At 46.3% G+C, this 110,978-nt stretch overlaps 3 protein-coding genes across 7 annotated transcripts; 2 read left to right on the forward strand and 1 right to left on the reverse strand.

The window, feature by feature from the left end:
* Positions 1–5,287: 5,287 nt before the first annotated feature.
* SUSD6 (sushi domain containing 6) lies at positions 5,288–84,721 on the forward strand. Its single transcript, XM_084287705.1, has 8 exons — positions 5,288–5,483; positions 10,827–10,913; positions 38,578–38,764; positions 43,123–43,152; positions 72,617–72,814; positions 75,783–75,921; positions 76,881–77,302; positions 78,976–84,721. The coding sequence occupies exons 3-8, from the start codon at positions 38,644–38,646 to the stop codon at positions 78,999–79,001; spliced, it is 936 nt and encodes a 311-aa protein (XP_084143831.1). The 5' UTR covers positions 5,288–5,483; positions 10,827–10,913; positions 38,578–38,643; the 3' UTR covers positions 79,002–84,721.
* Positions 84,722–93,718: 8,997 nt separating this feature from the next.
* Positions 93,719–97,601, forward strand: SRSF5 (serine and arginine rich splicing factor 5). 5 transcript variants are annotated; one of them, XM_084287403.1, is made up of 8 exons: positions 93,719–93,842; positions 94,319–94,464; positions 94,547–94,617; positions 94,789–94,887; positions 95,233–95,305; positions 96,612–96,685; positions 97,022–97,132; positions 97,266–97,601. In XM_084287403.1, exons 2-8 carry the CDS (start codon positions 94,339–94,341, stop codon positions 97,513–97,515), a joined length of 804 nt encoding a protein of 267 aa, XP_084143529.1. In that variant the 5' UTR covers positions 93,719–93,842; positions 94,319–94,338; the 3' UTR covers positions 97,516–97,601. The 5 variants fall into 5 exon arrangements, with proteins under 5 accessions (XP_084143529.1, XP_084143531.1, XP_084143530.1 ...); XM_084287405.1 differs by having other exon boundaries at positions 97,269–97,601; XM_084287404.1 differs by having other exon boundaries at positions 95,236–95,305.
* Positions 97,602–99,345: 1,744 nt separating this feature from the next.
* SLC10A1 (solute carrier family 10 member 1) lies at positions 99,346–103,854 on the reverse strand (the record flags this gene model as incomplete). Its single annotated transcript, XM_084287276.1, has 6 exons — positions 99,346–99,443; positions 99,597–99,689; positions 100,339–100,535; positions 101,121–101,299; positions 102,794–103,004; positions 103,454–103,854. 6 exons carry the CDS (start codon positions 103,852–103,854, stop codon positions 99,346–99,348), a joined length of 1,179 nt encoding a protein of 392 aa, XP_084143402.1.
* Positions 103,855–110,978: the final 7,124 nt, after the last annotated feature.

Genomic DNA, 110,978 nt, shown 5'->3' on the forward strand with positions numbered 1-110,978 from the left:
TGCTTTCCTCCTGTTCCACAAACTGCCTGCCCACACGATGCAGGCAAAGCCTCCCTCCTGCCCTGGGTGGCAGGCACTTTTCTGCAGCCCCCCGCCAGGCTGTTGCAAACCAACTGTCCCAAGCCAAGGAATCATCCCTACTGCTCGTAGCCCAGAGGCTCTGCTTCTTGCTGTCATCTGTGGCTGGCTCTCAGCCACTTTATGTGTCCCTAGGGAAATGGAGCCTCTGGCTGGACAGATGCACAGAACAGGGACACAGAAAAGAGATGGGGCATGAGGGGGTAGCTGGAGACAGCGACATATGGTGGGACACAGTGCAGAGCCATCGCCAGCAGCAAAATGTTTGGCAGCCACTGGGGACAGACTTGTATTACAAATACAATGTCTTTCCCTGTAATGTAAAGCTGGAGTCTAAGGCTAGCACATAAGCTGTGCTGATGGTGAGTTGTTAATAGCATTTATCTTGTTGCATAATGCTACAATGTGCTGTTTGGCATCTCATCTCTGCTCAAAAAAGCGTCTTACTGAGCATCTAATTGGTGCTTCTTGGGGACGCACCGAGCAGCTGCCTACCTGGCTTTGTACAGGTTTGGCACACCTGCAGTACTCTTTGTATTTGGGTACAACCTATGCAGCTACCTGGGCTGCGTGAAAAAATATGGTAGGCTGGCAGACAGAATTCTGAAAATGAAGGAAAAAACTTTGTCACTGCATATTTCCATGGAAACAAGTATAGATGTGGGAGTAGGTTTTATTTGCTTTTGGGGATATTCCACTGCCAGTGGCTATTTTTGGGGAAATTAGAATACTGGCGTGTTTTGGACCAAACCAAATTGGAGATGATGATGCTGACCCTCGTGCATCCAGTTCTCCTGGTCAGGCTGAGCTTGCTGTGGAGAGTTCACAGTCATGAGGGTATTGTGGTGTGCTTGCACATAGTGAATCACAGAGGCTAGATTTTCCCCAAGGTCACAGAGCAGACTGAAGATGCGGCAAACAAATAGATGAATCACTCAGAAATGAGCGTGAGGATGTCTAAAGGACTGTGTTATGTGAGAGGTCAGAGTGTAGCACTGGAGTCCATATAGAAATTCTGTGGTTTGCTTTTTTTCATTAGGGAAAAGGCAAATTTTCTGTTGGGTTTTATTAATTTTAATGTTCATCAAAATCCAGTCTGGACAGACCTCGTTGTACCATGTGCAGAAATATCCATACTGTAGGCAGGGCTGTAGTGTGGCACTTAGTTTTGGGCATGGAATACCTTTGTGGAAGTGATGTTCAGCACCTAGAGCAAGGGGTTTCTGATCCCTGATTGGGGTCCTACCACTACTGTAACCCCATTACCAATAAGATTAGGAGCAAGCACTGACACCAAACAGTCTCTAATAAGCATGAGCTATTGAGTATAAAATCAACACGAATAATGCATGTTAACTCCGGTTACATTTTCAAGCTGAAGCTGAAATGCAATTCCATTCCATTCATTTAATTGAAAACTGTTGTTTTTGAGCAAATGATCGGTCTTCCATGCTGTTTCAGTTTCTAAGCTGTGCTATTTATTCTAGCACAGCCTGGAAATCACAACGTGAAACTACTGAAGAACAGTGAAATATGACATTGCTGGTGACATTCTTCAGGGGGAGCAAAATGCTAAGTGTAATCAAAGAGAATAAACTGTTAGATTAAGACTGGAGATTTTAAATTGTTTTAATTAATCTCAGGTGTTTATTAGCCCAATACTAAAAGATTCTTTCTCTTCTTCCTGTATGATTTCTACCTTGACCATGGCACGGATTTTATCGATTAGGTATATTTCTCTCATATCTCCAGGGCAACTGCAAAAATATTCCATCCCTCCTTATTTCCCTAACAGGAGCCACCACCAAAACATGATTTTCCATGGTATAGCATTTAATGTCCTGGTCTAAATATGAGCTAATCATGCATTCCTAGATTAGTGTTGCTTAATGGTGCATTGCCAAGGAGCTCGGAGGCAGCAGGAGGAGATTTGCCACTTGCTGCTGCTCTCATCTGGGAGTGAAGGGCAGCAGGGTCAGGAGTTGGGAGCCGGCCCCTTCCTTGCTTGGTTAGGTGTATAGCCATGCATATGGAGTGTACAGGAGGTTGCACTCAGCCTGCATGGATGTAAATTACAGCCTCAGGAGAAAGGCAAAGAAGTGTTAAACCTGTGATGCCTGCCTGCAGAATTCAGGAGAAATTAAAGAAAAATATCACACTCACAGGGGCAGAGTGATCACACATGGGCAGTCACATCACACGCCCAGAGATACAGTTGCCCAGGGCAAAGCTGCCCCTGCTGATAAAACACTGGTTAATGAGAACCGGAGCTACCAAGCCTTCCTTGACTACATGTACAGGTAAACTCCATCAGCAGTGCTTCTGGTTAATTACAGACTAATGTCCTGCCACCCAAGTCCCACGTCACCAAAACCTCCTGGGGAAAGGAAACCATTCCACCTGAAAAGTGAGAGACTGCAATGGCACAAGGTGCCAAATAGATTTTTATTTTCTATTGGACTGGTACCTGGGAATAAAGCCAGCTGGAGGACCTCTGGAAGGAAATCTTCCTACCACTGACCATACTTGCAGTCAGTTTTTATGCCAGATTTAGTCTCAGGAAATATGAAAATCAGTGGACGGTTGTTTTAATATACAGCTTTGCAGCTTAAAAAGTGCTGAGTTTTTATTGAAAGAAAGTGAAGATCTACCACATCCTTGAGGTATAAAGAGTCACTGTATGTAGCCAGATGATGCAAGGTCATGTGGAAAGAACAGATCAGAATCCAAGAAGTTAACAAATGTCCCATAACAAAAATCTACTCTGCAATAGAAAAATATTTACAACTATCTTTCATTTTGAAGAAGAATATGTCAACAGTTGCTGATGTTTTAATTATAGTTTTTGATGAAAGGAGAACCTGTGAGTAAACTGGGCGCTTTTCAAGGGAGAACCTGAACGTGTAGTTTTCACTGTAAAGAAGGAAGGATTTAGGATGATGGGTAGTAGACAGGGACAGATTCGGTCCTTTGCTTTGTTACTCTGCCTAAATATGAAGTTTGAGATGGTGGAGGTAGTTAAGATGATCAGAGAACCATAAGGCTAGCCTTAGGAAAGTGTCCTGTTAGTGTCCTAACAGGTATCTTTGAAAAAAGACCTCTAAAAATTAAATCGGAGGCAGGATGTGGTAGATCTTTAAAAATCCACATGGGAACAGACAACTTGTTCATGCAGTGCCTTTAATGCACCCTGCATTGTGCCGTGCTAACCCAGAGGCATGTCACAGCCACCCTCAGAAATGCAGCCTCTGAAGAAGCTTCTGCCCTGAAAGCCGGCGTGGTGTGGTTGTTGACTTCAATGAGAACAAGACGTACAGGAAACTCCCTTTTCCTTGCTCTGAACATTTAGCCCTTAAGTGAAGTGGAATTAATACCATTGTGCTGAGTGGCTTGAATCTAGCACAACTGGAGCAGAAGTCAATTTGCTGTATTTGAAAGAAAATTAATTAAGGCCTCGTTTGTTTCCCTCAGAGAGAAAAGCTCTGGGTAGTTTCCAGGAGAGGATTTTCTTGCAGGCTCCTTCGGTTCAGGCCTCTCCGTACATGACAAGCGTTGCATGGCTCCAAGCCCCACATCCCTAGGGGCTCTGGGGCTGCGAGCTGGGCCTTGCCGCAGCACCCTGCTGGCCGTGAGCTTCTCTTTCTGCATCCTTTCTGAACAGCTGGAGCGCCTGCCCTGAGTATTAAGAAACAAGCAGTGCCCTGCTGAACATGAAGAGTGTCTGTAGGATCCATCATGGGATCCAGGCCGCGTTTCCCCAGGCTGGGGCTGCCTGTGGGACTGTGACCGCTGGCCTGGGCATGAGTTCCTGCTTCAGTCGCTGTGACCTGCCTGTGGTGTCGGCTGCCCATGGGCTTCATGTGCTCGGCTAGTGAAAGCAAAATGCTTTGGGAAAAGTGCCCTCCTGTGCTCTGTATGGTGCAGCTCAGAGCCCTGGATGCTCATCGGCCACCTGGCTGCCCAGCACCATGCTGCCTCGGCTGGTTTCAAGCCATGGGTGTGAGGGGGCTGCCAGGGGACACAGACCTTCCCCAAGGCCAGGGGCAGGTGCTTCCTGTTGAATTCCTCTGGAGCATCGGCTGCTGGCTGAAAAAATGCCTTTACCATAGTCAGGGACTGGAACAGGCATCCTGGTGAGGTGGTTAATGCCCTGGACAAGCCAGCAGACAGGAGGTGTTTGGACAATGCCCTCAGTAATGTGCTTTATCTTCTGGGTAGCCCCGAGGTGGTCAGGGAGCTGGACTTGATGATCTTTGAAGGTCCCGTCCAAATGAACTTCTCTATTCTATTCTCAGTGATCTTCCTTAGCGAAATTGGCATTATCCTTCAGTGCAGCCATTGTTCGCCTTACTCACCCTATAGCGGTGCCTGTGGATTTCCAAGCACTCTGCACCGGGCTGTAATGTAGTGTAATTTTCAAGGTCCCTTCCAACCAAACTACTCCTATTCTATTCTATTCTATTCTATTCTATTCTATTCTATTCTATTCTATTCTATTCTATTCTATTCTATTCTATTCTATTCTATTCTACTGTACGCTACTCTTTTCTTTTCTTTTCTTTTCTTTTCTTTTCTTTTCTTTTCTTTTCTTTTCTTTTCTTTTTTCTTTTCTTTTCTATTCTATTTCTTTTCTATTCTATTTCTTTTCTATTCTATTTCTTCTCTACTCTGTTCTAGTCCATTCTATTCCATTTCATTCTGTTCTGTTCTAATTCTATTCCATTCCGTTGCATTCTGTTCAATTCTAGGTGTTTTTTTTTTTTTTTTTTTCCCATTCCATTCCATTCCATTCCATTCCATTCCAATTGGTTCTATCCTATCCTATCCTATCCTATCCTATCCTATCCTATCCTATCCTATCCTATCCTATCCTATCCTATCCTATCCTATCCTATCCTATCCTATCCCTATTCCTATTCCTATTCCTATTCCTATTCCTATTCCTATTCCTATTCCTATTCATCATTCCTCTCCAATCCACTCCGACGCTGGAAACAGTACAGCGCCCTACACGGATCGCTGTGCCGATGCAGCGTAGCAACTCCTCCTGAAAAAAAAAATAAAACCAAAAGCCTACTTAGTTTATAAAAAATAATAAAAAAAAAAAATCACAACCCCCAACCTCCGGCACGGTGCGCGCGGCCCCTTTAAGCCCTTCTCCCCGCCCGCCGCGCGCGGGGCGGGGCGTGTCGCGCGGCGGCGCGCGGCGGCGGCGGGGCGGGACCTGGCGGCGGCGGCGGCGTCGTGGTCGCGGGTCGGCGGCTCCGGGACTCGCGGCCGCCCAGCGCCAGCCCCAGCCCCAGCCCCAGCCCCAGCCCCGCGGCCGGTGAGCGGGGCCGGGAGCAGGACCGGGAGCGGTGGCCGTGCTGCGTCCTTCCTTCGCTCCGCGGCGGGAGCTGCTGAAGGTGGGGGCGCGCGGCTGGGTTTCACCGGCGAGAGCGGGGCGCGGAGCCGGGCGGGTGTGCGAGCGGGGAGGGCAGCGGGGGAGAAGGTGTTAACGGGAGGTGCTGCGCACAGGGGGCTCCCCCCGGCTGGGACCTGCCCCAGCGCATCGGTGATTTGCCTGCCGAGGCTGCGGCTCCTCGCTGGTTTTGCCCCCCACCTCCTCCTCCGGTGCCTTATCGGAGCCCTCTTGGCACATCCCACCCGTTTTCCTCCCCTCGTGCCCCGCTGTGCCCGTCTCCGTTCCCAATTCCTCCCGGCGTTGCGGGCGGGCGGCCGGCGGTGGCAGTGGCAGCCCTGCAGGTCCCGCTCCTGCCGTGTTATAACTCGCGTGTTGCTCCCGGTGAGGGTTTGGCGAGCACAGCTCCCAGAAGGAAATAAACTTCTTTCTCTGCTGGAGACTGGTCTGCCCTCCGCAACCCGCTCGTTACATAAACGGGTGTTTTATGGAGCGGCGGAGGAAGGTGTGTGTCTTTAAGGGGAGCTGGAATGAAGGCAGTGTGCCTGGAGGACCCGTAATGTAATCTGGCTGCCTCTTTCTGGCCGGCTTTTAAAGCCGAAGGTGGCTGTCATCGCTCGGTGGTATCGCAGCTCCTCGCAGAGCAGGGCAGCACATGACAGCGAAGCCACAGCCTCCTCCTGGAGCAGTCCCCGTAAAAACCCGGTTGTCCCCGCGCTGCTGCTTTCACAGCTTTTAGCATATGCAGATGTTTCAAAGCCTGGGAAAGTAATGACCTGCAAGCTGAAATTTCCCAGCTGCCTTACGGTAGTGGGGGGGGATTTGGTTCTGCCACCTTCTCTCTGCTGTCATGCAAATCGGCCACCTGTGGTCTTTGAGGAGGGCTGGGTGTCCTTGAGCTGCTGAAACAGCTCCCAGGCAGCTACCAGCAGCGTGTGAAGGTTGCTGGAGCTCGCAGGAGCTGCTGGGGGAACCGGCAAGCAGAGGGTGCCGAAGTCACTGGAGGTTTGTCCTGCCCGCAGCGTAGTGGTTTTGATGGGATTAGTTCTGTCTTCTGATCACGCCTGCTTCCAGCTGCTTTATTCCTGCCTGGAGAGCTGCCTCGGCTCCCAGCAAGAGCAATCTGTAGTGGTCATAACCTCAGCTCCTTCGCTGTGCAGCCCCTTAGCTGCTTGGGTTTCTGTCTGCGGCTGTTCCCCTTGCATCACTTCTCCTTTTTATCACCGTATTTGCTCATACCACACCTACCAGCTGCCCCGCCACCCAGATGCGTCTCTTGTTCTGCTTTTGTGAGAAAACAGATAAAAGCTGCCAGCCCCCGTCAGCGCAGGCAGGTTTCACACAGCACCCACAGTCTGTGTCGGGCTACCGCTGTCTTTTTTTATTTTTCCTCCTTTCTTCCTTTGTATTTGTTCTCGCTAATCTGCTATCTTCCCAGAGCAGCCTGCAAGGATCCGCGTGAAAGGTCAGTTTCTCGCAAGTCTCCTTCCTCCAGTGTTTTCCAGCCCGCTTCCTGCCGAGCTCCCTGCCTGCTGCAGGGGCTCCCCGTGGCTGCTGAGCCCCAGTAGGCTGCAGCAGGCAGCTGATCCCAGCTCATCGGGCTTCTGCAGGCTCCTCTCCTGAAAGATTTGGGGGCAGGGGGCAGCGGGGGTGGATTTCTGCTTCAGGAGCATGTGAGTAGAGACACGCAGGCCTTTCTTAGAGCAGGAAAGGGGAAGACTTAATGCATGTGTAGCAAAGATGTTTGCTCATAGTGTGGTATCAGTCGCGGGGGATTTCTCTTGCCAGAAATACAGTATTCTCTAATTATGTTTATCCAACCGTTGTGACAAGTGTCAGGTCTCTTGAAATGCCATCATACACATTTAATCTGTTTTGAAGCTGCTCTGGGTGCTAATGGAATCATTCCAGGTGCAGTGATTGAACCCCCAATGCAGGGGTAGTAGCTGGGGACAGGTAGATGGCTTCAACGAAGTGCTCTCTGTCTTTCAGTCCTGTGTAATTCTCCAGGCTTTGCCTTTCTGTAGTCATGTAGCATTTTCCTGGACTCTGCTAGCAGGCTTCTTTGCTGAACAGAAAGGTGATCGTAAGCTTAACCAGTGGAGGCACTTGGTATAAATTTCAGGAAGCGAGCTTTTGTGTACAGCAAGAAATACTTGCACCAGCGTTTGCGTGCTGTTTGCTTTGGTACCAGCAGTGGAAACTGGTGCTCTCTTGCAGGAAGCGTGGTGTTTGCACTCTGTGGTGCAGGCTGCAGGCAGGGTGTTTTCAGACAGAGCCGAGCGATGCTAATAAAGAGAATTTTTCTTGTGGTAATGCCCAAAGCATGCTTTGGCATGACCCATGCCTTTTTTTTCCTCTGAAGGCTCCCAAAGACCAGTGACAGCCTGGCCTATTGTTTGCTTCCTAATATATTTGTTTCAAACTGATGGTATTTGTGATAATTCAAGGCAGTTTAATAAGGAGGATCATGCTGTAGAAGAGCTGCAGGATCAGAAGTTGGAGGTATAAAACTCCTACCTCTTGCCCTTGGCTTCCACTGCCCCCTTCCCCCAGCTTCTGGCTTTCTCTGCTGAAGCTCTGAACAATGGGCAGGCCCGGAAAGTGGAGCATGCACTGAGAACCTTCTCCACGGCAAAAAGGATCAATGTGTCTCATGTCATGCTGGTGATTCCCCAAGGGAAACGGCGAGCCTGGCAGCCAGCCCACCCAGCTGTAAATTTGCTTCCCAGTTGCAAGTGGGCAGTAAGTGGAAGGGGACGTTTGTCCCCTCTGCAGCCGTAATGTGCTAGGCAAGGTGAAACGCAGCCTTAGGAGATGGTAGGAGCAGGGAAAAGGGGAGCTGCCTTCTGGAAGCCTTTGGGGGAAACACTGCATCGTATTTATGCTGTGAACTAGAACGGCTTTCGGTCCGGCGATGTAAACTCATTGCTCTGTGAATGACTTTTCCTCAGATGCTTGAACTTGCTAGGCTGAAGTGTGCTCCATTTTAACCTCCTGCTCAGAAGTGAACTGGGTTTAATGCCATCTCTGTCCTCAGCTTACACTGCTTCAAAATGGTTCTGGATTTTTGTTTAAACTTTAAAACTGTTTATGTTTTCTCTCAACTCATTTTCCTTTTGGTTTGTAGTTAAACGTTTCTGTGGTTTGCTGCTGCTCCTGGTTGTCTCTTGCATTGGTTTAATGGGGCTTTGTAATAAAGTGAGTGGGAATTGAAAGAGTCTGTGATCAAAACCAAGTTTGAATCTTGCCTGGGGATGAAGATAGGTGAACAAAGAAAATTGCTTTGGAATATTGGATCACTCTGCAGGACTGTAAGGGAATGTATCTTTTAAGAGGGAAATCCTGATTATGCTATGGTCTTAAAAAATAAAAAAAGATCTGATTTCTTTAAGAGAGCTTGAGAGAGTGGTGTTCTTATGCTGTAAATAAAATACAGGCCTTTCAATAGATTTGTACCTTGTCTCATTTTCAGCAGTAGCTGTTAAGGTAGCTGCATTTGAAAGGAGTTGTAACTTGGATATCTAGTTCTAAATGTATAGATTAATTAAATGCTTGAATGTCCTTAACCCATTTAAAACGTTCATGATTTTTTTCTTTGTAAATAACTTCTGAAAAGTTCTCAAGGAATAGATCCTGAAGCAGCCTGCCCTGATATAATCGCATTAAAACCTCTTTAGGTGAGGGGGGGGGGAATGTATGGTGGGTGTGTGTTGCTCTCGAATGATCCCAGATGTGAAAGAAATTTGATGTTCAGTGAAGAAGACTTACAGTAATTTGTCATCCTGTGCTGTGTGTGGGTACATCATACTTGAAAGCTGAGGCAGAAACTGCTGCAAAAATAGCCTGTATAGGTTTTCCCTCAGTGTCGGTACGTGGCCTGAGGAGAACCCCTTCTGCACCGCGACACGGGCCTGCGAGGGCGACTGACGTCTCTGCCTAAAAAAGAGAAGTGCAGAAAGTCCAGAGCAACTCTCTGGGGATGTAAAACTTTCACTCTGAGGGTGTAAAACCTTCACTTGCCCACCTGCTGCTGCGTGTGCCACTGATGGCCCAGTGGCTGCACGTGGGGGGACGATGCTTTGAACCCAGCTGCTCTCCAAGGGCCCCTCGCTCCTTTTGAAGGTGCAGAAGGGGCATCCTGCTTGCTTCAGGGGATGAAGGCTCCTGCTTTTCCTGTAATTGAAATCTAATGGTATGTCCTTATAAAACTACGGCATTATTGCAAAGAGCTGTGTGATCCTGAAATGCTGCAAGCTGCTTCTCTGATGTGCAACAAAAAATATGCTGGAAATTCATCGTAGGATTTGAGAGCAGAGGCTGTAAAACCGTACAACTCTGCTAATAGAGATCTTTTTTTGTGGGTGTGGGGAGCTGGGTTGTATGATCGGGGGTGTGTGTTTTGGTAAGCTTATGATAATTCGAGTGAGAGACACAAAGAGGAGCTTGCTTTTAATTTCATTAGCTGCAGGACCAGCTCCAGTCAGCTGCTGGTTTGCTGCATGACTGTCTTGCAGGACTTGCATGCTTCTGAAACTCACTAAGTTGACATTTAAATAATGTCACGTTTCATTAAATAATGGGACGTTTAACAAACAAGAGCTTTAAACAGGCGAGGCAGAAATTGATTCTTCCAGCCGCAGAGCTTTTACTTTCGCTTTTGGACACTCGGCTTGCCCGGTTTGCCGTCAGATGCTGCGCTTTTCTCAGCAGAGAAAGTTTCCTGGTTGCCTTACTAATAACCACCTTTTCTCTTCACCTCTTTGAAATGTTAGTATTAATCCTAAAATAAAAGGGTGGGGGGATAAGACTCTGTAAGTTACACCTGTGTTTTTCTGGTTCCACAGAAGTAAATATCCTTTCTCCTATGCTTGTTTGGGAAGTACGTGCAATTTGTGGTTGCTCCTTTTTTTTATTTGTGAAGGTGTGTATGTGTATCTGGTAGCTGGACTTGATGCAATTCTACGTTGTGTATTTTGGGTAACTTTTCTCAGAAGTTTGTCCCATCAAAAAAAAATCATGAAGCTCGGGTACTGCTGAAAAACTTCCTTCAGTAACTCTCTGCTGTGCTTGAAACCATGATCCATTCCCCTCCTGAGGTTTTTAAATGGGTTGTGTGCGGGTGGTGTTGAATGTTCTTTGTGTATAACTTGTGCCGTAAATCTCAAACCCAGGTAAGAATTTTGTGGGTAATGCCTGAATCAAGCATATCTGCACGCCTGTGTCCTAAAAACATAATAGAACTGCTTCTACCCACCGCTTTGTGACTCTTTTATGTGCCAGGGTTGCTCTTATCCCTTATGTATATATTCATAGCTGATACTTACTTTTTTTTGTGCATTCCTAGGTGTGCGAATCAACCTATCATCACGGAATCGTCACTTTTATCATACTGACTTGACAACTGTTGGATGCCAGCTCGTGTCAACACCGGGTAAGATGAAAGTTAATGTGCTTACTTGTTTTTTCCTCTTTGCTTTTTAAACTTTTGTCCAAATGCTGGTGACTTTTCCGTAGAGTAAAGTCACGCTGTGCTGCTTTCCATATTGTTCTTCTGTGACGAGACATCCGCGTGCATTAGTTCCTGTTTCGAAATCTAGTGCTCTGAAATGCCTTATTAGGAACCGACTCCTTTATAGCCATGCTTCAGCCTTTTTCCTGATACCTCTGTAACCTGTTTTTTTATGCTGTTTGGCTATCACAAGTATCACAAGATGTTTTTTTCCTTAGTGTTCTTTACCCCTTACCACTCCTTGGCGTTGTTCTAGAAGCTGTTGACCTCCTTTGTCTTCTAGAGTTAACCTTGCATGATAAGCCACCTGTCCTATCTGATCTTTTCCGTAGAACAAAAAATTATTTTTTTGTGTGTGTGCCTGCTTCCAAATGCTATCCTTGAAAAGATGCCCCAGAAAGATATTTATTTTTTTTTTTTTGTGAATCAGTGGCAAGAAACTAGCTGGATATGTCTTTCAAGGAATTAAATATCAAGCTGTTCTTCGGACCTTACAATTTGGACTTTTTTTTTTTTTTTAAGAGAAGGGATGTATATTGAGCAGGGGGGAGTAAATCCCTCTAATGCTTTCAACAAGGTTATTATTCAGTGCTCTAGGAGAGTCCTGGTGCTGACGGAACTAATGTGAGCCTTTGTCCTGATGCTAATCAGAATAGGGATAATTCCTCCTGTTCCCCCTTCATCCCCCAGATCCTGCTAGCAGCGATGAGGCATTAAGTTCCTCTGCTGCCTCTTGCTGTGCTGGCCTGTTGTCCTTGTTTTCTGCAGCAGCTACCTTGAGTGCAAAGGCTTAACTTGAGTTTTCAGTGGTCTCGCTAGGAGTGCTCGTTGAAATCTTTAGAGATTTTCTGGATGCTTCCGAGAGGTACTTGTACACTTCACTTAAAGACACGTCTTGGTGGATGTGTGTGCTTATTTTTCATATCGTTGTGTGAGAAAATAGCTTTTCGTTGATGAAAGATACATTGGGCTTGAAGGTAGCGGCATCCTTTGCTACATGTTGGGACATGCGACTGAAAAAATGCAAGTAGGCACGTAGGTGAAACTTAGAAGGCATTCTTCCTTTTGTCTCTTTCCTCCTTCCTTGGCAAGAGCAAACAGGTATTGTTTCTCACATGTTTTTAAAAACCCTTAAGGAGACTAACTTTTGATCATGACTCCAAAGGCCTCTAAGTCTTTCTAGGAGGAATGTATATGCAAGCTATGTATTGTTTTATTTTACATATTATGTATTTTATGTTTATGTATTTATGTTTATGCCAATGATCTCCTCCCAGTCTAAAGATTACCTGCATGGCAGTAGAGAGAAGAACTTACATGCTAGGCATATAGTGATATATGACTTAGCATTTAACAGAAAAATAGTTTACTAAAAATCATGCCTTTTCACCAACTTCTGTTTGTGGCTATGGGCAGGAGGTTGTAGAGAAGACACTGGATAGGGCTGCCATGGAAGGTCAGACAAAGGCATTAGGAAAATACCTTGCAGATCAAGAAAGGAAGGGTTGAAGTGTACCCAGTTAGCCTCTTTAGCCTTTCCTCTGCAGTACAAAGCCGAGGGGAAGATCATCTTTGTGCTTGTAAGAGCAGGTCTCCTAGCACAGCTGCTTGGTTTGTGATAGCGGGTTCTCTGGGGATAGCTGGTGACAATCCTCAGTGGATAATCTGTCCTGAGTCCGGCTGAGCTGGCCTTCTGGTGAATTTGTAAGGGGGTTTGCTGTCTTTCACTAGGGACTGTTCTCCCTGCAGGGTGTTTTGAGACCCTCTTTAGTGTCAGCATTGAACAGCGGGACAGGAGGGATTTAGACGGGCTAAAGAGCTTCCCCGGAAGACAGCAACTGAGTGCATCCGCTCAGCTAGCAGATGTGTATCAGCCCAGTGTTCTGTTTCGATGGAGCTTTTTTCTTACATGCAGAATTGGAAAGGCATGAAGTGATGATATAAAAATCTGTATGCGTAGCCCAAAAACTTGCGGTTTGAAATGTCTAGGTAAGCTGAACTCCAAGTGTGTGAAAGAGTACTGGGGAGGAGAGAGAAAAGCATCTTCTGATGGGGCCCATCTGAGGAGACTGACTTAAACCGTTTGGGGCTGGGAGTCCAGAGCCAAAACTTCTTGCTAGTGACTGTACACAGGTGAGGAGCCCAGTGTTTCCCTGAAATGAACTTGCATGGAAGCATTAGCTGCAGGAAGGGGTTTATGAGCACTTTTGAACAGGAATTTTTCTTTGATTCTGATGCGTATGTGTGGCTGGGCTTTATCTTTTTTTCCTTTGCTCTCAGTTGGCCTTTGCAGGGCATTTCCTGTGAGTGCGAGCCCTGTGCTTACAGATAGCAATCTATTACTTCTCAATGTAATGTTGGTCTTGTACGATACGGAACAGCCATCCTGAAATGGGGTGGAGGTGTGTGAGAGAGAAGGAACTTGAGGCTGCAGTGCAGAAGACAGGATTCCTCTTTCCTGTTATTTTTACCCTGTGAAGTGAGAACAGAAGGGAGATGGCAGAAGCATTTCTGAACAGACCCTGTTCAGAGTTTCCCGTAAGGCCTCGGATGCTCTCTAGCCTGCACTTACATGTCTTTCCCCCTGTGTCTGCACTATCAGCGTGGGACATGGAAAGCCTAACACCCGGGTGTGTGTATCAGTGCTGTCTGCTCTGCTGTGTGCTGGTGCACGCCAGCATCCCTCCATACATACCTACAGACTCTTGTTGGTTTTAATTTTTCATCCGTATTTATCCCTTAGTGGGAAGCTAGAGTTTTTAATTAGCATAGTTTAGCCATTAACTAACACATCAAGGGTCAATGTGGGTGGCGATATGTCTCACCTCACCTCTGGGTGGGAGGTGGGACTCAGCACAACATGAGGGTGGTATTTCCCCTTTGATTTGGGTAGGGAGTCGTGCTTCTGACTTCTATGCTCTCTAAAACAAGCTGTGGTGAGGCGACCTGGGTTCACGTGAGATGTATAGCTTGACTCCCTTCTCCCGTACAAGGGTGGGACCTTCACATGAAGGTGCTTGGGGGAATGGGTGTCACCCATGTCCTTGCTTTGTCTGCTCAAAGAAATCAGCAGTATGGTTGGTCTGCCATTTACTGGTCTGAATCCTCTCTTTTTTCCAACAGGAAGGGCTCTGCGGTGAGGTAAAATGCAGATTTCTCTGGTTCAGCAAATCTGTCATAAAAGTTGCAAGGAAAGACAGCTGTTTGTTAATGGGCATCATAGTTATTGATGTGTAACTTATAGAGAGGGGTTTTGGGAGCAGAAATTCACCTCTATATTGGTAGAGCAGCAGTTTTATGGCAGTGAGAGTCTGGGAGGAAGCCGTTGATGTGAAATATTCATCTGAAAAACAGCTTGTTACAGAAACCTGTTGTAGTAAATCTCCTGTTTGAGAGGTATGTCACCTGAAGATAGGTCTGTTGCAGTGTAGGTTGAAACCTGTCATTGCCTCTTTTTTAATATGGATGATTTGCAGGAGGTGTTTGTTAGATTCTTCAGAAAAACTTGGGCTCTTTTGAACTAAAACGAGGCTGCCTTGCATAATGTGTGAAGTTGAACAGGAAGATGGGAAAGTAGATGTGTATACACACAAGACTTTTGAAAGGGACTGAACTCTGAAATTGGAAGAAATTGAAGCATTTGAGCCACTGAATGTTAAACAGTTGGCACTCATGCTTCTGGATTCTCTCAACATGGATGTGAAGGTAATGCCTGGGTGTGCGCTGCCTCTTGTAAGTCCCTCTCTGTTGCCCTGCTTGATCTGCATACCTGTGCCCATTCTTCTCTGCCATCTCCAGCAGGGTGCTAGTGCATTGGTAGGTGCTGACTGAAGAGGAGGATTTGAATCAGAAATGCTGCTTTTTGCAGAATTGTGCATTTGCTGCAGCCTCTCCAGGTGTTGCTCCAGACAAGTGTTACTGAATTTAAGATGTGATTTCTCTGAGGTACTTAGTGACAAGGAACCATATTTGCTAAAGCAAGCTGGTATGTAACAGTCCTCCAGTGTGCATGTGACTGTGGCATAACAGGTTCCTGCTGTCTCAAGTGTACATTGTTGTGTGTGTTTTGTTTTTTTTTTTATTGCAAGTGTTTAACAGGCTCCAAGTGCATAGAGGAATTTTGCACCACCTTTCTACGTAAAGTGGTACTTCAAGCTATTGAGAGATATTATTTGGCTTAGGCAATACAGCACCTTAACAAGGACAAGCACATATCCTGAATTCTATGTGGGTATAGACGTAGGTGCTGTACAGCACCTCAGAGAAGTTCAAAGCATCACCACTTTATTGACTTTCAGAACTTCATGCTAGGCGCTCAGTTCATATAACGCCCACAGGTGGGAGATTTTATAGGATGGGTGCAGTAAGGAGTGCTGAGTTTCTTCTTTTGTCGTTCAAGACATGAAGAACAATATTAAATGTAAATCAATAAATTCTATCTATTTCGTTTCCTCTAGGACTCATGATCATCTTAGCATTCCTTCTGTGTCCTTTTCGGATACAGAGCCAAAATTGTTGTACGTGAAGGTAGTAGAATTTGCTGTAAGTGTAGCAGGCAGCCTGTTTTTCAAGTAGAGGCAACTTTTTGGAGAAGGGTGAGGCTAAGGAGGAGGTGATAAGGTATTTTAAGCAGGCCTTTTGAAGCTGGCTTAACTCATTAGTTATGCTGGGATGAGCCCATGAATTCAGTAGTGTTATTTCAGACCTGCACCGTGAAGGCAATTGTTACACTCTGTATGTGATGCGTGAAAGACTGCTGTGGAAATGCTCTCTCCTTTTCAGAGAAGAGAAATAAATAAGAATATTGGAAATAGAGTACATGGAGTCCCTTGGTGAGTGTGCTCAGCAGTAGGTGATGCTGGGCCTGCCACCCAGGAATCGGATGCTGAGGAGGGTATTTAAGTTACAGTGACTTTGAAAACAGACTGCTCAGGAGGCTCTATTAGCCTTTAAGGAAACAAACAAACAAGGGAGGTTAGGAAAGGTGATTAGTCCAGGCAGCATTAATGCAAGCTTTGCACAGTGCCATGCATGTTGTGTGGCTGTTGCCTGGGCTTCTCTGCGTGCTTCCTGCCAGTCAAAGCCTCTGGCATCTGCAGGAAATGGAGCAATGAGCTGGGTGAGCTCATTGATCACATGAATTTTTTTCACAGTAGATCAATTTCCTTAGCTCTGTGTCTGTCTGTAATTGAGATGTAATCTATAGCATGCTAGGCAATGCTCTCAGACGGGGACACAAATGACAATTAAAGGCAAGTAGCATGCAGTGAAGGAAGGGAGGGGAAAAAAGAGCATTGAAAAATGTAACTAATTATAACTAGCCCATTTCTTCTATGTGCATAAAGGTTTCTTAAGTTCTTGTCCCATATAATGTAAAATCATGTTTGCCCAGAAAGACAAATTTTTTCCCTTCCTGTCTTCCCCCCTTCATCCTCAGATGAAAACAAGCATTATAGTACATAAATCTGTTAGGATAGATAAAGCATTTCCATACGTATAAAGATGTTGTTTTCAAACACCTCTAAAGTCTCTCATGCTTTCAGTGGTAAACGCAGGGATCAGGAGTATTATTTGTCTGTAGATTTTCCTTTTTAGTGTGTTTTGCAAAAGCTATTTTAAGCAATTCAATCCTGTTTAGCTTACTGATTTTAAAAGGTTAAACCTGTTCTTTTTCCCTGATATTGCTGTGGAGAAGATGTTGCTGGGGTGAGGCTTACCCTTGGATAGCTTGGCTGTGTTATTTATAGGTAGCCCTCTGTAACCTGGGATGAACTTCTCTGATGCCTTCTGGGATAAGAAGGGCTAAAATACAGAAGCTAGAACTCATTGCATAAAAATTGTATGTGGATTTACTTCCACAATTAACGTCCATTTCCAGTGTAATGTGTGGCTGCTGCGTGCCTTTTACTGCGGTGCGCAACTTCATTATGTTGTGGTTTTTACAGTGTGTGGCTGTAAGGCTGCCAGGCTCCCAGCTGCTTGCGAAGGGCTGTGCCAGCCACCCCTGGTGTTCCAGGTGGTGCCTGGGGAGCCCACGACCCTGTTTTTGCATGGGAGGATGAGAATTTGTGCACCGTGTGTGCACAGGGAGGGGTGGCAGATGTGGGCATCACTGTATCAGGGCACACGTCTTCGTTCATCTGGTCATTTGGTCTCAGGTAAGTGCCAAACTCAGGAATACGGGGCTGCTACGTGGCTTGGAAAGGAAACTAGGTCTTACTGTGGAAATGCTCTTCTCAGCTGGAAAACATTAAGGTAGGAAGAAGCAGAGTGGGGTCCCCACTGCTGCCACTGAGCTGGTGATGGGCTCTGGAGTGCCTGACTTTGCTTTTGGTGGTGTTGCAGACTGGAGATGCACATTTTGCTATAGCAGCTGTTAAATAAGCCACTGAATTTATCTAGGATACAAGCATGCATGGGACAGCTATACCACAGAGTAAGATCTGCATGAATCTCTTGAACAAAAAGCCAAGATACTTTGTCCCTTTTTTTTTTTTTTTTTTTTTTGTTGTTGTTGTTTTGTTGCCTGAGTTTGAGGTGTAGTTGTGTTTGGTCTGGGAAAAGGTGGGTTTGAGTACCTCTTCCCATAGTAGCACTAAGCCAGACCTCATCTGCTTTTGCATCAAACAGAACGGCTTCCTCCTCCAGGAAAGCTCAATTAGTGTTCAGGAAACAGAAATCCTGTTGCTCTGAGATTTCTGAATGTCTAGTGGGCAGTGACTATTAAGTGTACTTTATCAACTGGGAAATCCTACCTTTGTCTGAAAAATTGCTTTACATCTGTTCATGTAAGACTGTGAGAGTTTGGAGGGTGAAATGCTACTTTCTCCTTTCAGATCATAGTATGCCCAGTGACACAGATATAGCCATTTTGGTATCCTGCAGAATAAATGTGCTTTTCCCAGGGTTGAAGGCTTTGACTGTGTTTGTTTTTCTTCTCTACTCTGCACAATGTGATGAGCAATCGGGAGTCAGGTGAGTTCAGACCATGGCCAAGCAGCTTGAGGGCATCTCTAACACCTGAAGCTCCTTTTAATTTATGGGGAGAGAGGAAAAAAAAAAAAAACACTTTTGTCATCCATACAGTAATTAGAGGATCAAAGTGAGACTTTCTGAGGCAAAGCTTAACTGCTTTTAAGCGGGAAATAATTGTGCCTCTTTTTGTTAATGAAGTTTAACGTTGGGACTGCAGAGCTGAGAAAGCAGGCTTGGGAAAAGAAAATGCGAAATAATTCTGCCCTGTGAAATACCAGCCTCTCTCTCTGTCCCCTTCACCCTTTGCAGAGGGCAGGTGCCACATGTGCACGGTCATTTTGACCGCTGCCACTTCCTGCAGTCCTGTGTGCACGTGGTGGGGTCACCCACACAGCTTCTGGTCTGCTCTGACCTTCCTTTGTTCTCAGGTTTCCACTGCTGCTTGCAGCAGAGTGTGGTGTGAACACCACGTGCACCTATAGGTTCAGGTAATACATAAGATATCCCCAGTTCCACATAGAAAAAACACACACACACAAAAAAAAAAAAAAAAAAAAGCCCTAGATTTTGTCTCCACAAAATCCTCTTTTTCTGAAAAGAGTTGCTGTGGCTTTTATCACAGTTAGCCACAAGCAGAGTTAATGATACCAGACAGAAAAGAGACTGTAGAAGTGTTTGTTATGGAAGTCTGTATTTAATCTCTCCCAGTGGCTTTTGACTTGCTTAAAGCTGTGCTAGTCTTTGTGATTTCCAAGACTATTGATTTCCATACCCCTCCTACACCCTCTTGCTTCCCCCTCCCAGTCTGGAAATGCATTTAATTCTGTGATGGTTTTGCTGGCAGTAGGTTTTCCATTTCACACGGAAAAAATCTAGAGTATGGATCTTGCTAGAAATTGATTGTGAGTGACTTCTGATGGCATAGCAAATCTTATACAGGGATAATCTAGGTTGTGTGTGACACAGGCTTCCTGAGTCGCAGAAGGCCTTGAAGTCAGAAGTCTGCTTTCAGCTTTCAACTTCCCTAGCTACATCCTGGAGGCTGCTAATCACAGGAGTACACCGCTTCTGCTGCTTTCCAGTGCAACCTGTGTCCTTTCGCAGCAGGATCACCAGTAAAGGAAACATGGGAGGAAGCAGGGGAGAAAACAACAGTTAATGCTATAACAGTATCATCAAAAACAGGGCTTTATAAGCATAATGTTGGAGTTTCTGATCCTTAGATGAGTCTGACACCCACCTCTAAGTAAATACTTGGCAATAGGTAAAATTCAGATATCGGGTCTCAGTTTCCTCCTGCACTTCCTGGCAGTGAGGCTGTTAACCAGGCACAGTTGCTGTCCGTGTCGCATCTCTGCTGCACTGCTTTTTTGCCTTGCTGCTTGGCAAGCGACTTGAAGTCCATATGAGAGCTGCACACCAAGAACATGGGAGTACCTCTGAGCAAATGCTTGGCTCTGCTGTAGACACTTGTGGGTTGCTCTTTTTGTACGAGTGTTCATCCCTGGGTTTCTTGCCAAGCTCTCTTCCGTGGTCAGAGAGGCAAATGCACAGCGATGTGTAAGTCAGGGCAGCCGTGTACCAGGACTCAGGCTGGAGTGCTTTAAAGGGATGGAGAGGGGAGACTGGGACATGTTGTGACCTGGGTGGATCTGGGAGCTAGCGCTGGTGCTTGCTAATCTGGCCTGTCATTTCCCATTTTATTTACTCCTGGCACTTGGTTGTCAGAGCAGGCTTTTGTACACCATTCTTTGTGGCTTAGGCTGCTCAGCACTGCTGCAAAATCCTTCTAATCCTTTTTTTGCTATCCGTTTCTTGCAATGAAAACTCAATCGACAAAGTGAACACTTGAATTGCAGAGAGCAAGTGCAGAGTCAAGTTTTGGGAAGAATAAAGAGCCAGCAAATACAGCAAGGCCTTAGTGGGGAAAAAGGGACTCTACAAAAAAATGAATGAACTTGTGTGCTGTATCTTGACAGCTGTTGAGGGACTGTTAGTACCAGGGGTCTTACCTACTTGCAGAGCACTTTCACAGCCAAGTGATACCTACCAACAGGTGATAAAATAGAAGAAAACTGAAACCGACGTGTTCTTTAAAGAGATGATGAGGGTGTATGGAGATCGTTCTCCTTGACTTCTGTGTCCTGTATTATAAGTTTGCTGTGTGGCAGACCCCTGTGGGGTAGCACTGCTGGAGCAGAAGACTTCTCAGCTGTTGTGCCTGTGTTTGGCAGGACATTAGAAAGCAATGCTGCCACGTTTGTTGCAGAAGGATATTTCTTGGGTGCTTAGATCTGAGCCACCTCTATTTGCGATTATGGGCAGAGCTTTCAGGAGTTAAAGATGGCTCCAGGATAGCAGTTAAGATTTACTGTGCTAACCATCAACTCTCCTGCCAAATGCATCATAGCTCCAGAGCACTGCTGTAATCTACTGACAAAATTTAGTCATTCAGCACTGCAGCTCTGACTGGACTGTGGATAAAGCAGGCTGTGTTAGGGCTGAACAAAACCACTAAAGGGGCATTCTCACCCTCCTTGCGTGGCGTCTTGTAATGAAGTGCTCTGAGCTTGGCTGTCCAGGCCAGAGCAATGGCAGCACCAGTTCTTCAGAAAGCCAAATCTGGTTTGGAAATCTGGTTTGGGGATGATAGGACTGGAGGAGTGGAGTTGGAAAATAGGCATTTTCCCTCTTATCTTGGAAGTTATCTTGGAAGGAGTGACCTATTACTTTTGCTTTTAAATATGAATGAACTCATTCCCTGTACCTCAGATACAGACCATATGGTGCTCTTGGTAAACGTAGCAGATGTTCCTCTCTTGCTCTGTTTTGCTTTGTTACACAAATTCTCTTTGTTTTCTTTCTATCCTGTCTGCAGTGTGCTGTAATAGCACAGCTCCAGCGTATCAGGTTATTGCTCTGAATTTCTAAATGGGCATTGAAAAATAAAGGGCATGGGGGAACATACATAAAATGTTGCTTGAGCTGTGGAACTGAAGTGTGTGTGTATAGATGGTAACTGACCCTGAAACTCTGGTTCAGTGTGCTCAGCTGAATAGTTTCTCCTTCTGTTTTCCTGCTACTTATGGCCTCTGAACTTTGTTCTTCAGTATAAAACAATGTTCCACCCCACCTTCCTTGTGGTGGCTTATTTTAGCTCTGTTTTGCTTGTGAATGCAGTTTCTGTGCGAATCTGCCTCACTTTGTATACCAGGACACTGTTGTTTCAGTGAGGAAAATGGGTATATTTTTCCACACAAATGGTTGTTTTTTACATTTTCCCTACCGGTATAATTGTTTGTACCTGTCAGTAGTGTTCCACTTTAGTAAGGGAGGGTAGGCACGTGGTGATGTGCCACAGCAGACAAACATCAGGGAGTGCCAAGCAGACCGCAGCGTCCCCCGCTCTGGCGTGCAGGGATTGGAAGAGTGCAGCCGTGAGGAGTTGTTCCTGGTGTCTTTGTTTGCGTGGGGTTCCTGTTTGTTTAAAGCAGTTGACACAACACAAGCGAGACTTTGGTCCTTGCTGGCGAGAGTGACTCAGCTCTTCAGAAATTGCATCTCCTGGGGAGGTTCGGTGGGAAGAGACACCTTTCTCCACCCCCAAGGCAGTGTCAAAGGTTTGCTGCCGTGCTGACCTGTGTGCACAGCTGAACAGGCAGGGTTGTGAGCTGATGGCATCTCGACCAGGTATAGATAAAGACAATTCTTCCCCTTTTTCTTTAAATCTAGCCTTGGTCAAAATTTCTTTCTTTCCCCCTTTCAGGGGATGTGACCTGCTAGTCTTCTGCATGTAAAGATCAATGTGTGTCAGGAGTGATGTATTTACTAAGAAAGGTGTCAAACAGAATATGATGGTAGAATTATTTATTTATTTATTTATTTGATTTCTGTAATGTGGAGGAGGGTTTGCTGTTACTATCAAAGAACCTGCTGTGGTTTAACAGGAAAGTTCTCCCCTCGGGTAGTAAGATGTTTGCTGATGGGAATGCTTAAGGCAAAATAGAAATATTAAATAGTTCTTGTTCTCCTTTTTTTATGGAATCTGGATACCAACTTTCCCCATATATAAAAGACTGGAATAGTTCAGTGTGTGTGTGTAGAGGGGTGTCTGTGCTCACCAGCTGATACAGTGCACAGAAAAGGCACTAGCTTGTTTTTTCTGCCCAGCCTACTGACATGCTTGTCTGGTGCTTTACTGTGGAAGGCAGTGGTGTGGGTTGGTTCCCCCTAGGGGAAGCATGGACCTCTAGAGGAGGAATTCTTTCTGTCCTTCTGGTGAAGGAAGCTGGGGAAGGTAGATGGTCCTCTCTGGGCCCAAGGGGTTTGCCCCATATCATGTTCTGCAGAAGGATGTGGTACGGAACAGCCCTTCCTGTCTGTGCTCAGAAAACGGTAGTTTTAGAACAGCTTTGGGCTACTTTGGGGCTGGCTGGCTTCTCTTCGGGCTGTAAGCCATTTGTGATGGTGGCTCCACAGTGATCCTCTTGTGCTGAGCTTCGTAGCGCTTGAGGCCTAGTAGTAGCTACATTCGTTGAGGCAAAGTGCTCTTGCAGGCAGGTCCAGGTGCAAAATGGTGCAGCTTGTGGATAGCCCTGAGCACTGTGGCTGCCTGGTCAGGCCTCTGGGCAGAGCCAGGCCATGGGCCACGCTGTGTTAAGTATCTGCTTGTGTAGGAGCCTGAACCCTAGAGATCTGTTTGTAGGGAGGAAGGGTGCATCTGGGGACATGGGGATTAATGGTAGAGTGATTTGGTTACAGTAGATTGCGCTAAAAATTTAATGCTTTCCTCAGTAGAAGAGAAAACCCCGGGAGTGAGACCTGCTGATAGCTGTGTTTGGGAGCAGGACCAGAATCCTACAAACTCCGCTGGGGCCAGTTACAAAAATGCAGGGAGGCAGCTATTGGAGGCAGCTATTTCATCTCTGTCCTTAATCGGGAGAGGAACAGCCACACTGGGAGTGGTGAAATGCAAGTAGAGGCCAGATAAATGTTAAGGTATCAGAGAGACAGATCTCTTAATGTTTTCCTCTGTGGTACAAAGGTCTTTAAGGTGCTGCTGCCAAAATGTACAACCTCTCAAAAAAAGCTTAAACTGAGGGGGACAAGATTCACATTCAAGATGATTGGAGGTGGTTAGTAGTGAACTTGGTTTCTGTCCTACTGCTCTGAGTGTTTTACTCTCCACTGCTATTGCAGTAGCCTATTGTCCATGCTGCAGCCGTGCTTTGGCTTGGTATCAAGCCTTGGAAGGTATTTTCGATAGCAGTTCTTCATCTCGGGCAAGGGTGAGGGTGTAGGACTGTGCATAGGTTCTTCCTCTTAAGGAGGCATAACTAAATTGGGGAACAGCTAAGAAAATAAAATTAAATACCATGACACAAGGGTAAGCATCAGGCTCTCTGAAAGTACATCTGGCATTAGAAAGGAGCAGGCTTACTCCTTTTTCCCTCGAACAGGAGGATCCTGTGCTCCAAGTTGTGTTTGTTTAGGGAAACCTCTGGCAGATACCTGTGGGGTGGTGCTAACCCCTCAGGTGGAGGAGTGTAGCCTCTGTTACCAATATGCAGCACATCTCCACGCTGAGAATCGAGAGCACAGCTGAGGGGGAGCTATGCACGCATGTGTCCCTCGATTGCAAATGCTGCAGCTGCACAGCACCTCTGCAAAATGCACAAAGTAACTGCCCTCAAAACCTTACAAACTCATTCCAATATGCCCAGGGGCAATTTTCCAGTCATGGGAAGTCCTGGAGACCTCGCTAATGAGTTCAGCTGAGGAAGTAGCACAAGGAACTGGGGGAGAGGGAAGGTTTGCTTGTGTGTGAAGCGTGTATTGAAGTGTATGTGGGGAGGGTAAGGGGGTGTGTTAGTAATCTTAAGAAACAAAAGAGAAAGGAAAGCAGTGGTGAGGCTGTCTGAAAGCTTGAAGGTGAGGGGAAAGAGCTGGGAACCAGAAAGGGAGAGCCAATGGCAAAGAACGTAATGCATATGCAGTCCTAATCTTTATCCCTGAAATAAATCTGACTTTATAAATTAACAAGAATCAATCTTATGTCAGTGACTGTAGCTGTAAAAATAAAAAGGGAGTTGAATATTTACTGATAAGAATTTGAGGAAGCAGTCGTGCTCTCTGAATTTTGCATCCGAGCCAAGTTATTGGCATGTTCTGAGACAGAAATAGCTCGCCTATCTGAGTGACCTTTTAATTTCCTTCTCAGTCCTCTGAATTCAGAGTAATGAACAAAGAGAGCATTAAGAACAGGCGTGGCTCAGATCTTTCTGCACGTTTGCAGTAGACCAAATAGCTCTGGATTTCTCCAGGGGTTAAATTCTAAGAAACTGCTGTTGAGAGTAAGATCACGGGGAACCACTTATGGCTCAGATTAACCAAGTGGTTTCTCTGTGTGATGGCAGCTCAGTGTCTTTTTTTTGTTCTGGGTTTATCCAGCACCTAGCACTGTGTGGTCCCATTTGTAGTCTCAGACTTCTGTGCCTCCCATTGCACTGCAAATGCTAATGAGGCAAGAAGTGCTCGAGAAGGTTTTGTTACCCTACTCACATACCTGTCTGAAGCAAAGGTTTATCCTTTGGTATGTGCCCTGAGCTTCCAGTGTGCATCTGTCCTGTTGCACATACTTCCACAGTAAGGCAGAACAATTATCTGTGATGTGTCATAAAGACTAAAAAGCATGTGTTAAAGAGAATGGGATAGGATATGACATTTCAGCCAAGAGGCTTTCCTTGGGAGGGGGATGAGGGAGATGCATGCAGAAGAGGAAGAAGCAGGGTGAGAGACTTGGGGGCTTTTATGCACAGCACGAAAAGATCCTGCGACTAAAATGCCATGTAACCTTTTCTTTTTATATTTGACAGCCAGTTTATCATATAATAAATGTGGTCTATGTAAGGCAAAGGAGATGCTGCTCTTGAGTAAGTGTGTGGCTTTCATTTCTTTTGGAAAATGTCAGCATTCAAACATAGAAAACCAGACCTGGTAGACCTGTGGAAGCTGCCAACTTTTTTGCCCCCATTTGTTATTTATGGGGAAATCTTCAACTCTATTCTAGTCAAACAATTGGCTTGCATAATGTCTGTTGGCTACTTGTAGGTGAGGAGAGCAAGCCAAGGGATAGACCTAATGTGCGTAGTCAGCTTTTGATGATTGGTTTGCAGGTGAACTGTGCGCTCTCAGGAAAGTGCAGTGGGGATCGAGCATTACTGTGCTCTGAAATGACAAGGCCCTCACATGGCTGGTTCTCTCTCTCCCGTGTTACATCATTTGCATCACATCAAGACTTCCGTCTGTGGTATACCTTTCTGAGTCTCTAGGCTGTGTGTGGGTAGAAAGTCCAACAGTCGAGATTATTCCTACTTCTGTTCCTCCCATCCACTCCTACCCTCTCCCCCTAAAAAAGAGAGAAAACTTGGAATTGGACCTCTTGCAGCTGCTGACACCGTGACCTTCAACTGCTCTGCTTCTGTCCTTGCAGGATGAAGGACCTCCAGTGTTTCCAAGGAATAATTCAGTGTTTTCTAGATGCTGGTGTTATTGAGGGTGTGCCATTCAGCTCTACAGAGGCCTCCCTCCTGAGAGCCTTTACCTGTTGACAGGAGCAACTTTCGGTGTTCTGTGATGCAGAGGTCTGAGGCTGAAACTTGCTCTTGGTCTGAAGACAGAAGCCAGCAGCTTTCCTTGGTCAGAAATCTTCATTTCACCCTGTAGCAAGGTGTATGGGAGTGCTTTTGCAAAGAGTTGAAACTCCTGCCCTATTACATCTGTCTCATACCAAACGCAGCTGAAATACATGTATAATTAGCTTATTTAGAATCAGTGTGTTTACTTGCAAGGAACTTGTGAAGACTATGGGTGCCCTTGGTGTAAATGAAGCATGGTCATGCTTGGCAGTGAAGGTGAAACTTGACCTTTGTCTCTCCAAATTAAGTCATGGGGCTGGCAGCGGGTTGTCCATCTATCACTTTGACAAGGGGCAGTAATAGTGCTTCACTGGGATCTCTTTCTGTTTGCAGGGGTGTTGTGAGACACCCTCTGCAGTGACTTGCAGAGGCACCTTTTGGCGGTGGTGGGAGGGCTGCAGAGGGCGATGATGTCTGTCTGCAGTACTGTTGCTAAAGGTTAGGGAAGGGGATGTGGCTGCTGGGGAAAGAGGGCTCCTTATAACTATTGTGCTCTGCAGTGTACTATAAGGAAAGTGGTTTCCTCAAAATGTGCCTTACAGCATCCTTTGGAGCCTTAATGGAGCTATTTATTTTCCACAATGCAGGATTCTTTTTGTCCTCCTCCCACTTCCTTCTCCCAGGCAAGCCCTGCGTGTGAAACAATGACTGCTTCATGGGGAAAGGAGACCCAGAAGTGCAAAGGCAGACAAAGAAGATAGTTTGCTGCTGAGAGGCAACTGCGTTGCTTACATCTGTTAAATGTCATGCTCAGCTCACCCAGAAACGCAGTTTTAGGTGAACCAGAATCTGTATAAAACACATGGAAGCTCGCCTTCTGACAAAGTGAAGCTTGTTAAGTGGCCTTTTAAGCAATGTTGAAGGCTCTGTTGGAAGCCTGGACAGTTGCAAATGACAGACCACCAGCTTCTCTGAGCACTGCTGTACATGACACGCACAATACAACTTTTTAGATGGAGCTGCAGCTAGCACCTTATTTTTTTTTTAACAGTTGTTTTTCTGTTCATGTAGTGAAGAGAAACGAGGCTAGCTTAAAAAAAAATATTTACTGTCATTTTTTGTGCACACACCATTTCTGGAAACTCTGCCTAATTTTTTTCTCTTGTGGAGAGGAATAAAAATCTACATAAACCTGTGCATGAAAGACAGGTGCCAATATGCGGATGTTTGTACCTATCCGCAAGGTGCAGGTTTTTGCTGTATGTGTAAAGCATGCCTTAAGTGGTTGCTCTGTTCCTCTTAAACTGTTCTAGTGCTGTTATTTTACTCTCCTTCCTTCATCAGATGACTACTGCTTTCTTTTCAGGAGATGCCAGAGGACTGCTGAGCAAGTTTCTGATGCTGCTGTCAGGCTAACTGCTTACCCCACGCATACCCCTAGCATTTGTAGGAGCTAACACTTGTCTCCCTGCATGGCTTTTATTTAAAATGTTTGGCCTTAAGAGAAGTGAGAGTTGGTAATACTGAAAGGTGGAGTAGGTGGGTTTAGCTTGTTTTGCATCAAAGTCTTAGGCTGCAGAGGCAAAAGGAGAACAGCTCTGGTGAGAAGGATGCTGACTCTCTAACACTAAATTGCGTGTCAGATTCACAAAATGGGGAAGCAAATTTAATCTTAGAAGTACAGTAATAAAGGGATTGGGTGAATTCCCTTTGAGAAACTCGCTTGAAAATGGATTAAATGAACATGAAAATCCTCTGTCATTGAAAGGCATTTTAAATCTTCATCTTACAGTTTGGCTGGTTTTGCATATTAATTCCGCTGTCCTGTAAGCTTTTGCAGCTGAACTTTGTGCTCCTGCTTGGAGCAGTGTGTTACAGGTAAAAGTGTGAAGTGGGGACTGTTAAACCAGCTTACTATATACTAATTTTAATAACCTTTATTTAATCAATTCACTCTGGGCAAATCTTGCCTCCAGAGACAGGAAATTGCTTAAGGATTATTGGCCAAGGCAAGAGCTTCATAGCTGTTTGCAAAATGCCTGGGGGGAAAAAAAAAAAAATCCCTTTAAAGGAGTTGCTGCACATTTCTGGTTAAGCTGAGTGGAGGTCACTGGGAATTTTTTTTGCCAGCACGTGTCTTGTGACAATAGATTGGTGGCCTGAGTGTAGTTGCCCAGGGTGCTTGGGGAAGCTCCAAATCCAGATAAGCCCCTCCAGGGCACGGAGGTGGCAGTGGCTGGGGTGATGTGCTTGGCTGGGGATGGTGGGCAGCGGCACCTTGCAGGCAGCTGCTCAGCAGCTCTCTCTGAGGGGGTGCTTCACCCCTGGGCTGTGGTCCCCCTGCGAGAGGCCTGCTGCTTTATCCAGCATTTGTCTTTACCCCTCTGAGTATCGGGAGGGAATCTGCTCTTCGGGAGGGTTTTCCCTGGAGGCTGGGTGAATATTTGCGGTGTTTATGTGGTCCTGGGTTGTCTGCTGAAAAAGCAGAGGTGCTAGGCAGAAGGTTAAATAACCCGTGTCCTTTAATTCTTGGGTATTCCTTCCTCTGACGTAGGATGGCTGACACAAGCATTGCTTTTGCCTTTATGCAGCACTTTGCAGCCTTTTGCATTGCTGCACAAAAACCTAAGTTGTACTGCCTAAGCCAGTTGCTGTTTTCTGCCATCCTGCTTTCTGTAACTTTTTCCCTCTTTTCCCACTTAGATTTCATTTGACTACCTCTAACCAGGCAGGCCTGTGTTGCCTTTGGCTATAGTGGAGTGCTCTCACCCAGATTTTTTTTTATTTTTTTTTTAATCTGCATAGAAACCAGGCTATGCAGAGCCCTGATTTAGGTGGAGGGTTTTGATCTAGGGCGTCTTAACACACAGTAAATTCTCTCTGCTACATTTTAATGCCCTGAAGACAGAGGAGGATTTAGGAGCAAGAAGCCTGTGCGGTTTCTCGGCCCAGCAGGCAGCACAGGCTGCTCACCCGAGCTGGAGCAGCTCCACGCACTACAGCCTTGAGCAGCAAAGCTGAGGGGGGAGTTTTGTGCCTTTCCCCTCCTGCTGCCACCAGCCTCAGTGCTGTGCTGCTGCAAGGACCCTGTTCCCCCTGCAAGTCTGTGGAACTCAGCCCCAGCTGGGGCAGCACTGATGTGCAGGGGGTGGATGAGACTGGTGGTCAGTAAAAGCTGAGTGACTGCTGATGCCATGTAAACAGGGGAGAAGTTTGAGCATGAAACTGGCCTCCACTGAAATGCAGGTTACAGGATTCATGACGGGTTTTATCCAGGGGACTCGTACTCCTTTCCTTCCTGGCTTGTTTCTTTTCTCCCACCCCAGCTGTGTGGTGGAAATCTTTAATGCTCAACCTTTGAATTGTGGCTGTAAGTCACAGGACAAACAGTTTGCTGCACTATTGCAAAGTGACCTGCACTGGATGCTCTGCTCTGAGCACCGGGCCCCTTTGCTTGGTGTGTGTATGCTCACCCGTGAGAAGTGGTGGGCAGTGATCCCTCTGAGAGTGCCTCTCTGGTTTCATGGGTCCAGTTTGTGCTCCTCAAATCAGTATGTAATTAACACTGATCCCCTGTTAGAAAAGCAAATTAAATGTAGCCTGTTGAGGGAAACCAGTTAGAGAAGGCAAAATTGGATTTTCCTTTTTAGATTGCACATTGTCCAAAGAGAAGCGTGGCTGGGTTTGCAGAGTGAAATGTGTCCAACACCCCTGCAACTGGTCTGTCACAGGGAGCGTTTGGAGCAAGTGTGTGTATGGCTGTGGTGTGAGAGTGGTGCATCTTCCACAGGAAACATTTAATGCTTTGCTGCTACTGTGAAGCAGCAAATTATTTCTTATTTCTCAGAGCGGTTTCTGTGTGCGTTTATCTTTGAAAACAGCTTTGTGCTGACAGATGCCCGGATATCAAGGATTTGTTATCCTGGAGGGGTCTGGTGTTGGAACATGTCTGTTGTGAAGAACTTTCTGTATAAACTGTGATACAAATAATAAGCGCTACCCAGCGAGTGTCGTCATCCTTTAGAAGTGGTGAGTGGACATTCTCGTGTATGGGATGGCAGTTCCTAAAGGACTTGAAGATGGTCTGCTCTTAAGAATAAATATAAAGGATGAATGCAAAAAATAAAATGAAAAAAAAACAATCATGGATAACTAAGTAAATGTAAAACTGACTCCCTGAAGTTATATGGAGACTTAGGAAAAAGATTTCCCAACTGGATGTCCTCCTGGAATGGCTGTATTGCTTGGTGTGTATGGCAGACTGATGCTTTTAGCCACATCACTGGAAATGGAAGCACAACAAGTGGATGGGGAGAACTACATTCTGGCAGTGAGGGTTTGTAAAATAAACCTTTACTGTATACGCACCGTGTGGTGTATTCCCTGATACAGATTAGCACAGCTTCATAAATGAGAAAAACCTCCTGGATATAAAAGCAACCCAACCAATACAATGCCTCTTTGAGAATCCTGTTCCTACTAAATGTATCATTTTAAGCCTCTATGTGCTTATAAGAGGTTCTGCCTTTCCATGGCTTTTCTTTATTCTCCTTCCCTGAAGCCATTTCAGTTTACTGTGAGTTTTCTTTTTTAGGACTTATTATTTTTGGAAAGCTTTCTGGAACATTTTGTGCATATGGTCCTCTGTAAATGTGCTGTTGTACTGATTAAAGCTGAAAATATGAAACCAAGCCTCTGTGATGCAGTGCGGCAGGGGAAAAATGCTGAAACAATAGTTTCCAAAGGGAATGCTCTTCCAAATAAAGACATATTTATAAAAAAAAAAAAAATGCAATCTTTCCCAGCTGATTTCTTGAGACATATTTTCCATTATCCCCCAGTGTCTACTGTATCCCATATTGCCAGTAAATTCCCAGTAATTTAATAATAATGCCAGTAAGTTCCCCCCAAAAATCAGTAAAGTAGATACAGTATTTCTTCTTAATAACCAGTTTCTCATCATTCATCGATGACATGATCCCATCACTATAAGCATTGTTGTAGCAGCACAGAAATCTGCTGTGCATTGGAGGTGTTGTGTATATTAGCTTCTCTAACTCTCTCCCCTGTCCTTCCACCACTCTGCTTTTCCTTCCTGCTGGTGCCTGGAAGTTCACAGCAACTGAGCTGCCTGAAAGTTCCTTCTCCTTCCGTGGTTTGGAAGGATGATCAGATTTGGTCTTTTCTCTGCACCCTCCCAAGTAAAATGGAAAGATTTTCCAGTGACAACTTGTGACTTTCAGGGAAACTTCTTAAAACTTAAGGAGCTATTGATACCTAGGACTTTCTCTCTGACTTTCCAAGGCAAGGAAAATCAGATAATTTTCAGTTCTAAAACCTGAAATTTTTGCAACTGGCAGACCTGGCATGTCAACCACAGCACTTGAAAATGGGGAAGGGTTTTCACAAGGCTGAAACCATTTATACCTGTTTGTCTCTGACTCTGTTTCTAAAGGTATGAGAGTGCCTTTTGCAAGCGTGAAAACCAGGTCTTGGAGCAAGCTCTGCTGTGGTGTCCCCTTTACTCTGTCACAGGATGGGAAAGCAAGTCTCTTCAACAGAAACCATTTCACAGCCCAGCAGCTATGGTGTTTCAGTTACTGCCTGCTGACAGCTCAGAGTACCTCGCTAATGGTCTGTCCCCCGCAGCTGGAGGTCTGATGTACTCGGTCCTCGAGAAAAGTGCATTTTTCAGAGGCCTGCTCTGATGCTTTCCTGTGAAGATGGAACTTAGTGCTGCAGCGCACAGATCTATTTAGAAGATCAGGGTAGTGTGGCTCGTTTGGCTCTTAAATCTGTGCCCAGGGAATGAAATGGCAATTTAGACTGTAGGAGGTGCAAATCTGTGAACTACAACTGAGAATGAAATAGCAATGGACTTCGAAGGTTGCCAGTGAAAATATGCTTGCTCAGGTTTTCTTTGGAGGATCAGGGGCCCCTCACTTTGCTGGCTTAACCCCAATCAATTCCTCCTCTACGTGAAGCTGCTTCAAAATGTCCAAACGTGTCTTGTGGTTCTCAGTGGGATACTACATAAAAATAATTGGGGTAAGGCAGAAGGGATCTGAAGTTTTATTCTTTCTGCTGCTGTGTGGATGTGCACAAGAGTTTCTTAGAGCGGCTCTAGGCCTTCCTTCTCGTTCCCTTCTGTTGGCTGAATAACTAAGAACAGAGCTGGCGAGCAAGGTGCCCTGAACAGCCACAGTATGTCAGGATCTGTTGGGTTCATTTATGTGTAAAACTTCCCTTATCCATCAAATGGGGCTGAAGAAGGATTAACCCCAAGTGTGTTACCAGCTCCTGTCTTCAGAGCTTCTGTCCCGTGATAAGTAAAGAGTGCTGAATGCTGCCCCTTCGTACCCTTGGCGGCCCTATACCTTTTCTTGCACACCTTCTTTTGAGAAGTCTGCCTCTTTTTCTTCCTTACTGACACGAGGACTGTTGCAATTACAGTTTTGCAGCTTTTCTGATTCATTTCTGATTGACTGAGGAACCTCTTTGAGCCTGCTGTGTGTTTCTCTGGGCTGCAGTGGGGAAGAAGCCCATACAGAAAGGCTTGCACCCAGCTGCTGGCATGGCAGGAGGATCGATGGAGGTGGAAGCGGTCCCTGCCCTTAGCCCGCAGAAAAATATGGTTGGCTGACCTCAGGATGATGTCCTGAAGTGAGAGAAGGAGGCACGCAAGGGAGTGGTGCAAAAGCACGGCCTAGGTGCCGACAGGACTTTAGACTGGTGGGAAGGGTAGAGAGGAGGAGGTTGGGCAATAAGCTGTGAGACTGGCGAATCTTGCAGGGTTATTCACTCGGGCCAGCAGTGTTGCTGCGACTCTCCCAGCTGTAATGGGCTGTTTATCTGATAATGAAAAATCCAGTTCCCTGGCTTAAAACGTAAGTGTGCCTTAATGGTGCTGTGGGGAGATAGATGTGTGCCTTTTATCAGAGATCAGAACCTAAAGGGGGCCTACAAGAAAACTGGGGAGGGACTCTTAGTCAGGGAGAGTAGTGATAGTACAAGGAAGAATGGCTTTAAACTGAAAGAGGGGAGATTTAGATTAGATATTCAGAAGAAATTAATTATTATGCAGGCAGAGCAGGTTGCCCAGAGAAGTTGTGGATGCCCCATCCCTGGAGGTGTTCAAGGCCAGGCTGGATGGGGTTTTGGGCAACCTGGTCTGGTGGGAGGTGTCCTGCCCATGGCAGGGGGGTGGAACCAGGTGATCTTTAAGGTCCCTTCCAGCCCAAACCATTCTGTGATTCTGATTAAAATGAAGTTTCAGAATTTAGCTCTCCAACAAGTTGTTGACTTTTTTTTTTTTTTTTTTTCTTTTTTTGAGCAACCTGATGTTCCCTCTTGAAAATGGGAGTTCTGCAGCAACAATGTGCTGGTGTTTCAGAAACCTTGGTAACAGGTTAAGCAAGATACTTATATGGCAAAACAAAATAAAAATGTGAACAAAACAGCTGAATTGCAGGCCATTGACCAGGCCCTCTGACACAGTTGGGCAACAAAGTGGGAAACCCAACAATTAAGGTCCCGCTACAGGCTGCAGCCTGGTTGTTATTTGCAGGGGGATGTGCTCTGATTCCAGTCTCTGGCATAAGTGGCTCTGTCTGTCCTAGAGATTTGGCACAGTAGCTGGGGATAAATGCATTTCAGCCCTCTCATTTACGCTGTGCCTGTCCTATGCAAAAATCTGCCTTTTTATAATTCAAAGGTGAAGGTGTAAATTTAAGTTGCTGAGCACACACATTCTAAATTATCTGGTTATTGGGGAGGTGTTGACTTTACGTGGGTTATTTAGTTTTTCTTCTTTTCCTCTTCCACCTTTTCCAATTACCTTGGATAACTGAGAGTTGGCTGGGCTGAAGAGTCAGACAATTAAGATAGTTTCTTAAGGTAAACAGCCTTAAGGTAACTGTGAATGCTTTGTTCTTTCTGTGTGTCTACTTAAACTTAATAGGTAATTGATCTGTTAAGTTATCCCAAGATGTTTAAAATACGATACTGTTTCTAAAAGCTTTCAGTTAAACTGGTTTAGCTATGGGAAGTAGGTACATTAAGGATTTCTTTCTTCTGCTGTCACTTAGACTTTTTTTTCTGTAACTTTTCTCACCAGCCAGCAGAAAGGATGACTTTCTTGTTTTAAAGCTTGGCTGCTTGTTGAAGGCAGGCAAAACAAGGATAAAATAAAAACAGCAATTGAGGGTGAAGGTTAAACCCTCTGAACCACAGTGCTCATGTCAGGTTCCACTTGCAGTGTGGCCGTGAGGCAAGAACAATCCTCGTGCTTAGCTTTTCAAAGGGTACGCTGTGCATACAAGGCACTCATCTCGCTGGTACAATCTGTGCGGTGTGCATTCAGGAGGTACCAAACAGTTTCTGAATGTTATTCCCTAAGGTGGAAGGGGGAAACAAAGTGGTTAAAATAGAGATTTTTTTGATGCACGTGAGGATAACTCCTTTTCTTTTGGCGAATTTGAAGCATGGTATTTAAAAGCAAGCCAGTAGCATTCCAAACATACTTAAACACTTCTCAGACAAACTGCGGAGAATCCAGGTTAAAGACCTGTTTTCCAGCAGCAGTGACACAGGGCATAGCCTTGCCAGGCATCTCCAGCAACTGGGGTGTCTCAGACTGTCCCTGCACCCCGACATCCCATGTCCTTTGTTGGTGCACCAGAACTGCCCGAATGCTTCGTTTTTGTGTCCTGAGCGTGTGTGACCCCCAAGGATCACTTTTCTATGGCAACCTAAGAGCGCTACTGTGACAAAATGAGGAAAAATCAGAGAATTAGTCATTATCCTGGGAAAATGTGTGCGTGCTTATGAAGTGATTTTGTATTGAAGGGTCTGAATTGGCAGCTTCTGAAGGTCTAGAAGAGAAATGGCAGAGGTCTCCAAACAACTTAGCTTCTACCATGTGCAAGTGCGTCATCCTTGCAAAGGGCTGGCTGTGGTTTGAGAGTGGGAAGTCTGGCTGGCGTGATTTTGGTGGAGGTTAATGCCTCCTCCGGGGTGTTCCTGCAGAAGCCAACCCGTGTGGTGTCGGAGCAGCTGGCTCCTGCTGGAGGGGCGCTGCGAGAGGGACTGATGCTGGAGGGTCACTGGGGAGGCTGCGTGCTGCAAAACCTTGCCTTGCCCTACCAGAAAGCTGGGAGAGGCAGGGGTGGCTGTACCCAGAAGCAAGGGGTGCTTTTTCCCTTGTTCAGGGCATTCCCTGGGAGGGCGTGGGCTGTTGGCTTTGTGGCCACGGAGGGCAGTTTATTTTCTTGTCCGGATTTAGGTGTTTTGAAAAACACGTGTTGGAAAGAAAACAACCTTTATGGCTTGAAGTAGTTAACCAAGAAAAATCTCCTCTCCTCTCCTTACTGTATTTAAGGGAATTGCTGACTATACTAAATACTATTTTGGAAAACATCTGTTTGAACTTTAATTCTCCCATAACCCCTTAGCTTAGGCTGTGGCATGTGAAACAGGTCCAAAGCGCTCCAACTCCTTATCCTCGTGCTACTGTAGGCTTGTGCCGTGTTGGTAGGACCCACTTATGAAAGCAGCCTGCTCCTTAGCCCTGTGTATAAACAGGGGAACCGCTTTGATTTACAGGAACCTGTGAATTGTTACGCTATCTCCCTGAGAGTATGTTTCTGCTGATAAATGTGTGTGCTTTGCGATGTATTGGCAATGCTCGAACAGGGAGAAGGCTTTTTTCCTCCTGTTAGCTTTTATTTTCTCTCAGAAGCACGCCAAGCTGGGCCCTGAGATAAGAGTTGTCAGTCTAGCAAACTCGGGTTCTTTGTGGCTTGTTTATTTATTTATTTTTATCAACAGTGGTCAGACCAGATAGCAGGAGCTGCTATGAGTTGGGTGGTTCGGTTTCTCTGGCACGGGGAGGGAGGGATGAGAGAGAGGATAATTTTCTAGCTTGCAGCATGGAGTTGTAGATAGTGATATGCATAAAATTGCAATGCTACCTTTGGGGGGGGGAACTAAAAGGTTGCCACTGTGGTGCTGCAGCTCCTTAGCTAGCTGGTTTGGATGTTGCAAGCCAACTTCTGGAGGTGGAGGCCTGTAAAGTTGTTGTGAAAGCTGTTCCCCCCTGAGCTGCAGGTGCAAGCAATGTGCTGAAACGATCAACTTGCAGAGCGTTGAATGCCTAAATAGCTTCCCAACCACCAGCTCCCCTCTGGGAAGAGAGGATACCTTCTTATCTAGCCAGAATCTCTTTCATCTTCTAATTTTGCCAAGAAAAAAAAAAAGCTGGGAACAAGTTTTGTAACCTGGCTGAAGCCTGAGGGAGGATTCTCCCAGGCAGTACCTGTGCCCATTGTCTTTTAACAATTCCGAGGGGGTTATCAATGCTATCTTCAACAAAATTGTTTTGCTGCCTTTGTCTCTTGCAATTCCCCCATTGAGCTAAATCAGCTTAGTGGTATGTTCCTGTAGGCACAGCAGCATCAGTTTACGGTGCTCCTCCTAGGGCAGCCCAGCATCTGACAGACAGGATTCCTGATAACCCAGGAGCACTCAGGTGACTTGGAACTGAAAGGAGATGGGGAAACCCTGCCTGACGGTAGAAGACAGGAGAAGCAGTCGTGTGCTTTGCAGCAATCTGTTAGCAAATCAAGATTTGGCAATAATTGAGTCCCGCAGAAGAAATTCTTGGTTTAGGCATCTCTCGCTTGGTTGTTGTTCAGAGACCAAAATTAGACTGCTGGCTTCCACGTGCAGTCCTTGGAAGAGGAAAACGCCTCTGTGATGATGCAGCACACCCCAGGTGTCTCCGGGAATTTTGCCCTAATTGTATGTTGTCTTCCCTACTTCTGTCTGTTGAGTTGCTGTCAGTGTCACCCAGCCAGCCCTGTTCCAAGGGCAGGGAGGGCCGCCTTTGAAAGGTACATTCGTAAGACTTGTAAAGTTTGTTATACTAATAAGGCTTCATTAAACTGGAAGGGAGAGGGCAGACCTGTCCTGATATAATCAGGAGGGCCACTCGCTGAGGACGGCACGCTGCACTGAGGGCTGTAGTTCAGCGTTCAGCAGCCACTGGGAAGAAAGCATCCAGCTGTTGGGCTGGAGTACGGGCCAGATGCTGCCGTGATCCAGCTGGATGTGAACTTAAAATCCACGTGGGAGGCTTGACTTGCATGCAGGGGGAAAATGTACAGAGTAGCTGGCTTGGCTTTCTTCAGAGGAGTGTTTTTGATGCCACAGTCTGTGCTGCTGAAGGAAATCTAGCAGGTAAGCGGCAGCATCCTTAATCCTTTCTGCACTGTAGGAGGGCTGAGCTTGGTGAACAAAGCATCAGATCCTCATCAGTGGGACACATTAGAAATCTGTTGGCAGTGTTACAAGTATGGAGTGGGATAACTTCATTTCTCTCCCTCCTCCTCCGAATTAGGCAGGAAACCAAGGGGGCAGACACAGAGTTGATTGTAGCATCAGTTCCAGGCTTGCCATGTGGCATTTTAAATGTCATCTTGAAATGATGTTTCAAGGCGGGGGTGTGCACAAAGAATTCTTCTGTGCTAGAGGCTAATTGACTTGAAAGATCAAAATTTTAAAGACAGCCCTTTTGTGAGTTAGGTATGAGCAAAGTAGTGACATGGAGCTAGGGAAACCCCCCTCTTCACTAGGATGACTTCCAGTTTTAACAACAAATTTATGTATTTCCACCCATAATGCAGTTACTTCCTTTTTTTTTTTTTTTTTTTTTGCCTAATTTGAAATGTCAGTCATGGCTGTTTGAATCATGTGCATCTCTGGTCAGTGCTGGTGTGTCGTGAATTCCTGTAAGTACTATGTAAGGATCTAAAAGTTATACTGCCTTCCCCAGATCTCATATCTGTTTGCACAGAATATCAAAAAGGAAAATACCTGCCTCTACACCTCTCAAATTTATTTGGAATTATCCAACAATTTTGAAACTTGCCCCCCAAAAAATCTTCCTTTGGTGTAAATATCCAGTTAACTAAAGAAGCTGTGGCTGAAAGGGAGGTTTATTCAAAATTGAAAGTATTCTTGTGGTCAAGTGTAAAGAAACAGTAACTTTTGCAAAATTAGGTATTTTTCCCCCTGAGCTTTATGTGTTCATGTAAGGAACAGTATGATAGGAAGCGCTGAAATGCATCTCCGTCTGTATTTTCTTTTAACCCAGTGTTGACCAGTTGGCTTTATACCAGTTTTCTCCCTCTTCATTAAAAGAAGAAATTCTCCCTTTCTTCATTAAAAATAGGGTTCAGCTTGCACTGGGGTTCAGGTTGTGCTTTCTCAATTTCCCGACTATGCTTTGTGTGTTTGCACACTGATGTGTATTCAGTGCGACAGCGTCTGATAGGCTCTGGCTGAATCTGTCAGTCCTCAGGTATGAGCAGTGTCACATCCTGCAATTTTAATTACTGTGCTGTGTACTGTCAGAACACTGTACCTGAGGTTTGCAAGCTGTTTTACATTCCTCCTCGTAAGCGTGTGTTTGCCTGCCTGCTGGCTGGCTGTCAGGTTTGCTGCGCCTCTCCAGGTGGCTGAGGGAGCATTTGATTTATTTATCCTAGCTGTCTAGTACAGTCTGCTGCGTCTTCTGAAAGGTGGGGGGTGTAGGAAGGCTGGCTTTCTTTAAACTATTTTGGAACAAATCCTCCAGATGCTATATCCTCTGGGGTTATCTTGAAAGGAAGACCTAAAACTAATTGTAAGTTAAGGCAGCCTTCATACCTGAAGTATTAGAAGGTGAGTGAAAAGAGCTGGTCTCTTTATAATACGGCTCCTTTTAATATCTCTTATGCACAAGATTGCTTCTTCTGCTCTTATTTTTCCATGTGAACTGTGGATACCTACTTAGTAAGGTTTCTAAATGCTAGAAAATACAAAAGGTTGCTCATGTGTGTTTCTAATTTTCCTTTCCCTCCCCTTGGATGTCGTAGATGTTTGGCTTAACACTTACTGTTTCTTTGTCTTTGTTTTTTTTTTTTTTGTTCTAGATTGAGGTGCTCCTAATCAACCAGATCTTTTGGGAATTTTTTAAAAGAAACTTTGGTGGGTAAAAGATGTGCCATGGAATGGTAGCACCAAAGAGCAACACAGGATCGTCTCTTGCCTTGACCAGCCATGGGTTATTTCTTCTGCTAGTTATCTTTGGTACCTTTATCTTGGAAGCACAGGCCACAGGTAAGTGAAACCTTTGCTTGCCTATACTGCAGGGAGGGGGAGATGTCTAAGTATGCAGATGGCCTTATTTTTATGGGGAAGCTGGAAGTGGTTGTATTTGCATGCACCTTTCAGTACTCACAGGAAAAATTCGACCACTACTTGTTAAACAAAGGGCAGTATCTGAAATGAACTAGTCTTGCATACAAGCAAAATGAGTGCTCGTTCTTTACACTGCTGTTTTGATTCCCCCAGCTTTTTTTCTCTGCATTCTCATCTCTTTACTGCAGCTGGGGGCGCCAGGACTGTCTGAAGAGCGAGCATGGACCACATTTTAGTTGAGTGATATTCTCATGTAGACGCTTTTACTTGTATGCCCTGTAGCTACTGCTCATGTGAAGTAGTTTTGGAAGCACAGACTGTCTTTCAGCTCTTTGTACAGCTGATGAGTCTGTGCAGTGTTTACGTGAGCGGTACCTTCCAACACCTCAGCAACCACAAACTACACTCTCTGCTAGATCATTGCAGCTTGGGTTTTTGCTCCTCCCCATGCCAACTTCTTTATCTGGTGGACAAGTATGATGAATAATGTAAATAGCAGTGCAATGGAATGATACCCTGAAATAGGGTCTTTTCTCTCAGCCGTGATGCAGTTTGTCTGTAGAGAGGTGACTGATCAGCAGTGGCATGGGATGGAGGGAATAAGTTTGTATGTGCGTTTTAGGTGTGTGTTCTTGCACAGAGCTATAAGAGAAGTTATTCTTAAAAAGGCAGATTTGATTTCAGAAGCTATCGCGGTGCAGATCAACAGCTTATCTTTAAAAACAAAATCTCAGTTCTCAGTATTATCTCTAAAAAGTCCCATTTTGTTTGAGATATGGTACCTGAAAATATTCAGTGACCGATATACCTTGGCTCCAGTGAATTTTGGTTTGGTCTCTGTGTGGTAGAGCAGCATAAATGTTCATGGCCAGATGCGCTGAAAGCAGAGGTTATCCTGTATAGAAATGTCTGCTGGTGCTGGAAATTTCCGGAGGAGTTGGTCTCCTTATAATATTTCTAGCTCTTCAGGTTAGAAGGGAGAGGCTGCTGAAATGAGGTATAGCAGATTTCTATCTCTTCCTGGCATGATTTTGGCTTTGTACGTAAAGAGAGGTGTAGGAGAGAAGCACAAGTGCATGTGACTGATTGGCAAGAACAGATAGTAAGAGGGGGAAGGGGACGGGGTCTCTTTCAATCTGGTCTGTCCTTGGGTTTTTGCAGCCTCGCTGCTGTTGCTGATGCCACAGCCTTTTTCAGCTGTAGGCCTGCCAGATCCGCCTCGCCGCCTGGGGCTGGGACGCACCATCCCTGCCTGAAACTCCAATTACACACTGCAGCACCTCGGAGCGAGTCTGTAATCAGTATGCAAATGCCTTGCACTGCACAGGGCTGCTGAGGAGAGGAAGGGCAGCCACGATGCTGGCAAATGGTTTTGCGATCGTTTCTGAGGCATCCCATGTCATATTAACAAAGGCACTAGTTAAGCATATGGTGAGACCCTAGAGTGGTTCTGCATTGTTTCCCTTCCTGTATTGCCTTTCGCTTCAGGACCCGAAACCAGCTGTGGTAAACTGCTCAAGGCAGATCATCGGCTAAATAGGATTATGGTGGCTAGGCATGAAGCGTTTCCTGCAGGGGGATGTGAGAGAAGTGAGCGCGTGCGGAGGGGAAACCCAAGCATACAGCAGAGGGCAAGACACAAAGGGGGAAATAAATCCCGCAGGAGGGGAAGGGCCGGCTGAGCTTCCATCCTTACCCCCACAGGCTTGGAGGCTGTGAGGTGGGGAGGCAGTGACCCAACTGCGGGGTGCTGGGAGGGATGGGGGTGTGCGGCCATGTCAGGCCCGGGGAGCCGCACCTGCAGCGGCCCCTCAGCCGTCAGCAGCGCTAATGAGCGCGGCAGCCCCGGCGCCGGGGGCCAGATGGAGGCACAAAGAGGGCTGGCGAGGCGCTTGGAAAATCATCTTTCCCTCATCTTCCTGCCCCAGCCGCCCCTCTATCCTCATCTTATTAGTTTACGTAGCAAATACACGCAGAGCGAAGCGGTGTTAACATGAAGCAAGAGGTTGTATTAAATCTCCTGGTGGTAATGCTTATCTCGAACGCGGGGCCGATGTGACATGTTCACAATTGCTACAAAAGATGAAGAATGTTCTCATAAAAAGACAGACAAGCATGGAGACAATGGGCTGGCTCGGCTCGAAGTGACAAAGCAGAGCTTGCGATTCATATGCTTAAAACCATATAATGCATATTGTATTGCGATCATTTTGCTCTTTGGAAATGCTATTGCTTGACTTCCAGGAGGCCTAGATACATATTCATGTTCTGGGCAGGAACGTGTTCTCTTTTACACGTGATAAACGCAGAGGGCAGGCTGATTTCCAGTCAGCAAACGTTTGGTCTCTCCTCTGGTAATAAATGGGCTTTATTTATGCATGGATTTCTAACAAAAGTCTTCAGCACTTTGTCTGAAGCAATCTATCCAAATATCCCTGAGTGCCACGAGATGAGTATGATAAGTTGCTTAGTCACTAAGCACACTGCAGAGGTTGGGGAAACTGTTCCCTTTTCATGGGAATATAATCACAAATATAAAAATAACCACTGCACATATTTTGGCACAAAACAAGTGCAGCATTTGGTGATGGGCAAACAATTAAGCTGTGTCAGAAGAGACAGATTTAGGAAGACTTCAGTGCTGTTCAGAAATATTTTTTGAGCTTTATCACTGATGTGTCTTTTTTTTCCCCTCTAGCAAGTTCTCCAAGATTAGTTGAGGGAAATTAGGAAGGAATGAGCACAAGAGACCTGGGAAGCAAGAATCTGAAATGCCAAGGCTTAATTCTTGTTCTCATCTGTTTTCTTTGAGGGTTTGTCTGGAATGTAGCTGAGAGCTGGGTTACCTAATAGGTAGAGACAGGGAATTGTTCAAGTGTTGGAAAGGAGGAGTAACAGCCACTTTCTCTCTTTTTCTGAACCATAATGCTTCTCCATTCTTTCTTTGTTGCTTTAATATTTTTTTTCCTGCCTCCCTTCTGTGTCCCTTAAAGGTTATTCCCAAGCTCTCAAAGGCCTTGTGTGTTTATCTCATTCACAGTGGTCCTCCTGCCTGATCAGGTTATTTCTGGAGGGGTGACAGTGGATCAGAATAAATTGCTCATTAAATTTTTAACTTGCAGTCTCTAAAATATTCTGAAAGCTTCCTATCATGTGTGTTCTAAATGGTGTAATTTCTCTTGGATTCATAACCAGCTCTGTCAAAACGTAGGCTGGGCTTTTCATTACTGATAATAACACCACCTGTCTTGAGAAATGCAAGTAAAGGTGTCAGTAAAAGTATTATACATTCCGAAATAAGCAAATATCAATACCCATAGAGAGCTTAGCTATTAACCTTTAAAAATTAATAATGCGGACTTGGTGAATTGAAGTGCACTTAGATTTAAACACAGCCTGATTTTTGTTGACTGATCACGTGTGAAATACCATAAAGCTAGCTCTTTAATTTTTAGAGTTGCCATTAAAGAGAGAAATCGATCTTGAATAAACTGAAGCGACTTCATTCCTGCGTGTTGTCTCTGACGCAAATGCAGCCAATCTGCTGCATGCTGTGCTAAGGTCTTTTCAGTGCCAAGGTTATTCTGCACAGAAGCTCTTGGATACCGCTGGTGTTTGTTTGCATTGCATGGAACAGCTTGTTAGAGTGCACTCCAGCCACTGAGCAGATCCAGACTTGTCCCTATTCTTTGGGAATCTGTATGAAGCAGAGGTTTCCTTTGTCTCTAATTACGCGGTTGAAAGGAAGGCGTTTATACCGCTAGGGACGAATTCAGTGTTCATGAAAACAAGGACAGTTTAGCATTGGATAGCCACACAGAAATGTGAGGAGGTGTCATGCACGAACAGAGGACTTCAATTCCAACCTTAATGCTTTATATAAGTGCGGGTTTGGAGAAATTACTGGGTCAGCACAAAGAAGTATGTAGTTCCCCACAGAGAGAAAAGGGCAGGGTGGAGTTTTGGGTGTGATTCCTTTTTTTATTCCCTTTGGAGAGCTTATTAAGAGTAGAGGGGAACAGAAGAGCATGGTGAGGAGCTGCAGAATGATGTCTGGGCTGTGAAGGTGGCTAGGAGGAAGATGCGGATGGGCTCAAAACTAATCTAGTCAAGTAACACACTGTTCCTGCACTGATCTAGGCAGTGCTATTTAAGCAGCTCACGTAAAGGGTGTAGTAGGAATCTCAGGTAGGCATACAACTTGTTCTAATGGTTGAAGGATGAATTAAAGCAAGCATAATAATAATCCTTAATTTGCCTTTTGTTTGTCCTTTTAGGTTGGCTCAGCAAGTCCAAAGGACCTACATGTGAGTAGACTCATTCACTGCTGTACTGTGAGAACCAAGTGTGGTGTTTAACCTCTTATGTTAACCAGTAATAAGCTAGGATTCACAATTTTACTTGTGTTGTGTTGGATGCTGAGATGCTCATTTCTATTTTCCTCCCTTGTATTTGGGAGGGATGGTTGCCCTCAGAGGAACTTCTTATGTTCCACTGTGCCTGAAGGCATCTCTGTGCATCCGCATAGCATTTAACTTCACATGACTCAAGGAAAACCAAATAGAATAAATATTTCATTAAAACACGAAAAGAAGGATATGAAGCCCGTGAAAGTTTTGAGAGGTTGCCAGAGAGGATTGGGAAGGCAGGGAGGGCAAAACTGAGGCCAAAAAAAAACCACGAAAACTTTTGTTTTCTTTAATCAAGAAAGGCGAAAATCTCATCACGGAGCACGACTGGATATATTGCATTGGATACTCAGCTTTTCATTTCCTGTGCTCAGAAAAAGTAAAGCCTTTCCTGTATGCATGTTACAGAGGAATGTGATTTTGGGAGGAAGTGGGAAGCTTATTTGGCTGTCTGTATCTGTTCTAAATATATAAAAATTTGTGTAAATCTTTGTTGAACTCTGAAATGTGATCTGCTTAGTCTGAATCTTCCCCTTCTCCACAAAAAGAGAAGACAAGAACAGGGTCCGATGGGAATGGATTCACAAAGAACTATTTAAAGGTGTGGGAGGGTGATCTTACCACCTACCAAATTCTGGTTGTCACAAAGTGGGAGGGGGAGAAAAAGAGCAGATGGAGTCTTCTGAATCCTGAATTTTTAATCTGTCTAAATTTGACTCCTGGCAAGACTGGTGTAACACACGTCTAGTATGAAGGTGCCTTCAGTTCTTGGCCATGGTTTCTAGCAGAAAATAAGCTACTTTAGGAAATAGCTCAAGCATTGGCTGGTCCAGCTAACGCGTCTTGGCTTCGCTTTTGGGCTGGAACAAGAAAGATGGAAACTGGCAGGAGTTTCACTGTAGGGGAGAGCAGGGAGAGGAGTTGTATGGCATGGTTCCTTCTTCAAGAGAAAGTTATTTGTGAGTTTAGTCCAGGTTCTGACTCATCTCTGTATCGGTGTCCCCTAATGTCTGCTGTGTGCTATGCTGAAGATACAGACTTGTCTGTCTTCAGACAAGCCACTTCCTCTTATCGGAGTCCTTCCTCTTTCTCTGCTTGACTCCATCATTTGGGAAGAATTTATTTTTTTTCCTAGTCTCATAGGAAAGATGTTCTTTTGTTACCCTTCTATTCAGTTCTTTGCCTTATGCTTCCCCTGAAATGCTTCTCTTGCCACACACCAAGCAGGTCCTTACAACAGGACAGAAGACAGTTTCCTTGCCATTACCTTGTGCCATTTGCAATTCCTTTGCTGCTTGTGTCCCTTTTGACTCCTAAACTGGTTACCTTGGTAGTTAAAGCATGACTTTTTTCAGTTACGTTGAATGCTTTTCCTTCTTTGTTGGACCTATTCCCCTTCATCTGTGCAAGTGACGGGATTATGTCTTATGAGTTTGTACCTGTTTATCTGTGTGTGTTGATCTGCATCTAAAAAAGCATTTTCCTTTTAATGAACAAAACCTCTGGGGAGCGTTTCTCTTCCTCTGCAAGCAGGAATTCCCCTGAGGTAATTGAGTCTCTGCTTTTGCAAAGTGTTGTATTGGAGCTGGAGGACTGGTGAATTGTTTGTTTCCAGATGTGAAGTCTTTTAAGGGATTTGAAATATTCCCGTAGGTATGCGACTGCTTAGATGGGTTGCCAGGTGGATTGGGCTAGAGGGGGTTGTTACTGAAACTGTTAAAGAATAAACTGAGCTTTCTGGCCCAGCCTAGTGCAGTGATCCTCTTATAATGGAAGGAGGACTGGAGCTTTGGGAGTTCCTATGCCGAGGAGACTCTCAAGAGGCAGTGGGGATGCTCACTTAGTGCTTGTATACCTTGGCCTGCCTCGTGCTGGATGGAGATGGTCGTGTGTTCCTTCTAGAGAGGGACAGTGCCAGGAATGCAAGGGTGAGTGCCTTTATCTGCTTGGTGTGTGGCAAGAGAAGCATTTCAGGGGAAGCATAAGGCAAAGAATTGAATAGAAGGGTAACAAAAGAACATCTTTAAATGCTGTGGGCTCAGAGGTCTATGTCTAGCCCATCATTGTAATTCAGAGGGGAAAATCTGTCCTTTTGGTGAACAGAGAGACACATTGCTGCAGCTTCTTGAGATGTATTTTTTTTTCCCTTTGTGAGTTAAAGGAGAATCGTGTCTGATTTGAGAGATGTGGACTTCCTGTAGATTGGAGTGTGCAGCTCTGTTGGAGGATGTATTGAGTTCTCTGCCCAAGGTCAGGGAAGGAACGTGATAGGCCTCACATACATGGAGAGGTATAATGAGGAAGTCAGAAGCTGCTTTTGCAGCTTAGAGGAACATTTTCTGTGTTCTGAGAAAAGGACCAGCATGATGTATGAGTTTCATGCAGGACACACCCTTATGCATCCATAAATCTGTGCATCAGAAAGAATAAAATAGTTTTGTGATCTTACCAGTGTTGCTGTTCAGGCAACTTTGCAGTCTGGGAAATGTCAGCTGCTGAGAAGTGTTTCTGCTTTAGGTAGCTCTATTTCCTTCAAAATATTCTAGTCCTCTCTGGAGCCTCTCTGAGCCTAGAAATGGACTACAAACAGATTGAGATTTGTAGGAAGATGGCAGAGTAGACTGAAGGTGAGTGAAGCAGAAGATCCTCAGAAGGAGAGGAGGGGGACAGGGAGTTCAGGAAAGCAGGAAGGTGAAGGCTTCCACAGGTGGAGTTGTGAAAAGATCCTGGTGGTTTAAAAAGCCAATTAGTGGCTTGGTGATTAAGTAGTGTAAGTCCTGAAAAAAGGTGGTGTTTTAATTTTAGTTATGCAAGCTGATTAGAGTGGTTGAGAATAGTACAGCCTTGAGAGGGAGAACTGTAGTAGAAATATATACTTTTTTTTTAATGGTTAGGTAAGTGTCTTAATGCAGGAGTATACAGGGATATGCCTTTAATGCATTAGGCTTTTGAGGCTTTTTTGTATGCAGCAGCACTGACTGACTAATGAGACTGTGGCAGAGTTTAAGAACTCAGGGTTACGAAGCATGTGTGCCCTCCAGGGACCAAAGCTCTGAGGCTGGAGCCTCCTCCAGGCAGGAGCAGAGCAGGATGATGATGGGGGTTACTGGAGCCCTGGCTGTCTGCCCACGAGGGCTCTGACCTCTGCGTAAAACAAAAGACAAAGAGGAATTTCAGGTGGAAGTTGCTGCTGTGTTCAGAGAAATGTCTATGACTTTCTGAGGAAGTTCTGCTTTTCTTAGTTTGTCTGCAGTTTTATAGCTAAAAGCAGCTTTGCTCCTCTCCCCCATCCTGCAGTTGTCTGCTACACCCGCTGTAGAGGAATCCTTACTGTAAACAAGTTAAACCTATTAAAGCTGCTGGACCCTGGATCCCTGTCAACACCAAGTACTGCTCCCTGCTGATGGCAGTGCTCTCCGGGAAGGGTCTGTGTCACTGTGTGCGTGGAATGAAGTGAGTGTCAGAGCGGGGTGTGGGGCTTCTGGTGCTTGCTGTGTGTCTGTTCTGGACCACCAGCATCATCAGGGAGCCTGGCCAGGGGACTTACCTGATGCTGCAGAGGTCCTTTGGAAAGTAACTCTGTGTCGTACCAAAATCAGAGCTGTTGATTTATCCTTGCTGGGAGGAAAGTATGCCTTTCATCTTGTTTCCTCTGGCTGCTTTCACTCCTACCCTCATAGTGGCCAAACTTGAAACTCAGACTCCTGGGGATGTGCCTGCTATGTAACCTGTCTCCAGTAGTTCACCTTTTCTCCCCAACTTACTTGTTTATTAAAAAGGACTGGTACTGTCAGAGTTGTGCTGAGCCGTGTGTTGTGCTGCAGAGTGTCTTTGCTTCTCTTCAGTACAAGCAAAGGACCATATCCTTGAGGTTTTGTGTTACTATAATGATGGCCCTTCCAATATGTCACTGGTTTTAGTTTCCCTACCAAAAGTAACCTTGGGGGATACTCCTCTAGGACAACCTTCTGGTTTTGTTGTAAACACTTTCTTGGATGTAATTGGCTTACAAGATACAAAAGATAGAGGTTTTATCATTTGGGTGCTTAGATTCAGCTGCTATTTTCTCTAAAGGGAGGAAATTATTAATTTTTAATACAAAAGCTGAAAAATCTTAACATAGTCACAGGCTGACATGAGCTTGCCTTTGAGTGCAATTCTTGGTGAAACCCATGAAGATACGGTGTTTGTTTTTACTATTGTATTTTTAGTCCTCAATTTTGCCTTCCCAACAAGCTAGTTTTGCTGTAAATGTTATTGACAGCCCAAAGTAGAAATTAATATTGCTGTGATGTAGATGTCCTTGAGCTAGCATAATTTTAACCTTCAGACCTTCCCACTTTCAGTCTCTTTATTTGCATTTATTTCTCAAACTTGAATGTCATCTTTAGGTTGACAGTTTCAGCTCTGATAGTGCTGTGCTGGAAGAGGTTAGTCCCTGTGAGAAGGTTTGTCTCCTCTAAGCACCCCGGAGAACTGATGGTCTTGGCATTTGTCTCTAACTCAGGAGACTCCTCAGGGCTGCAGCACCTCTTCAGAGCACTGATTATTTTATACATGTATATTTTTTCCTGTCAGCGTTGCCTCGGTCTGGCTTGGTTCCACTTTAACTACCTCTTTCCAGTGCTGGTCATGTGCTGATGCCGTGAAGACTGGTGTGCTGGAGCGGGCAGCAGTGTGACTGCGTGGAGGGAAGGGGAGGTTGCAGCCTGCCTCCCACTGCACTGAGCATCCCTGATTCTTGCCATCAGCAGAACCGGGAGAGCCTGGCAGAGGCTGCTAATTAGGGGTGTTGTGGGGAGGTTCATTCTCCGGCTACGATCAAGATGAGCAAAGGCTTAACTATTTTACTGCATACCTCTGGCCACCTGCCACTTGTCTGAGGCAGGTCAGGAGTATTTCATGGTTGGCTGCATCAGGCACTGCGGAGCAATTTGAGAGGATGAAAATCGATGTCTGTTCTCCATCCTCTGACAGCAGGGAAGCATCTATCACTAAGTCTGTTTCCATCCGCTGAACTCTTAACTTAATTAGCAGCTTTAAATGGAGGAAATCTCTCTCCTGTCATCGGTTGGTTAGTTAGCACCAAGGGAGGGTGCCTGCAGAATTAAAGCTTTTGTGTTTTTTTTTTTTTCTTTTTTAAATGATTTGGGTTTGGTGGCAGCATTTCAAAGCTGCTTGACAGTGTGCACCCTGCACAAATTAAACCGAACACGTTTCCCAGAGGGGTCTGTCACCTTTCTCTTCCTGTGGCAGTAGAGAAGAGATAGTAAGTTGTAGGGAACTTTTTTTCTTTCACAAATCCTGTAGCATTTAAAAACAACCATTACATGAAGCTAGTATCCTGTAGTGATCCCCTGACTGGTATCAGAGTCGATAAATTGAAAACGAGACTAAAAAGCCCTGCAGTAACCACCTGTCAGTCGCTACATATGATGTGACAGCAGGATCAAACTTGTGGAGCCCAGTCTGGCCTCTGATCTCCTCAGAGCAACTAATTCCAGTTACTTTTCCAGAAAAGTTGACAGCTCTCTATCCCTTTGGAGAAGCTTTCTCCATGGGTGGGCTTCTTCCCTGAGGCTGAGCTGGTTCCTGAGGTGCAAGGATAGGTGTATTTATGATGATAATGTTTCTTCAAGCCGTGCTTCTCTCTACAGGTACCTGTTGTACCGAGTCTAATGACCAGCTGTAATGATTCTTACTTTTGTGAAATCATTCAGTAAGGGAGCATTTGGGAACCTCTTGCCTTGCCTATTTTTGAGCCTTCCCGAGGCTGATCTCTAGACTCGTACATGCTTTGGGAACACAATGCCCCGGTGCACCGCTGCTGTGCCCCGGACCCGCGCCCCACACGCATGAATTCATCGCGTTGATCTTTCCACCCCTGCTTGTCGGGAGGGTCGGACAGCAGCTGCAGCTCCTGTCAAGCATGATTCCAGGCAGGGAGCTCTAAGGGGGAGAGTTACAAAGGGCCCAGTTTAAATCATCTGTGTAAGGGCACAGCAGAGGCTCTGTCACCCAGGCCTCGCCACTTGTCTTCTGGTGCTATGGTTGTAATGACATTAGCATTTCAAAAAGGGGATTACCACAGCCCCCAGGTTTGAGGGGAGGGTGTTCTGGCTGTTAATTGAAAAGCTGCTTTGTGGCCATCTCTGCTTTTTTATCCGCCGTGTCTGAATCCTGAAGGGTTGGTGAAGGTGGCTAGATGGTGTTAAAAGTGGATTGTTGCTGTTGTGAAGAAGCTGGTTATCTATTGGCCTAAATGTGAACTGCTAGGTGTGAAGCTGCTGTCACTGATCCCTTCTTTCTTGCTAATTCAAAGTGACTGAGAATTTCCTAATGGAAAAGTTAAATTAAAGGGACTTTTGGGATCACAGTGGTATGATAGAGAACTATCCTTAAATTATACTTGCAAGAATAATTTAATGTAATTAAATCAGCTTGTCTGATGTATTTCAACCAGTGGACACAGGCAGCATGTGCATCCTGTTCATTGTTTGCCTTCCAGGCCTCTTCTGGTACCAAAAACACTTTCTGTGCTCAGACACAAGGTTTCAAGGCAGTTCCTTACACAAAATCATTGTACTTCTTAAAAGGTCTTGTTTAAAAACAAAATTCCTATATTGAAACTCACTTCTGACCCTTGCAGCTCTCCATTGCATTATCCTCACTCTGGTTCAATATTCAGTGATCTTAGCTTTTTGTTAAGTTTACTCTCCACTTTCTGATGTTGTTTGTATTAGAGACTTGCATTAAGGCTCTGGGTACATTGAACGCCAGTGGAGAATCACCATGCTCACAATCTCCTCTCCAGTTCCATTGGATGTAGAAGTGAGGAGGCCAGGCCTAGCAGGTTGGTCATCTATTCCCTGGGGCAAGAGAACAAAGGGAGTTGTTTTGCTTGCATACCAACAAGAAAGGCAGGAGTCCTTCATGCAACCTCTTGACCGTCTGTGGGCCCTAAAATTAGTAGCTGACCCTCAGTGTCCAAGGTGGGAGCCCCTTGGCTTGACAGTGTGAGGGTGGTTGGAAAGGACATAGCAGAAAACGCTGGTGGTTGCCCAGAGCTTTGTCCTCTGCAGCATAATGGGCTGTTGGTTAGCAAGACATTGGTGTGTCTTGAAAAGACATGCTTTATTATATACATAGGTTGAAGTGTCCACAGGCCTCATCTTTGCGTGTGCCCATGAGGACTTCTCTCACCGAGGGTGTTTGCCTGGGACATGGTTCAGCAAGTGGTTTTGCCAGGCAGTGCTGGCTTGAGTCATGGCTGCCCGTTGTCTCTGGGGGCAGCAGTGTGGCGTGTGCCGTGCCTCGTGTGGTGGGTGAATCATGGCTGATGCACGGGGACAAGCAGCCAGAGACCCACTGGAATTGCTGCTCAGCTCTTCCTGAACGAGACAGCAGGCCTGGGACCTAGATAAGCTGTCCCTCAGGGCATCAAGGAGGAACAAAAGTGCAGTTTCCTTTGTAAACATAGCGTGGTACTCAGTGTGCTGAGGAAGGGAGGTATGTAACTTCCCTGTATGTAAACAGGAACTGTGCAAGGCCTTCCAGGAGCACGGTGGCTGCTGACAAGGTGTGTGTGCACGTTCTTGGGCATATTTTTAACACTACCAATCTCCAGGCCTCTTCTAATCTGTTTATTTCTGTAGAGCACAAATCTATCTATAAAGCTAAGCGAGGCTGGAGTGCGCTGAAGATGGAGCTTTCGTGTGGCCTGTGGCTCAGGTGAGCTGGACAGAAAGTGCAGGGTGGCAGAGCTGCAAGTCCCTGTGGTCACACCATCTTGTCCTCTTCTTTGTTCTGTGTCTGTAAGTGTGCCAGCACACACAGCTGTGCAAGTCTGGCTCTGTCTCATTGGGAAGTCAGTCACTGAATCACTGTGCAACTGGGTCTGGAGTGGGCTTTAGAACGTGCACTTAGACTTTGCTACCATACATCTTTACAGGGCTGTTTTGGGGATGTGTGAGTTTCTGCCTCACCTTTTCTAAACACCTTTCATGGCAGTGATGATAGAAACAAAGAAACACTCAGAGTTGCGGTGGAAGTAGGCTGGAGAAAAAGCAAAACTGCAAATCTGAATGTGTAGAAAGTAAAGAATGCAGAAACTGCAAACAGTCTGGATTCTGAGGGGCTTTTAGGTTTGGGGGGGAGGTTTTTAGGTTTATGGTAGGGAACCGTCTGTCTTTCCAATTTCAGAGCAATTATTGTTTTAAAGGCTTGCAAGAGGAAGATAAGGGCAGCAAAAATAGAATGAATAAGTGCTGGCTATAATATTTAGAGGGATAAGAGCATTTGTAATTATGGAGTAAGAGGAGGGGAAAAAAGCATGAAGGAGAAAGTAGTTTTATTTCCCTTGCTCCTGTTTGGATTAATGAATTTAATTACTTGGAAATGGCTGGTAGCAAATTTGTGGGTTTTTTCAAATGTACTTTTAACAAGACTGCGAATTTTAAAAGAAGAGGCAATTCAGTAAAAATAATTAAAGATGTTAGAACTTAACTGCTATATCCCCCATTACTACACTACATTTGTGTCTGTAGATGTTGAGAGAACTGAATTAATACGCCTCTGATGTACCAGGAGGGGAGAAACCAGGAATCAAGAAGATGCGATTCTAAATGCAGGAAAGTAACTGAGATACTGACTTTCAAATAAATCCTTATAACAAAGTTGTTCTTTCCTGTTCCCGTCAGCATAAAATAGAAATATGAGGAGGAAATGGCAGAACAGACTAATGTGATTCATTGTCACCAGCAGCAGGAGTTCATGAGGTGGGGGAAAGGGGATGGGGCAGAATGCCAGAACAGAGATCTTCGCACAATAAAACTGTCAGAAATTCCTTCTTCTTGATGGCTTGGTTAAATTTCCACTAAATTGTGTGCTTGTTTATCAACTTAAACTTTTAGTTTCTGTAAGTTGGTATGGCAGCTAAGTAAGTAACAAAGCAAAGAAAAATAGCATTACATCTTCAAGTTAGGGAAGATAACTGCTGAAATGGGTACGATGTCAGATAAGTTTACCATTATACGAATCTTTCCAAGAAGCTTGTGTCTCACTGGTCATCAGCTGGGGGAGAGGAGGTCTCAAGTCACACAAGCACTGCTGAAAATTTTGCCCAGTGTCTTTAATCTGAAAGAGGGAGTTAGTATCCTGCTGCTTAGATATGCAAGCAAAGCAGTACTGAAGGAGAGCTCTATGATTCCAATAAAATTCAGTAACATGATGCAACCTCAGAGATAAATCAGATATGATTCAGTTTGGTAAAAGCATGAGATTGTTTTTTCTCTGAAATGCTGCTTACCAACAGTTCTCACTGCAAAGGACATCCCTGGAAGAGTTGGAAGAAACGTAATGGTTTAACAGAGGGTTAGAAATGTCAATTTGCCAACTGTGATAAAGCTGTAGAAAAGGTCATAGCTGAATTAACCTAAATGTGGAAATACTGTATGATAAGAAATAGCAATGGCAGAGCAAAAAGTTTCTCAGAATACCTTCTAGACATAGGGTACTTCCCTGTTCTATTGGAAATAGGTGCTCTTGAGGGTTTTTGGGTAATTCCTCTTTGTCATGAAGATAGCTTGCTCTTATGTCTGAAAGACATCCTCTCTGTGGGTTGCTATAGTCCTGGAGGTCTCCTTGACTGCAACAATTCTGTTTGTGCAGGTATTTGGCACTTCAGTTTTACTTCTGGGCAGGAACTCAGTTCAGCCTACTACCTTGTGATTGCTCAAGAGGATTTCCAGGTTACGTTCCCATTGTCATAAACCTCGTTAATGAAATTTGTTTAATCCTTTTTACTGTAGAGTGCCAGGTCCCTTAATATGTCCTAATTTTGTACCTGCAGTCACATGGCTTCCTCTCAGAATGGTGCATTATAGAAGACTACTTTTCTGGGAGCTTTTTGCAGCGTAGACTAGAAATCTGTTGCCAGTAACTGCTAGACTGGGAATAGAAGTTTTCAAGCTGTGGTCTTCAGGACATGTAAAAATAGTCCATGTAGTTCTGCCTACCACATGATGATAGCTTCTTACTTTCAAACGGCTTTAATTGTGTTAAAGTAGAGCTTTAAGTGTATTTTTGTTTTCCAGTGGAAGCAATTTCTATAACTGGCAGACTTATGTGCCCCTGAGTAAGAAGGTATATGATCCTGACTGCCCTCCCAATGTTGGAGTAATGCTGTTGTTCTAGCAGCCTTACTGGTGAGTTTCATTTCTCATGAGGAGTTTAAAAGGAGCAGGAAAGTATAACTTCAAAAACCACAGCTATGAAGAGAAACCATAGGTACAGATGGGTAGCTCCCTCTTCCTTGTGGAGTTGCTGCAGAATGGATGGAGTTAAGCCTGGCAGTGTCACTTTTGCAGCGAAGTGTAGGGGCTGTACTTCTCTGAAGCAGAGGAACAGTTACTGTAATTTGGCTTCTGTTTACACTGTAAGCTAAAGAGTAAATATCGACTGTCTGTCTCTTCCATGCTGAGAATAAGAGTGACAGTGACAGCTTTGATGTATGATAACTAGGTTGCAGTGATTTGTATTTATGGCTTTAATTTCTGGTGCGGTGGGAACAGGGGCACAAAAGTAGATCACAGTGCTTCATGTGAGAGAGACACCTCCACCCACCTCGTTAATGAAAAGAATTTCCCTTTTCCATACTGACTGGGAATAAAAATGGGGAGAAAACAAAAGGCCAGTGTCATAATCCAGGTGACCTTTCCTAGTGCTTGGGAGGCCTACGTACTCTGCATCCTTAGGGAAGATAACAAGAAAAAGAGTGTGAGGAAGAGCAGTGGGTTTGTTTTTTGAGGAACAGATGGGTTTGTTTGTCTGCCAATTCTGGAAAAAGCTTAAATAAGGATTGTCTTTCTGAGACAGAAAAGAGTAAGCAGTGTTTTAAGCTAGGAGATGTGTTGGGGGGGAAAGAGAAGAAAAAGGAGAGAGCTCATTTGATTAAACATTCTGCTTTCTTTATCAGTTACATAGAAGAGCAGAAATTGCTCACCGCTTTCCCCATAACCTCTCGTGGCCTAGGTGATGGGACAATGAAAAAATAATTGATAAGGTGCTGTTGAGCTCCACAGATAAGATACGATTTAAAATCTGTGTTTATCTGAGACCAGGCATGAGTTTTCCATCGTGTAGTAGTAGCTGAGATTGAGTTGCCTCTGGAGGATGTTGTACATATGGTAATTCTCCAATTTTCCAGACATTAAATTCTGTTTCTACTTCTTGGAAAATCACCGGCACTTCTGTTGGAAGTTGACACATTATAATGGCGTTTTTAGCCACAAAATGGTCTTTTACACAATTGTAGCATCAGTTTAAGAGCTGAGAACCTATTTCAAGGTTTGTCATTGGATTACCCTTTGGGAGAATGAAAGTCCATTTATTTCTTGGTGGCACTGGGCCTTGAACGTGTATTTTAGTGACAGTAACGTCGAAATCCCTAGGTACTTAGTGTAAAGATCTAATCCAGAGGTTTTGGAAAAGTGCCTCTTATATTTATCTCTAACATAAAATCCTCTTATGGGGTTTTAAAAGGCTCTTGCATGTTTGCAGAGCGGGAGTGTGATGTTAGCTTGAGGATGTATGGTCAGACTCCCGTTCAGTGCTCGAACCAGTGAGAAGTGACTTGGGAGGAGTGGACACAGAGTTTAGATTAGGCTGTTCAGTATTCCCTTAATATCCTGGGGAAAGATACAAATGATTGAGGAAATCCAGTTGGGAAGTAGATGCCTTTAATGTTTCTCTCTTCTTTCCCATACTTGAGGGCTTTTACTTTCTGTTGAGGCTGAGCTGACTGCTAGGGGTATTGTCCTCTGCCCTCAGCGTTACCTGCTGGGATGCAGATTTTCTTATGAGTAGTATGCTAGATTCCAAGTGTAGCTAAAATAACGTTCTTTAAAAATCAAATAGGAAAGGCAGAGGTGGACAAGGGGCAGAATAAAGGAAGGAGCTGCAGGCTGTCTAATGTGATCAGCATGTGAAATTGAATGCAACAAGAGCCTTTGGACAGTCCCTGGCTATAATTGTGTTGGCAACAGGAAGAAAGTTCAAACAATTTGTGTGCTTGGTAGGGTGTATCTGGTGAGAGAGAACTCCCGTGTGCTAAGCAAACTGTACTGGAGTGGGAAAGAAAGGAAAATTAACATAAGTCGGAAAGAAAGAGCTGTGGAATTGCTGTACTGCCTCTTGTCCTGGTAGCCCTGTGCTACCTGCTGCAGACACGGCTCTGCTTCCTCACTAGTAGAAGACAGTAGGTTTTCTGTCATTTACCACCTAGAAGACTTCACATCCTCTTAAGGAGAAGACAGGAATCAAATAAAAATAAGAAGACCCTGGGCAAAGGAGATACTGTGTCTGTCTTTATTATCAGAATGACTTTGCAGTATCTGCTGTTGATCTGTGGGCTTCCTAGGTGGTATATGCTCCAGGCACCACGTGTTCCCGGTGAATTTGACCCAAGTGGTGCAGTCTGGGTTTGTTTGGAGGCCTCCTATTGCTGTTTACGTGGTGACCCCTGTAATGCTTAAATGTGTGTGCTGTTCTCCAAATCTGTGTTGGTGTGAAAGATGGGTTACAGAATGATATCTGGTAACATTCAGCAAATGGGCTCCTTTTTTTCTCCTCTGGAGCTCTGCTTTACTCTCTAGATGCAAGCATCAAAATAACCTCCTTTCCCGCTAGCTTCTCCAGTAGTCCCCAAGGGTATCCATACTGCTTATTTAGATGTTCTCAAGGAATCTGCATACACAGCTGGAGAGTTCCCAAGCGTCTCTCTCTGGGGGACCATCGTTTCTGCTATTTTTAGTGTCTTTTCTTTGGGCCTTCCTTTCTGTGAGAAACCTCCCTGACTGGCAAGAGGCTGAGCCGTACTTTTAAGCTTCCCGTGTAGCTTTGAGAAACGCTTTTGCTCCACTGCCAAGAAACCTGTAAGCAATGTGTGGGCATTTTCACCCAGCCTCCTGGTGGGCTGAGCTCTGCAGAGCAGCTGAAGAGACGACGTGGTGTAGCCTGGCATCGGTACCACACCGTGGAGGCGGTCGGTGTAGGGGCGCTGGCTGTGTGCTGCTTGCATGTGCTGTTTCTGGGGACTGCATCGGTGTCACTGATGAATGATAAGCTCTATCTGGCCACAAAGCTTGGTGGTTTATGGGCTGTCTACCAAAATATAATGCAGAGGATGTTATGGGGGAAATTTCAACATCTGCCTCAGGGAAAAAGAAAAAAAAAGCTTTAATTTGTGAATCATCTATTTGAAGAGGGAGGATAGACTGCAATTCAGGGAATTAGTGGAGTGTGATCCCTTTAGGATGGGACATGGATGTAAGGCTGAAAGGCAGTCTAGGAATGGCAGTGGGCATGTTGCGTTAGCATGGGAAGTGGTTTGACGGCGTTGCTGGGGGGAGGGAGCTTAAACTTCTTAGACCGTTTGAGGTGGTATTAGATGGGAGCTCTGATACTGGTGGAGAACTGGGATTTGGATACTTGCTTCCTATATGATGACCTGGGAGGCAGCTCTGGGTCCAGCTGTGTTTGTCTGAAGGCTCCCCTGGGTGTTCTCAGCTTTCCTCCAAGGTCCAGCCCCAGCTCTGCAGAAGCTGGGAACGCTCCCGGATTTTTCCCATTTTGTGCTCAGTGCAGGACTTCCTCTGGCATTCAAGCATGCTGCAACAGCTTCCTCTGCTGTATGCTTCCCCGGGGAACATCTGAAACGCTCTTTTTATATGTGAGGAACTTCTTGGAACTACTTTGTTCTTGCATGGCTTGGAAAAGATTGTTTTTTTTAGCTGAACTTCTGCTGTCTTGATTGCTCTTGTTCAATCTTTCTCTTTCAAGGTCTGTTAACTATATGTTGCACTGAGAAATACTCTTGCTGTTTTTCTAAGAACTGTTCTGATATGACTGATGCTGTATAGATAAGGCGTAGATGAGTGAAGCCACCGGAGAAAGCTGAGCAAAATGTGCCTGAAGTACTCGATAAAAACTTAACGAAATGTTGCAAGTAACGTAAAACCACAAACACATCCCCCTCCAAACAAAACCCAAACAAACAGAAACCCAACCAACAAGCATCAACAGAAGACAGCTGGTAGAAAAGGAGCCATGTTGAGTAAAAACCAGACGGTAACGCTGCAAGACAGTAATGCAGCATATGCGTCCATGTGTTAGTTCTGTTTATTGCAATAAAGGCTGGAATAAATTCCTGGCCAGAGAGACCTGTGCAAAAGAACTACTGAACTGTGAAATCCTACGTCTGGCTTGGCTTTCCTCATACAGAAAGAGAAGACCTGAATGTTATAGCAGTCAGATTAATCATAGAGTCACGGAATGATTTGAGTTGGAAGGGGCCTTAAAGATCATGTAGTTCAACCCCCCTGCCATGGGCAGGGACACCTCCCACTGGATTAAATTGCTCAGGGCCTCATCTAACCTGGCCTTGAACACCTCCAGGGATGGGGGCATCCACAATGTCTCTGGGCAGCCTGTGCCAGTGCCTCACCACCCTCCGAGTGCAGAATTTCCTCCTAACCTCTAATCTAAATCTCCCTTCGTTTAGTTTAAAACCATTCCCCCTTGTCCTGCTATTTTCTGATTGAACAAAGAGTCGCTCTCCAATTTGTAACTCTTTGTAATTTAAGTTAATTACATTGGTGACAAGAACCCTTAAATCATCACATGGGACTCTTTAGACTATCAGAAGTGATACATTCACAAAGGTGGACAGAAGAGCTCTGTGAAGAGGCGAGCCAAGGCACAGAGACACAACCTCAGGTTACCTAGCAGTGGGCTGTGTTCCCTGTGCCTCAGCTCCAGTCACTGAGCTCTGCAGCGTCTCCCTCTTGAAAATTTCAGCCCGTACTGTGGGGAAGCATTGCCTCTAAATCAGCAGAGGGATGTGTTTTGGCTGGCCTTGAGGCAGGAGGTAGGAGCTGGAGTTTTGTGTCTCTGAGATGCTTGAGCATCTGTCAGGCCAGCTGTGTTCCAGCAGTGCCAGGGAAAGGAGCAAAAGCAACCCAATAATAAAGCATTATGAAAGGGCTTGATTTCTCTTCTTAAGCTTTAACTTGGTATTTTATTTTGTACAGAACAAGGATGTTTCTTTGTGCGTGACCAGGGAATACAGATAAGGAGGAAAGAGCATCTATATCCTTGTATTTTTTGGTTCAAAACCAAAGTGCAGAGAGGTAGGACTTAATTGCAGCAGTCCTTGAGATCTGTTCCCTCTTCTGAGGATTTTGTTTTGAAAATAGTTATACTGTGGGGTTTTTGATTCTGTCTTACAGTCTCTCTGAGGCAATTGGAAGGAATGGCATTTCTTCTCTTGCATTTTTGTTAGACATCTAGGGCTATAATAGGTCCCATTTCAGCAGTCACCACTCTAACCTTATGTGCTTTTTCAGCTGGATATTTTGACTTTCCTGTGCATCGATTCCAGTGGCTACAGTGAATATATCAAAGGGCAAGTAGTATTTCAAAGGATGGGAATTTTTTACATATCTTTTCTGAACACCTTTTTTTGCCAGCTGTGAAAGGAGCTTGGTTTTTTGAACAGCTTCTCAACCCTGTCTTGTTTCAGTTCAGGTTTGTTTACCCTGTGGGTGTTTGTAATGAGGAGCTAGAAAGACAGAAAGGAAGGTTTTGTTTGCTACCAGATATATTTTTGACAATTTCCTAAAACGTTTTGTTAGACAATTTGCTAATTCACATCCATTGAGTTGCTTAGAGCTGTTGGTAGGTACTGGGAAAATGGAGCTATAAAACAAACACTTTGAAGCTATTACATCTGTATAATGAGACAGTCTTCTCAAAAGAGATGGCTGAAAATATGAATTCTTTTATACTCTGCCTCTGTAAGGATTACACTAAGTTGCCATTTACTTTTTGATGTGCCTGTTGATCCCAAGCAGAATCCACGTGGGTGGAGCGTGTGGGACTTGGCCTGTTCTGCCAGAACTGATGGTGTCTGCTGTGACTGGTAAATCACAGCACCAGCAGCAGCCCACCAGACCTTGATGCCTTTTGCTAGTCACTCTTAAGTCACGAAGCAAGCTTGCTGATAGCTTCATGGCTTTATCTTCCTTCTTCCCAAAAAATACTCTCCAGCTGCTTGCAGTGCTAGTAAATAGAGTTGCCCAGACACAGAGTTGTTAAGTTTCAGAGCAGGTTATGCAGGGACTGATACTACCTTTCCTACCATCGCCTTGTGAGCTCTTAAGTTGCCCAATTTTTAAAACGTTGGGCAATTTAGAAAGGTGTGTCATAGCTAGCTCTTGTCAAGAGAAGAAATTTTTCTTCATTCTGTGTGCCTTAGAGCTGTTGAGTTACACCATCACGGTCCAGCGTGAGTCTCAGCTGAACAGTGCAAGAAAATCAAGCTGGAAATGGTTCACCGTGAAGCATGGCTGGGGTGCTCGAGGACATTGTGGTCTCTGGGAAAGATAGGTTTGCCTTTTGGCGTGCTTCAGTCACTGCAGTCTGAGCTGCCTCCAGCTTTGAACAGGACCTGGGAAGTGTCCTGGTGGGGCTATTTTTGTTTTCCTGCCAGGCTGCAGAGAAGTCGCTTGTGCTATTGAGCTCCTGTAAAGGCTGTAGAAAATATGACCTAATATTTACAGCTAAGCTAACCACATCTAGATTGAAAATATGAAGTGTGCTTAAGAGAGGCTTTCCAGCCAGACAGGACTAATAACTCTTTACAGTTCTGCCCAGTGGTAAATGATTTGAGTGCCTGTTCTGACAAGTCCCATGACAGAGATGAGTCATTCTTGGAGGATAAACAAATCTGCCCAGATATTAGATTCTGATATGCTCAAGAGAGCCAAAGGTCAGAAGAGAGATGGCGTGGCAGGATGAAAAAATATTCTCCAGTGATGAATATTCTTCACTGAAATATCAGCTTGGAGTTTCAGGGTTGTTCTCCTTACTCACCTTTCCCTAGCAAAGCTGCCTTAGACCTATTGTAGAGAGAAACTTTGGTAACCTGGGGCTTTGGGCTTTCCAGTTAGGTTTCTGTGCAGATGGAAGCAGAACAATGCTTAGCACAGAGCAGTCTCCTATGTGCATGCCACTACTAGATCTGCCTTGGCCAAACTTCCAAATTAGTACTTTTTGGATAGGCTGAGTCAGAGGCGACAGCTGCTCCTGCTGAAAGGATGAAAAATGAATCAGCTGCAGAAGGCTTAGTAGTGAACGGAGGATGCCTACCAGGACGGAGCTTCGCAGTGACTTGGCTAGCTTGGGATCTTTCCATACGTGCATAGGAGGACAGGGCTTCTTTCTGAACTCTAAAATTCTTGGTTCTGAACCCCTCTGAGGCTAGGACAACCTTTGAGCAGATTGTAGAGTATGAAGTGTCCAGTCCCAGTATGAACCACAGCAGAACTGGGGTTAGAAGGTAGGCACGAACTGGGCTGCTGGCTGAGGAGGAGTCGGGTGCTGTGTGTTGTAGGGTAGCTGTGACTTCCAGAGCTCCACCTGGCAGTGAAAGGGGAGCAAAGGAGTCCTGCAGCTGCCAGTGTTACCATCCAGGTGATGTGTGTCATCTGGGGCTCAAGGGGCCATGCTGGAGCCCACAAGGGGGATGTATGTGGGGAAATTGCCATAGCTTATAATGCTTTATTAGCAAAAGGAACCTGTTTACTGTAGTGGACTGAAGGAAGGGAAGGGCACTGTTTTGTAGTCACATGGAAATATGTAAGCAAATCATGCATCCTGTGGCACTGCTAAATTGCAGGTCTCTTGTCACCTGTTGTTAGATGAGTTTTTCTCTGCCTTATTGTGAAGGTATGTTCCCTTCAAAGGACTGTCCTCACCTAAAGTCAGTAAAGGGATTTATTTCAATCAGATCAGTCAGCACAAGTCAGTCATCTCTGTCCTCCCCAAATCTGGTGCTCTAAGTCAGCATGCACACCTGGTAGCTGTGTTTTTTTTCTAGGTTATCTCCTCATTGTTTTGCTGAAGAGGTAGATGGTTTTTCAGAGCCGATAGTGTTTATCAGACCTTTATACTAAAAGAAACAAAAAAACACTGTTGGGGTATTGCTGTGCCCAAATTGCAAACTCACCTAGGAACAGCCAAAGAAACAGCAGGGTAAACGTGCAGGTCACCCCTGAATTAAGACCAATTTTTAGGTTTGTAGGTTTCTGGAAAGCGGTGAGCAGAGACGACATGAGAAATCAAAGCTGTGTGAAGAGCTAAGCTGAAGTTTAAAATTAGCACCAGTAATCGAGGACAGTGGATGTTACATGAGTTCAAATGCCGTGCTAATGCCTTTCCTACTAATCTGCCTCTATGCAGTAGGTCCTGCTAGTTCCTGCGTAGCTGCCTGTTCCTTTTTTGAAAATACATCAAACTATTTTGACAATTCTGTTCTCTTTTAAAATAATCTCTTTGTTGTTGCAATGCAAAACAAGATCTAAAATTGGGTGAGTTGCCAGTGAGAGGGCAGAAGGCCCCTGCTGAGTGTTAACTGCCCCTGCCCAGTGTGGTGACCACTTTTGGGCTTGTTACATTTCTTAGGAATTTGAAACTGAAGCCAGCATCACTTTATTTGACTAAGAGAGTCCTCCTAACATCTGAAAGGGAGGAAACAAAAAATAAAAGGCTGGGTGCTGCCATTTGGGTGTGAGGGTTTGGGTTTCAAGAGCAGAATCCTGCACTCTGCAGATCACATAAAGCTGTTGTAGCACTTGGCAATTTCCTTCTTCTAACACGTGGCAGTGATGGCAGGGTGGCTGGAAGAAGGCATGGGGAGGCCAGAAGCGGCCTGGGAAAATAAAATGAAATAGATGCCACTTGGAAATCTCCGTTGTGCCCATGGGGGAGAGCAGGTTTCTGTGTTACACCGACTGTCCTGGAGCCACTGTACTGCTCACCCCACTGCAGCCCAGGTGCAAGCTGTTTTAAACTGTCCTGGCAGTGCTGGGTGCTGTGAGGTGCTGCTCTGGGGCTGTGCTGGACCAGGGCAGGCATCCCTAATGGCGATTATAATTTTTGTAAAACAATAAGATTGCTTTATCATAAGATCTTTAAAGCTCTTCTGCAGTTTTCCCTGTTTGTTTTCCTCCTCCTAAATAGTGTTTCCAGAGATGGGTTTTTCAATCTCAGCTTTGTTTAAAAGCATCAGGTTTTTATTCTACAGTTCGGAGTTATCCTGAGGTCCGAAATACCCAGTCCAGATGAGAGCCCTGCTGTTGTGGTGGGCTCTGGGCAAGCATAACACGAAGCCAGCTCTGAACAACTTGGCAGTGTTTGTCTTGGAGCCCGTCAGGCTGAGTCATACGGGAACGTGTCTGAGGGGAGCTCATTACAGGTGGGCCTATTATGGGGGAAACAATGCCATTTTCACAGCGAGCAGTACGCTTCCAGAGAGGCAGATGCAGTCTGGTGTGCTGCTGGAGTGCAGGTGGGCTTTGGTTGCTGCTTTTCACTGCAGACATCTTCCCTCTGCATATCTGGCTCTTCTGGTAGCCCTGGGTCTTGTCTTGTTTTTCCCTGCGCAGCGTGGGGTCAGTGAAGTCTGTACCTTTGCTTTGGAGGGGGAATGGAATTTGAAAAAGAGAAAACAGCTCATTTTTTCTACTAGAATTTTAACGAGGGATTTGTATAACCAAGCAGTGCTTTCTGAGGTGCAAACATTAAAAAAAACACAAAACGCTGCACTTTATGTTGAGACAGTCTGTAGCACTCTGGGAGCACCAGTGGCAGCTTCACGTAGCCCAAACATTTTGACTCTTGGAGAACATAAATAGAATTTGCATTTAAGAGCAAAATTTGATGCCAATGGTGCTGTTTTTAGGAGAGAGATAAGCCACTGGAAAAAAAAAAAAATCATATTTATAATGGAAAGGAAGACAAGACCCATAATTAATGTGGCACTAGCAGGCTTCCTCCATGGTTGACTAATCACAGCTGAGTGTTAATAAGCACAGAGTTTTTTTAAATACTGTTGTAACATGTTAATTAAGATAATTCGGCTCCATGTGTCTCTTGAGTTACCAGATGGCGACTGCATTGGTGGAAGGCTGCAATTAGTCTTTTATTTCTTCCTTTTTTCTCCCCCTGCCCTAAAAAAAAAAAAAAAAAAAAAAAAAGTGTGGTGGGGGGAGGCAGGGTGTTGGGGGAGAAAGGCAGCTTTGGCATGTATGGGATGGCTGCGTGAGGGGTGCCTGTTACTGTACACAGCGAAAGTGCTTGTCTAATATGTCTAATTATATAAATGCACAGCTATATGATTATATATACAAATCTCTTTGCTTTGGTTTCTTCTCATTTACACGCATTACAACATGAAGAAAAATAAGCCTCCTCTTCAGAATGTGCCCTTGCGAGGGAGACTGTAATTTCCCAGTGAAGGTTCCCGTCCCCCTCGGTTTGATATTCTGCCTCTGACTTGAGGCTAAGCAGCATCTGGAGCCAGCAAAGACAGAGAGCTTATTTTTCAGTGGACTTTGGCCTCTGCTCAATACGCCGAGCCCAAAAGAGGGTTATGTTTTGCAGTGTGTTTTTAGGAAGGCTTAAAATATTTTAGGGGCAGGGTCGACTAGAAGTGTGCGCGCTCACAATAGAGGCCTTTTATTGACTTCTGCCTCCTGTAAGTAAAATATAGAGGCTCTTTAGCCTCAGCTGTTGTGACTGGGCTCCGGCAGCAGCTGCTGTCTCGGGCTTGTCCCTCTGGGAAATGACCCATCTGCTCCTGTGCTAGAGAAAGCCAGCGTGCTGGAGAGGAGAAGGTTCAAAATCTCTTGTCCTGCTTCCAGTCCTCATCTCCACCCCAAAAATTACAGATGGAGAAAACGTGGGCAGCTGGTAATCGGTCTTTTAGTGTGAATGCTGTCTCCAGCTAGAAATGCAGAGGTCTCGCCTACTTCCAGCTGGCAGAGGCTAGCTTCAGTCTGGGTCCCTCTTCAGGTGGTGTATCTGCAGGTTTTTTTACTCTAATTGTTAGTTAAAATGTTAGCATGCTTGCGGGCAGTAAGGAGAAAATAAGTAACACAAAAATTTTGAGCTACCTGAAAGGGCAGCAGAGCATGCTCTGCCTCTACCTGGAAGACCCCCTGTTTGTTAGGGAGGGGACTTTCTCATGACTGCAGGAGACATTTGCATGTTGGAAGATAATTTTACATGGGCTAAAACACATCCCCCAATTGCTGGGAAAGGGTAACATCTCAAATACAATTCCCAGGGTGAAACCACAGAGCAGGTCGCTGCTGTGCTTCTCAGACAGACAGACAAGAGAAACCCCGATCTAAAGCATGAGGCTCTTCATCATGGACCTGCAGTCTCAATGACATTATCCATGGAATAGCTGATGTGCCGTTCCCTAGCCTGATATTCGTATTAATCCAAATGCTTGGACTAGGGAGAGCAGTGCAGGAGCAGAGGGGGAAGCAGCTGTGCTGAAAGCTTTTTCGTGCATCCAGGCAAACATCGCTGGTTGGAAACCCAAAGGTATTTAGCACTCAGAAATGGAGCTGTGCTCTGACAAGCTGGAGCGTGTGGGTGGAGGTACTGCTTTGGTATCTACCATCTTGTGCTTTTCCTAAAGCACATCCCCTCATCACTGCTTTCTCAACAGGAAGGAAGGTGTGGGTGAGGGAAGAGGCAGCAGCGTGATCAAAGCCTGTCTGGGTGCTTTTTCTCTGCAGGCCAGCTGCCTGGGATATGGTTTTGCTTTGGCAAAATACAATGTTTATTTGATGTTGCTAGTCTAAAAAGGGTATGAAATGATACAGGCCTGCTTCTTACTAAAATCCAACTGCTTCGGAGGCAGGGATTTTTGAAAGGGGCTTCTGCTGTTTATATGTGTGCAGGGGAAGAGAAAAACAAGGACACTGTCTGGATTTTGCACAGAAAGCAAAGCTGTCTGGTCCTTCTGCCCAGCCCTCCCATCATCTCCCTCTGCAGAAGACTCTCAGAACAAATACCAGTCCAGGTGTGTGTGTGCCTGAAGGTTCTGGTTTAAAAGGAAAAATCCTCCCCCAAAGAGGAGCTCACGGAATTGTTTTGTTCTGCAGTCACTGCCTCACGCTGCAGCAGTGCTGGCTGTGCCTTGCTGCCCCTGAGGGTGCTGCAGTAGGCTTTTGGGAGAGGGGCCTGGTAGCTGTCAGTGTGCTCTTTGAATCAAATAGGTGGTGCTGGTTTTATTCCCTATTTTCTACTCAAGGTGGTAAACCACTCATAGCCCAGGCTCTTTAGGATATAGGTTAAGTCTTCATGAGAAAAGGAGCAAACTTGGACTTTTTTCAAGTTTTTCTATTGGTGTATAATGAGTTTTAAGTCCATTGAGTGTTAAATAGTGATCTGTCCTCTAGTGAATGCAGGAAGATTTGGAACAACCACTTCCAAGGGGAAAACAAACAAACAAAAAACCCTAAGTTTAAAAACCACGCAGACTTTGTCTTGCATGAGAACTCGCACAGGGTGTTCTGCTCTGTACAGGCTGAAGCGCCATGGCCTGTCTGCAGGCCCTGGGAGGCTGATGTGCTGCTGCCTTTGTTGTTGCTCAGGAAGCTGCTAAGAGAGCTGGGCAAATCTGGCTGGTTCCCCTGCTGCTCGCTAAGGACAGCAGTGACACTATTACCTGGTTGGGTCACATTCATGCTTCTCTGAGTACCAGTGACAACGGCTGAGAGGATGCCCAATAAATTAAGATACCCAGGAACTGGGCTAAGGGAGGGACAAATTGTTTCCTTATTGGCTTACTAAACAGCCAGGAGATTAGCGGAGAGGTCAGGTAGTGCCCTGCTGGCAATAATTGGAACTCTGAAAAGAGACAAAACAACCAACGTCTCTCTTTCTATTAGCAAACACATCTAGAGCCCTTGCTAGCAGAGGCCTTCAGTGACTTCCTGAGGCGAAACTAATGTTCAGCGCCACTCCTGAGCAGGATCCGTGGGCAGGAGGGAATCCTCTGCTAGAATTACCAGACCCTCCGCAAGCCAAAATCAGCATTACTGCTGGTCTCTGGCTTGCACTTCTGGACCTCCATCTGGCTGCCTGCATCAGGCTGTCACGCTTCTATTGTAAAAAAGCTTTCTGTAGATAGAAAAGATGAAAAAGGAAAGCTTGTGTTGAATATAAAAAGAAGTAGCTCAGGGGCGGGGGGGGGAGCTGATGCTGCAGGCCGATTCAGGGCACTAACTTGGGAGAAACAGTGAACTTAACCGTGTTATTTTTAGTATGGTGTTAATTAAACCTGAACCCTAGGTCTGAGATGCGGAAAATGGGCAGTCTCTGCAGAAGGCTTCAACTGTAGCTGATGTTTCTGACCTCACATTTAACTGTGGCAGGACCTGAAGAGGAATAGAAAAGGAGGATTGCCCTCGAGAGTTCCTTAGAGACTGGGGCCTTTGAAGATCCTTGCCAGAAGTTAGTAATTGCTTTTGCAGTTCCCTCTGTCTTATTGAAGGGATGCAGACACGCATATTATCCAAGCTGAAAATCCGAGGCCTACATAGCAGGGACAAGTAATTGGAAGTTGTCCCTCTTTGTGTTTATTTTGGATGCCTTTCTTGATGTGTTGTGTTTCTATAGCTAGTGGCAAGTCCGGCCTGAGAGAATCAAGATGGACAAATTTCGGAGAACCAGAGACTTGCAGAGAAGTGCTCCTTGCCACTGCAGAATCTGCTGTAGCAAAATTTGGAAGATCAGCAAAGGCAGAGACTGTGACCAGGAGGGAACCCATCTCTGTGACAGGACATAGAGACAAAAAGATGTTTTAAGGGAAGACAGCCTTTCTTAAGCTGCTCAATGAAAATCCTACTGTAGAGCAGTCAAGATAGCACAGGAAAGTTAGCATAAGGCTTCTAATCCCAGCATGAAGCAAATCCCATATCCTCTAGTACAGGGACAATTTTTAACTGTGTGCTTCTGTGTTCTCCCTCACAAAGATGTTTGCTCACCAGACTGGACACTTGGCTCCTGGTATGAATCAGTCATGACAGGTTTGACCTGACTATCCGGGGGAATATTTATCTTGTTAGGTCAAGAGGGTGGTTTTTGTTTGTAGGATGACTATGTAGGATGATTTGTACAAGTCTTATGAGGAGTAGCTAAGGGAGCTGGAGGTGTTCAGCTTGGAGAAGGCTCAGGGGAGACCTTGTTGTACTTTATAGCTACCCTAAAGGAGGTTGTAGCAAGGTGGATATCGGGCTCTTTTCCCAAACACCAAGTGATAAGATGAGGGGAAATGGCTTCAGGTTGTGCCAGGGGATGTTTAGTTTGGATATTAGGAGAAATTTTCATTACTGAAGGAGTTGTGCAGCATTGGAGTAGGCTGCCCAGGGCAGTGGTTGAGTCACCATCCCTGGAGGTCTTCAAGAAACGTGTAGAGGTAGAGCTCACTGGTGTGGTTTAGTGGTGGGCATTAGTACTAGGTTAAAGGTTGGACTAGATGATCTTAGGGGTCTTTTCCAACTTTAATGGTTCTGTGATGTTTTTCCTCTGAGTCTTGATAACATTAGGTAAGTGGAGTAAATCTTGAAGATGAGGAAAGGGAAGAACAGAGGTTAGCATTTTCCAGTTCTGGTCTTCATTTAAAAGGCCTGGGAATGTTAGCATATCCAAACAGGGGGCATGCTGAGGGGATCCAGCTGAGGAGTTGTCTTGTAGCCCTGGCAGCCCAAGCAGCAGGGCTTCAGGTTGGTTATTGTCAAGGTGGTGGGTAACTGAAATATACGGACCCAAAGGCTGGGCAGCAATCTGCCAGCCACCTCTTTTAAGAGCACCACTAGCTTCCTCTTGGAGATTATTACAGAATTGGCCTGGTTTTCCCCCAAATTGCTTTCAATAAGCTTTAGCAGGCACTTGTGAGCTGCCTAGGACGCTGCTCTGAGGACTGTCAAACGTGCTAGAGCACTTGTGTGGTCAGTGAGGAGTTTACCTGAGGCCTAGTCTTGCTTCCTCTTCCAATTGCTGGGATTCAAGCTTGACTCAAATACCAGCAGCTTTAACTTGTCAAAACTACTCCTGTCCTAGCTTTAGTGACCTTTGTGCCTTGCTGTGGAGGAGTATAGGAAACTTACTGTACATTCAGTGCAAAACATCCCTTTGTTACACAATGTTTTCCCAATCTGTCCACCCACGTAAGGTGAACAATGCAACGGCTTTTTCTGCCATAGTTACAAACCTACAGTTACGTGCTCAAGCAGATGATTATGAGTATGTCTTGTTCTTTTTTTTTTTTTTCTTTTAAGAATGTATAAATTAAGGAGGATTTGGTTTTCATCTCTATGGGGTCAGACTATTCAGCAAAAAAGGTGAGTGGCTGAAATACAATTCAGGTGTTTGGTGCAGAAAGAGAGACGTAAGACCCCTGCTAGGGTCTGAGAGACTTGGTAAAAAAAGAAACAGAGTGCCAAAAAAAAAAACCCACAAGACTGTAGTGAGGTATCTGCCTTTGTTACCCTGGGACAGTGCTAAGTCTACACAAAGCTGGTTAGTACTCAGCTTTTATATATCTGTAGTAATTATCTGGTCAGATTTAAGTATATCTTAATTTTACATTGTGTGTGTAAGTGGATAGTATTGTACTTGTTCCTTGCCACATCAATCTGATCATGTGTGGGCTTGGGAAGTCAGCTCATCTCTGAATCTCACTCTCAGAGATCAGGTGCATCCTCTGTGTTTTGAGTATGTAAACTTCTCAGTCTTGTCAAAGTTATTTTCTTGCATCTGTGGTATTGTCTGTGACCATGGTTTGGTTTTGAGTAGCTTTGACATTGTTAGAAATGGTCTGTAGCTCTGCCTCGGAGGGTGCTGGTGCGGTGACACTGCCTGTGACTACAAAAAAAAAAAAACACGGTTCCTTGCAGTTTTGTGCTGCATATTGTCAAGTTGCTAACTGTTACTCACAGAACATAAAAGCATTTAACCCTCCTTTCAAGGAAGGTAGTATTCTTTTGTGTGACCTAGGCACAGAGAAATGGTGCTCAAAGATGATCTGGTAGGAAAATGGGTGGAGGTGCATACTGACTTAATATTTTTTCACTTTTCTATTAAAGATCTTGTCTTGCGTTTTGGTGGACAATATATTAAACACCAAATATTTTGGAGCTGCAGTTGTAGAAACTCCGGTGCATAATTTTATTCTGCCAGTCAGTCTGGAAATGACAGTTTCTTTACCTCTGAACACAGTTCGCCATGCCCCAAATGTTTAGTCTTCTCATCAGTTACCTCCTTCCTGTTTTCCAGCAGCCTGTGCTGGCAGGGAACCAGCTCTCTCGGGAGATGTCATAAACTTCAGCACCTCTTGGAAACTGGGCCGTGGGGAGTAGCGCTCTGCCCTCTTTGCACACAAGGCTGCAAAGTTCAAAACCACAGTTTCTCTGCATCCTCAGAGTGTGATGGATCAGGAAGCTGGGAATAACTGCAAGCCTAGGATGTCAGTAACCCCCTAGGAAATCGATAATTTATGTAACTTGGCTGTATTTCTCTTCACTGCCTGGCATGTATGTTTGCTTTAAGATGTCTCATAAGCTCTGGGGTACTTCCAAGAACATGTGTTTCAGGGAGGAAGGCGATGAAACTCCTGCATGTTTCTTAGTGTTTCAAATACAAGCGTATACCTTTGAGAATCTAGGCTGATGCTGTTGAGAAGGTGGTGTATGTGGTTATAATACCTGTTCTTAACAAAATGTCAAAAAATCCTTAAGAGGATCTTTTATAACCTTTTGGGAAGCTTCAATGTATCCACCATGTGCCACCCACCTTTGAACACTTGCAAGGAGTAAATCTGTCTGCCCTGGCTTTGCTGTGTCCTTTGAAATCTGCCCAGCCTTAATTGGGCTGAAAAATCCTCTCCATTGTTTAGTTCATGTGCCTCAGAAAGTGTCGGACAGTGTGCCAAAGTAATACCCAAACAGTAACGCTAGCCTGGGGCTGGGCCACACAGCAGCATGCAAACATCACTGAAGGTTAAAAGCAAGCAGCCTGCTTGGGAAGCGTGAGCTGGCAGGAGAGCTGTACCAGGCTGCCTGCTCCCCAGCCCTGTGCTGAGCCCTCACAGCACATCTGTGCTCTGAACTGCTCCTCTGCCCGTCTGCCCGCACCCTCCAGCTGCAGAGCAGAGCCAGGGTAAGCCTGTTCTTCTGTCACAGGGGAGGTGTAAACTACTTGTGATGTTCTCAGGTGCTGTGGTATCAACCTAAGGGAGAAGAGGGAAGAAAAGGAGGCGACTAATTCTGCAAGCTCTTCTTTTAAGAGGAGGACAAGTCAGGAATCAGCTGCTGGAATCAGCTAAAGCTCTGGTTTAGGGGCCTTGTGCAGCACGTTGTTCCCAGTGTGACTCTCTGTGGTGCCCAAAGGGCTGCATCTGCTGCAGAAAAGCCCTGTTAGCCACGTCTCCGTATCTCTTCCCCTGACTAACAAAGGCTTTAAAAGCAGCATTGGGGCCAGCCTGCTTGGGCTCCTCCGGAAACGGGAAGCTCGTGTGCAAGTGTGGGAAAATTCCTGCTGGAGCAAGGCGGCGTGTGGGAGGCTGGGCCGGCTGCTGAGCGGTTCCAGATGCCTCCTGTGGCCTAAAGGTGCCCAGGGAAGCTGTCCCTGGCTTGTGGTAACAGGAGGGTTTCCCAAAGCTCGCTGCCATTGCCCAGGGAGGTGCTTGTTAAATGGCTGAGGGTATTTCTGGTGCTCAGACGGGTCCCTGCCATTTAGCAGGGAACATCTCTGTCTTGCAGAAGCAGCAGGGCGTTTCTGCGTGCCAAAATGTGTAATGAGGCTGCGGGTGCAGCTGATCTGAAGTGTTGGACAGGCTGTAAGTTTTAGCCTCATAAGGTAAAGTGTTAAAACCTGGGTTACAAAATTGGAAATGATTGCAGAAAGAAAAAAAAAACGCAGAAGAGGCAACAGTTAACACTCATGAGGGACAGGACAGTGGCTTCTCTGAACCTTATTTAAGGATAAATCTCCTCAAGAACAAAGTCTTATTGAAAGGCTACTGCTTAGACCCCTGTTAACCTTTTCTCTCAAGAAGTAAATTGAATTGCAGTTACAAAGCTGGCAGAACTCATGCCGGAGGCTTATTGGCTTCACTCAGCCCTTCATCCTGGGGTTTGCTGGCATTTACAAGGCGCTACCAATGATGCATTCACACATGTGATTAGGTTCAAGGGTCACTCGCACTGCGACAGGGTAGCAAATTTTTCCATAGTGAGCAAGTCTCAAGTTTTCTTACTCTTCTTAGGTCCTGCACCAAATCCAGTTAACTGAAGTTTGCCCAGTTGGGTTTCTCACCTGCAGGCAGAGCCTGCGAGTGTGTGCTCCAGGGATTAAGGCAGGCCTGGATAAACCATGCTGTGGTAGAACAGGGAGGGTGGGTTGCTTGGTTTTCCATGCCCCAAAATATCTCTGGAGGGATCTTTGATGTATTTTCTTCTGTGAAGCTTGAGATCCGGATTTAAAGGGGAAAAAAACTGGAATTCTCACTCCTTCAATTAGGTAAATACATAGCATGGAAACGTATTGGGGCGGTCCTGCAGAGTCACCAGGAGCTGCCAGAGGAGGTGAAATCCTAAGCAATGCAAATATCCTGTTTTCAGTGCAGTTTCCTCATTTGTGGTTTGTTGTTTTTATTTGAATGGCAACTGAAAATTCTGTGAGAAATTTTCTCACACTTACTATGTCAGTACTCATCAGGGGAGATGCAAGAAGAAATGTAAAATGCTTTCAGTACTTCAGTCTTCCTGTAGGTAAGCAGAGGGTTATTTTAGAAATATCTTTGTTAGTTTTTTTTTTATTTTTATTTTTTTATTTTTTAATATGCTAGAATATGTGGTCCTACTGCAGCAAAGCTCTGTTCTCATAGCGTCATGGTATGTTTTTATGAAACAGCTAAAATCTTGTGAGTTTCCAGGGTACATTTTGGGGCAGTTCTGTATCTTGACATTGTATCCATAGCACAATGGAGTGCTTGCATCCTGCATTCATTTCAGTAGGAGGAGGTCTCGCCCTTTTTTGTCAGACTTGGAAGGCTAATTGGGAAGCCTGGCTGTTGGCTTCTCCCCCCAGTCACTAGTGAAACAGCTGTGGGGAAAAGATAGCATCAAGGATTTTCTGGGCCTCTCTTGTACAGAATCCCAGTTGTAACAAACTTATACATCACTGTACAAAAATATCACCAGTTTGATGCCTGCCAGCTAGACTGCACAACCAGGATAGCAAGCAGTACTTAGCAATCACAAAAGACATGTTGGAGGTGAAACCGAGCAGTGTTCTGTGTTGCTGTGTAACAAACCTTAGTTTTGGTAGTTTCTTCTCAATATAGCGAACCTTCATAGGTGGAAGTTTGCCTGTGTGCCACATCTGTTGTGTAGCAGATGTCTTCCTCTGAGATAACCTCTGTGATGCTTTCTCGTTCCAGATTGTCCCCAGCCACCACAGCCTGAGAATGGAGGCTACAAATGCCACCCTAGTCCCTGCAACAACCCCCTGACTTCGGGCAGCGTCATAGAGTACCTGTGTGTTGAAGGCTACATGCTGAAAGGAGACTACAAATACCTGACCTGTAAGAATGGAGAGTGGAACCCCGCCATGGAAGTCAGCTGCAGGCTCAGCCCGGGTGAGTACTTGCTCAGTCCAGTGGGACAGTGAGAGTTGCTCTTATACTGGCTCTTCAGATTCTCCCTAGATAGTTGGTGTTGTGCTGGGGCAGTCCATACAGCTGCACTCATTGCTCCAGCAATTCCACGAATGTAACTCACAATTACAGCCCTTTGTTAAAAATGCCCCTTCTGTAACAGCCCATCCGATGCTAGCTCAGAGTCAGTCGTGCAAGGAGACATCCCACGGGAAGGAGTGAAAAGGAGACAACGAGTTACAGAGGTGGAGTCTCTTTGGCAGCTCTCATCCCAGAAGCGGGGCAGGCCCTAAAATCGAAGCATTTTCCATGCTGTCCCTCTTTGCCCTTGATGGATTTGACAGTACCCTCCTGTCCACATATGTGAGAGTGTGTAGAGCTGATATCCTTTGCAAACAGGGTAACTAGCTGTTGGCCTCCTGTGGCAGAGCTTCGTGGTGCTGCTTTGCACTGCACTGGCAGGAAAGGACATTGCTGACAAATGATTTCTGCTTCTCTCCATATGGAAGTGCACAGCTTTTGTTTTGTGGGTCTCTCCCAGCTGAACAGGAATTCCTCCATCAAAGCAGGAAAGTGAAAAGATTTGCAGGAAAATGTTCATCATACAGCTCTTAGTTGCCAGCTGTTCTTCTGCTTTTAAAAGCATGTGTACTGGATAAAAGGAGAAGGCCCTCCCCTCTTCAGTTTTGGCCTGCTGGTAGAGTTTTAAAGCTCAGTCATCCTGAGACAGCAAGATGTGTGCTCTGGGATTTTGTCTTGTAATCCCCAAAGCAAAATTTGTTAGCCTAATCAGAAGGAAACAGAATATCATCTTCAAGCCCCTTGTGGAGCTCACTGCATATCTGTGAACTCCGGAACACCGCGTCCTGTCCCAGATGCTGTTGTCTTGGTGTCTCTGTCACAGCCACTCCAACAGCCCCTTCCTGTGACGAACAAGGAAGGGGAACTCGGAGTTCACCTGGCAGCAACTAGATCCCAAAGAGGCTTTTCGAATGCAGCATAGGCTTCCTATCTGTAGTGGTCCCCCTTCCCCTTGCTGCACCCAGGCGGCAGAAGAAAGCTTTGCAGGTCGAGCTCCCTGGATGGCATTCCTGCATAGCAGCACTTGGTCTACGTCAGGGCTAAAGGAGTTGTGTTGTGATGAGCAGCAGTCCCTCAGATTTCTTTAGCATCCTGTAGGGTTGGTGGCCTTATAAAAATATGGGGCTTCAAAAGCCTGGCCAAGTGAAAAAGCTATTGTTTTGGCAGCACAGTCTTTGCAACAACTGTGTGGGGTCAGAGTCAGCTGAGGTTTAATTAGCAGGTCTCTTTCACGGAGCAAAAAGGAGGAGGAGGGCAACCGTAGAGAGAAGAGTGATAGGTCTGTAAATGAGTGGTAATGGGTAACATCCCACTTGTTCTGTAAGGAGTAAATGAAATCCCGAGCAGTTATCAAATGTTTTGTGTAGCTCTGAGCACATCGGTCCCATAGCCTTTCAGCAGTTTCTTTTATGAGTTAGTGAGCATCTTGCTGGAAACTGAGATGGTGGATGTGCTGAACTGTACCCTGCATGGTGAGCAGTTTTACAGCATTGTGTACTGATACTGAAAATAGAGCACCCCTATCTGCTTACCCTCTTCCCTGTCAGTGTACTCAAAGTGCCCTGAGTAATCATGAAAATGGAAATCCTTACTCGGCCCTACTTACCGGAGGGAAAAATGTACATGAGACATTTTTTCCTGGGGATGGTTCAAGCTAGTTTTGAACCTGTTTTCCAGAAATTTTTCAAAACTAAAACCATAAGTTTAACCCCCAAAAGAAGATGAAGAAAATGCAGACTTTCTTTAGTTTACATGCCTATTTGGGGTACAGATTTCAGGATGCAGACTAAAAAACATTGATCCTGTAGCTTTTTTTTCTTTTGTTTCTGTGCTCTTTCTCACCCTTATCTTTACTTGCAGGTTTGTCCTGCATCCCACTGCAGTTTAAGAACAGTACTCCTGGAGAATGTGATGAATGTAGCAAAAAGGAATTGAGGAATTGCATAAATGGGAATGTCCTGAATGCGAAATGGACAGTAGTATATGCTGATGGGGAGGTGAAGTGTGTAGAGAGCTCTACCAAAGACAAAAGTTAGGAGAGAGACGACACATCCACAGGCAATTGTGTGCTCCAGGGAGGTGAAAGGGCCAGTGTAATGTACTAGCCATGATGTGAACACTCAGCAACACGAGCTCCTGGCCCTTCTCTGTCTGCTCCCAACTTATTCATGTCTTGCAATGGACCTCTAAAAGACAAAATGGTTGTAGTACAGTCATACGGCACAGCTGAAAGGGGGTAGGAAGAGGTAATGTGGACAGGGGATGTGTATCTAACACTGAAAACTCAGCATCCTGAAGAAACACGTCCCTTCCCTCTGTTCCCTGGGATATGTGTTTATGTGAGAAAGAAACTGTCTTAATGCCAGGCCAGGTGACTTCCACCCCATTCTTTCAGGGGACTGTTCCGTTAGCCAAGAAAACCCATTTTCTGGAACTTTTCCTATTCTTTGGCCTAGTGGAATAGCCTGCTTATTGTGCTAGGCAATTACTTGCATCACTGGTAACATCAGGACATTTTTTAGCTATTGCTCAGCCAGATGTAAATATGACGTGACCCTTAACATAACCTCCCCTCTCTCTGTCCCCATGGCCTCCCTGCATTGCTTTTCTCTGTGTTTGCCCTATGTTTTTGCAGAAGACCCTTATGCTGTGCATGTTTAATGTTCCCTTTACAGCTGATGGAGAGGGGACCTGCTTAAGCTCTGAATTGTCCTCTGTAGGAGAGAACTATTCTGCCTTGACTGCAGAGGAAACTTGGGCTCTTACATGTGTAACTCCTGAGAGAAGGCAACACAAATGTTACTACTTTCCTATGGCAATGATTTAAGGGAGTGGGTCACTTTACCTTGTATTCCTCTTGCCTTTGTAGAAAAAGACTCCCCGCCGACAATCGGAGTACCCACGCTATCCATTGTAGCCTCCACAGCAAGCTCTGTCGCCCTGATTCTTCTCTTAGTTGTGCTGTTTGTTTTGCTGCAGCCGAAGCTGAAGTCGTTCCATCACAGCAGGTAAGTGTAGCTGGGCTCAGAGACATCCTGCTTCTTTGCAGCAGAAACCCTTGGTTTCCTTGCTCTTTTTCCTTGGCCTTGAATGTTAAAAGTTATGAACCCCTCTGGTCTGGCTATAGGTCAGTCTCCTGCTTCCTCTGGCCTTGGATAGCTGCCAAAGTAAGTGTCCAGGTATATGTGCTTCTCCCCCAGTCTCTCTGAGATTGTCTGGTCCTGAATTCTGTCAGTATTGATGATTAGATACACACACAAATCCCATATGGCTCCCTGCTGGGGGAGGAGAATTCTCCTGGCCTAGGTTTGTGGATGAGAGAAGGGACCCCGCTGTAACATCGCTGTCAGCTGAGGTCAAAAAAAAGTCACTGTTGGACCCCTCCTGAATGAACTGCTAATGCTCTTAAATAAGAGATGTGGCTGTCCAGCAGCAGGAAGGTTCAAATTCAGTCTCAGGACTCTGACCCATCAGCCGAGGTTGATTCACACAGTGACAATTTAAGAGCTGTCAGCTCTTAAAGCCTTGCCAGCAGTTATCTCACCAGCAGCATAGGTGGTAGAACAGACAGTGCTCGGTGGCTCAGAATAGAGCAGTGTAACAAACTGAAATCAACCGCGGTCAGAGTTCTATACCTACAAGCAGAGGCTCTGAGTCAGATCTTTGTCAGATTTAGCTGTTGAGGCAGGAGGCATTGTAACCTCTTCAGTTCTTGCCATTAAATCCATCAGGCACTGTGAATTACAGTCCCTGATCGTGTTCATGGCAATTGACAGTAGAACTTGCTTCACCTCAGTAAAACACCATTCACGTTTGTCCAATCTCCCCTAAAAAAGTCAGTGGTAAGCATTGGAGTTCTGCTGTGGCAGAGGTGGGAGGCTATTCTTGGTAACATACATATAAAATATAAATGCTCAACTTGTTTTTTTTCCCCCCTTTTGCCCCTTTTTTTTTTTTATTTTTTGAGGCGAGACCAAGGAGTGTCTGGGGACCAGGTCTCTATCATGGTGGATGGTGTCCAAGTGGCCTTGCCATCCTACGAAGAAGCAGTGTATGGCAGCACAGGGAACTGCATTCCACCCTCGGACTCCCGGGTGCAGATTGTGCTGTCCGAAGGAGCTGGGCAGAATGGAGCCAGAGAGATGCAGCAGCAGGACCAAGGGGCTCGCAACGGCCTTGACAGAGAAGATGAGGCCCCCGGACAGTCTGGACTGTGTGAAGCCAGTGGCTCTCAGCGCTCTGAAACTGTTCTTGTGCATCAGGCTGCTACCTCTTCCTGGGTAGCTGGCATGGCTAGCAGTAGACCTGTACAGAAAGAACTCCAGGATTCAGAAAGCAGCGACATACAGAGCCTTCTATCCCTCACTTCCTCTGAGGAATACACAGATGGTATGTGGCTCGGGCAAGGAGCACTGTATGAAACCTTTTTAAGTGCAGGTTCTGCAGTGTGACCACATAGCATGAAAAGAGCGAGAAGTACCCATATGTACACGTCTGGCATCAGAGGAGATTTGGAAACAGTCTCTGTGACATGTTTCACAACATAACTGCAAGCAGTAGTTAATACCTTCTTCTGAAGTATGTGGCTCTGGGGGGAGCCTAGGGCAGTCTGAAAAGACTGTTGGTGTTCTGCTGCTCAGTCTTGTCTCAGCAAAGGCTTTGCAGAGAAATGCCAGCCTCCAGCATTGTGGAGGCCTCTGCATACTGTGCAAAGGCAGTAAAAGAGCTGCACTTGTGGAAAAACAAGCTGGTGAAAGTGGGAGGATATGCCTGAAATACAAACCCCTTGTGATGTTTAGGCTTCTTCATTTTTAGATCACCTTAGTAAGCAGCTTACTGCCACAGTGCGTGTGGTGCTGCAGCCCTGGCTTGTGAGAAAATGCAAAAGGGGGTGCTTGGTACAGGGCAGAGGTGCTGCTCTGTTCAATGGCCCGTGTATCTTGCATTCTTGACTTTTGTTCTGCCCCAAAGGAGTGGCTTTACAATGATGTGAAGATGCAGTTTAAGATTGCTTCTGCAGAGACTGCTGTGTCTTCAGGCAAAAATAATGTAACTGGCTTGTAGGTAGCTCAGGGCAGCACTTTTTTTCTGTGCTGTCACACCCTCTGGCCTTACTAGTGCCACCCAGAAGCCTTGCAGTAAAAATAGTTCAAGGGGATTTCCACTGAAGGGCAGAAGTGGCAATGTGTCCTGAGATAGGCATTAAACCTCTGGTAAGCAAACAGTGGAAACCCCAAAGTGGCACTTACCATAAAAAAAAAAATCCACAGTGTAGAAATTAGAGGGTGTTGCCTCTGCACTGTGTCATTTTTATCACTGCCTGGAAATAAACATTGCCTCTGTTGCAAGTTGTATGGGTAGCCCCAAATAGCAGGGGACCGTAAGACTTGTGCTTACGGCTCAAAGATGAGGAAGCTGCAGCTACTGGAGTTTGCATTTCTTCAGGTCAGGTAAGGCCAGGTGTGATCCATGTATCCCCAGCCATCCCTGACACAGCAAGAAAATTCTCATCTCAGGCGTTTTGAGAAGCTAAGAGGTTGGTGAGGTTATGGGAACGAAGAAAGGGAAGTTATTGCCCTCTCCTACGCAATATCGGGGCTTTATGGGAATACTTTTTCTTCTTGTGGGACTCCCAGTTCAAGAGGAATGTGGAGAAACTGAACAGGCTCTGTTGGAGGCCTGCCAAGATAGTCAGGGGCCTGAGAGGGAGCTGGGCGTAATCTGCTGAAACACAAAGAGTAACTTGACAGATTCAGATTGGGCATTAGGAAAATATTTCCTGCTAGGAGGGTAATGCAGGGCTAGGCAGCCAGGCAGAGAGGTGATGGAGTGTCCCTTCTCGGAGACTTTCAAAGCTGAGGGTGGTGATGGTCCTGCTTGCAGAGGCAGGTTGGACCAGAGCCCAGCAGAGGTGCCCTCTGCTGTGCTACGATGGCAGGAAGAACACTGCTTTATCACATAATGGAAATGGGGGCCTGTCTTGCTATCAGCAGTAGATTTTGGTGTGTGTTGAATGACAAAAGTTTGACATTTTCTTTTTTTTTTCTCTCCCTGCCATTCAGATATTCCCTTGTTGAAGGAAGCATGAGGCCTGCTGTATTTGCCTAGCCTTCTCCCTCTTGGATTTCTTCCTCCTCCCTTCCCCTGCCTTCGGGACAGAAGCACTCTGTGCAGCCTTCCCCATCCTCGCGAGCTGTGCCCTGGATACCTCCAAGCAGAGACGCCCTCAGCTGAAGATCCAAAGGATGCCACCAGGTTGCCTCCTGGATGCACCAGTGGGGCTGGTGCAGCGCTGGCTTCCCCCTTCCATCTGCATCAGGGGCTCAAGGAACGTAGCGGATTTGAGCTCTCCTCTCCTTTTTCCCAGCCAGATGTTTGACGGCAGTCTCTGAGAAGAGCTGCTCTTTTCTTGTGCCTTTCTCCTCCTCACACCGGCTTGTTGCAGCTTATCAGCCTCTCTAGCCCTCCTGCTGCCCAGAGAGGGGCTAAAACCGCTTGCTCACTGGGTGCAGACAGTTTATATATAGGTATATATGTTATATGCTCTTCTTCCAGCATCCTCTCTGTAATAGGGCAGGACAACATGCCTCACTGGGACTGACACTGGGCTTGGGGGGGATTCCAGTTAAGGGGCAGCCTGTAATGCCTAGAAGTGTCTCGGATGAGATGGGCCATGAGGCAGCGTAGCTGTGCAATAACAGTTGGGAATTGCTAGAGCACCGAAAGCTGTGAAGTCCAACGTGTAGGAATGCCCTCTGCCCTCTTCCCAACAAACAGCTCTGCAAGAGTCTGCTCCTGAAAATCACTTCTGCCTCTTCTACCTGTGTAGCCCAGCTGGTTATGCTGTGTTTCTGGAAGCTGTGACTGGGACTGTACTGTTCATGAAACAGCCCTTTTGCCTTTGGTCCTGTGCCAGAGTAGCTCCTGATGTTAAGATTGTTGGGAGAGCCTTGGAGAAAGGACAGTGGTTCGCAGGGTCCAGAAAGGACTTTCTGTGAGTTGGTTGCATTCACTTAGGCATCAGGGTTGGAACCAAATCTGTGGCCCCGCTCTTCTGAACAAACCCATTTCCAATTGGCTTTCCCCATTAAGGTTGTTCTGCACTAACGCTTAGGTTCCTCTGGTCATTCCTGCAGGCAGAGGTGATGCTTTCAGATGTGGGCTGGAGGCAGTTCACGTGTTTGCAGCTGTCAAGAGAAAAATGCCCATAGGTGGTGAACGCTTTGTGCCGCTGGTGCAATCCCAAATTACCTCCCCAGTCACCCCAGGTACTTCGTTACTCACATCCTGGGTAACTGCCACCTACGAGGCTGATGTGTCTTCCTAGCTCCATATAGCAAGTCTGCTGTTTTGTCCTAATGGGCTTCAGCAGGCCTGCACAGGAGGGCTTCTTTGTCGCGTGGCTGGGACACGGCCACATCCACAAAGTCTCTCCCGAACACAATGCAGCCGCCCGTTGCTGCCAGTAGTGCCCAGGGACACCACAGCTGAATCCTGATCGTAAATTTTAAAGACTGCTTTAGTTCTTGCAGCAGGGGAAACAAAATACAGAAATATGTATACCTCTGCCCCCAACAGTTCTCTGTCAGAATATCCTGGTGGCTGCTACCAGGACTTCATTTCTGCAGGTCACCAAGTTCATCCGGGGTGGGCGATCCAGTCACAAAAGCATGGAAGCTGTAGGGTTCTTCAGAGAGGTTGTCTGGAAACTAGGTTGCATGGAATTGGTTTCAGCAAGAAGAGCTGGCTTCTTAAAGGCAGGTGCTTTGTCATGGCTGTCTCAAAGCAACCAGGAGAGTGCCCTGTGAGAAGCTGCTACATTTTTCATTTGAGTTGAAGGAGCAAAATGTCATGGCCTTACACATCATGTGGTAATTTACAGGTAAACAGGGATACTCCCTTTGCTGCTTTGCTTTTGTTTTCTGACCCTTCCTATCCTCATCCTTGTTGCTCCACAAATATGTTGCCAGAGCACTTGGTAGCAGTGACACAACACCTTTAAAAGAAATAAATAATCACTGCGGCTCAGCTCCAGTTCTAGGAAATGGGGATTGGCCGTGGTGTCCGGCCATGCACCTGCTGCTCCTGTTCCTGAGGAGCTGTTTAATCCCAGGACAGCTGGGATGGCACGTGCATGTGGATGGAAGACTCCTATTTTCCCCATCCCTGTTTAGAGGGATGTTAATAATTTAAAAATGCAGCATTTTAAACTCCCTTCCCTGTTGCTCACATTATCTTGCATTAACAAGAATTTGGCAAATCCAGTTTGGGTATTTTTTTGTTCAGTTGGGGTGATGAAAATCCCGTGTTGTTCTACAATGGGCTGTCGTGTTTCGAGTTCAAGCACTGTAGAGGGCAAATGTTTACAGGTCTGTTATTGGAATTTTAGAAAACGAGCGTGGGAATGTTCCCATTTAGTTTTTAACTCCTACCTTAAAAATGTTCTGAGCTTGAGCAAATTGTCTTATTCACTGGTTTTATCAGGGCATATGGAGAGACTGAGCGAGTGTGCAAAGCTGAGGGAAAGAGTATGGGAATTTTTTCCTGCTTCCTAACCAGCTCCAAGTGGGACGTGCTTGTTGTGTATTTAAGGTCCTGCCTCCTGAAACTGACCCTGAGCAATCAGGGTGTAAAAGTCAGGTGCATGCTGTCTGCCTGCAGGGAGCCGTCCTTTACCCCAGTACCACCTTGGTGAAAGAATCCCGTAATGAAGCTGGAAGCTGATCCCAAGCCCGACCTTGCCCTGGACGAGTGCCTGTTCAGCTAGCAGAAGGCGTGCACTGTGTGGTCCTGCCTCCGCTCCCTGCTGTAGGAAAGTAAGCAGCTGCCAGGTGGGGAGAAAAAAATCAGTTTGGGTGGGGAAGGGAAGGCAGCTGCACAGAAGAGGGAGCGCTTTAATTTTCTTTCACTTCAAGAAATTCTGGGAAAAGAACTCACTAAGAGGAAAAAAACAAATGTGGAGGTGGAGGGAAGCACGCAAGCATCGGTCTTGTGATCAGGCATAAATAGTCAGCTTCTGCTGGCTTGTAAGAGGGTGAAAGAGCAGCTCCCAGGCCGGGCTGCCTGCCGTGCTGGGAGCCCCAGCTGCCTGCCAGCATAAGACAGAGCATGGAAAGGGCTGTGGGGTTACTGCATCCAGCTTGCGAGTTTGCTTCCTTATCAGATAAGGTAGCGTGGCTGGGGGAGGAAGCTAGGTCTTTGTTGTCTGCTTGATATCTTTTCTCAAAGAGGAGTGAGGACTCGCTTTATTTACTGATTAGCAAGTGATTGCTGCTTAGGTTTGCTTTTATTCTGCGGAGGCTGGAGGACTGGGGAGTCCTCAGGGCAGAGACCTAGGAAGATGAACCAAATTGCACAGCCCTGCCTTTACTTATTTATGGTGGGAGCAGGGACCTAGACTCAGAGATCCCTCATCCTGAGCTCTGCCCCCCCAGGAAGGTTCCTTGCCTCTGAGCAGGGTGAGCCCTGTGGGCAGGGGTCGCAGGTGGGTGCAGCCTGGATCTCCTCGAGGTGGATGGGGAGCGCAGGGGCTTAGCCTTGCAAGGTGTAAGGTGCTGGGTGATTGGCTTTTTGTTGTTCTTTTGTTTGTTTTCTGCTGGGGCCACAGCCCCCTTACCTGTTTTCCCACCTAAGCCCGACAAAAAGAATTCAAAGGGAGGCATTTTGCTTGTTTAGCACTCCCACCATGATCATTTAATCTTCTGTCACTCGTGCAGGGCCTTGTGAAGCTCAAGAACATTAAAATGATCTGATTACATCGGAAGAATAAAAAATAGCACTTATTTGTAAAGGGTTTTTCTTTTTTGGAGTCCAATATTTAAAAAAAATTAAAAGGGCATTTCAGAAATTCAGAGTACAATGTGCAATAGAAAAACATCCTTGCTCTTTTGGTTTAATTTTTTGGATTAAAAAAAAATAAATTCAGCCAACTGCAGTGTTTTCAGCCCAAGTACTGGGCTGGTCTGAGAGAACCAGCAAGTGAAGCTGACAGTAGCCCGTGGGGAAGTGCATGATGAAGCTCAGGTCAGATGATGGGCTGGCTCAGGTTGTGCCAGAGCCTCCTGCCACCTCGAACTGGCTCAGCAGCACTGGTGAGAGATGTTTTTGTGTGCTCTGGTTTTAATTAGTTTGCAAAGTTTAAGGAAAAAAAAAAAAAGACGCTAGGAGGAGAGACATTCTGCAGCATGCAAGCCTGTGGAGTTGTTGCTGAGTCAAAACTTGGTGAATTTGGGAGGGAGAGGGGCTTAGTGCATTCCTGTCCTTTTGTAACCATCAGGGAGCTGGCTGTGCAGAACGCTTCCTCTGCACGTATGCTGCTTGTTCACACCTAGCACATCTCTCCTGAGGCTTCCCCTTTGCCTTTCAGCACCAGCACAGTGACTTTTTTAATGCTTCTGGAGCCTTTATTTGGCCTTTCAGCACGCAGAAGTCAGCTGTGGTAGGAATAAGCTCTCATGGGAGGGAAACATTGTAAGCTGCTCCCAGAGGTGGGTGCCATGGGGCAGTACTGAGGGCTGGAGCTGTGAGGGGGGAGAGGCTCAGGCACTGGAAATAATCTGGGCTGGTCAGGCAATTCGCAGTACAGAAAGGGGAACACAAGAAGGGGTGAGGGGTGAGGAGGAGCTGTGACTACAAGGAGGGATGCTGCAGCCTAATGAGAGCCAATGCCTTCATGACCAGGTTTTAAGGGAGCTTGTGCTTTTTCTAGATGTAGGAGGTACCAGCAGGCTTGCTGTGTAAAAACATTATTGTACAACTAGACTCACACTGAAATCTCCTTGCTGACCTTCTTAGAGCATCCTTGCAAAACCTGGTTTTACTGTTTTGGTAGCAGTTGTTTTACAAAATCTGCCTTTTTACTCTCTCCAGATTGTCTAGTTAAATCAATTTCACTCTCTGGTTTCTGTATATAAATGCAATAAATTCCATCCATTTTCCACATCTGCCTCACCCCGGCCTCAGCCTTTCAGCCCTTCCCAGGGAACCACGTATTGAACTTGTTCTTTGTGAAAACCTTTGCTTGCAGAAAATGTTTATTCTCTATGAAATGCTTTGAAAGTGCAGAGAGGTTTCCTAGAGCTGGCTTCATTTTAATGCGTATTTTTATACAGGAAATAAGCCCTCTTCTAGTCCTTCATCCCCGCCTACACCAGGACAGAGCACGACATTTCCCACACTTCAGGGCCCTGTGTTCAGCACTGCTTCCAAACTCGACCCGCTGCAGGTTATGTACGGATCTACACGCCTGCCAGAGTGGGCTCTCCTGATGCTTTTGCATTTGCTTTCCGTAGGCTGTGCTTTTGCTTCTGTCCTGGGGTAAGCAAGGACAGAGGCAACTGAGCTGTGCTGGAAGATGTTTTAATTCTGGTTCTCAACTTTGCTTCATTCAGACAGAAAACAAAGCCAAGTTGTCTGTGAGGCAGACGTCCTATGATGCAGTGGGTAGACTGCTGGTAGTTGCTGATGCAAATGCAAGGGGAGCTTGATTGCCTTTGGTGCATTAATCTTTTCTTCTTTCCTGTATGTGTTTTTTTTTTTTTTTAAATCTGAATTGCACCACTATGGAATTATTTGCGGAATGGTACTCCATATGTATGTGGGATTTGAAATCAGAACCATAATTGATGGTGTGCAGGATGTCACTCAATCAGTTTTATTTTGCTTTATTTTATATATATTTTCTGGTATCCTGTACATTGCAGTGGGTGTGAAGATAGTATTTTAATATTTGTACAAAGTTTAATTTAATTGTTCTATGTATATAACTGCATTTCTAAATTAAAAAAAAAAAAGTTCTTTTGAAGTGAAGCTGTAATCTGCGTGTGTTTTTTGAACTGCTTGGGCCTCACGGACTGGAGGTGTAGCAGCACTCGGTCAGCAATGGAAGAGGACACAGCACCATGGCTTGGCTCTGCCCTGGCAGAAACGCCCACACCATAGGTCCCTGGGCAGGGGGGAAAGGCAAGAGCACAGAAATGTGAGGGCTGAACACCGTGGGACGAGGGCTGGATGAAAGTTATGGGGAGGCCTCCCGGGGGAGTGTAAGGTCGGGTGTGAATTTGATGTCAGGAGGGAAGAGGCATTTGGGGAGTGCTTGAAGCGACTGCTACAGGGATTTCTTGCGGCCCCCGGCGTGCCGGACCTGGAGCCTGGGCTGATGGCTCCGTACAAACAGCCGACAGTCACGGCCGTGCCTCCATCCATCCATGGGCCCTTGGGAGCAGTAAGCCAGGGAAGGCTGGCCAGGCCCCTAAGGGAGGGGAAGGGGAGAAAGAGCTGATGTATGACACGGGAGGACGCGAGAGAAGGAAGGGTTGAATTAAGTGGCTAATTAATTTTGGAGAGTAGGTAATGGGAAGAGTAGATATAGGGAGGATGTTATTTTCAGAGGAGAGCTCTCACTGCAAAATACTAATCCAAGGAGGGCAGGTAGCAGGACAACAGAGGAGACACCGGAGATGGGCTGGCTGGCTGGCAGAAGCAGGAACTGTTCTGTGAGAGCTCAAGCCTCTGCAGTCCCTTCTTGTTGCCTGTGTTATTTCAAAGACTGAAGCACCCCTCGAGGCAAGTACAGTGACGAGAGTTCATTTATTTTCTTTCAGACATATCAGCAGTGGGATAGGAAAGGGAAGGAGGTCATTTTGGCCAGCTCATTTAAAGCAAAGTCCAGAAAGATGCTGTAAGACTTCCATTTACTCAGTCAGGCTGAACGAGGGAAGAGGTGACACCCACCTTCCCCCACCTCCATTTATTTTCCAGGTCATGCCCACAAGCAAGCTGATCTTGCTGTGGTTTTGCTGCTGTGAAGCTGGAGCTGCGCACCCCATGATGGCTCTCCTGCAGCGGGTGGGTGGCACCTGGGAGCTGGAGGCCTCCAGGCACGGCTTGAATCGCTGCTGGGCTGTGGTCTGCTGCTGCAGCAGTGCTGGCAGTCAGAACGGGGCCTTGGGGTTGTTTTGCAGCTCTTATCTTAGCAGCCCTGCTACACCACGGGCTTCAGCTCTTCACCAGGACCGAGCACATCTGGAAGCGCTCTGCCTGCTGTGAGCCGCAACGCCGCTGTGGGGAAGCTTTGTGGTGGGGCCGTGCTATCACGCTGTCCCACGGCAGATCGCAGCCTTGCTGCTGCTGGAAACCTCCCCTGTGCTCCCGGCTCTCCCAGCCGCTGGCCTGCTGTTAGGGCTGCCACAAAACGCAGGTTTCCCCCTCTGAAAGCTGGAAGATGCCTGCAGGCCGTGAGTCAACCCCCCTGCCTTGCGGCCGCAGCTGGCAGGCAGCTGGCTTTGCTTCTGCTCTGACTCCTCCACCCTCCCTTAAGGAGGCCCAGCGTGCTGCCCATATTTCGGAAGGGTATAATGTCCATTTTTAAACCCAAGCAGTCAGATTGAGGAGAGCAGAGGCTGGGTTTGGGAACAGCGGGGCCAAGGGAAGAAAGCTCAGGTGGTGAAGCCCCTCGGACAGGCCCGGTGGGAGCCAGAGGCAGAGGCCTGGCACCCCGGGGTGACTGCTGGGTTTTGCACCTTGTCCTCAGGTCCCTGGTGCTACAGACAGGGCAGCAGCTTGCACAGGTGACTTCCCTCTGTCCCCACGAGCTGCCTGAGCAGGGTGCCAGAAATGTCCCTGTACCAGCTGCTTCCAGCAGAGTTGCGCCCCTGGGTTCAGGCCTGCCGACAGTTTTTACCGTCCCACCATCTGCATCTCCACTCCTGAGCGTAGCCCGGCCCCAAAGAGCTGCTAACCCCAGGAGGCTTTAAAGGAGCTGATTTGTTACTGAAGCTGTTTGGTATTTCTGTTGTCCTCTGGTGCTTCTTCAAGAGCCTCACAAATGACGGAATTTTTCCTCCTGGCATCTCTGTGGGTGAGCAGGCCCACACTGTGCCCATCATGGGGGAACAACAGGGCACAAGATGCTCCGGGTGGTACAGGAAGGTTGCACAGATGGGAAATGAGCGCTTGGTGACAGCTTCAGTGCCTTCTTCTGTGCTCTGCCTCACCTGGGGGGCCACAGCTCCCCTGCAGGTAGGGTAGGGGTCCAGCTGCTGCCGCCAGGCTACACCCAAAGGCAATGACCTCCATGGTAATTTGAAGGTATTGATCTTCCTCCTCATGGAAGCACGATAATGAAGGCAACACATGCTGCGTAATCACACTCTTGTTACTCTGCATTGTGGCTAACGAGTTTGAGGTGAACCCTGGGGAATCGCCCTTCTGCTCCTGACCCAAGGCAAATCAGCGGGGGCTCTGCAGTGCTGCAGGAGTCTCAGCTTCCTTCTTTGCTGCATTTTGGCAGCGAAATTAGGAAATTTAGAACAAGGTGGTAAAAAAAACAACCAAAGGGAACAAAAGAGGGAGCTGGGCACAGGCACATGAGGTGCTGGGATTAGCTTCTCCTGCTTGCTGGTGCTGTAGGGACCGGCGAGTTGCTCTTTGGGGTGGTTCATCAGTTGTTGGCATGGTCCGAGCCCCCACGAGTTGGGGGTGGCAATGAGGAGGTGGTGGCTTTAGCAGCCACTTTGATGTGGCCTTGTGACTCCCCGTCTCGCTAGCATGCAGCTACCAAGTAGCGGTGTAGCACAGGGGATGGCACCCACAGGCCCAGTACGGGTTTCCAGGGATGGATGTCTGTTCCTGTGCTTTCACAAACTTAATGTGCGTCCTCTGGCAACTAAGCGCTGAGTTTAGTAGGAGTTAAAATGATTAATGCGCCTCTAACCAAAGAATGTATCTGGGGAGGGAATAAAGAAAATGTTATTTGTATTTGGGATCAAAACGCTCTGAAAAAAAATATAAATCACAGTAAATCTACTTTAGCAATTGGAGTGCTGCCATAAAGAGAGCTAGGTCTATACTAGCCATGATGATGCATGTGAGGCCAGAAATCAGGCTCACTCCCATGAGTTAGATACTAGAGCAGCCTTGTGGCGGGGTAGGGGAAGGCGACTGGTTTTAAGATGCAGCGTGCTTGCTTTAGGAAATGCCAAACACTTCCCCAAGAAACTGGACTTTCTTGTTGAAATAGCCTTGTGGTATCACTCCAGGATGGCTGTGATGGTCCCAGCAGTACCAGGTGAGTAGAAAAGGAGCAGTGAAGACAATGGCCAGGCCACCAGCCCAGGACAGACTCTCAAGATAGCAACGTTTGAACCATCCTGAGGAAATGAGCTGGAGGTAGTGTCTTTCCTCAGGCCTTCACCTGGTATTTGCATCTGCAGAAGAGGGACATGAGCCCATCCTAGAACATACCTGGGTGGGTGCAGGAACTTCTTGACTTCATAGTGAAACATATTTTTGTTGTTGTGTGTGTGTGGTTTTTTTTTTTCTTTGCTTTTTGCTGGTAAAAACCTGTTTTCTCCAGTAATGCTGAATTTATCTGTGGGATGTTTCCACTGAGAAATGACCCACTGGGAAAGCAACCCTCTGCAGCTGGTCGGGGTGACCGTCTACCAGCGCAGAGCTAGCTGCTTCCCTCTGCTGCTTCCCCAAGCAGCACTGAGTCGTTTTCTTACAGGGGAGGAAACAAATTTTCCAGACACGAGGCCCTTCTGGGCAACTGTTGCAGTCTCCTCTGCATTTTTCAGGAACACAAAGTACGATTTTATGTCCAGAGCCCAAAATATGTTTCTTCTTTTATTGGGCTCCATAAGCTAGAAAGTTATTTAAAACTTTTATGTGTCTCCTTTCTAGTCTGGTGAGGGAACAGGGGGATATTAATGCTTGAGGGGGATTCCCTCCCTCCCCTGCTTCTTAAAGAAAGCTTGCCTTGTTTTAAGAGTTTTCCCTCTGCCTGACTCCATAGAAAATATTAGGGATGTGGGATCTGGTATTCATTATAAGTTCCCAACAGAGTAAGATCAATGAAACTTTAAATAAAACAGCTGTGGGCCAGTATGTCATTGAGCCGTTGATTTTTGTTAGAAACTTCCAGTTTAACCATTTGGTGAGGGCCTTTATCCCCTTTTTCAGCAGCCTGCATGATGCTGCCTTGTTGCTGGTTCTTTGTACTCGCTCCAGGTAGATCTTGCCAGGACCTTGTGTACCTACCCACCAGGGCACGAAGCCTGCATCATGGAGCACTCACCCATTGCACAGCCACGAGTACTTCTATCTTTACAGGCAGGGGTACAGGATTTAACCACAAAGCCACCCTCTTCATCTTGAACATGAAAACAATCAGGTAAAATATTCAAAACTTATTATTTTTGTCTTAAATAGAGTGAAATGAAGCAAGTCCTTCTGAAACACGGAATAAGACCAAAGGGAAACCCATCCCAGCTGTCAGCAGTGCCCGGCAGTGTGTTCTCCGGGTACCTTGTGTGCACGTTTCCATCCCAGCCAGATGCCGAGCACGAGAGCAATGAAAGGGAGGGAGGCTGGAAGGACTTGGAATGAAAAGGACTGAGCGTGTACAGCTCTGCTGAGGAAGGGCGATATTGCCATCTGCAGGGAGCAGTCCCCGGGGAGAAGGCAGTGCTCAGCCTGGTTCAGCGTCTTGCAGCTGGGAGTAACAATAGGAATTTTGGAAGGCAAACGCAGGTGAGGCAGACAAACCCTCCCTCCTGATGTCATTTGTTAAACCAGACTGATTTCCCAGGGGGCAGAGGCAGCCCAGGCTCTCAATTCCTCCTGCAGCAGGCGGGGAAGGGCTGTGCTCTAGGGAGGGCAGGAGGTGCTGGGGAGCGATGGAGGGGCCTGGCCGGCCCCGTGGCCTCCTTCCTCTCTCTGCTGTTGCTGGCAGACACGGGGCCAGGACGCTGTCATAGCTGAAGGCTTCAATCTAGAGCAGGGGCTGCGACTTGTGCCTGCAAGCAGCCTGGGGTGAAGAACAAACAGGAATTGTGTCTGTTCCCCAAACCATTTCATCATCCTAAAGCAAAATGTAATTTAAACAGAAGCTTTCTGGCCATCATGTTCGTAAGCAAAGATCAAAATGTATCTGAAGAAAGTTAATTTTTACCAACAAGAGCATCCTCAGCTCTATGCTGAAGATCAGCATCGCTGATCTGAATGCTGAGCTTGGGAAGGCAGCTGGTCCCCAGACATTTCTTTATGGGAGGTGACACCAATTCCTGCAGCAAGCAAGTCAGCGTTTTGGAAGAAGAACTGTGGAACAAGCCCAGATAATGCGTACAGGTAATAATTTACTGGCAGGAAAGGGACACCAGCACTCCTGCCTTGTCCCCTGCAGCTTCCCCCAGGCCATGCCGCCTGGCTGCACGTGGCTTTTCCAAGCCCTGCTGCTCTCAGCCCTGCAAGGAGAAGCTGCCCCCAGACAGCCACGGTGCTGGTGGGGCGCTTCTGGCAGGACTTGCCCATGCCTGAGGGTGATAGGAGTCAAGCCTGCTGAACGTCAGCTTTCATTTCAACAACCCTTGTTTGTCTAAACAAGTGTTTGTGGCTGTAAGGGAGAGGTTCAACATATGAGTTATTGGTTTCTTCAGGGCTTTGGAGGCTACCTCTGTGGGATAGGGGGGTGAATCCCAGTGTCCTTCCCAGTTAGACTGGCTCTGTGCTGTCATACCAGTCACACGGATCATGGGGAGTTTAAAGCTCAATTGCACGGTGCCTGGCAAGAAGTGCTTTGTCCCCCTGCGGCATTTCAGAGGTAAATTTTCCAGTGTGGGTGCAGTAAGATATGGATCTAGCCACTGCTCCTCTGCCAGCAGAGCTGTGTCAAGGCGAGGAGTGATACTTTGGGTGCAAAATCCAAAATAATTGGTATTACTGTCACCCTGAAGTTGAATCAGTAAAAGAGGAGGGAGAACAGCAAGTAAGAGAAGCTGGGAGCAAAACCCTCCTGAACCAAGTCTGCCACTGAACAGACTGTAGCATCAAAACATATCAGAGACAGACCGTATTTTTCTGTACCTTGAAGGAACATGAAGAAAAAGACTTCTATACTGGCGTGAGGACTTTCAAAGACTTATAATACTTAAACAGACCTTTTCAAAATAACCATAGTGTCACAAAAAATCTGTGTATGCTTGGCCTAATTCTTGAATGATTGAACAGTAGATGAAATTGCAGCTTGTTCTCCAGCATGGTTTATCAGAAGATTAGAGGAGCCAGGATGCTACGTGTGTGTATATACATATATATAAAAACTTTGTCCTTTCTACTCTGTTTTACCTGTGCAAGATGACAGCTAGGTTAAAAAGTCTGTTGTGATGACAGCTTAAAGAGTTTGCCTGCATTGTGCAACACTATGCACTATGGTGTGTTGTGCAACACTAATACACTATGGTGTATTGTTTTAATGTTGTGTTTGCTTAGCTCAACAGTTGCCTAAAAAATAAGGACTGGAACCACAAGTGATGGGACACGTACCAACACCCCCTAACTGTACAAGCATGTCCAAGGTAGGAGAAAAGCACTGTGGTTAATATAAACATGCGAAGCCACTTACTGCATTGATAACACTCCAGCATTCTGCAAGGGTTTCACTTCAGTTTCAGAAAACTATCTCAAAGCAATTGATGCCACAGCTTTGCTATACCTTGAGTCTACTACAAAATCTATGACTGAGTGATTTTTTTTTTCAATTAGCCGTTCTTCATGAACTGCATAGCAGCCATATGTGTGTTTGAGTAGTACTTTGCCATACAAAAATTGGGGTTATTGTTAAAGCTTACTTACTCTACTATCACCAGAAAGATCAGCACTTGTCCCTTAAATACCACACCTGCTGTAAGCACATCCCAGAATAGGTTATGCCTGTTTCTGCAATGCCAGTATATTTATTGAGTTATTTTTAGATTGGGATCCACTTTAGCTGAAGCCTTTATACATATCACTATTTCCTAAATGTTTATTTCTGATTTCATACTAGATTGTTCTTCCCAAACATAAACATTTCTGCCCTTGTTCTTGCAGATTTTCATCTTGTTGAATCATTGCTTTGGTTCGTCAGGCTCATTTTGAATTCTCTTCTTGTCTTCAGAGTGTTTGAAAATCTTCCCAGGGTGTTTCACCTGCATGTTTTAACACTGCACGCTCTAATCTGCTTAGCAAATTATTAATGCAGCTGTTGAACAGTCCTGTGCTGAGAGGAGATCCCTGATTCCGCAAAGGAATTGTCCCTGTGTTTGTCAAGGAGATACTTTGAATGCAAACTCTGAAAAAGGTATGCTTCCAGCTTACAATTAATTTTATCCTGCCATTTTCCTGTTTGCTTAAGAAAATACCGTGTGTGGCACAGCACTGAAATCTTTACTACGGTCATGTTTAACACTTCTCTATTTTTCCCCCTTGCCCAGTAGCTTAGTTATTCTGGGAAGGAGTATTGGATTAATTTGAAACAGCTTGTTGATTGCCTGCCTTGTTGTCATGAGCAGCTTAGCAGTTTAATGAATGAAAGTACTTATACATTGATTATTTAATCTTCTGTTCCATTGCCTCTCTGACCTTTGAAGGTAAGCTTGCCAATCGAAACATCACTGCACCTCCGGGGAGTGCGGTGTTTGGGATGGTGCTACAGATGTCTCAGTGATGCTTCATTAACTACTTCAATGAGTTTCTTAAGGATTACAGGCGCTGGCTACTTGGGTAATGTGAATTTCCTCCATCCTGCTATTCCCCTATTATGACCTACGTTCTCCAAATCCCTTTTAAAACAAATACTGGGTCTCAATTAAGCAAGAGGTGGGGGTGACATGACATGCTCAGTCTTTGCAATCTGCTGTCTGCTGAGCACAAAAACTTTTGCTAATGTTAGTCACCGAGTCTGTGTAAACAACAAAAAAGATGGTTTGTCAAAACAAAGATGTGTTGTGATTTGAGCTTGGAAATTTAATAGCAGACTGTGGTCACGGGTGCAGTGGTTGCGTTTAGGGGTACATCAAATGTTGGCTTAGGAGCTTGGGTGGCTTTCAGGAAAGGTCTGTGGGCTAGCCGAGGAAGGACACAATCCTGCAGCAGCTCTCCTGTTACCCCCTGAAGGTTTACAGATAGCTTTGACACAGTAGGATGCTTTTGTAGTGGTCTACATCTTGCTCTCACAGGGTTGTGGCATTTCCTCAGCAGTTCACGTTTAGTGTGTAAAACTAAACACACTGGTCTGGGGTAAATTTGTTCTGATCATTCAAACATTAACCCAAGATTTTTTTGGGGTTTTTCTTTGTTCCTGCAAGCTCCATATTGGACCAGGGGTCAGTCACCCTGTCCCTTCTGCAGCTGGCATAAATTCAGCATGAAAACACGAAGCTAACCTAAACCTGACTGCATGTATTAGATGATGTGTATAAATATGATGGCATGCGATGCCTGTTCAGGATTAAGGCTCTGCTGGGCTGCGATCTGATGCCGGGTGGGTCCGCCTGCTTGCCTGACGCAGCGGCAGACCGCAGAGCGGTGGGCAGCACGCGCTGCGTGCCATGGCGAGGAGGAGGTGTGGGGGTTTGTGCCTCGGGTGCGTTTCGCTGAGGCACAGCCACGGCCATAACGCCAGGCTCGTCCCCGCTGAGGGCTGAGCGATGGGGTGCAGATGTGTATAAACATAAGGTGACTCCGGGGCTGGCTGAATACTGCAGCTGAGCAGCAATTAACAGTTTATTAATTATGTTTGGCTGGGAGAGACACGCGTGGGGACTCGTGAGGGGTGTGAGCACCACCAAGGCACCCTGTGGCAGAGCACTCCCCCTCAGGCCCCTCACTCCCCAAGATGGCGGCCGGGCACCGCCTCCCCTCCGCCATCACCCCGGGGCGGGGCGGGGAGGGAAGGGGCGGGGCCAGGGCCGGCTCCGCCAATGGGCGCACGGGGAGGGGCGGGGCCGCCGCGCGGGGCCGCCCCCGGTTGGCGGAGGCGGGGCGGGGCGGGGCGGGCGGCAGTCGGGAGCGAGGCGCCGCGCAGGGAGCAGGAGCCGCCCGCCAGCACCGCACCGGCCCCTCCGCCCCGCACGGCACGGCCCGGCACGCACCGGGACCCGCAGCCCAGGTTGGTGACGGGATCGGCGGCCCGGGGCTATGTCCGTGTGGTGTGGGGGGGTGGAGGGGCGAGCGGTTCCCTCAGCAGCGGGGTGTTGGCGGCGCGCGGGGCCGCGGCGGGCCGGTACCGGTGCCGGTGCCGTTACCCCTCGTGCAGCCTCCGCGGCGGGCGCTGCGCGCAGGGCGCGGCCCGCGCCGCCATTTTGTGGCGGAGGCAGCGATGGCGGCGGCTCGGCTGCCCCTGCGCCTCGGGGGGCGGGGCCGGGCGGGAGGTGGGCGGGGCCGAGGGAGGGGAGCGGCGCGTTCGGATTGGCGGGGGCCGGGGCGGGCTCCAGCTGGCGGGCTGCGATTGGGCCGCGGCGGGGGCGAGGCCGGGCTGCTGCGGACTGCGGCAGGGGGCGGGGAGGGGGGGGGCGGGTGCTGAGTCACCGGCACGGCGCTGAGGGGGCTGAGGGCACCCACCGGAACCCGCCGGGCCCTCCGCAGGTTGCTCCGCGCCCCCAGCCATGAGCGGCTGCCGCGTCTTCATCGGGAGGCTGAACCCCGCCGCCAGGGAGAAGGACGTGGAGCGCTTCTTCAAAGGCTACGGCCGCATCCGCGACATCGACCTCAAGAGGGGCTTCGGCTTCGTGGTGAGTGCGCCTCGCGGGGATGGGGCCGTGGGGCTGCGGGCGCTGCGGTGCGTGACGCTGTGCCTGCTGTCTGGGCTCGCAGGAGTTCGAGGATCCCAGGGATGCGGATGATGCTGTCTATGAACTGGATGGGAAGGAGCTTTGCAGCGAGAGGTGAGCTGCCGCGTCTCCCCTGGTACCCCAGCATTAAAAACATGCATCGATTTCCATTTACATCTTATTATCAACGCTGTTCAAATCTGCCATAGCTTTTTTTCCCCTCAATAATCATGAAAAATGTTTAAAAATGTGTGTTTTCCCTTTCCTTTTCTTTTTCCTCTGCAGGGTTACAATTGAGCATGCGAGAGCACGCTCTAGGGGTGGCAGAGGCAGAGGGAGGTACTCTGACCGCTTTAGCAGCCGCCGTCCCCGTAGTGACAGGAGGTACGTATAGCCGTGAACTGACGGGGCTTTAATAAATAGCTCCGGGCTCATCTCATCCCAAAACATGAGGTGTGAGGTACACTGAGATAGTAAAAGGTGCTGTTTGCTTTTCTAGTCAATCCGGTGTGGCAATAGGATTGTGAGGATCAAAAAAATTAGATACAATCATCTGCTTTATGTTTTTGTACCCCCGAGGTAATTGACACTTGTTCCTGATTACATGCGGCATTACGTAGTCACAACAGTGTCAAGTTAACAACAGATTATTGATACAGTCCTGGTTAGCATTAAAATGCGATTATACTTAAGTTAATAAATAATTAATACTTAATTTTCATTTCCCAGCAGAAGTGCCCCACCTGTAAGAACAGAAAACCGGCTCATAGTAGAAAATCTGTCATCCCGAGTCAGCTGGCAGGTTTGTTAAAACACGATTAACTATTTTGACTTCATTTAATGGGTATGTAATGTAATTATTTTGTAAAATAATCAATTAAAAGTAAATCTATTTTATTAAAATGTTTATGTAATTGATGTAATTTTAAATAACGTAATTTAAATATTTTAAATGAAAACTAGTTAATTTTAATTTATAATAATAAATGTATATATTTGAGGAAATATATTTATTTATTTTCTTGTTTTCTAAATCCATTTTAACCACATATTAAACCCTTTATTTGCCAGCCTATCTGTGTCGTTGGCCTTATGACGAGGAGTGCCTGTGGGTTATCCTAATCGTTCTGTCTTGGTCACTCTTGGTTGGGCCTGGTTGACTTTCCAGTCAGCTCCTACAATGTCACTTGGCCACCTCTAGATCTGTGTTTGCCGGTCTAGACGTAATCGATGCACTCCTTAAAGTGCCACATTGCAGCGGTCCCAGAGCGTTAACGAGATCTGATTCCTAAGTTGAGAGCTGTTCCTCCTGTAACGCTTCCGAATAAGAGTTCCTGGTCGAAAAGAGTTGAAAGATACGAAATTAGGTGGTCGTTGGAATCCTGATCGCAGTAAAGTGGTCCTTGGTAACATCAAGCATAGCGAATGTCTGGATCCGTCAGTAGTCTCCTAATAGGGAGGGCGGTGCGATTAATGGCTTCCATCGACTGGGTAGTGTTCGACAAGTGGGTGGCGAAGAGCCAGTCGGGCATAAATCATGACGGTATCTCCGGTCGCTTAATGCAGTTTGCTGCTTGGCTAGCCTAGGGAAATGTTAATAAAGGTAAAGTAAACTATATTTTTAATGACATATGGGGCACAAAATAATGGTGTTATGTAAATGTAATTCTGTATGCATATAAGACTCGTAATATAAATGGAAACGGAAATAATTCAAAAATATATGGGTAGTGTTTTGCACTCAGTCCAGTATTTATACATAAATATACAGATGTATTTTTTTAGATCTCTCTCTCTCTCTTTCTAATCTATATAATCTCCATAGACTAATTTAATTTTCCTTAATGTTAAGACGCTTTATTAGCATTTTGCTTAAAGCAATATGCTTTTTTCATTTATTTCGTGCCCTGATATAGATAATTCAGTTCTGATAGAATACAAGTATGGCAGTTGCCATGTTTGTAATTTATCTAACATCTTCTCTTTCAGTAGTCGTAAGTTTCTTTTCTTTGCTCTTTAAAAAAACAAAAAAAATCAGGAAAAACTATTTTTATATACATAAGTATTTATTTCCACTTCTTTGCATAACATTACTGGTCTTGTGTTAGGATCTCAAAGACTTCATGAGACAAGCTGGGGAAGTTACCTTTGCAGATGCACACAGACCTAAGTTAAATGAAGGGTAAGCCTCTAAAGTTCTCTTGCAAGCTGTAGGCTAATACTCGTCTATATTGTGTAGCTGTCTGGGGAGGGAAGCTGGCTACAAACAGCACTAAGCAGCTGTTCGTGGCTTGATTTAGCTACGCTTTGAACTTGCAGTCTGTGGTATTTGGGGAGGGGAATTCTTTAGTGCATGCTTGCGTTTGTCATGGTGTTACTGTGTTACTATACACCAAGCAGTGTGGGGGTTTTGAGCTTTTTTTTTTTTTTTAAGTTGTATTTTCCTCTTTTAGCATCAAAAATACAACTTCAAATAGTGAGCTGTTTTGGCTTTTTTTTTTCTTTTTCATTTCTGTAGGGTGGTTGAATTCGCCTCTTACAGTGACTTAAAGAATGCTATTGAAAAGCTTTCTGGTAAAGAAATTAATGGAAGGAAAATCAAACTAATCGAAGGCAGCAAAAGGCACAGGTATGGATATCTGTTAATTAATGATCGATTATGGATTGAGAAAGCCTTGAAGTCAGCGGCCAGGCAAACTGCACGGTTGCTGTAGTGGCCTGTGATGCTCTGCTGCTGACACCGATGCTCATTGCTTCCTCAGTAGGTCCAGAAGCAGGTCACGGTCCCGTAGCAGAAGCTCCTCCAGGTCTCGTAGCCGTTCCCGTTCCCGAAGCCGCAAGTCTTACAGCAGGTCAAGGAGTAGGAGCCGTAGCAAGTCTCGGTCAATTAGTAGATCTCCAATGCCAGAGAAGAGCCAGAAACGTGGCTCTTCCAGTAGGTCTAAATCCCCAGCATCTGTGGATCGGCAGAGGTCTAGGTCGAGGTCCAGATCTGCTGACAGTGGCAACTGAACTATAAGTAACTTGCCCTGGGGGCCCTTTTTTAAACCATACTTGCTAAAAGTTGTGGTAAGTATGTGACTTTCTGCGGGGAAGGGTTCGGGTGGGGAGGGGAGGGAAGGGAAAGAAGGGAGGAGGGATGGGGGATCTTTGTAGATGTGGACCATGGTGGGGAGGGTTATTGACTAATTGTATTAAATGTTTTTTGATAACCCTTTTCTTGCTCACATTTTTTGTGAATGTCTGAAGTGTATAGTTTGTGTATATTGACAGAGCTCTTTATAACTAAAGCAGACCACTTTAAAATTTTTTGTACTCCAAAAAGAGTAACCTAAACACTAAATTCCCAGTATATTCAACTGTGAATAGCAATTCAGAATATTAGTTTAATATCTCAAATTAAACTAACAGCTTTAGGCATCTAAGAGCTCTACATGTGCTGTACATAAAGCTTTATTCCAGAGGTATTTTTTTCATGCGTTAGAACCATTGTTTCAGCTAGAGGCCAGCAGATTAAGTGCTGGTCAATATTGGTAATAAAACTTTATTTTAAAAGCTTTTCATTTAATACGACTTGCACTACAGTAAGAAAATGCCCATTTCACTGCCCTGTGGTAATAGTATTCTATAAAGCACCCTAATTCTTGATACTTAAGAACTAAATAGCTCAAATAAAGTATAAAGAAACACGTCTCTGCTTCTGGTGTGTTACTGCTGGTGAAGTGTTTGTGACTGCGCCTCGCGTAGACCCATCTAGAAAAAGCTGTTGCTGAACATTTTGGGTGTGGGGGAGAACTTCCTTTCAGAATGCGTCACACTGTGCCCGTAGGTATCTGCATCTTTTTGGGGACTTCATGTTCTGCAGTAAGAAGCTTGGTAATAAGAAGCCTGCTGTGAGAGAGAGTGAGCTCATAGCAAAAATTGGAATGGGTGAATCATTCAGATTTTTGCTTTCAGAGAGTAAGTGTGGAAAGTTAAAGATGGATGCAGTCATTAAACTTCCATCTGTGTGTGTGCATGTGTGTATGAGAGGACACAGATATGGATAAAATATTGTTACAGCAATGAGTCCTAATTCTAGAGAAAGAAGAGGGAATTTTAAGCTGGCATCTGAGACTACTGCAACAGTGGTGCCCTGCAGTTCTGCCTCCTGGTCCTGTGTATGTTCACCCACCCATTACAGGGGCAGCAACCTGCAATCCCTGTGTTTCTCAAACCCTTACCCATGCTACAAGAGAGCTTTAAAATTGAATCTAAAGATTTAAACATGTTTTCTTTTGAAGTGCTTTACAAAGCTAATCCAGTAACACAGTGAAACCTTTTTTAAAAAAAAATCCTTGGAACCTATGGTCAGGTCCTAGGAAACTCGAGGAGGGCCTGCACAGAGCAGAGCTACCGCTCTCCTTGAGGGTAGATTTCTGGTGTCTGTGCAGGCCGCTTTTCCTTTTCTCCTTTCTGTTGCTGGTTTCTTGTCAGTTAGCTTGGAACACGGTGACGTGAATGAGCTTTAGTGCTTTGTGAGCAAGTGGTGAGAGATTCAGATCGGTAATGTAGGTAACGAGATTATTACTAGACAGTTTTTGGGAGTGGGAGGTGTCAGGCTTTGCATTGCAGAGGGTTATACTGACTTCTGGTCAACAATGACCTTGCATTAAGTTCCTGGTTTGATCCTGTTTATTCTTGGTTCAGCTGGTTTATTTCACGTTACAATGTATTTTTAGTACATTACAGGTTTTAATGGCTGTCATCCCTCCTGCTGAACTTTGAAGTACAAAGATAGCTAGATAGTGTCCTGCAGGTTTGTTCTGCTTAGCTGAGTGACTCCTGCAAAGCAAGGCGTGTTCAGGGCTCACCTATTTTCAGTGGTACGGTTTGCTGGACCTGATCTCTGCTTATGGAGGCAGTTGGCATAGCCACCTTCAGGATTTCTGTGCTGTCCACTGCGTGAATAGCAGCAGCACACCGCGTGGCGCTCGGGCTCATGGAAAAGGAGTGAGCAGCAGCCCTTGGGGTACTCAGCTGCATGCAGGATCTTCGCTCCTGGGAAACTCTCACACCCCATTTTGGGTCTTTATTAGGGACATCACACTAACCTGCAGCAATCTCTTGGATCTCAGGAGAAGCTGTCTGAGGAGCATGGTCTTTGGAAAGCAAGTGAGGGTGGAGATAGCTCTGTGGCACATCCTCTGGTGTAAAAGGGGCAGATAGAAGCTTTACATGGAACTGCTGGAAACCTGTAAACCAGCTGCAGAAGGGGGAGCTCTGGGGGGCTGTGATAGTGGCTGCCGCAGAATCTCTCTGGGCCATTTTCCTGGTTTCCTGCTGTTTCTCCAGAGTCTCGATACTGGTTTAATTTCTCCAGCAGTATTTGTGTCCGCGGCTGCACAGATCGCTTCTGTTGCATCTAAAGAAAAATGTGAGAAGTAGGTAGTTGTGGGCCCAGGCAGGTTATAAAAAGATTGCGGTGTAACTGCAATGTTGTTGCTGGGTGTTTTTTATAGGAGAGAAGAAAAACAAAACAAACAAAAAAAATCACATTCTGTCAGAAAGGATGGCACTGTGAAAATCTGTGAGCACTGGTAGTATAGATAGTATGCTTATTTCTGAAACATTCTGCTGATGTGAGAAGCCCTAATTCCTAGCGTCTTCAATTACCTCTACTTTTTATTTATGTTTTTAATGTGATTTCTACTTAGTGTGTAGGCTATGGTAACTCTGAGTTAAAGGGTAACTGTATTCTGTCCCTAGAAAGCAGCAATTGGCTGGCAGTTATAGGTAAACATATATGGCTTGGGCTGGAAAGAGTAGGAAATAGAGGGGCAAAGCTGTACTTGCCATTGGGTTTCTTTATTCCATCATGAATCCTGAAGGCCAGGATGAGCAGAAGGCCCTCTCCAAGCTGGAACATCAAGTAGAGCAGTGGGAAGAAGTACAGGGGGCCGATGACTTCTGGGGCAAAGGCAACCTTGAGGATGGTAGAGCACAGCTGGACGTTCTGGCAGCCAGTCTCCATGCACACTGTCCGCCTGCAGCTGAAGGGGGGGAAATATTGACAAAATCTGATCCATTTTAAACAATTTAAGACAGGCTCCACCCCCCTTGCTGTTGTAGTTTCATGCATCTGCCTGTGCTAAAAGCTGCTTTATCAGGAGCAATATTGAGAACCCTAGGAGGTTCTGCCGTGTGTTCCCTTTGCACCGTATAGAGACACATGCTATATATCTGGACTTTGTCTTTAATGGTGTTTGGAGGACTTGTGTCCTACTCTGCTGTTTCCCACAGAAAAGAAATCTGTTTCCAAGGTAAAGAGAGGAGTCCAAGTTGTGAAAGCAAAAAGTGAATAGAAAATAGGGCTAGAGGATTTCTTACCTGAATTAGATGGGATGAGAAGAGAAAGGTTTTGTTTGTTTTGTTCTTAGGCAAGGTGTGGGAGTATGGCTTGGGGCCAGCTTGCAGTGTCTGCTCATGCTCCTAGGACACATTTTGGGAAACTGCAGCCTGCCTATTTCACAAAAGTGCATCCATTTTGAAGCCAGTGCTTTCCCCAGTGCTCTGCATACCATGCCTCTCTGTTTCTTCTGGTCAGAGTGAGGGGAGGGAGGCGCAGGGGAACATACCGGCCATTAAGCTTGAAGACTGCAGAGAGAACGTAGCCCAGAAGGAATCCGATAAAAGGCATCAAGGCAGAGGATCCGAGGAGGGATGGTGAGAAGACGACCATGATGCTGCTTCCCACGTTGGCCACAGATAGAACAATTATTGCAACAGATGACAGCAGAAGCACAACCATCCCTGTCTAAAATAAGTGTTAAAGACAGGGACAAGATAAAAACCCCCAACAAAATTTGCATCAGCTGTTGGAAGTGGCTGTGCCCAGTGCCCCACTGTGGGTTTACATTATATGTGGGTTTATAGTGAGAGATTCACAGTGCATACGTGCCTTTCGTGGACATAAATGTTATAAGTAATATACAAGCCACCATCTTTAGGCATTACCTAAAGAGACCTTAAACAACTGAGTACCCTCCTGGTACACACATATAATGAGTTGCCACGTTTCTCAGGCATTGCTATGCGTTTCTGTCCACGTCCTGCTGTGAGTCTGGCGTGATGTGCCTGCTACCCAAAGCAGGTGTGGAGGAAGCCTCTTTACTTGCAGCGGTGGACGTGGAATGCAGGTGGGGGCTGCATTTTCAGACTGTCGTGCTGGTGTTTGGCAGAAGAAGCACCTGGGGGATTCTGAGAGGCAGAATACAACCCTCGTGCCTATGTCTCCACTTTGGAATCCAGTTTGTGTGGAGCTCCCCAGGTGATTTTTAAAGCAACTCTCTACTGCTTCCTCTTTTGTAGAGGAAATAAATGGAAAAGCAGTGTTAGTGGAAAGGAACAAGAACTATGGGGCAGCTGGGCCAGTGTAGGTCACCTTGTGCTAGATTTTTCAATGTTTCTTTTGAAACAGCCTGGTTATCACTGCCGTGTGCTGGCTAAAGGAACCTATAAAGAGCTCAGCTCCTCCTACACCTAGCCTGCTTCCTGGGTTCCCATCTCTCTTACAGGTTAGTGATTCCTAATGCCATTTTGTCAGGTCTTTGTTAGGTCAGGGTGCCCAAATCTTGTGGTGCTTGGTCCCAGTTTCTCTGTGATGAAGCCTTAGTGAAATAAATTAAGAAAACCAGCTTTACAAAGTTGTTAGCAGCTCTCTGGGTACTGCTGTTGAAGCTATTGAGTTAGGCAATGGCCTAGCTGGTTGTCCAGATTCTCCTTCTGATGTCTGAATGCTAAATGTACAAGCAAGGTAGGAAGATGGCTCCAGGCATAAGCATGTGCTTAGAGGTCTAGTGGGTTCAGCTGGACAGTTACCTCACCAATGTAAGCAGCAAATTAGTAATGTGTGCTTTGTGCTCTGCTGCAGCTCTGAGAACAGTGGGAAATGTGTTTGTTTATTCTATCCGGGGTCTGTGTTGGTTGCAGCAATAGTCAGGGGCAGTACCTATGAGGCTAATTAGTGCTGTTTGCAGCAAAAGAAGTTGAAGTTAAAACTGAAGCTAGCAAAGGAGAGCAAAACAGGAAGATGCCTACAAATTATTGTTTGTCTGGTAAGGGTGGAGGACTTTTCTCTGGGAAAATATTTTAATGACTAAAGCAGTGAAGTGGATGTCTTGAGTACTGTCCTCAACCCTTTCATTGTTTTGTGGCATGCTTTAAAGAAATTAATTTTTCTGTGACTCTGTTTTTGTAAACTTCCTCGAAGTGCTTGGCTGAAAGGTGACTAGCACAGGATACTTCTTACCTTGATGACAAATCCAGTGTATTGTGGTTTCTTCTCATTCAAGATGATGCCGATGGCACAAGGGATTAGCATCAGGGTCAGGGAGGTGATTATTCCTTTGTAAGGTACCTTGCCCTTCAAATTACCCTCATAGAGTCCTCCCGAGTAAAGATACAGAAGCAGAGGCATGAGTCCAATTGCCAGGACTGTTGAGCATGTGGTCATTACAATGCTGAGATGGAGAAAGAAACCTTCAGTAGAAGAATGCTTTTTTTTTTTTTTTTTTAAATATACTTATTTTACTAACCTGGACACATGTTTTTAATATTAAGTTTACCTTGTTCTTTCCCAGACTGTCATTGAGGCTCTCTCAGCATCACTATCAGGTTGTAGGAGGACATGATATGAACAGAGCGAGGGGAAGATGGCTCGAGCTCTGTATAAGCCCTGAACAGACCCTAGTTTATGGGTGCAGCCCACACTTCAGGAATTCACAAGTGACAGTAATGCCTCACACTTCTCGCAGGGACACATTGGCTGGTTGAGCAGCCTGGGTGATCTAACACTGTTCTAGGCTTCTTCCAGCCTCTTGTGGACTGCTAATGTCAGTCCAGCCAGCTTCTGAACCAGCCGTACAACTGGATTGGCCTGGGCAACAAGCACACACTCAGCCTCGCTTACCTGAGGTTCATGTCACCTTTCAGCGCCAGACTGAAGATGTTTGAGAGGTTTCCACCTGGGCAGCAGCCACAGATGAGGATGGCCAGGGATTCTGTAGGGCCCAGCTGGAAGAGCTTGCCCAGTACAAACGCTGTCAGGGGCATCACGCCGTACTGAGCCATTACAGCAACAGCTACGCCTTTGGGATTCCTGAGGTGAGCTGTGATCTTGGCTATCTCCATCGTACACCCCAGAGACACCATGATAACGAAGAGGACCACGATAAGGATAGCATTCAGGGCTGTGTCTGTGGCCTCATGGCCAAATGCAAACGCTGGTGCTGCGCTGGTCAAGGAGGTGCTCTGTGTGCAGCCTGGGCTCCAGAGCTCGGGGCTCTCAGAGGCTCCCCTGGACTTGTTCATCCTGATGAAGAGCTTACTGGTCCCTTCTTCTGTAAGCAGCTGTCAAGGTGAGGAAGGGATTGATTCAGAAGTCTGAATAAAATACAGTGAATGCAATCAAAATGTGAGTTCTCCTCCCTCTGGTCTGCACCTTTTCTCCTTCAGGCCACCGCTCTTTTTTAGCAGCAGTGGAAATGGAACTCTCTTTTAAGGAGTTGTGTGCATTGTAATTTATCTTGTCTGATGTACAGAGTCACAACAGACAACTCATGCAACTCGCACAGACAACTGACACTAGTCACAGGACTCAGCCCATTAGTCCCACAGCAACCAAGGGGCACGCTGTTCACTTCAGCAACACACGGGGCAGTTGGTGCAGCTTCTGCTCCTCCTCTTCCACTGCCTGTCCTCACCATGAAGATGAGGGCAGAGCTGGTGAAAGTGAGGGAAAGGCTCATGCAAAACTGGTAAAGACAGTCAGAAGAGCTCGTCCATTTTTTTTTTTTTTTTTTTGATGCAATTTCTTCTGATCAGAGCACCTAGATTTTTTTTTGATTGCATAAGAGAAGTAATTTACCAAGCTTTCTCAACATTCAAAGATATTATTCCCCCTCAGCACTGAGCAGAGGCTCTAACTGGCAGGACCCTCCACCAACATCTACAGTCCATGCCTGCACAAGGCTTTGTGGCAGGGCACGACATGCACCCGGGTGTGCAGGGAAAGGAGAGCAGGGTGGCTGGCACTGGGGTGGGAAGCAGGAGCAAAGAGGTGGCTGTCGAAGGCTGTTCTTTCAGCTGCTGCAGAGGAGATCTCTTCTGGAGCCCCACCACTCCCCGTGCCCTGGCTGGACGTGGGATGTGCCTCCCTGCAATGTCCACACTGCAGGTGCTGCGCTTCCTGGCTCCTCTACAGCTTCTGCCTTCATTTATGGAGCAGGTTGACCTGAGCCACCCCTTAGGTCTCAGGCCTCTAACAACATGCTAAGTAAAACACATGAAACCAGAGTGAAGCGAATGCCATTACCTTACACACCTGTGAGCACAGCTCTCAAAGGCTCTGGTGACGTTGCCTGCTGCTCCATCCCTTCCTGGCCACTCTCAGTGAGCAGGAGCACTCTTCAGTCCTTCTGCATCAGGAAAATCTTCCCCCCTTGGCAAAATCTTGTCCTCTGCTTGCAGAATATAAAGCCTCGGTCTAAAAGTATTTTAGATAGGGAAATTGTCAGAATGTGTGTTGTTCTAGGGCTGCAGTCCCTTGCTCTGTGGTACAGGACTGGGGAAGGGATTTCAACCTGGGAGGCACAGTGTGGTATGGCCAAACTTTAATCCCTTTGCTGAAGGTCATTATAATGCTGCTCTGCCCACTTCAGGACGTCCTCGTTGCCCCTATTCATCCAGGAGCTCCACGGGGTCGACCTCTCCAGTCCCATTGCTCTGGAAACGCCACTGGCAGCAGGAAGGAACGGCAGGGCTGCCCTCCCCGTCCTCCCCGCTCACTTTGGGTTGGGAACTTTGTTTTCTAGGCTGGGAGCCAGTCCGGAAAACAACCAACAAGAGCTCTGTAGCCTAGCACGGCATCCCTGATCAGGCTGGGAGGAGGAGTGCCCACAGCAGGGCCGGAGAGGGGAAAGCAGCGGGATGGAGCCACACCAGGAGCCACCAGCATCTCTGTGTGTCCGTGGCTTCTCCTGCAGCCTTGCTGTTAGTGCCTACGGTGCTGCTCTCAGAGACCTCTGTGTGGGTGGTGAGGCAAAGAGGGACACCCAGCCACCTTTCTGGGGTCACGGCCAAGCAAGCGAGAGGAGGTGGCCTGCTATACTGGGTGCATTTCATTTTGTTTTGGGCAGCTGCAAGGTTCCTGCGATAATGTAGGTGCTGCCAGGTGTCCTGTGTCAGCAAGGCCCTAGGAACTAGGAGAAAATGCAGGAGCAAAGTGCCCAGCAATCACCTCTCTTTTTCTGCCCCTTCCCAGATCCCCAGGCAGCCTCTCAAAATGTTTGTTTTCACAGCGTTCACCTTTTAGCCCTACGCTGAATGTTGTCAGGAGATGCAAGAAGGGTCAAGTCCAGCAGCTAAGTGGCTTTAAAGTGTCACTGCCTACGCAGCACCCAGACCTCCCCTTGCCAGCTCAGGGCTGCTCAACGTTTGAAAATGACGATGTCGTAACACCCTCACCCTTTGTCTTTGCAGGGCTGTAGAAGAATGCTTCAGCTACTCCGGTAATTAAAAAAATGCCTGCTAGTTGTTTGCTCTTCAAGTGTGCCTGCTCGTTCCCAGTAGCTAAAGCACGAAACGCCACAGGAACCAAGGGGGAGACTGGTTGAGAGAGGCAGAATAAATGAGCATCATTATTTCACTCTGATTCATGCTGGAGATGGCTGGTTGTTTTACGCAGGCACTGGAGCTGGGTGCTGGCAGTCGGTCCTGGCCAAAGAGCCGCATCGTGGCTCTGAAGCTGCTGCTCCCTGCAGTGGGACCTGGGACCTGCTGCTGCCCAGAAGGGTGCCTGGAGATGGAGCAGAAAGGCTGGAGGAAAGATTTCCACATTGTCTAGCCGGGCACAGAGCAGGCTTTCACCTCAGAGGAGCCAAATGGAGGGGCCGGCAGCAGCCACCCGGTGGCTTTTGAAAAATTTTTTTTGACCGTTTTTCTGGACTCAGCTCTTAAAGGGTAAATTTCTAAATGTGCTGTGAATGTTCTCCTTTTTTCTCACAGCTCAAATGTGCTCGAGTGCTTTCTCTGCACGGTGAGGTCCTGCGCAGCTCAGGCCACTTGAGGGCAGTGGTTGCATGCCCAGACCAGATCGCTCTCCGAGGATAAAAGCCCTCATAAAACAACAAAGTCTCACCGTAGGTGCCATTGCTTGGATCTATTTTTTTTTTTTTTTTTAATTATTATTATTATTGTCAGATACTCCCAAATTCAGAGGTATGCTCGAATATACTGGGTGTCTCAGGATGTTTGACAAGCCTGAGGCACTAAAGGTGATGTTCAGAAAACAAACCACACAAAGTTTGCAGGCTTCTTGTCGGTGCTCAGCATGATCTGTGTTGGAGACTTTTTTTTGAAAGACACCAGTGGTGTCAGTGCTTCATGCTTTCATAATGCAGCCTAATAAATTTACTTGACAAATATGAAATGGCTCTTGTGCTTCTTTCACTGGTGGGGAGCCGAGGTCCAGTTTTCTAATTTGCAGCTGGGGCTGTCATTTCTTCTGTGTTTTTACAGAACTTAACATAATTGAGCTCAGCCCAGTTGTTGCCCAAAGGCCACACTTCAGCAGATGTGCCCAGTAAGAGCGGTGGCGACAGTATTTGTGCCAGATTTCACACTATGTTGGCCCACAGTCTGAGATGTGACCTTGGCATCTGGGTGCCCATACTTTGCTCACGTAAGGTTTACTTGCTGCACAGTTATATGCTTAACTATTATTTTTTTCTGTGGGTTTTTAAGGTGTTTGGCTCCATTTAGTGTCAGAAACCGTCTTCTGAGCCTTCCTTATATCATTGTTTCTTCATTCTCCCCCCCCAGCTGCTGAGCGTTGTCCTTTTGCTCAGGAGGATGCTGGTGGTAGGTCAGCTCCCATCCCACCACAGGAATGCCAAAGGCCTGGAGCAGCCTGTCCTGAGGTAGGGTTACCCTTGCAGCTGTGTCTGCCTGGTGCTGGAGTGGCCATCAGGCTCAAAGAGGATGGGTTTCTGCAGGGGCAATCATTCCTTGCCATGATCTGTTCCAGCTGTGGCTCCCCAAGGCCACAGTTCACTTCTGTTATCGTCATCTGGGTGATGCAGCCCACCTGGCTTCCCAATAAAAATCTAGGTACCTTTAGCTCTTTAAAAACAAGAAGATCCATCATTTTTTTCTCCAGGGGTCCCTGTCATAATTAAAGCAGAAGCTGACCTGCTTTTGTGTCTCCTCCTCAGCCTTTTGGGCTGCTCAAAGGCTGGTTGCCTTGGGCTTATTCATAAATGCATGCAGGGTAGGTCTCTGAGCGGTGTGACTAGCAGCTGCTGCCTGCAGTTTGGTCTGGCTCGACACAAGGAAAATTGTGTGTCTGGGGTGGTGATTAAGTCTGTTTATGTCTGATCCTACTCTGATGGATAGCGAGCAATGAGAACAAATCGATCAGGCTTGTCCTGAGACGGAAACCATTGCAGGATCACAGAACAGTTGGGGTTGGATGGGACCTCTGCAGTTTTTCTGGTCCAGCCCCATGCTCAAGTAGGGCCACCTATAAACAGGCACAAGCCACCACGAGCTGGGGCAACTGATGCTGGGATGAGGGCCATGCTCCTCTCTCCTCATCCCCGTGCTGAGTCCCACTGTGTCTCCACACTTGGGGGGCAGCAGGGTGACAGGGGCCTAGTCCGAGTGGTTGGCACCACACCATGGAGGCCTCTCGCAGCTACTGGGACATGCCATCAGAGACTCGCTGACCAGCTGTGGCTGTGGTGGCATCTCACAGCTCATGGTCCGATACCCCCATGCCCCATGACGGGGTGTCCCCCTGCCTTCCTGGTGGCTGTGCCCCAAGTTTCAGTGCTGGGCATTTGCTGGCTCTGCCCCACAGCGCTTCTCTGAGTGCCAGCAGGAGCCAACGTTGTTTGTGTTTGTTCAAATCCCGTTTAGCATCCATCAGGATTAAAAGAAAAAAATAACAAAAACAACACACAACAAACCTCCCCTCTCACACAATTTTGTTTGATAGGAAAATAATTAATTTTGCAATTAGCTCTGCCCAGAACAAATGATGTAAGAGTGCTGCGTATGGGCTAAATTAGTGCCTGCTGAGACACAGCGCCAGCATCTGTCTGCTTTGGTGACACTTATTTTAAGCAGGCGGAGGAGGGTACAGGGCACCCTCCTGTGATGTTCCTGACGGCTTTGTCTCTCGTGGGGGCCCGGGGAGTGCTCAGCAGCGTCAGCTCTCAGCTGGTCAGCAGTGAAAAACCAGCTTATTTCTATGCCTCTTCTCCATTTTAGGGAATTTGCTGGAAATTTGAGCTCAGTGGTCAGGTGGTCATTGCTTATGCTTATGTCCTCAGAGTCCGGGTAGCTCTGGAGAAACCAGTCCCAAGGGCATGAGGCACATCAGCCATGGAGGCCAGCACTTGCGGTGGGGTGAGGAGAATGCCTGGGCCACCACCGTGTCCCCACCTGTGGAGGGACATCCTGGCTGGCTGCCCCTGCCCGCAGGAAGGGTGGCATTGAGCAGGCTTACCTCAAAGGCAGGCCTATGGTGGGGGGGCGATTACGCAGAGTGTAGGAAGCCCGTTTGTTTCCGTGATGTTTATTTTTCCCCAAGATATTGCTTATTGTCTATTGTAGTCACTTGTTAACTACGTAATTAGTGGGTCTAGTTGATCTTGACTGTTTCGTTTCCTTAGGGACCGGATGTAAAAGACAGCTTCATAAATATTTGACAGCTCAAGTTTCCTTCAGACTTTGGTAAAATGCTGTTGGCAGGCCATCAGGTCCTTCCTTAGGCCTGTATCTGATCCATATAGCTTTGATTGTTGCTCCTAGTTTCATGGGAAAAACAAGCCTTTTCTGCCATTCTTCTGACCTATGCTGGGCTACAAGTTTTCAGAAAAATGCTGTGTTTTCTGTGGGTCATTTGACAAGCCGTTTTGGTATGAGCCTGGGAGAGCTGATCTGGATGATAAAAAGTTCCCTGGCCTCTTGCCTGGTTTCTAGATATAGATGCCTTTTACCTGTGAAGGTCAATTGTGCCTTGACCTGAGGTAAGTGTGCTTCATTTGTATCCAGGCTTACATTTTAAATAAGTTCATCGGGGTAGATTGTGCTCAAGTTCTATCTCCATAGATTTAAACTGCTCAGTTAGTACGAGAGCACCGTGAGGGAGCATGCCATGCTCCTCAGTGCCTTTGCGGGATACTTACAGGAGTTACAGGGCTAATAAGGATGAAATTGCTGGTGCCACTGCAGAGCTCATGGCTTTGTCTGATTCTTGTATCTCTGCATCACTGACAGTGGTGTCTGAAGATTCTGTCTCTGTTCTTCCTACTATTGTGGCTACTTACTCTCTTACTCCACTTACTCTTACTTAATCTCGCAGCAAAGCTGTGGATTGCTTGTGTTAGAAGATCAGACTTTCCTCTCTCCCATTGGCACATCAGGTGCTTTGAGAAGAGGATGCACGAGCTTACTTCACAGCAGAGATTTCCCCACAAGGCAGAAATAAATGTTGCAGCCACACTGCACTTGCTCATAAGGCTCAGTGCTGAGAAAGTCACTGAGCAGACAGCCTGGGTCAGTCTAGAGCTTGCTCCCTGCTTTATCACTGTCCCCTCTGTGGGGTGGGGATGGGAAAGGTCCTGAAGCAACCTGAGCTTAATAAGATGAGCATAACCCTTTCCAGCTACAGAAGGGTTTCTTCAGGTTTGGCTTCTTGATGTTGCTAAGGAATCCTGATTAAATCTACAGGCAGCAGAAACATGGCATTAAGCCATCAGCAGGGCATGCAGTGTTACTGACCATTAGCACAGTGAGGGTGTAGGGACTTCACACAGGGAAAAGGCAAAGGAGGATCTGTTTGTTTACAAGGCAAGCTTTGAGAGAACTCAGTGACATAGTTATGTCACTGCTTTTTAGTTTGGATTTTGGGAGAGGGTTGCTGTTTCCCCCCACTGTTTTCATTCCCTTTGTCTTAAACTTGCACTCATTTCTGCAGGGCCCTGATTCAGACCAAGGAGGTAGGACAAGCAGAGGGTTATGCTGTTTGCTTGTGGGAGAAGTGAGCTGGACCTATTTCCTTGCTTGCCCTTGCTTTAGGACATAGTCAAGAAAATTTCTGCCCTTGTTTCCCCAGGCAGGGACTGAAGGCATGTTTTGCTTCCTGGTGGTGTGGTGAGGATGAAGACTCTGGAGGATGGGAGATGTAGTACTGGGCTCCACCGTGCCTTGAAGTAATGCTGGGGAGGCTGGGAGCCTGGTGTGATGGTGTATCCTTTGGTCCAAGGGAAGCTCAGTGCCCCAGTCCTGATGTGCAGCCGATGTGCACCATCCTGCTAAAGCCCTGTTGCCTCCCTCCTGAACTCCTGGCCTTTCTGCACAGTGCCGATGAACCATGAACTTTTCAAAGTTCAAGCAGGCTCTTGAAAACCCCGTGCTTATTTGTGTAC

This window comes from Netta rufina (assembly GCF_964035555.1).
Source record: "Netta rufina genome assembly, chromosome: 5".
Taxonomy (NCBI): domain Eukaryota; kingdom Metazoa; phylum Chordata; class Aves; order Anseriformes; family Anatidae; genus Netta; species Netta rufina.

Coding starts and splice junctions, on each gene's coding strand:
- SUSD6 (XM_084287705.1), top strand. CDS start 38,644: ATGTGCCATGGAATGGTAGCACCAAAGAGCAACACAGGATCGTCTCTT. Junction 38,765..43,122: donor CTTGGAAGCACAGGCCACAG/GTAAGTGAAACC, acceptor TTGTCCTTTTAG/GTTGGCTCAGCAAGTCCAAA. Junction 77,303..78,975: donor CTCTGAGGAATACACAGATG/GTATGTGGCTCG, acceptor CCTGCCATTCAG/ATATTCCCTTGTTGAAGGAA.
- SRSF5 (XM_084287403.1), top strand. CDS start 94,339: ATGAGCGGCTGCCGCGTCTTCATCGGGAGGCTGAACCCCGCCGCCAGG. Junction 94,465..94,546: donor AGAGGGGCTTCGGCTTCGTG/GTGAGTGCGCCT, acceptor CTGGGCTCGCAG/GAGTTCGAGGATCCCAGGGA. Junction 94,618..94,788: donor AAGGAGCTTTGCAGCGAGAG/GTGAGCTGCCGC, acceptor TTTCCTCTGCAG/GGTTACAATTGAGCATGCGA.